The 131,904-nt window shown below is 38.1% G+C and overlaps 9 protein-coding genes, 2 long non-coding RNA genes and 1 pseudogene across 19 annotated transcripts; 6 read left to right on the forward strand and 6 right to left on the reverse strand.

Annotated features, from left to right (window-relative positions):
* Positions 1-334: 334 nt before the first annotated feature.
* LOC111327251 (zeta-crystallin) lies at positions 335-7,546 on the reverse strand. Its single transcript, XM_022931380.2, has 8 exons — positions 7,326-7,546; positions 6,542-6,694; positions 4,447-4,610; positions 4,040-4,091; positions 2,769-2,918; positions 2,504-2,605; positions 1,918-2,013; positions 335-1,256 (listed from the first exon to the last, which is right to left on the reverse strand). The coding sequence occupies exons 1-8, from the start codon at positions 7,413-7,415 to the stop codon at positions 1,095-1,097; spliced, it is 969 nt and encodes a 322-aa protein (XP_022787115.2). The 5' UTR covers positions 7,416-7,546; the 3' UTR covers positions 335-1,094.
* A 7,106-nt stretch (positions 7,547-14,652) lies between these two features.
* LOC111327239 (uncharacterized) lies at positions 14,653-33,908 on the reverse strand (annotated as a pseudogene). Its single transcript, XR_016000352.1, has 13 exons — positions 33,867-33,908; positions 32,995-33,263; positions 31,027-31,523; positions 30,381-30,662; positions 30,170-30,282; positions 29,530-29,644; positions 23,790-23,906; positions 23,504-23,617; positions 21,881-21,998; positions 21,522-21,629; positions 20,954-21,124; positions 17,080-17,156; positions 14,653-15,689 (listed from the first exon to the last, which is right to left on the reverse strand). The product of XR_016000352.1 is annotated as an uncharacterized LOC111327239 (transcript).
* LOC148732809 (uncharacterized) lies at positions 16,300-19,764 on the forward strand. Its single transcript, XM_088757481.1, has one exon. The coding sequence runs from the start codon at positions 16,322-16,324 to the stop codon at positions 18,992-18,994; it is 2,673 nt and encodes an 890-aa protein (XP_088613607.1). The 5' UTR covers positions 16,300-16,321; the 3' UTR covers positions 18,995-19,764.
* LOC148732810 (uncharacterized) lies at positions 19,124-20,469 on the reverse strand. The gene is made up of 3 exons (XM_088757483.1): positions 20,189-20,469; positions 20,025-20,107; positions 19,124-19,762 (listed from the first exon to the last, which is right to left on the reverse strand). Exons 1-3 carry the CDS (start codon positions 20,366-20,368, stop codon positions 19,345-19,347), a joined length of 681 nt encoding a protein of 226 aa, XP_088613609.1. The 5' UTR covers positions 20,369-20,469; the 3' UTR covers positions 19,124-19,344.
* LOC111327223 (uncharacterized) lies at positions 33,756-78,778 on the reverse strand. 7 transcript variants are annotated; one of them, XR_016000188.1, is made up of 6 exons: positions 75,504-78,778; positions 74,694-75,078; positions 73,843-73,940; positions 44,241-44,356; positions 42,624-42,653; positions 41,249-41,885 (listed from the first exon to the last, which is right to left on the reverse strand). It is a non-coding gene; the product is annotated as an uncharacterized LOC111327223 (long non-coding RNA). The 7 variants fall into 7 exon arrangements; XR_016000186.1 differs by lacking the exons at positions 41,249-41,885; positions 42,624-42,653 and adding an exon at positions 33,756-34,825; XR_016000187.1 differs by lacking the exon at positions 42,624-42,653.
* On the forward strand, positions 38,714-41,193 carry LOC111327214 (galanin receptor type 1). Its single transcript, XM_022931339.2, has one exon. It carries the CDS (start codon positions 38,714-38,716, stop codon positions 39,899-39,901), a length of 1,188 nt encoding a protein of 395 aa, XP_022787074.1. The 3' UTR covers positions 39,902-41,193.
* On the reverse strand, positions 62,695-65,899 carry LOC111327226 (uncharacterized). Its single transcript, XM_022931357.2, has one exon. It carries the CDS (start codon positions 65,742-65,744, stop codon positions 64,035-64,037), a length of 1,710 nt encoding a protein of 569 aa, XP_022787092.1. The 5' UTR covers positions 65,745-65,899; the 3' UTR covers positions 62,695-64,034.
* Positions 68,623-74,621, forward strand: LOC111327222 (uncharacterized). Of its 2 annotated transcripts, XR_002694516.2 has the most exons (3): positions 68,623-68,755; positions 70,246-70,357; positions 74,343-74,621. It is a non-coding gene; the product is annotated as an uncharacterized LOC111327222 (long non-coding RNA). The 2 variants fall into 2 exon arrangements; XR_016000193.1 differs by lacking the exon at positions 70,246-70,357 and having other exon boundaries at positions 68,628-68,755.
* A 181-nt stretch (positions 78,779-78,959) lies between the features above and the next one.
* LOC111327221 (high mobility group protein 20A) lies at positions 78,960-88,930 on the forward strand. Its single transcript, XM_022931353.2, has 9 exons — positions 78,960-79,267; positions 82,292-82,401; positions 82,741-82,856; positions 83,553-83,774; positions 84,896-85,013; positions 85,240-85,286; positions 85,688-85,883; positions 86,848-87,202; positions 87,681-88,930. Exons 1-9 carry the CDS (start codon positions 78,960-78,962, stop codon positions 87,712-87,714), a joined length of 1,506 nt encoding a protein of 501 aa, XP_022787088.1. The 3' UTR covers positions 87,715-88,930.
* A 1,714-nt stretch (positions 88,931-90,644) lies between these two features.
* LOC111327215 (E3 ubiquitin-protein ligase TRIM71) lies at positions 90,645-97,959 on the reverse strand. Its single transcript, XM_022931340.2, has 3 exons — positions 97,811-97,959; positions 94,325-95,646; positions 90,645-92,665 (listed from the first exon to the last, which is right to left on the reverse strand). Exons 2-3 carry the CDS (start codon positions 95,604-95,606, stop codon positions 91,683-91,685), a joined length of 2,265 nt encoding a protein of 754 aa, XP_022787075.2. The 5' UTR covers positions 95,607-95,646; positions 97,811-97,959; the 3' UTR covers positions 90,645-91,682.
* A 2,369-nt stretch (positions 97,960-100,328) lies between these two features.
* LOC111327240 (elongation factor 2b) lies at positions 100,329-116,611 on the forward strand. Its single transcript, XM_088755736.1, has 13 exons — positions 100,329-100,459; positions 100,699-100,719; positions 102,451-102,644; positions 103,315-103,496; positions 104,663-104,871; positions 107,278-107,511; positions 108,632-108,907; positions 109,771-109,943; positions 113,387-113,525; positions 114,030-114,257; positions 114,839-115,375; positions 115,908-116,040; positions 116,188-116,611. The coding sequence occupies exons 1-13, from the start codon at positions 100,457-100,459 to the stop codon at positions 116,382-116,384; spliced, it is 2,526 nt and encodes an 841-aa protein (XP_088611862.1). The 5' UTR covers positions 100,329-100,456; the 3' UTR covers positions 116,385-116,611.
* Positions 116,612-119,340: 2,729 nt separating this feature from the next.
* Positions 119,341-128,123, forward strand: LOC148732811 (uncharacterized). The gene is made up of 7 exons (XM_088755738.1): positions 119,341-119,669; positions 122,112-122,745; positions 122,996-123,298; positions 123,723-123,860; positions 124,588-124,748; positions 125,526-125,610; positions 126,911-128,123. The coding sequence occupies exons 2-7, from the start codon at positions 122,169-122,171 to the stop codon at positions 127,111-127,113; spliced, it is 1,467 nt and encodes a 488-aa protein (XP_088611864.1). The 5' UTR covers positions 119,341-119,669; positions 122,112-122,168; the 3' UTR covers positions 127,114-128,123.
* The last annotated feature ends 3,781 nt before the right edge of the window (positions 128,124-131,904 follow it).

Genomic DNA, 131,904 nt, shown 5'->3' on the forward strand with positions numbered 1-131,904 from the left:
TGTATGTCATGCAATTGGGAAAAATAGAAGCAAAGGAAAAGGAAAACCCGAGACACAAAGCTTCTTGTAAATTTTTCGTTCAATATTGAGCTTTTTCAAAAGTTTATCGGTTTTTCAACACCATGACTTATTAGCTTAGGCAGTTTTTATCACCCTGTAATAAGACAACTTGGTTCTTACAGCGTGAAAGCATGCCACCCAGCCAATGCAACATTCATAGATTCTTGAGTGGCTAGGATTGGGGTTGTTTCTACCTCTTGTATGAGAAAGCTTCACACAAATAGTACAAAGAGTTGAGAGAGTTATGCAATCATAATCTAGAAAATTAAGAACCTTCTTCTTGGAACTTTCTTTTTATTGCCTATGCTCTTGTAGCTCTTTAACACCACCCTATACATAACATTCATTTTGATCAAAGTTAATGATCATGTGTCAGGTGAAGAGGGATGAAAAGAGTTTACTCTACCAAACTCTAAGTGTGCATCCCTGTTTTACAAGTTTAGTGCAATCTCCAAACCTATCACACTTCACACATTCTTCTGTGTTGATAGGAAATAAAAATACACTTATAAATTATTACAAAAACAAGTAAGACTGTTTACAGCTTTGAATAACTGCCCTTTGAATAGTTTCATCTAAAACAAAAGTATTGGCTCTCAGAGCTCTCTGCAGTGGCCAACAATCCAAGCGCCCTCCCCAGTGCTTCCGACACTTTCTTCAAGGAGTATTAATGTTCAACCACTATACTAGACTAAAAGACCCTACCTTGAATATGTGTGTACAACTTATTTTTTTAATTCAGTATGCCTTGTCAGACCAAGGTCACAACATTCAAAGTTACCCCATCTGTACTACTAAAATCATCACCATCCCTACTACTCATATCAAATGTGATCTCCAAACCAATTTTGAATACACATGAACTCACCTTACATATCCCACCACATAGAGTTAAAAAAAAAAGTACCCCATACTCCATTGACAAGGACAAGGGTTCATTTCTTTGAATACCCACCCAAAAAGTAGGCTTCCACAACCTGTAATCAGTGTGGGATCATCCACACTTTGTTCGAAGGCTACACAACATATTTTGATTATGTAAGTAAGACTAGCTTTCCCTTAGCTCCTTTGCTTTCTATAATATCTCTGTGTGCCTCTGATGCTTGGTCTAATGAGTATTCATGTCCAACAACTGGACTGAGAAATCCTGCATTGAGCCCAGCCGCTATTGCTGCTGTCATTTCTTGTTTCTCCTCCTAAAAAAGCAAAAAATAAAAGAAAAATAACCAAAAAATGAAATTTACAAACTTTGCATTATGTTGGAATGGGAGACCAGGCAAAAGCTTTACATCCAAGTCATCAGCAGTTCATTTTGTTACACCATTGGGCGAGACACTTAAATGGAGCCTCTCTCCAAGAAATTGTTAGGAAGGCTACTGGAGACCATCAAGGCAGCCTGATGAAATGCTGAAGGTTCCCTGCAATTAGCATCTCATTCAGGAGGGATGGAGGTTGGCACACCTCCTTGGGAGAATCATACTACTGAAACTGGGCAAGGCTCTGTCAGGAAGTACTACTTGGGTTGACCCGACTCTCGCTGACATACCCATCCAAAAGAAAATGTGAGAAAGGTGAGAGAACAAACAAGGGGGGACTGAGGAGGGGGAAGGGTGGACTCTCACTTGTCACTTTTCCTCAAAATTCTGCCAATAATCTCTTGCCCATTTGTGTCCAACTACTCAAAAAGCTGGCTCAGACATAACTCTCCCTGGCTGGCAATCAATTACCTTGATCTGAAATGCTTTTTAAGATTTTAAGAGGTAATAGGGCATGTGCCTAATTTTTATGTATTATTTCAGAAAATTGTGGCTTGAATGAAAGGTTAAAATAAAGTTATCTTCAAAATGCATTTCTTACCTCACTAGCTTGACCTAACATAACACCAACAATACTGGATTCCTTAGCCATGGTTTCTCTTGGATTTATTTCAATTGTACCTCTATTGCCAACAACCTGAAAAGTTCACACCAAGACTGATTTCAAACATTAATTTACTTTTTTTTACTAGGCTGACACACCATTACAGCAATTATAGAAAAAAAACAATCATTTTGTTCTTGCACATTTTCAAGGCTAACTGCACTCCTGACTGACAGATGGATGGTTAAATGGAAGGACAGATTTGCTGACCTGTGGTCTACCTGACTGACAGACTGTCTTCCTTACCAGAATGACTGTCTGACTGACTGAATAACTTATAAAGACTGATATTGATTAAATGATTAACTTGTTTATTAATCAATCCATTGATAAGTTCATTGATCAATTGGTTGACTGTTTGATTGATTGACAATTTAGGTTGTTTCAAAGATTGATAGATTGATTGATTACCTGACCAGTCAATGGAACCATCAACTAACTGATTGATTGACTGATTAGTGATTAGTGATTGACTGATTTATGACGACTTGGTAGTCAATTGTCACAAGCAAGGCAGACATACCCCTATGCGCCCTTTACTTGCAACAAGTTGAAGATCTTTGGCCAAACTGACATTTGCCAGCATTTCTACAATAACGTCTGCACCACAACCACCAGTTGCATCCTGTTGGAAATTACATCAAATATTTTTATGAATACCAACTTTAAAATTTAGGATGAATAAGTCTATGATTATTTGTTGCACGTACAGTATATTCAATACACATGAACAAACTTTCTCAAAAGGTACAGTTTAAAACAGTATATCAAAAGTTAAATGTTGATACCAAAATTCTTTGAACATATCCATCTTCTCTGTGATTGAACACTTCTGAAGCCCCTGCCTGTTTCACTGCCACTTCCCCTTCTGCCGTCCCTGCTGTTCCTAACACCTTTAATCCATAAGCCTTGGCTAGTTGCACTGTAGCTATGCCAACCTGAAGTCGTTATATTAGGCAAAAGTTGTTACATTTGCATACCTAATAGTATCTAATACTCTACCAAAATAAAAATAAACTTTATATTCACTGAACATCAGTGCTAAGGGTTATTCTCTTATAAAGTCAAATCTCATGTGAGGGACCACCCAAAGTGTGAAGTCTAGTGATCGCTTAGGGGTGGTGGTTGCTTACCAGTGGTCAGGCCACAGGGGTACATATTTTGGGCAATTTGCATATGGTGACCAGACCCTTTCACCAGGATTTATTGAAACATATAAGGGGAAACAACTGCAGTAGCTCCACTTTTATGACGTCTGTTGAAACAATTTTCAGTTTCTGTTTGTGAGGGTTAAAGCAGATTGTCTGTCAAGCAGTCACTTACAGGAGGTTAAAAACAATTGAAAGTTGTAAACAAGCATCTCTAAAAGTGGTAGCTTATGAGAGGTCATCACTTACAAGAAGCCATTGCTTACAAGAGGTTCCATTTACAGTGATCTGAATTGGAAACTTTGTGTATTTTTAAAACCTGGGTCGCTAACAAGAGGTAGTCGCTTACGAGAAGTGGTCACAAAGGGAAGTTGGACTATAGCTGTATTATAAAATTCAAATTTCCTTACAAAGTAACAGTTGAATCCCTACTGAAAAAGATTTATGATATATATCAGAAGTAAACCAAAATCTTGTTGATATGGGAACCTATTTGCTGCAAGGTTGTAACTGCCATATTAGAAAAAGAAAAAACTTTTTTCGTGGAAAATTTCCAATCAGGCATCAGAACCTAAACAACAAACCATAACATACAGTTGGTACATTGAGGTTTTGATGTTTGCCTGCATGTCTTAAAAATATTTATGATAAATACACAATTGAGTAACATGTCAGAATCAAATCAAAACATTCATGGTTTTCTATTTTTTTCCACTAGGCAGCTTAAGCAGGGTAAAATAATAAATCATACATTTTTCAAGACAAGCATGGGATTGCATGGTTTAACCAACACAGACTGATATCAAAATACAAAAGAGCAAATTAATAAAAACATTGTTGTCATTGATCTTCTTTTAAACTTGACAGTTCTAACATTTTTTTATATTCAAAAGAGTTTCTGATGTACATACTCCTCCACTTGCTCCATGGACTAAAACTGTTTCTCCTGCCTTTCCATGTAATCTGCAAAACAATAAGACACATGAACAATAGGTAATCTAATTATTTCAATTTCTTGAGTATAATTTATAATCATGTACATTTGTTTTCTGTTCAGTTAAATGTTGGTCTTCACAAAAAAAAAACCCAGTATCTCAATTTTGTGTTTCCCAGTCCCTTGAGGTTTAAGAGTGTATAAAATGATTGGCAATAGTATGACTGCTTTTCAATATAATTATTTTTATCCAATCATACCTGATTCTCAAAAATATGTTTCAGTATCGCCTTATATCCTTCAACCACTGTTAATTCTCATAATGATCTTATCAATTTTTTCTAAGGAAACTTCCTAAATTCTTTAATATTGTAATTTGCACACCTTTGTATTAATGCTCTGTAAGCGGTATAATATGGCACATAAATAGCTGCTCCCTGACTAAAGGAAATATTCTCTGGCAAAAGATGCACATTGCTACTGTTACACAGAGCAAATTCTGCATATGTTCCTGTTATGCTGCCACAGACATAAACACGGTCTCCTTCCTGGTGAAACAATAAGTAACAAATATTTAACAATTATTGGACAAGGTTGAGCAAAATATCGTGATTTGTCCGTGGCGAGCAGATCAATTATTTGCCGAAGCTGAAGGCTAAGGCAAATAAATGATCTGCAAGACACAGACAAATCACGATATTTTGCACTAACCGAGTTCAATAATTGTTTTATCATTTCAGCACCGACTTTGTTTTCAATTTTTTGGGGGAAGCGGCAAGCGAGTTTGTTTTCAATTTTTTGGGGAAGCAGCAAGCACACAGTGCTGCCAGAAATCAAATGGTTTCCTTCTCAGTTAAATAATTTATTCTGTCAACTTTAAATTGTACCTACAGTCAACTGTTAATTAACAAAAATGTATGCCTTCAAATGGCTGAAACTTCCAGGAACAAGTTCACAGTCTTCAAGGATTTGAAATCCAAAAAAAAAAAAACGGGAAAATGTATTCATTGATGAATTAGCTTCAACACAATCTCTGAAAGTTCACTTTAAAAGTTGAAAGTGCAGTTGTAAAAATTATTAACTGTCTGCTGCATGTTAGATTGCTCAATACTTGGCTCATTTAGAATATGCTCTTCCTGAGAGGCTGTGAGAAGCGGTTGCGGTGCACTCTCGGCGACAGGAAACGAAGAGTTTGCCATAATGGTTGTTACGGTCTTCTTGCTGTTCAATGATTCTGATAATGTTTACACACAAGAGCGACCACAAGAGCATGGTTACTACTGCGCATGAGCAGAATATTATTTGCAGCAAAACTGGAGTTAGACAGTAGTACGCATGAGCAGACCATTATTTGTACGCAGTTATTTGCAGGTCACATGATGGGCTCCCAGCCAATGAAAATGGGGGAAAAAATCCATTGAATGATAACAAAAATTCACTTCAGTAGACCTGTTAGAGTTCCTTATTTTGCAGCCAAAATAATGATAAAAAATTACCATAAAACAAAACAAGACACAAACAAATCAAGCTTGGAACAAAAAGAATAGCCAGCTTTCTTTTCTGAAATAGGTTATTGTACTGGTTCATAGAGGTTTCATTTTCCTATGATTTCATTATATAAACCAGTTTAAGAAAATACTTGAAATATGACAACAAAGACAAAAGAACATCTTAATTGTAGTAATACTACACTCATAGGGTATACTTTCACCTTAAAGTGCACCCAAACCCAAACATTTTTTTTCGCTTAACGAAATAAGCGTATTTTTTGGAGTATTTCTGTGCAAAATTTCTTTATTTGCTCAAATCTTCAATTTTCTGTGCTCAGTCAAAATACGTAAAATCTTGTGTTGTAGAAGGATGTAGCAACGTGCAAAATTTGCAAGAGGGTATCGCACTTCATACATTCCTCATACAACACACCTAGTCAGCATATTTCGGACAATATCGACGACAACCTTCCCAAACAAGTGAAAATGTATGAAATGCAGACTTTCATGTTCTCGATTTGACGTCACATTATCCGCTAGAGCCATTCCTCTTTAAACTCGACCGTGGGGCAAGATGGCTGCCGATTTTCCGTATTTTGACTGGGCACGGAAAATTAAAGATTTGAGCAGATTAAGAAATTTTTGCACAGAAATACTCCAAAAAATATGCTTATTTCATTAAGCGAAAAAACATTTTTGGGTTTAGGTGCACTTTAACATCAAAATGAAATTATACAGAGAAAAATCAAACCACACAAAAATAAATCATACCAGTTCTGCTTTTATTAATTGAGCAATTTTTACAAAAAATTATATTAGCTCAAGTTAGGGTTACCAACATTACACATGGTACTTGTAAGAGTAACAATTGGACATTCATGTTGTTAAGACTGTTTGTAGACACATGAAATTAATACAAAAGAAAAGAAAAGACAAATTTTGGAATAAAATAATATGTTGGCCACTATAAAAAGCGATTAAACACTCACTTTCACTTGTGTTACATCTGCTCCCACACTGTGTACCACACCAGCACCATCAGAACCTGGGGTATAAGGCAAAGCTGGCTTCCTGGCATAAGTTCCACTTCTTATGTAGGTGTCAACAGGATTGATTCCAGCTGCCTTAATTTTTACTAAGACCTGAAAGAGGGTGGCAATGGGTTTTTACGTGACGCGTGACTTAAGGCCAAAATTAAAATGTCACGCGTTAAGGTTACAGAAAGGCGAGCGTGATTGGTGATTTGTGAATTTATGAACCAGCGTGACGCATGCCTTGCTGCCAAAAAATATAAGTGACCCATGAAAACCTTAAGATTTCCCTAAAATATTGAGCATATGATGATAGATCTGAAGTTTTCCCTTTAATTTATATGCGTTACGCGTGAATTTTTCTTAAACTCGTGCATGAAACGCGATCAGAGCTCCTGACCCTAACCCCTTTTAAGAAATGTTTATAAACCACAATTTATCTCGATATGCATGATGAAGTGCATTCTTCTACACTTTTTGATTACTGTTTGCTTTTAGAGACCAAGACTTATTACAGAGATACATGTATCACCTTCCAATCTTCTAAATGTTTCTGGTTCATTCGAGTCAGACTCTCGTATCAATTAACTGTATATAGCACACGTGCCTCCGAACATAGGGGAACAAATAAAGAACGAGTGTAAGATATGGAGTAGCACTCATTTCAACACCTATTCTCTTGAAGTCATTTGGATCAGAAAAAAACAAAAAAAGAAAAAGAAAATAGTATTTGAACGTTTACCTGCCCATTGGAAACACTTGGAACCTGCACATCCGACATGAGCTTAAGTACTTCGGGCCCTCCGAAGGATAGTACGCGAATCGCTTTCATTGCGGATAAAATTCCACTAGAGCTTCTTTGATTCTATTTTATCTGAATTACCTAATGCTTCTTTTCTACCATGCAGTATATACCAAGGGAGTGCTAAAAACTCAAAACAGCTAGGCTGCCTCTGAATCGTAGCACGACCGACAAACAGACTGGTAACTAGAGCGTAGTCCATAACCGCCGGCGAAAGAAAGTTCCCGGACCCGGCTGAAACTGGCTGTCATGTGGTACAACGTGCTCTAAGATGTGCTTACATTTGAAATTAAGCCTGTACAACTAAGTACCGCATAGGATTGACCTCTACTGTTCTCTGGTTCCTACGACAAGGTCAAGGTATGGTGCATCGCCCTTAGGTACTGAGAAGAGGATATCGCAAGAACGCCGAAGGGCATTGTTTATGAGATTTCCATTTCTCATTGCCTTGGCCCTAATTTTCTTCAAGTTATCTCTTCATACCGCGATGGCGCGTCACTTTTGGCGCGATCATATAGTTTTCAAGGGGAAAGGGAGAGGAGTCAGTCGTCGCCAGCAGAATATAAGAGGAGACTATAGAAAATTGACTATAAAAGAAAAGGGAATCAAGAATATTACAGAGCCCTGCTGGAGGATCAAGTAAATTTTATCGCGACACGACCAAAACCCTTCAAACTAGGTAGAAACAGTAAAACTACAATAAAATAAAAAATTTCGTCAAAACATTGACTATATTGTTTATGCCATACACTTTTTTGTTTGTTTTTTGTTTTTTTGTTGTTGTTGTTGTTGTTTTTTTTTTTTGTCGTCATGTTGGTGTAATTCCCCCCATTATTTATGCATGTTGCACAACGACTCTAAAACTCAGCGGTGGCACTTCTTGTTTCCTCCCAGCCGCGTTTGGCTGTAATCACTTTAGATGACATGCATTCTTTGGGCCATAAATAAAGAGTTCAAACAATTCTAATGAAGTCTATCGGCATGGTTTTGAAAGTTTACACTACTTTCTAGTGGTGCACTAAGGGAATATTCTTCTTGTAATTTCTCAGTATACATACTCACTTATAGGCTATTAAGCATAGAGAGGAAATAGAAGATATTCTTGTAATATTTGCGATAATCCATTCGCAAGTGTTAGAGAAATTATGGAAATTAGTTATTTTTCTCTGAACTGGATCTTAATATTTAGTTCTTATTAACCGAGCGGGAGGTCTGTATGGGAGAATCTTGACCGAGATCGCCAGTAGAGACCTAACGCAGTAAGGTCTGTACCAGCGACCGAGGTCAAGATTCTCCCATACAGACCGACCTAGCTCGGTTAATAAGATGTTTATTGTATGGCTGTGTCTTATATGCCAATTTTTTATATTCTTTGTACCTTTTCTTTCTAGACCGGTCTAGATGCCGGTAGTTCCCAGTCCTTGTGAGACACAGCCATATAATAATGCTTATTAAAGGTCAAAAGAGTTACTGTATATACTTGCCACTGAAGTTTAATTTAAACGTTTGGGTAGGTGTCGCTGCAAAGTCGGAAATATTTCATTGAAATGTCGGCCGACAGGTTACGAATTCACTAAAAAATTCCTAGTTGGCCTGCCGCTCACGTTGCGGCCTTTGAGCATTTGAGTAATTTCTTTTCAAGAAATCGTAAACAGACTTACACGTACACTTGACGTCCAAATAAAGCTTTTTGCAGCCACTTTACATAATAGACCGGTTCACGCTCTTGAGTGCATGCTGGGTAATTAGGGCAAGCAAATCCAAAATGGCGGACACGCTCGGCTACACTCTTTTGCTTGATCTGAATACTTAATGAATATCGGCTTTGTTTCAGAACTGGTCGCAATTTTTAGTATTGACAGTTCAAGATAAAAGTCACAGCTACATTTTGAGCTCTGTATTTTCGATTTTAATGCGTCAAAAAATAAGATATATAATGGTTAACTACCGATGTTGTGTTGGAGGTTGTAACAACGACTCAAGATATCCAAAAAAGATAGTGAAACGGTCACATGTCGAAAATCTTCGCTGGCATTTTATTCCGAAGGATCCAAAGAAAAGAGCCCAATGGATTGCCAGCATATCCAAAGGACTTGTTGGATTCGAACCCGGCAACTACAAGACTGTTTGTTCGAATCACTTTCAATATGGAAAGCCAACGTACTCCTCACCAACTCCAACTTTGTATATGGTGCCAAGTGACTCTAACAAACCTTCACCCAAGAAAAGAAAGCTTGTGGCAAGACACGAAGTTGTCTCTACTGCTGAGGCATCCAATAACTCAAGCTTCAAAGAAGAAGGAACTCAATGCTTGATAATAAATCCGCTAACATACGGAAGTATGAAGTTTGCTGATTTAACAACAGAGCAAGATGTCCAGCGTTTCACTGGATTCCCTAACGTAGAAACATTTCAATTGATGTTTAATACACTCTTTGAAAAAGCCATGTGTATGCACTACTGGAAAGGAGACAAAGAAAGTGCTTTGAAGGACACCACCAAGCCCAGGTCAAATAATGTACAGAGAGCTCTAACCTTGGAGCAAGAGTTTTTGCTAACCATGATGCGAATCAAGCTAGGACTCTTTGTATTTGATCTGGCTTTAAGGTTCAAAGTTTCCGAGGCGACTGTCAGCTCTGTCTTTACCACTTGGGTTAAGCTGATGTCTAAAGAATTAAAGTGGATGATTTCCTGGCCAGATAGGTATTTAATTCAAAGAAATATGCCTGATATGTTTCGACGATATTACAGAAAGTGTAGAGTCATCATTGACTGCACAGAACTATTCTCTGAAACCCCATCAAGCTTAGAGAATGCGGCAATGTGTTGGTCAAATTACAAACAACACTACACGTTAAAGTTTTTGATAGGGATAACACCAAATGGCCACATATCATTTGTCTCTGAGACCTTCAGTGGGAGGTCATCTGATGTTTTTATTGTAGAAAACAGTGGTTTCTTAAACTATCTTCAGCCACATGACCAAGTTATGGCAGACAGGGGATTCAAGATTCATGACCTGTTAGCATACTACCAATGTTCTCTAACAATTCCACCCTCCAAGCATTCCAATCTCCAGATGTCAGGTGCTGATGTTAGGAACACATCACTTATTGCTAATGTACGGATTTATGTCGAGCAGGCTATCAAGCGAATTAAAGACTTTGCTATGTTAAAGCAAGAAATTCCCATTAGCATTCTTTCCCATTTGGATGACATAATCATCATTTGTGCAGCAATATGTAATATGAAAAAGCCTTTGAGTACATAGATTTCATTTCATCAATTATGTTTGCATTTTGTACCAGTCCAAAATGTTCCCATTCAATTTTCTCACAGGTTATAAGCTATGGTAGTCAAGTTTATTTACACATCTTCTAGAATACAATTCCTTTATGGAATTACACAAACATGTTTGTATATAGCTACAACAATGTTCAAACAATAACTTTGAAACTTTAGTAATACTAAATACTATAATGTTTTGGTTTCATCCGCACTATTTTGTACTATTTAGTAGTTTGTTGAGGTCATATTGCTTCCACTCTATAATTTTAATCATTATCTATTGCTTGTTCATTGCAAAATCTGCAAATGAATGTTGATTCTTGTTCAAAATTTGAGCAGGCCCAGTGAAACCATAGCATACAACATTCACACTGAACACTGTTTTCATCATCACATTCAATTTCATCTGGCTCAAGACAGGGTTTTTCACAGACAGCACAATAATAAATAGGCCTAGTACCTAGCAACACCCTAGCAACATAAGTCTTGAAAAAAATTGTTAGATTTGGTATGATATCTTGCCACAGTTTTAAATCAAACTCAATAATTTCAATATGAGCACCACTAAGTGGAGTCCAAACAACAAAAAAGGTTTTAGGACATCCTGTTAGGGCCATTTGTCCTTGTATCTGGTAATAATAACTGTGGGTTCTCTTGAGCATGATATTCCCATTCACTAATTCTAGATAAGTTGTATTGTTCCAATGCTCATCAAATTTCATGTCTGCAAGTGAGTATGGACATTTATACTCAATACAAGAATGACCACAGCAATCGCAGTGAAAAATACCATCTGGGGTAGCTCCCACAAAAGGGTAAGTTTTAGATATAAACAAGCCACAAGTCTGAAGCTTTGCATTTTTGTGTTTTTTGGATTCTTGTGCAAAGAATGATGCAGCAGCATCTCTCTCATGTTCTCTTCCCCATTTAATGGCAGGTATCATTGACAGATCGGTACAATCTAAAATTCGCTCAAGAAGAGGTGTTACTTTGCAATTTGGCTTTCTTTTTCTAAGAATTGTTTTTGTCTTTGTGTATACTTCATGAAAATGAGATGCAGTTATTCTACCTTTTCTTTGCTCTTTCCATATACTGGAGTTAGCCTGATCCCTTGTGGCCTTTTCTAATTCTTTAATGCTACTGTCATTGAAAGATAATTGTTCCAGAAATTGTCTCACTAATTCATCAGCATCTACACCATTGTTTTTAGAGGATATATCATCAGCTATAATTTGTAGTGATGGGGGAACATCATCAGAAGTTGGTGGTGCATATGAAATATGGATGACAGCATCAGGATTTATGTTTCGAAGAGAAGCTAGAAACTTTTGCTTGCTTTCTTCGGTAACAACCCTCAAGGATTCTGGCCGAGGATCAAAGTTCTGTTTTTCCTTGCTATTAATAGCATAACTTGGGTTTTCTTTGACTACCTTGTGGCTTTGGAACACCATGTCCTTTAATTTCATGGGTTGGATGTCTTTCTTGCTAGTATTATTCCACACACATGCCTTATCTGTGCAGGAAGGATCTGTGAAACCTTTCTGGTTGGCAAACTCAACTTTATATAAAAGGGCTATGACATGATTACAGCACTGACTGTATCCAGCTGTACAGCTACAATATGCCCCAAGAATTTCACCGGGAGATTTACAAATTATCCACACTTTATGAGGTTCTTCGCGAATTCTTTGAGATGGAGTGACAGATGCAAACAACAGAACTTTGTCTTGTCCATGAATTGTTTTTGAGTATACAGTGTGCACAAAACCACTTTTAAAGTATGAATACGCTTTTCTGATTTTATATTGACCAATATAGTCAGTGTCGAAAGCTTTTTTTCCAAGTATAAACGAGAATATTTGACCAATGTTTGTATGCGGCCACTTTGTTACACAGTCCTCCCAATCGACCATGGATAACGGATCCTTTATACCGCATGTGCGTAGTAGTTCTACATGTTCATTTTGTAGTGACTTGGCTTGGCTTTCGGCCGAATCTCGAATAGGCGTTTTATGTTCAAAAGCTACCAAAGCACGAGCAGCAAGATCCGAGTGTGTCCCTCCAGAGGGCAAACCTCGCTGTTTAAGATAAAACTGCAATTCCCCACATGAAAGTTCCAAAAAATCTTCGAGGTGCGTGGCCATGATCGTGTTGTTGGGATATTGAACTGTCAACGACTTTTGAGCGAGATGGCAATAACATAAAGAGCTCAAAATGTAGCTGTGACTTCTATATTGAACTATAAGTATTCAGATCGAGCAAAAGAGTGTTGTTCGTATCCGCCATTTTGGATTTGCTTGCCCTAATTACCCAGCATGCACTCAAGAGCGTGAACCGGTCTATTATGTTATACAAGCAAGTCCTTCAATTAATTGTCATTCAATTGAGCAATCAAGTGTGTCGTCGAAAACAAAGAAGACATCGCAGTTTTATTTACATGTTACGTGCTCTCAGTCGTGGTGGGAGCCGAGCTGCGTGGAATACGAGCATCCTCAGTCCTACATGATCATTTTGGGGAATTGTTAATCCTACAAGATTTGATTAATTCGTCAGTGGAAATCACATGAGTAAATTTTCCATGAAAGTAGGTAACTGATGTGTTTTATCACAGAAGCGTACTTAAAGCAGTATTAATTTAAACAACAGTGTGTACCAAACTGCCTGAGGTCAGTTGAGGGAACAGAATCACAAAACTCACTATTACACTTGATTCAGACGGCAATGTTCTATGACAGTAATGAGATAAACTCTCCAACGTTGTTTATCGCTCCATGCCGCCCCGAAAACACCCCAGTTTCCTCACCAATTAAGGAAAAGTTATTGAAGCTTGAGTCTGGCACGTTCACAATAATTATAATTTTTTCCTAGAAGCTGTTCAGTAATGAGTTTCCCTCCCTCGCAACCACAAAAGCATCCTTCGAGGACTTCATCTAGAGAGTCAAGTCCAACGAGTAGCCCAAGATTAGGTAAAAGAAACAGCTTGAGGGGTACCTCATCTCAAATACCAGTGAGAAAGGATCCTGGAACACTGGCGAACAAAGCCAAGCCGGCACCGTTACTTAGAACCAGATCGCGTGATTTTATGGACGCCGTAAAGAAATTCGAAGGAGGAAAGCTTCCCGAGAAACTCATGAAGACTGTCGACGAGGAAAGAAAAGCCGTCGGTGATCATTTGGCACAATGCGAATACGATTTGAGGGAAATTAGAGAGTTTGTGGCTCATACACAGGATGACTTTCAAAAGATCCGCGCTCAGACAAGAACATTAAAGAATGGGGTAAATGAGCTCCGTGATTTAAATAAAATGGCGTTAAGGCGGAGTTGACTTGGAAATCGACGAGTTAAACGTTAATACCGTGTTCAAATCGATGAGTTAAACGTTAGATACCGTGTTAGAAATCAACCATGAATTTCTGAGTGAAAAGGGGCAGATTGGAGTTGTGTTAGGCAAACAGACCTCTAAGTATTTATGGAAATGATATGGCCGGTTTATGCATGCGAACCTTGTTTACTTAAAATAGAATTAATGTTTTCAAAAAGGAAGAGAAATTTGCCATGATTTGTGACCTAACTAATGAAATGCTTTTGAAAATTAAGATTGATATAGTCATCAGACAGTTGCAAGTTACGCCAGAGGTCAACTTAATCCAATTTTTACAATAAGTCGACTCAGAGGAACATTTCGAATTTTCTTTTTACTTGTTAACTTCAGAGAGAAGGGTTTCTGCATGTGCCGTAATTTGCTCACTGGTTCATATATTCGCAATGGTGTTAAGGAATTGCTGATATATACGGTCAAGATTTCTCACAAGGTTGAAATTATACCTTTATCATACTTTAGGCTATGTTTCATTTTTGAATTGTTAAAGAGCCACAAAAAAGATTTCCAAAAGGTAACTATAGAAGTAAGGGAACCTGGAATGTTTTAAAGCAAAGAAAGCACAGCTAGTTAATGTCAAGTTAAACATTGTTTTATTTCTTACTTCTTACGACAGTACATTTTTTTCAAGCATGTCATTTCAATTGTAGACAACTTTATTGATTTCTTTAATCCCTGGAAGCAATGGCGAGTTACACACTGAAAGATATGGGAAGGAGAATGTTCATAAATAACAAGCAGAATAAGTAAACAATTTGTAGTTTCTTGTTGTTTTACTTGTCTTTATGGAGTTTGGGAGTTTAAAACTTAAACAACCATTGGTTCTGGCCAAAGGACCTGTTGACCTTGTTAGACGCGAGTTATGATTTTTGATATTTTCAAATAGACAAAACGGATTTTGTTTTTCAAAGAAAGTGCAACACATCTTGTTCAGATTATAGATACGTGGAGAGACGATTTATCATATATTATGTACAGACCAAGAGAAAAGTATCTTTTATATTATTCAAAACTGCACTTCACCTTTGAGAGAATTCAGATTACTCCTCGCATCGATCAGTGGGTTCTGAAAACAGATAAGTTTGTTATATTTTGCCCGTTTCGTATAACTTTTTGAGATTGTATAATTATATTACAGAGTGGATTAATAAAATTTTCAGAATTATGAAAATATAGTCTAAAGGTCATGTAAAGTGATAACGCTTTAAATTTTTTTTATAGATCTAATGAAATGAAAGAATATGGAGGGGGCGGGGTGTATATATTGTAGTTCAGTTTTATTCTTGGTTCAAATTTTATTTTCCTTTGTTTCAAACTCATTATCATACATTAACATGACCGAGAACAAAGGAAAATAAAATTTGAACCAAGGATAAAATCGAACTACAACATATACCTGCCAAGATGTTGCAGTTATGACCACGAAATTTTTTCGTACAATTACAGTGATAACTTCCCAGAAGGTTGACACAGGTTGCTCCGTTCTTGCATGGATTATTTTTGCACTCGTAAATTATATATGTTAATAATGCAGAAAAGGGTAATTGTTTAATTAATTGAGCCACCTGTTTCGCAGTCATGGCCAGAAATCCGTGACAGCATGGCCGCCACGCACGCGCATCGATGTCAAACTCGGTCTTAGGTTACAAACGAGTCGCAAAATCACTACAAGGAAAACAGTGCGCTTTCAGCTAACCTTCTTTTAATAACTGCTCCTGTGTTACAACCGCCAGAGGAGACAAGTTCTTCCAGATCGCAAAATAAAGTGGATTATATGTACAACCTTTCGCTGCGTGCTCTGTGTGCATTTGCATGTGTTAAAGCGGTTCCCGAAGCAATTTTTGTTGGACGTAGAAATCCTCGCATTCCGCCATACATTTTCTTAATAACTGTCCGAAGGTAGCATAAATTGTCGAAAATCAACCCACTTCACGGGTTCACAGGAATGTTCTTCCAGATCGAACTGATTTGTTCACATGCTAAACTTCATTTATAGTGCAAAAATAGGAGCCTTTGAAGCCACTAAATCGGTTCCAAACTTGGTGGAAAAACGGCCCAAATACTGCTAAATAGTTCTCAATGTGACGCCATTTTTAAAACCCAAGAAAAATTTCGGGAAAACGCCATGTTTTTAGTCGACCGTCAACCGTAGTTTTTAGCCCCTTCGTCCTCCATCTTGAATCCCAAAATGCTTTACTTGACCTATGTAACCGTGCCTTCAATAAATTGTACAATGGCGTTACACAATCTCCGAAAATTTGCAAGTAAAATGAGCGACGAATTTAGTCAATGTTGCTCGCGTTTTAAGGATGCAATCAAATTCACTCAACCGGAATTAAGATATGAGGCGAGGGAAAAAGAGAAAAGAGTGCTTTTTACTTTGGAAATTCCTTATCCTCTTTTTAGAGAATGGCATAAAACTGTTCAAGAACGAAACGTTCTGTCGCGTGACACTTCAAGATCAAGATTTGGTCAAGATTTGTCAAGCGGATGTGAAGAGATAGAGGCAAATTCTCCTTCTACAAGCGCAGCAGAAAACTCACCCACGGCAAAAAGGTTCAGCTACATAGATTTGGTGGAAAAGTGCACATTCGGGCAATGCTTTGCCTTTAGCGATGATGAAAATATACGAGATGGAATCGATGAAGCTTTGTTAAATATTGCTTATAAAATTTCATTAGATTACAAAAAAACTAAGGGCAGGGCAAGAAAAGAGTTGGATAATCGAGTCCGAAAGTTTCATGTTATGGAGGGTCAAACAAAACCTGTACATGAACTCTATCAAGAAATTGAAAACATACAAAATGAGCTACAAGATTGGAAAAAGGCCTATGAAGATTTAGAGTTGGAGAAGGAAAGAATCTATGAGGAAATGGTGCTGGCAGTGAACCAAAAGGAAAATGAAACCCAAGTTTTGCAGAAAACAAACAAAGAGCTTGAAGATTATATTGCATCATTGGAAAATTCTGTGGGGGTTAGTTCATACCAGGGAAAACCTCTTTCAACTGTGAAAAATAAGTTCAGGACCTTGAAAACTTTTATTTCACGAGCCGAAGCTGCTCTCTGGTTCTGCTCTTCCTTTGGTGTTGAACTAGTTGGGTTAACTGTCAAAGAATCAGACAGTGATGTGGTTCACAACATAACAAGTAAACCAGACTGTCAAAATTTACCCACTCAAGCAGGAGAAAGAAAGTATAGTACCTTGTCCACACATGAAAAAGAGAATGTTGAAAAAATCCTTTTCTTACTGGACAAATTTTGTGTGGGGGATTCATTTTACCACGAAATTTCCATGATCACTGATAGTCTACCAAGGTCCTACTTGGTCAAACAATGCCGTGATCAACTGAACAAAATGTGCAAAATTGAACCTCTAAATGCTAAGTTTGAAGGGGCCAGAGTAACTTCCGCTGAAACAGTGTTTAAAATACATATCTCTGATTTCCTGAAGCAAAACAGTGACTTTGACCCCATCACTGATAAAATCAAAATCAAAATCAATGGTGATGGTGCCAGAATGACAAGAAATTCAAATTTTATTTTACTTTCATTTTCCATTCTGCAAACAGAGGAGTCGGTAATGTCTGCAAAAGGAAACAGAACTCTTGGCATAGTCAATGGAACCGAGAGTTACCACACAATAAAAGAGTCATTCCAGAGTTTATTCAATGAGGTAAATGACTTGACTGCCAAAGGTAAAATGAATGTGGATGGCCAAGAGATTCAAACTGAATTATATCTTGGTGGTGATTATAAATTTATTTTACTGATGCTTGGACTGAAGGGGGCAACATCTAATTATGCTTGTGCCTGGTGTAAAACACACAAAAATGATCGCTGGAGAATCAACAATGACTATACAAGTTATAACACTCCCCCCTTAGCAAGAACACTGAAAGAAATGTTTGAAATGTCTAAAAAATCCAGAGATAATTACTGTTGTGATAAACAACCTATACTAAATATACCACTGGATCGTATAGTGGTAGACGAGCTGCACTTAATGCTGAGAATCACAGATATTTTGATTGGAAATCTAGTGGAGGAGTGCCTTGACTGGGATAAAGATGATGACTTAGACCATAAAAAGGGGGCAGCAACAGGATTACACCTAAAAAGCCTTATTAGGGTAATCAAATCTTGTGGTGTTTCTTTTGATGTGTGGGAACAAAGAAATGCGGATGGGAAAGGTAGCGGGAAACATGACTGGACAAGTCTCCTTGGAAAAGACAAAAAGATCCTTTTAGCTGACGTTCCCAGTAAGTTACATAGCATTCTCCACCCAGAAACAGCATCAACTGTGGTTGCAGTCTGGACAGAGTTTGCAGAAATTTACAAAGTTGTCAATGACTGGAACCCTGAGAAAGACCCCACAGAATTTTTCATGAAAGCCAAAGAGTGGATTTCTCTTTTTGTCAGTCTAAATGGCAAAAGAGAAGGGTATGAGAAAGCCAGAGTTACCCCATACATGCACATTATGGTAGCACACATTCCCAAGTTCTTTGAGCTCCACCACTCAGTCAAAATATTTACAGGGCAAGGAGTTGAAAAGAACAATGATGTAGCACGTGCAATAATTCTGAGAAAGTCCAACAAGTGGGATTCTGCAGGAGATGTTCTGCGACAAGAGCAACGTCAGTGGGAGCTTAAAGAACACGAGCGGGAAGTACGCAATTACATGAAGCGCAAGGACAGCTACTGGGATGTTGAAATTAAAGAAAACCGAAAAAAGGCACAAGTAAATTTAAGTCAAGATCCTCTCCAGCAATCTATTGAAGCTCAAAATGAACATCCCCTCCCTGAGTCCACTACCACTGACACTAGCTGTTCTCATATGACAGTGAAGCAATTGAAAGAAGAATTAAAGAAGAGAAATGCGAGAGGATTCAGCAACAAAACCAAGGCTGAACTAATTAAACAACTGGAGGAAATTTGTCAATGAGAAAATATGGAATATTTAGTATTCTGGGAGCATGAAATGGCTTTAGTTACTCTAAGGGGGGATTCCCTTACACATTCAAAATTATATAAACAAACTCACATGACAAGCAAAGAGTGCAGTGAAAACACATCAACTCAACAAAATTATAATTAACTTTGTAAATAAAAGCAATTTCAAGCAAATTCATACTGTGGATTAAGCCTAGGGTTATTAGATAGGGGCCATGTATATTTTGTACATTCAACTCACTTGTTGGTCATATTCTTATCAGCTTTTGCGTTCAGGTGGAACCCCTTACAGTCCCTAAAGCCATTACAGTTTATTTCAATTTCACTTTCTGTTTATAATATCTATGATTGAATAGTTACAGGTTGGCGACTGAAATCAATTGATAGTTTCTCAATTAACATTCTCTGATCTTCTTGAATTTTCCCATTTATAATAGAATATGTTTTTGGTGATTTTGCTAAAAACAATCTAATTTTAAATGGATATTTAACCCTTACCCCATCCCCATTACAATCAATAACCCTATCCCAGTTTTCTGGTAAATCACATTTTTTAAAATCATCTTTATCTAACAAAGTATACCCCTTCTCCCTTCCCTCCCTTCCTTTACCATAAAACAAAAAACGAAAACAATCATGATCAAAGTCCAAAATAGCATTAGACCTTGATTTACTTCTTAATTTAAAGAGGACTGATAATCTCAGGTTATCAACGTTTCGAGTTAGCCTCTCTTTATCAACAATTGGCTTGTCAGAAGTTCTGTAAGAAAAATAATGAAAATGGAAACATTGTAAGAGGGGTTGTCTATGAACAAGTAATACTCAAAGCAATGCAAAGGCAGAAGAAAAAGAAAAGCAGCGATCACTGCGTGTATTATTGGTGTAAAAAAATTAGTTAAGTATAAACCTTTCTATGAATGAGCTTATACGAGTGCATCTCTCTTGTTAATTCCGTATTTCAGCATGTTCAATTGTAATGGTAATTTAAGTACAGTTTGAAAAAATGATACAACAATAAATACCTAAGATCGGTAGTCAAGTTATCTTCATCTTCCCAACTATTATGAAACGCGCTGTATCCCTTCCATTTCACTAAATATTGAACCTGAAGATTTTAATTATAAAACTTTAGCATGTAAGAAAATTAATGACATACATCGTAGACCAGGGCAAATTGTGAACTCACCGTTCCATGTGATGTCCTCCTCGAGATTAACCTTTCCACGGCAAAATAATCAGAAGAAACATTAGCTTTCCTTTTTCTACTTTTTTTTTCATCCCAAAGAAGGTCCGCAGAAGAAACATTGTGTAATTGAAGAAATAAACCGCGGCTATTTCTGCTCGAATCCCTTACGCCGCTCGCCATAATTTGCTGTATGTAATCTGATGCAAGAACGCATGCGTACTAGGAATTTTTTGGGATACACGAGCCCCCGTTTCAAACCGCTGACTGTCACAGATTTCTGGCCATGTGTTTTTTTGTAACAGTTAATTTGTAATTCCAGCTATAACTTGAAATTTTCATTGTTCCAAAACACATTAAGTCGTTCGCTTTTACCCAAGCAACAAGGGAAATTTTAGATGGAGCTGCTGTTGGTTAGATGTGGAATCATTTTCTTATTTTGCAAATCGGTCAGAAGACAAGACAGTCACTATAAGATTTTGTAAGAATTATATTTTGAAAATGGCATCTTAGATTAGAAAAATCTTATGCCTGACGGCTAATTATCATTATTTCTTTTTTTTTTTTTTTGCCTTTTTACGGCTATCGGTTAAGCCCATTGAGGCCTTCTAATGAAAGGAAGGACTAGAATGTTTTTGGCAAGCGCGGGGTGTCCCGAAATGTATGATATAAATATCTCCCAACGGCTAGCGGTTGTTTAGTCAAAAAGAGAAATTAAAATAAAATAAGAACAAGCAACCAAATATGTCGAAAAGTTCTCTTTTCAACTTCGAAATGCAGTAATTATTTTTGAAAATGCCGGTTCTTGCCACTTCATACCCGTTTCGCAGTTCTTTCCAGTGTGTCCAGATTTACAGTTACAGCAATAGGTTCCTGGGAGGTTGACACAGGCAGCTCCATTTTTGCATGGATTAATTGCGCACTCGTTTACATCAGTTTAATGAGAAGGATATGGAATCAAAAACTGAAGTTTTAAACTTCTCTCTGAAGAGCATCAGATTACTGTGTCTATTGTTTACTATGTGAAAGTAGTTGATTCATGATGTAGTGAATTGTACAACGGCTTAGATCTAAAATGTTATGCATAATTTTGAATGATGTTCTAATCTAACATGAGTTGAGTTTCCGTAAAGGTAGAGATAAGTTCTTTTGAAAAAAACAAATTGTATATTTCTTCCGTTTGCTGATTAGTATTTACAATTGCTTTTTTTAATCGTAATTTGTCCCTAATTCTATAAAAGCTCGAGTTTGTGAGTAAAGGAATTAGGGTTTTGATAAGGTCGAGGTTCCGAAAAAGAAATGATTTATAGAAAGCAAATGATGATTTAACCTGATTCGCAGTTCTTCCCGGTAAATCCAGATTTACAGTCATAGCGATAACTTCCTGGAAGGTTCACACAGGCAGCTCCATTCTTGCAAGGGGTAGTGGTACATTCATTAACATCTTTTGAAAAAAACGAGAAAAAATATGGAGTAAGGATGGTTTTTTTACCCAAGTTTTACTTTGAAAATTACTAGGGAAGATTTATAAAAATGAGTAGCGCGTATGGAATTTGCGTTGAACTGAGCGGCCGGCTCAGTTAATATGATAGACTAAGCAGCGGTTTTGGTCGGTCAATGGCTTTTAGACTCCTTTTAGTAACAGCAAGAGGAAAAGATGGAGAGATTGTGTATAGCTCTTTTAAATGATTCAACCTGTTTCGCAGTCCTTTCCAGAGTATCCAGATTCACAATCACAGCGATCCTTTCCAAGAAAGTTGACACAGGCACTGAGCTCCGTTCTTGCACGGGGTCTTTGCACACTCGTTTATATCTGTTTTAATTAAGAATATAGCAGTCATTCAAAAGAAAAGAGAATGAAAGAACAGAAGATAAACAAAAGAGGACTTATCTATTCTGGAATTAAAAGCTGATGCATTTGACCATTTATCTGTGGCTACCGTCTTTATTACCAAAACCTTCGTTTGGCACGATCTTTTTATGGCACCGCCGCTTGCACTTTCAGTATATGCTGAATATTTTGTTTCCGGTGTAATTTTAAGGAGAGGAGCTACCTGTTTCACAGTTTTTTCCTGTAAATCCAGGTGTACACTCGCAGCGATAGGTTCCGGGTAGGTTAACACAGGCAGCTCCATTTTTGTAAGGAGTTTTTGTACACGTATGATGCACGATCCTCGCAGTAGATAGCGCTATTTAAGCAATAGCGAAAATCAGACCTGAAAAAGATCAGGCCTGTACGGGATTCGAACCACTGACCTCTGCGATACTAGTGCAGCGCTCTACCAATTGAGCTAACAAGCCAACTGGGAGCAGGCCGTTAAGTTGACTCGTAATAAATCCGTGAAAGTGATAAATCAGATACAATGAAATATATGAAGTTCATATATTTTGAACTGCGGTATTAGATACGTATGATGCACGATCCTCGCAGTAGATAGCGCTATTTAAGCAATAGCGAAAATCAGACCTGAAAAAAAATCAGGCCTGTACGGGATTCGAACCACTGACCTCTGCGATACTAGTGCAGCGCTCTACCAATTGAGCTAACAAGCCAACTGGGAGCAGGCCGTTAAGTTGACTCGTAATAAACCCGTGAAAGTGATAAATCAGATACAATGAAATATATGAAGTTCATATATTTTGAACTGCGGTATTAGATACGTATGATGCACGATCTTCGCAGTAGATACGAGGATCGCGTGCATCATACGTATCTAATACCGCAGTTCAAAATATATGAACTTCATATATTTCATTGTATCTGATTTATCACTTTCACGGGTTTATTACGAGTCAACTTAACGGCCTGCTTCCAGTTGGCTTGTTAGCTCAATTGGTAGAGCGCTGCACTAGTATCGCAAAGGTCAGTGGTTCGAATCCCGTACAGGCCTGATTTTTTTTTTCAGGTCTGATTTTCGCTATTGCTTAAATAGCACTATCTACTGCGAGGATCGTGCATCATACGTATCTAATACCGCAGTTCAAAATATATGAACCTCATATATTTCATTGTATCTGAGTTTTTGTACACTCGTTTACATCTGTTTTAAAAATTAAAATTACAATCATTTTGGAGTAAAGAGATTGAAGAATGGACCGTCAACAGCGCCCGTATGTTCTGAGATCAAAAGCTGATACATGGAGCAAACGATTGATTTCTTCGATATACCAACTGCATTAGCTTTAAGAAGTTATCGTGCGATTTTGTGACCGCGCCCAGTTTTAAAAATAAGCTAAACGTCTTTCATGAAAGTTTGCCTTTCTTCTGTTAAGGATTTAAAGTGCGTGTCAGTTGAGTCTTGGAATATGTCATTTTACCTGTTTCGCAGTTTTTCCCAGTAAATCCAGATTTACAGTCACAGCGATAACTTCCTGGGAGGTTAACACGGGTAGCTCTGTTCTTCCATGGGGTAATTGCACATTTATTGACATCTATCAGGAAGAAAAAAAGAAAATACTTTTCTATCTTGATTTCCTTATCTACTGCCTTATAAGTCTGGAACACCACTGTTTGAAGTTGAAAAATATAATGAGTTGTTCAAATGAAAGATTTTTCAGTCTCATTATGAATCCTTTTTTCGTCTCAAGATTTACAGCATCACACCTGTTACACAGTTCTTTCCATTATATCCAGATTTACAGTCGCAACGGTAATTTCCATCGAGATTGATACACTTTGCTGCGTTCTTGCATGGATCATCGTTCTTACATTCCTTTATACCTGTAAAAAAACAATTTTAAGTTGCTTCAAGATATTGTGTTTACTAATCCAAAAAATTAAACCATGGAAATATAATTAAAAAAAAGAAAACAAATATTCAACGTGGTCTTCCTTAAGTTTGCAAAATTGTTTTCCCTAAACACTGCTTCCAATTCTGTGATGGAAGGAATCAGTGAGTAAAGACCCACACTTTTACACCTCATTTTTCGAAAATCATGATTGCGTGTGAGATCTCGCAGATCACATTTTACTGAGCTAATAATAATAATAATAAAGATCTTCATTAAGAATTATTGTGCAAACAGACGTGCAACAATTAACATGAATAGAATGAATAAGGAAAAAGAAAAGGTATCAATTACTATTGAAAAGACATCTATTAATAAAAACTGATTTAAAACGGCTTGTCTGAACCTTAGGCAAAATATAATTATGCGACCTAGTTCTCAACTGCCGTGTTCTCTGGGGAGGTAAGAGATCGCTCAACGCAGTGTTGGTGGAAGAGATCCTTTGCCATAATTTCTTATCTCTATTACAACGGATATCCAAGATACTGTGTTGCTTTAAGCAGTAACCCAGCTTACAACACCTGGCAAAGAGCTTATCAATTCTACTTAAATATTTACTATAAAAAGCACACCCCCAGACCTCAATAGCATATGTAAAAACTGAGAGAATCAAACTTTGTAAAAGTAAGTCCAAATTCTCAATAGGGTAACCATAATATTTACATATTCTCAAAATATACAACCTACTGCTAGCCTTACTAAGTAGATAATCAATATGAGTGTCCCAATTAACTGGCATTTGCTCAAAGGTAACACCCAATAGTTTCAGTTTTTCTTTCCTCCCTATGATCTCGAGTGGTTCAGGAGGCGTCTTGGAAGTCTTTCCTCGTAAAAGAAGTTCCCATGTTTTCGTCAAGTTGACTTTCATGCAATTCTTCTCGGACCATTCAATAAAGGATAGGACTTCCGTTTCGGATTCATCTAAGCCTACATTTGCCTCGATTGGTAAACTAATAGTTATATCATCAGCAAATTTAACTAGAAGATTCTTATTAGTATTAACAGCTTTGATATCGTTAATAAAAATAGAAAAGACCGGCCCCAGGACTGTACCTTGAGGAACACCCCTATTTATAGAAACATATTCAGTACTATGACCATCGACAACAACTCTCTGCTTTCTATGATTTAAAAAACTAATGAGCCAATTGGTCTTTGCTCCCACACGAAGGTCGTATGTGTTGAAGAGTTTGTGTCTGACGGAGTCACGAGGGTTTATTGCTGGTGAAGAAGAAATCAAAATTGTGACCAGGCTATGTATTGCTAGTTAAGATCTTGATCATCATCAATTGTCACAGTGAACAGACAGTGGTTTTTGCAGCTCGTAAACGTAAAACAACATTAAAAGAGTCGCTATAACAGAGACTTGGCTTGGTGGAGACTTCAAGATTTTGAACTGCCGTTTCATGGATATAATGTGTATCGTAAGGATAGATGCAATGGGCGTGGTGGAGGAGTTTTGGTAGCTGTCCGCTGTCATCTTCCCTGTATACATAAAACTGACCTGGAGGTTGAGGTGGAAATGTTGGCTCTTGAGATATGTCCAAATCCTACCACTTGTGTTCTATTTTCAACCTTCTATAGACCACCTGAAGCCGATGAGTCGTTTCTTGTTCACTTTAAGGGGTTCTTGGCAAAATACTCTGAGACTGGTTTATCGAATCTCATTGTAGCTGGTGACTTCAACTTCCCTCATGTTAACTGGTATGCGGGCTGTCCTACATGCTCAGATGTTGGGACTGAGGATTTCTGCAATATCCTTGATGATTATTTTCTACTGCAACTGAATTTGAACCCAACTCATAATTCAACTAATGTGGCTTCTCCTGGGAATATTCTAGATCTGGTTCTAACTAGCAATGAATCTCTTGTTAAAGAGGTATCCGTCCATCCTTATACATTTGATTCTGATCATCATCCTGTGTCCTTTGGTTTAAACAGCGAAGCAAAAAGGCCAAATAATGTACAGAGGAAGGTTTATTGTTATAAAAAAAGTTGATTTTAAGGGTCTGAAAGAGACACTGCGAATCTTAAATTGGGATCTGGTCTTAGCTGACACTTGCATCAACACGTGTTTGGATAAATTTCATGACATTATATCGTCTGCGATTGATCAACATATTTCATTAATTACTGTTAAGAAGCGTTCACGACCGCCATCGATTGATAATGACATCATGAGGTTGATCAGAAAAAAAAAGGAGAGACTGTGGAAACGCATCAAGTCAAGGGAATCAGCTGAACTGTTTGAAAAGTTTAAGGCTCTTAGAAGGGTGACTAAGAAGCGAATTGATGCTGGTTATCGTTCATATCTACACATACCCTGTCTGAGAAACTACAAGAAAACCCCAGGCACTTTTGGTCTTTCCAATCAATGAAATCTTAATCCAAGCGACTACCTGAATCTGTTGTGTAGGGCAATTATTCTTCGTCTGATCTAACCTCTAAGGCTGAGCTATTCAACAGTTATTTTTGTTCCATCTATAAAAAGTCTCAACTTGATGTTAACTTGACCTATCCAGACGTTATAAATCCGAATTTGCTGTCTGATTTGTCTGTCTCAGCACTTGATGTTCAGAAGGCCTTGCCTAATATTAATCTTAACAAAGCACCTGGACCGGACCAACTGCCTCCCCGTATTCTGCGAAGATGTGCAGAGGAACTGTCAACACTCTTGGCGCACTTATTTCATTTATCATTAAGATCTGGTGTAATGCCAAAGCTATGGAAATCGGCCAACATTACTCCTGTGCATAAAGGTGACAAAAAGGAATTCGTGGAAAATTACAGATCCATCTCACTACTACCAATTCCTGCAAAATGTTTAGAGATATTTGTATATGACGCTATATATGATCATATTTTTCCCTATTTAACCGAATGGCAGCATGGCTTTGTCAAGGGTAGGTCGTGTGTGACTCAATTGATCTTGACCTATCATCACTGGGCCAAGGCTCTTGATGGCGGCTGTCAAGTGAATGTTGCCTTTTTGGATTTTTCCAAGGCTTTTGATAGGGTGTCTCACTCAGTCTTGTTAGAGAAGTTATGCAGCTTTGGGGTTTCTGGATCTCTTCTTCGTTGGTGTGAGAGTTACTTCACTGATAGAAGGCAGAGGGTGTTAATTGATGGTGTATCTTCATCCTGGTAGGAGGCTTGCTCTGGGGTCCCTCAGAGGTCCCTGTTGGGACCTCTATTCTTCATTATCTTTATAAATGACCTGCCTAGGGTAGTACTCCCTGGTAACACCATTGCACTGTATGCCGATGACTGCAAAAGCTCAAGAACCATCGACTCTGCTGATGACATCGAAATATATCACCAAGATCTTGAGAACTTTGAAAGATGGAGTACGCTGAACGGTATGGACTTTGATGTAAAGAAGTGCAAAATCGTGAGAATAACTCGGAAGAAACAACCATTCACCTCGACTTTCTTCTTAAACAACACTGAGTTGGAGCAGGTTGAGGAATTCAAGGATCTGGGTGTTATCACTGACCATCACCTAAAGTGGAACTCCCGTGTGAACTGTGTTGTTGCCAAGGCAAATAGGACATTGGGACTAATTAAAAGAATCTGTAAAGGACTAAATGATTTGAAGACTCTAAGGACCCTTTACTGTTCCTTAGTAAGGTCTAACCTTGAATACTGCTCTGAGGTATGGTCCCCATATCCCGTAAGAACATTGATAAGCTTGAGGGAGTCCAGAGACGCGCCACTAAATTTATTTTGAAAACTAAGGATAGCTATGCAGCTCGTCTTGAGAAGTTAAATCTATTATCTTTGGAAGACAGAAGAGTTTTAATTGCCGTTACTTTCTTTTTTAAGGCACTGAAAGGGTTTGTTAACATTGATGTTTCACCTTTCGTGTATTTTTACTCTAGTTTAGATTATTATTCCTTACGACATTATGATCATCTGATGTTAAAGAAAAGATATGCAAGGACTAATTCCCTTAAATATTCCTATTTCCATCGAATAGCAGATTCTTGGAATATGTTGCCTGTTGACATTCGCACTGTAAATTGTACCGGGAATTTTAAATTTAAAGTGAAGAATTTTCTTATAGGTAAATCATAATTAATTTTTTTTTATTCAGTTATAACATAGTATCTCATTCGTACTATATATGTATTGGGTGACCTACTGTTACATGGGGTCTGGGACTCTTTTGCAGATTCTCCTTATGGCATTTTTTTTAATTAATTAACTGTATCATACCTGCATCCGTGTATTTCTGCTATAGACCACTTTCATAAATGGCTGCCGGATTAATATTCTTTTGTTTAAATTTAAACAAGCCCTTCTGGCCTCGTTCTCCAGTACAAAATTCAAAAGAATACATTATCTCAAGCGAGGCCATTAGGGCTAATTTAAATTTAAACAAAAGAATATTAATCCGGCAGCCATTTATGAAAGTGGTCTATTAAATTGCAATAAATAAAATAACTAAATAAATGAAGCGAAACCAGCCTGGGAGAGCGGGATCTCGCCGATCGCATTTCACTGAGCTTTGATCTTTGTTTCCCACAAGACGGTCGTATGTGTTGAAGAGCTTAAGCCTGCCACAGACACAAGGGTTTATTTTTGAGGAGGAAAAAATTTAAACTTGTACTATGTATTGTGTTGATGATTAATTAGATCTAACCTGCGAGCAGAGCCTTTTTAACCCGTCCTCGAATCGAAAAGGGAAAAAGGCTCTTCCGACATCCTGTTGTTGCTCGTTTGAACATGCGCAGCGGTTGCCTAGAAACTGATCCTTTTCCACGCCCCCTTGAACTATTGTGGGCGCAGATTTGGTCAACTGTTTACATGAAAAACAAAGGCGTGCGCACCAAAACCGGTTTGACTGGAGGCTAAACCGGCTTGAGTAGCCCAGAGTTTTGGGCTTTGGACATTTCAAAGCAACTGACAGGATGTCGGCAGAGCCTTTTCCCTTGGAGGGTTAAAAAGAAGAAAAGAAGAAGAAAAGAAGAAAAGGCTCTGCTCGCAGGGAAAGTTAGATCAAACTATTTCGTTTACTCTTTGCGATAATAAAAGTGTGGAAATATAATTTTAAAAAAAAATAGATATTCAAGTAGGTCTTCCTTAAAGTTTGCCAAATTCTCTTTCATTAATGCTGTTTCTAATTCTGTGATGGAACTAATTCGCAATGGTTTATCGCTAAAGATAAATAATTACGTATTACATGATTACTTGTAACAATTTCAAATTACTTTTGGATAAAAGAAACCTTGTCTAGCAATGGAAAATCCGGCAAGAAAATTGACAAAAAATCATTTTAGAATTTTAAAATCATAAAGCTGGATATTTAATTTTTTTATTCTAAATAATATCCTTAACGTTCTAAGAAGGATACGCATGTGAATATGTCTGATTTCATTATATAATGCCGCAATATTTCTTATCCTTGGTGAACAATGCTTGAAGAGCTAGTCAAAAACTACTTTATAAACGGGTGACACATTTTCAAAGGAAAGATAAAAGTCTCTGGAATCGATAAAACAAAATCAAATTGAATTAATAGGGAGGACGTTGTATTATATTCAGTATCCCACCAATTTCACAGTTCTTTCAGGTATATTCAGATTTACAATCGCAGCAATAACTTCCTGTAAGGTTGGCACATGCAGTTCCGTTCTTGCAAGGATTGTTCAAACACTCGTTTACATCTGTCGAGTAAAGTAAAAGCTTTGTCAAGGCTATAATCAAACATTGGTTACTTGCATAAAGTAGACAGGAATATTTTCAGAGGCGGTTTTATAGAAGAATTTAGTCAACGTTTCGAAACGGTGTTAACAGTAATTTTTTAAACCCTAGTTTAGAAGGTGACTGTGTGGTCTGATTGTATGGGTGCGAGTATTCCTGAAAGAAACTGCTGTTAGTAATAATGACTGATGTTGCGACAACCTGAGAAGAGGTCATAATTGGAGCCAGTCGAGAAGTCGTTTGTCAGTCGAGCGATATTTGTGTGGGACTGGATTTATCAGTTTTGCATCCAGGTTGTTTCTCATTTTGACTCATATTGCGTTATTCAGATGTAACTCATTCTGATACGAGAAAATATCCATCCCATCAAGGACCCATACACATTTATGCTTTTCTTAATGAGGCTTTGGAAATCTATCCCAGGAATTTAGTCTTACGGCTCGCCTTTTGATTTGATATTACATTTTGATCTATAATGGTGAAAATATCGTTTTAGCAGTTTTTTCCTTGATATCCAGATTTACATGTACACTCAGTGTAATTCCCTTTTAGGTCGGAGCACACTGCACTGCTAAGACATGGACTTTGAATCCTGCACTCATCTGTAAAGTATTAGAAATGAAAATTTAGTATGGCGTAATTAACTTTTAACCTGCTGTTTACGGACGGCAAAATTGCGAGATTGAGAATTTTTCCTTACCTATATTCATCCTGCAGCATTTGAAAGACTCGATGCAAAACAATTTGTCACAACCTCCTTTCTTAGATTCCGGCCAAATAGTACGCTTGTCTCTTACATTAGCTGAGGCATCTTTTGTCAAACGGACTTTGAAAATTCTCCGTGTAGCAGTCTTCATACCTGTCTGGGAAAGTGTTCGGCTTACAGCATTTACCCATCTCAATATGATGCAGCCAAGCACCGTCATTTCGGAAGAAGCCTCGTACAAAGTAGCCAGCTGGACAGACAGCCCACGTGTTTGTTCTAGTTTGAGGAAAACCAAGTAAAAAAATTGGTTTGAGATATTTTATACTGCAATATTATCAAACAGCCAACATGGTGTAATACATTTTATTGAAGTGGTGCTTGTTAACAAGGTAAAAACTGTACAAAGAATTGAATTATTACGAGTTTTCAAGGGAAGAACGGAAAATCTAACGTGGTTTAAATGATATGAACTAAAGTATTTCTTAGTAAAAGAGGTTCTTTTGATACTTTGAATCTTATCTCAAGGTTAACGCTCAAGTGATCGTAATAGACCTTGCAAAAATAATGTCTGTAAAGTTCAGAAAAGGAATCTTAAGAGGGTAGCCTTTTCTAAATTTGAGTTAAAATATGGTGCACTTACTTGTCAAGAATTTTTCACCAAACGGCATCTCTGCATGTCGATTGGAGGTTCTGGAATGAAGCAGGAGCAGAACAACACTTAGCTTCCTCCAATAAGAAGATCTGATGACTTGAGGCTTTGTTAACATTTCTCCAAAGTCCGGTGATGTATTGCTTAGAGGAGTCGCACTGGACCCAGCCTTTCTTATCAAAACTTACACACCAGTTCGCAAATTTGCAGCCATCAAACATCATACAACATTTGAATTTCTCTATGCATTGCAACTTGTCGCAACCTCCCTTGTAAAAGCCGCTCATATAGTATTGGCTTCGCATTTACTCCAGCCTTTGTTGTCGAATGATTTGCTGGCGTCGTGGTCGTAACAGCGGAGATGGCTGTTAGGCAGGTTACTGGGTTTACAGCAACGACCTTCTTCGATGTTGTAAAGGTTGTGGTCTTTATTGCGGTATAATCCCTGCAGTAAGTATCCTGTCGGACAAACTGCCCATCGATTATTGCTAAAAAAAAGTATTAATAAGACAATAAGTGGATAGGACTGAATTACCAAACAAGTATTCTCTGGATCGAAGAGAAAAGAGGTGAATCTAGAGGCCAAAATATTATGGAAAAGATTTCATTGGTAACATGCAGCAAAGATATCAAATGCCGTACTTTCCTCACATTCACAATTTTTAAATTTTGAAGCACTAACAGTTGTATGCAAGACACGCGAAAATTGTTCCTTTCAAAATATAACAGCATAACGTTGCAAAGATTTAACTTTCTTGAAAGCATTTCTGCGGGGAATAATGATGAAATCTTTATTATTATAGATCAAACTAAACACTTGCAGACATACGTGCAAGTTTACAACGGATCTCTACAAACATTAAACTAAATAAAATTAAAAAGAGACCTATTTATAAAACAGCGCTTAAAACGCTCCGTGCGAACACACAGCAACGTATAATCACGACCACACTGGCGCAAAGGACGTGCTCGTTTGCTCGGAAGGAGATCCGCCAAACAATGCGCGTTTACATGTGTGACTTTCTCCCACAATTGTTTATCCCTAGTTAAAATTACATTGTTGATGGATATGCGATCCTTGGTGTAACCATATTTCCATGCTCGCTTACAGAATTTATCAATCTTAGAGAGGTATTTACAACCATAAGCACATGCCCATACCTCAATTGCGTATGTAAATACAGACATAATCAAGCTACGAAATAAGATCGTAAGTTCTTCTAAAGTGGATCCATAGTACTTACAAATCCTAAGGATATAGAGTCTTGAATCAGCCTTATCCATCATATTGTGAAAATGACTATCCCAGTTGCATGGATTTTCGTGAAAGGTTACTCCTAATAATTTAAGTTCATTCTTTCTTTCAATCATAGGTACAGTTCCCGGAGGGGTTTTTTGGGTCTTTCCTCTCATTACTAACTCCCATGTTTTGGTCAACTTTAGCTTCATACGATTCGTACTTGACCAAAGCTTAATGTTTTTAATTTCACACACTGATGAGTCATCAGGAAAATTTGGCCCAATCGGAATGCTGAGGGTGATGTCATCTGCATACTTAATGAGCAGATTTGTTTCTGGATTCACAGCATTTATGTCATTAACCGTTATGGAGAATAACGCTGGGCCAAGGACAGTCCCCTGTGGAACACCCCTGCCAATTGCAGTGAACTTTGTTGTAACACCATCAACTACGACTCTCTGTTTAGGGTCAATCAAGAAATTAGTTATCCAGTTAATAACATAAGGGTTAATACGACCATATTAGATATGTATTTTAAGAAACCTCACTATTCACCCGCTATGCATGCTCGTTACGTTTTCGGGCAACGGTACTCACTCTTAACATAGCTCGCCTATGAATGCCGCCGTGTGAGACCTCGCAATTTTTCCACGACTGGCACAATGTTTATATGGCACGCCAACGAACTACGCCTAGCTTTATTACAATTGCTCACAAACCTTTCCAAAGTCTTCCACCAGTTTGCATTAAGGCACGTTGATGCCCGATTCTGATTTGGTGCAGGAGCATTGCAGCAGCTTCCCTCCTCCAGAAGATATATTGGATCGCCTGCGCTCTTAGAGTTTCGATAAAAACCTGTCAGGTACTCATTAGTAGATCCACACTTGGACTATCCCGTTTTGTCAAACGAGCCCCACCAGTTTGCTGTACAGCACAGGCACCAAGACACATCTACAAAAAGCAGAATAACCAAAGAAATGAGGTAAATCTTCGTCGTGGTTTCAGAGGTGACTCACCGACGTACCGGGGAAGTGCGACATTAGAACTACGAACGGCTCGAAAAACTGCTTCCCTTTTTATACTCCAAGTAAACTCGTGACAACTCAGAACACACGTTCGCTTTTTAGCCACTGATGTGAGATGTTTTCGTTGAACATTACGTAAACGTATGCAATCTATTCAAGGTAGACAAGGTGCTAGGCTCAGAGTGATTGAAATTTTTTACACGATACTGTGGGTTACGTAACTCTTCGTTCAGGGTGTGGCAAAGAAAGATTACACAATTTTCTTGATAACGTCGAGACGATAATGAGTGTCTTTGTATTTTAACCATGTACAGCATCTTCACAAGTGTATACGCAAAAGCATTTCATCATTGCCAGAAATTTGGGTCAAAATGCCGGACGCGCGTGCGTATTGAGAAGTTAACGGCGGCGAAATCGTGTAAGGAAATGTTTGGGATTTCAACAAAAATCCAAAATACCACAAATACGAGTAAGATTATTCCTTAGCTCCGACTCGAAACATGTTCAGTAGAGATTAAGCTGTACTTCTAACATAAAAATAATTCAAAAGCTGTTTGTCTACTTACTTCCAGCAAAGTCAGCAATGTTCGATATTCGAGGCTAGCCATTACCTCTAGTCTGTTTCAAATATAGCGTAATCCATGGCAAAGGATCGCCGATTTGAGGAGCAACCCTCCAGGGAGTCAACTAGCTCCGACTCGCATTAAATAAAGGGAAGTTCGAAGTAAACAAATCGTCCATAAAAAGAGACATTTCTTGACAATGAGATACTTCCAAAAGAGCTTGAAAATTGCTATTTTTGCTCTGTGGAGTCTGTGATCTGAGACCATCCTTAAGGACGCACCAGAAGGGAAAGCGTTAAAAGAAAAACCCTCCGCGAAACCTTCAAACTGTCGCCATATTTGTTTTTCTAATTCAGCAATGAACAGTTTCACGAGAAATAAACTCAATCCAGACCCCCTCCTATTAAAGTAGAGCTTTGAATAAAAATTTTCTCGCGCGAAAATTAAGAAGCAGATCAGAGAGATCTGTATTAGTACGTTCGTTGAACTGTGTTTTCAACTGGGAGAAAAAGCCCTTTTCAAGTACGATTTGTCTAGATCTTCCCATTATTTAATGCAAGTGGTTTAAGCTACAATTTCCAAAATGTCTGACATCTTAGACGATTACAAAAAAAGCCAGTTTGAGTGGACATTGAAGCTTAGTGCAGAGTGTCCCTTGCATTACATCAGACAGCAAATTGCTATAAGTCGCTCTGCCTTAAAAATACCAAGAGATCAGTTCAAAGTTGTTTTTCTGTTTGCTTTTTTCTCCATAAAGAAGGTCCACAGAACTTAAATCGTTCAATATTTTATACTGAATTTGTCTTCACCGCCATCTTCGTTTTCATCCGATTGCAATCCGCTGACCAATGAATGCGGGAGCAAAATGGCCTCGATTTCTGGCGATGTTCTCATTCATAAATCGTTACCTTTCAAAACATCTTTTCCAGTGTCACTGTTTATATTTTCCTCTCCTTGATTAGCTTTCAAAATACCCAGAAACAGAAACAAAATACCAAAAACTTAATATGCATTATGAATATAAATTAGTAGCTTTATGTTTGAAAGTCGACTGAAAGAGCTTGTAGGACTTGGTTTATTGTAAAATTTGAAGCTTCTGGAGTCCTACACCCAAGTCTACATACATATCAGTTGTCACAAAACGCTAAATTTCTAGGTGGCAAAAGGGTTAATGAGGTCTTAAAAAGGATATGCGTGCATTTCCAGGTATTAAACTCACATTCCTCAAAGAATAATTTTTTGAGAAAGGTGAGAATGCTTAGTCTTTCCTTATTTAGAAGTGGCATTCTTTTGGCTTGGTACGAAATGTCTTTTTGCAACAATGGCAAGAACAAAAAAGGTTCTCCTCGAGCTGGATGAACTCTCTTTTCATCTGACAATATTTAACCTTTAGCCGTAAAAGCCATGACTCCATTAAGACCCTCTGGAGTGGACTTCATTTTGATTGACTGTTGAGTAATCGTTTGAATTCTTTGAGACACAAATTTTGTGCCAAGGAGACAAAAATTTATTTAAAGAAGTCTTTGGTACAATGCAGTGATGTTTGTCGCTCTGATGCAAAAGGCAACTGGTTGTAGATCCACACACTGGTGTAACTAGTGTAACTGACCTTGTGAAGAGGCTGAGAAAACTTGAATCGCCGTAGCAATCTTCTCTGAAAGTTCATTCATATTATTTTCCGACGCCGAAACATCGTACGTTTTGATAGTCAATTCTAATCATTTTAAAACTCTTCTTGCATAGTGCAACTTCTACAGCCGTTTATTATAAATAATTAAGTTCGAACGAGGCCGGAATTTTTCTTTTTTTTTCTATTGTAATTCCGGGCCCTATTTCAGGTCTAATTTATGCGCACAGTTCCTTTGCTCGCACAAGTTTCGAGTAGATTTGGCCAAATGTTAAAATGACCATGTCTAACAGTGCCTTAAGGTTTTCCTTTAGCTTACCTAGGAAAACTGAAACATGTGTTAATATTCTACAGTAATCTGCATCAATACATGAAGATTTACAGTTAGAAGAGATCGATTTTTTTCATGAAGAGTTTTGTTTAAATATTTGTAGCGTTTTCATCATGTGAATCAAGGTATATGGTATTAAAGCATCACCTCCTGTTTTTAATATTACTAAACTTTTTCCGGAATTGATAGTAATTTCTACTTCAAAACACTGGGATATTGAATAATGAAAATTTTTTACATCCTATCATACGTAAACTGAGTCGAAATACATTAATAAAAAGGAAAACCACCTAGCGAACGAAACTGAGAAAAAGATCTGCGTTTATTTTAAAATTCAGATTTCAAATTCGTGCATGAAATAAATTGCACTTGTGCTTCCTGTCAAACAGATGACTTGAAGTTAATGTCGAAATGAAGAAATTAAAATTCGATATCCTGTCTCAAACAGCGATGAACGCGGAAGAAGGGTGATCGGCAATTTCAAGATGTCAACATCTAGTCACATTCAGAAACAATTAGGAACTCCGACTGGAGTTTGCCATAAGGCTTGTCTTGCAAAGGGGTTTGAGGAAATGAAAACAACTCACTCTAACGGGCGCACATCAAAATAATGCCTTCGACGATTTCGTTCGGACGCGAATATCGTGTTGCTAAAACTTGTCTTGAAGTCTACTTTATTCCTTATCAGTGTGATAAGTTTATGAAGTGGTTTAAATATTCGAAAAAAATTGAGCAAATTTCCTCAACGGCACAAATTTTGGAGGTGTTTACGCTGGCAAAAGATTTCCTTTTTGTCATCCTTATCTCTTATCTTTAATTTCATTGCCAACTCATGTATTTTATGGGAAAGTGATTTTTTAATGTTTTATGTGGAGATAAATTTTTTTCAGCTCTTGCTGTCACTATTTCTGTGCGTCACAGGATTGAAGCAATTCATGAACAATCGAATCACTAATTTAAAGCCACTGACTTTCAGTCATCGGGTACAAGCCATGGGGCCTTCCTATGCTCTGAGCCAGTAGTGATGAAGAATCCATTTAAAAATAGTATCCTGAGGTTTTTTGATATTACAGTTAATTGTACCAGATTTTCATGTGATATCTACTGGCAGAGATAAGAAGTCGTTAAGCTTGGAATGAATCTTTATCTCCATTAAAATATCCTCGCGATCGTATGCTAAATAGGGGGCGAACAAGCACACAACTTCTAAAAGCGGGTCATGCGATGCTTAAAAAAACACAATAGCGTCTACGTTACGTTTGTAGCATTCCATTCAATTCCGTGAATTTCACAAAAAACATTTGCCTTTTGCCGTGCGCAGTCAAAAGGATTGATAACACCGCTCAAATCTCACTGGTCGAAAAGCGTATTTAGACAACACAATGACCAACAAAAACACACAAAGGCACGCTTCCTTTTCCAAGCCAGCTTATGATAACACCAACTGCGCTTTGTTGATGTTTTTCTTTCGCACGACACCACGTGATTTAATTACAATCAAAGCGAACCGTTTACATGCTGTTAAGAGCTGAAGTCTTTTGAAAGTGTCTGTAATATCCAGTCAATCCCATGGGTATATTCGAAGTAACTGTTTTCTAAAATAACGCTACCTTCGCTCCTACTTTGCTCTAAATTGAAAACGATTGTTATTTGAGACCGACCATCATTCTCGAAACTTACTTAAAATATATCGTCAGCCTTTGATTGTAATTTACCATTTTGTAATATTTCTAAGCGTAAATGTTCTGTTTTACTGAGGAGGGATTTGTTTTGTAATCAACGTGCAGTTCATTAATACAACTGAAGTTGAGACAAACCTTAGAATGTATGATAAGTAAGAAAAAGCAAATATCAGTGAAACGTCCCAATATATCTTGCTACTAACAGACTTCTCAAGGACTGCGGCGGATCAAAATCTATGTTAGAAAGTTACTTTTAGAAATTCAAAGAAAGGAATTCATCAAGAGACGGAAAAAAATCTCCATTGTTGGTTACTTGATAAATGACGCAATAAATACCGGATAACATAGAATCTTGGCCCTTTAGAATTTGTTTTGTAAATATGCTTATCTCCCCTTGGTATAAAGAGGTCGTCTTAAATTTCCATGATTCAACCTTACGAGATTTTTCAGGAGTAGTGGTGCGTAGCTCGGGAAAAGGGCTGTGTTCTTCTTGATTGCGTGCTTTCAATAAAATGATGAAATTTTGACTTTCGAGGAAAAGTCATTTGACAGCTCAACACGACAGCACTGGTTTTCAACTAAACTTAAATCTGTTCTATGCTCGTTACGTTTAGTTTCCCCACCCCGAGATAGCATTAGCGTTGTACTTCACCCATCTAGGAGCTTGGTCCCTAAGGTGACGAGAGGTAGGATGTTTTCAAGAAAATCTTACGTGTTTGTTGACTTTAATTTTGTGTTCATTAGCGTCAGTGCTAACATCATTCAAAGTAAACTCCACTCTCATATTGGATCTCTCACTGTGAAAGTGGCCTCTTTCATTCTGCGGAAGATCTCTGCGTTAATTATTCGCTAGTCAAATCATCGCGGCTTAAGCTGTCAAAAAAGTAAATCCCTCACGTCTCAAAGCTCTCCTGTCAATCGCGACATTGTGAACGCGACACACTTGAATATTGTCTTGATGCGCCAGATAACGAATCGATCAAAATTGTGCGCTTCTGCCGAGTCAAATTTCACCGCCGAGTTCAGGTTAATATCACCCATATCGCGTTGAAACAGACACAAGTAACAAACTCACGTCGTTTTCATCGCCAAGAATTAGACAGTGCTCATTTTCTCAGCTGCGTGTACGAGATTAGTGCGGCTTCAAGATTTATTTGATGATAACAGTGGACATCAAACGCCAAAGATGTGATGCGTTCATTCATTTCACATGATGACCTCAGTTAAACCTTCTCCGTTCACCACTAGTGAAACGTGGAAAAATTCTGCGGCTTCTGTTTCTCTGACAGTGAAAGAGATGATTCCTTCCTCAGGGCCTCCCTCTACCAGCCTTGAAGTCCCCGAGCCCTTTCCATCGCTGGTAATTCGTCTGGCGCTATCCATTCTAATTCTAGTGCTAAACATGGCGGGAAACATTCTCGTGTGTGTAGCGGTAAGGAAAACACGCAAGCTGCGAAGTTTCAGGAACTACTATTACGGTCTGTTTTTGATGAGTCTGGCGATTGCCGACATGGCGGTAGGTCTCGTTTGTATGCCCTTTATCTTACTCTACTACGAGACAGGGAAGTATCCGTTTGGCTTTTTCGGATCCACTGCCGTTTGTAAGCTCATCCCAGCTCTGAGCCTGTTATGCCAGGGTGCTTCGATCTTCAGTCTAACAACCCTTACTTTACAACGCTTCATGGGGATTGTCTATCCAATGAAAACTAGATTGACCCTCGGAAGGGTAAAGTTACTTCTAGCTCTGATTTGGCTGTGTGCCTTTATGTCCGCTCTGCCACAAATCATTGTCATGGACGTGAATCACACAGTGCAAGGTGAAGACAACAAATTCAGCTGTGAAGAGTTCTGGGGGAATCCTCCCACCGACATAATCCTAAAGGAAGGGTATACTTTATACCTGTTTGTGGCTGAATATCTCCTACCTCTGATTATCATGGGAATCGCCTACAGCAAAATGGCAACGGTGCTCAATCGAAGGGATGAAGGCTTGGAAGGTAGAAAATCTACCAATAGTAGAACCAAAGCAAACCACAAGAAATTCATTCGACTTCTGATCGTTTTAATCGTGAGTTTTGCGCTGTGCTATCTGCCGAATCATGTGCTGTTTTTCTGGTTAGATTACGGCTCAGGAGCAAACAATCCGTACTTCAGTATTCTCATGAAGTATTCACATTTCTGTATTTGGCTTAACAGCTGTCTAAATCCTTACCTATACGGAGCACTTGACGATTACTTCAGACAGAGTTACAAGAAGGCGCTGCGACAATGCGCACGAATCGAGGGTAAGGCGAGAAAGACTCACCGTCATATCACGCGACAGTTAACCAAAATATATTCCTTTAAGACACCATCTACAGCAGATCCGGATTCGTCAGACGTACCAGAGGAGAGTTAAGGTGAAAAGCAACGCACGGAAAGTTTTATCTTGGAACACTAAGAAAGGACAAATTGCAATTTGTGGGTCGATTTAATATTCTTATCGTTAAGAGCTCTGAGTTTTAGACTCCAATTTCTCTGTGGCTGAAAAATATCAGAGATAAGGAACCTTTTACGAGGATGGCTCATTAGAAGTTGTCAAAAACTGAAAATGATTTGTTAACAAGAAGACCAACTAATAGCCCTTTTGGAAAAGAACTACCCGCGAAAGGAGATTTTAATTTGTGGCTTATAATCATCGCTAAACCGCTTTGTTTTTGTAGTCATTTTGGATAAATAATTAAGCTTTTAAAAATCTTTGTTAGAGGATTGGTTAAACTGTTCAAGGCGGGGTGATTTGTCGCATAGCGATTCCGCGAGTATGTTTGCTAGCTTCAAAGACGTGTTTGAATTTACTTTGACAGAAATTTTGTCTTGTGGCATTCCTGTCATTTCTGCTTTCACTCTGAGTCAAACGCTTTGAAGCGTTCTTTTCTATGATGTATTTGTTCAAGTTAGATTGTAATTCTTTGTACATCCGGTGTCAATTAGTTAACACTTGCTTATGAACTCATTCCATTAATGCTAAGGCACTCTAGAAAAACCCTTACAGGAAATTCGTAACACCTAGAGACAGGCGCCAAGAACAATTTCGTGAGTTTCTAGCGGTGGGAGGTCCATACAGCAAACCACCCCTCGCTTTAAACACTCAGATCGCTTTGCCCAACCGAACCACAAAACACGAGCGTATCAGCCTGATTTCTGTTTGACATTGAAATAATTTGACGGCTCTAATAGTTCAATGATTAGTTAAATCTATGTACTTTACAGGCTTTAGAGCTGTCCACGTCACTTTTGGAACAATTCATTACTTCTAGGTCACGAATGTGATCAATTCTAAGACTCTAGTTAAACAAAGGCAGTTGGATATTTCAGGAGTTTGAGCGATTAATTCTTACTTCATTTCAAAAGGACATAGGCCTGTGTCTGCATCTGAAAAGATTTCGGCAAATTTATCACATTTTAAGATTTTAGATAAAAGACCCTCAAGCAGACTACAATAGGCGTTCGTTGTTAATTGGCTTTGGTTTTAAGACAAAGGTTTGGAGTGCTTTTGACTAGTTTTTATCTGTCATTTAGGTATAGTTAGACAGTTCTCGGTTTTATGAGTGTTAGTCACGGTTTTCTTCGAAGAATAGTGGTTAATTATCTTGAAGACTCCGAACTATTATCCTTTATATGTACATGAAAATAAAAACAAAATTCAAAGGATGTACCAGAGTAAATGGGATGGCCAAACTTAAGAATCTGGAGGCGTTACAGTACATTGTCACAAAGCTTCAACATTTTAATTACGAAATCTCTCGATGACACAAAGTGATATACCTTTGAGTCTAAACGCAATTAATCTTTTGCTTTCACTGATAAAAAAGGGAGTTTTATCCACAGCAGTTTTCAATTAAAATGCTTTAGCATATGTCGTGTTTGTGAAAAGAGGAAACAATAAGCAGGGGTGTAATCTATATCTGTGTAATGATTTGGTTTTGAGGGCTCACCGGGAATATAGTGTGGAATTCCTTACGAAATAAAACTCTGTGTAACCACTGAATAATTACTTGTCAACGCATGTAAATATTAGTAATCGTCAAATCAGCCTTATTGAAACATTTTCAACATTTAATTAAAGGATATGATGTCTTTGAAAGGTGACGAGGGGTTCCATTTGGCTATCGTTTTATTAATTACCTGGGTACCCCTTCGGTGCTGATTCGTTTTCGATCCCTCAATGTGTTCAACTTGTGAATCGACTATGCCGTAAAGCTGATATTTTGTAACTTAGAACGAAGCCATCAGATTTCTAAAATTACAGATGAAATCAGTCCGACCTTTCTCCAAGCAAAATTATTTCGCAAAACCGTCGCAAGAATGTCGTGTTCAAAGCAGCTCCGTTGTTATCTTGAGATCTAAATGATAAGAAAAAAGGAGATGCTTCCATCAACACATCTTAAAGAATGCTGCAAATATTACTGCTGTTAACAAACAAGGAAAAAAATTAGGAAGATGCACAGGCATTGCCGCGCTAAATTCTACAACCTCTGCCCTTACTGAGGAATCACTCTCTACAGACCGACGAGAGATATAGACTGAAATGAATCTCAAGGGCATCCGTTAATTATGATTCCGTTCATTCACGAATTCCATGATTTGTGCCCTTTCCGCGATGGTCTTCTGACTGTTATTTCTATGTAATTACCCGCGAAAGGTTTTGAGAGAGATAACAAAGGTTACTTTTTATGTTGTGTTTAGTTGGCTGCTTTTGGCACTTAAAATTAAGTTACTCGCATATTCCATTCGATATAAGAAATAAAACGAAGATATGATCATATGTCACCCGTTTTGTTCTCAGTTTTATGGAATGAAACCACTTGAAATTAAATACGTTTATTAACTGTCTACAAGCCATTAACTTCTCCTGGGAAGCTAAACCACGGGAGAGGACCAGGAAGAGCGCTTACGCCGTCTAAGCAACGGAAACAATTATCTTCCACATCTATAGCCATCTTAAAAAAGCAGGTTCTCAAATGCATCTTAAAAAGGCGGATTAAAATCAAGCCGGGTGTAAGGTGGCACATTGGTGGTAAATTGCCCGAGGAAAACGCAAGACCTTGGTAAACGTTATCAAGAATGATCGAAACTCATACTTAACCGGCCGTAATTATGACCCTTCTTCCCTAAGGAAACAAAAGAAAAATCTCAGAAATTCAGTTTTCAATCTATTCTTGTGTTGTGTCTCAGTAAAACGTGCCTTTAAACAAACTCTGAAGTCACGATCGCTGTGTCATGTTCAGGGAGCGTAAACAACCATAAATCTCTATTTACCCCAGCACAGGCTAATCTCGAAGATTCTCAGAGACTCAATGACACCCCGATAAACCCAAAACAGCTAAGTAGACAAATGTACATTTTAAAACTGCTTCTAGATTTTGTATTTTATGAACATAAATGTCCCCTTTTGCTATTAGTTAAACCCGGAAACTTGAGCAACGCCCCGATGTGTTATTTGAAGGTGGCCTAGCTTTAAATAAAGGCTGATAGTTTCTAAAGAAACTGTTTGGGGCTGCGTCGGTGGGGGTAACGAAATAATTTGGATATATCAACAAAGTTGAAATGGTAAATTGGCCACCGTAACGATTACAAAAGCTGACGTTTCGAGCGTTAGCCCTTCGTCGGAGCGAAACTTTAAATAGATACGGAAACAAGCCAACAACAACAACACAAAAAAAGAACATAATTAAATTTTATCGATAGAAGTGATCTGCATGCTGTGGGTCCTCTAAAATACAACCGTGGTTTGCAAGAAAATCTGCATGGATGGCACTCCTCCCAACTATGCCCTTTAGCTAGAATTTCAAAAATTCACGTTTCGCCTTTGTCTAAGTCTCATTTTTGTTGCATACCGGATGAATCCTTAAGAACGTTTCCATAATTGAAAACATTTAAGGCCCTCTTAAGAGTTATCTCACTGTCCTCTATATATTTATGACATAATGGCGTGAGCATTTTCTTAGAATGAGAAGCCTGCACCACGGATCTTTTTTTTTTGAGCCGTTGAGCATATCCGTAGATGTTAATGAATTCCTCGCCGAAAAAAAAATCGATCGCAGTCTAGCCACTCTGATCCCCCAAGGGAAACACAAAGCTGAGGAATAATTAGTTAAAAAGACATTACTAATGTGCCACGGCGGTGGGAAAACGAAAACCACCAATCACTCTTTATCGTGTTAAAGAAGAGGAGTTAAAAATTATGATTCTCTAAAAATGTATAATCTTGCAAACTTTCATAAATCATCTTTTCCGGGCTTAAGGACATCCGTGGACGGTGGATAAACTTCAATGCTTATAACAGTTGTTCATGAGACGATTTGAACAGAGGATAAAAACGAAAGAAAACCTATAATCATCTTCCGTAACGTGTTTCATTATAAGCTGGTTTTATCAATGTTACCATTAGCTTTGTAAGCACCATATAGGGTTTCTTAATAATATTCCCAACTGAGTTTTTGGCATGCTTCAGATTTCCATTTTTTTTTTTTTTTTTTTTTTAATCCTTTTGAACAGCTTTTAAAACGATGCAAAGGAACAAGAGTAACAAAAACAGCAGCGTAACATTCATCGTTAAACCCCCATATGAAATTTATATAACGATAAGCTTTTCACTGGAAAAGATTAAAAAGTCATCTTCTCAAGCTATGCACCCAGATAAGATCATGGCTAACTATATGTAATTCTTAAAATGTTACGTAATGAAACGCACTTACCATCCTACTGAAATTGACCCTTTTGAAAACCTAAAGATCCTGGGTCTTAATAAGGATGAATCCCTTTCGGTCTAAGGTTCTGGTGAAAACAACGCGCATGCACAGCTTTGTAAGATCTGTAAAGAAAAAAATATTTGAAAATGTTTTAGAAATTTCAAAGTATCTGTCTGTCTCTTCCCAACTGTTTTTTCCGAATCGATTTAAGTCGCTGTCTAGAAATCCTAAAGTCGTCACCTTTCTGAGGTTTTCTTTCTTTTGCGTTTTTAATGATAATAAAGGTTTTGCACGGCAGCCATGTTGGATTGCAGGAACAATAGATTATTTTACCCATGGGAAAAAATTTACTTTCTTATGCAAAATATTTTCATTGTTCCTGCCATCCAGCATGGCTGCTGTGCAAAACCTCTTAAGGTTTTCCCAGAAACGACGAACGTATATGTATCTTGGAAAGCCAAAACCGTACAAGCTTTCCTTTATCGTGTGTTTGGGTGAAAGATGTTTAAAATCTTTGATGAAAGGGATATTTCCTTCAATAATTTTCTAACCCCTAGTCAAGTCTTCCAAGTTTGTGGGTTTGAAAAAGTTTTGAAGAGTAAGTAAGCAGGTAAATTGCCTCTCCTTTGATTTTCACGGTCCAGCCAAATCGGGTGCAGGTCCACTCGCTATCCTGTCATTTATACAAAGAGGGTCTCAATGAGGTTAACCGATGGCCATAAAACGACCAATAAAGTTAGCCGTTAGGCGTTAAAATACACAAATTTTAACCGATAGTCGTAAAAATAGTTAACCGTAAAAGAAATTTCTGGTGACAACAATGAAATGATATTTAACAACTATTCACCCAAGTGGAGGTGGTTAGTGGTGGATATTTACCGAGCCGTGAAGGTGAATAGTTGTATTAGCATATACTAAAACAGTGAGATAATATACACCACCGTCGTTAATTTGAGTGATTTCTTCGCTTGTCACGGATGCAAACCGGGACGCCATTTTTTCCCGAGTGGCTCCGAGGTAAATAGCAAAGGATAATCGGAGTTTGACAAGCCAATCAGAGCGCGCCTTCAACGCTATCCACTGTTTTAGTATATACTAATAACCGTTAGTCGTAAAAGGGTCAAAATTGTAACTTGGTGGTCAGTTGATAATCAGTTAGTCTTAATCACTTTTAATAATGTCCAACTTTTGCTTTCTATTAAAACTTAGGGCAAGAAGTGGTGTGCTTTGTTTGAAAATCGTGACTATTGTCCAGCTCAGTTTCCTCTTCGAAATCCAAACAAAGCAAATCAAAACAATCAAACTAGAAAAACAGAAAGAAAAGTGCTATCACCTGCTAATGTTGAACTATCTGGCCAATCATCACGTATTGTAGATGCCAAGCATTACAATGCAGTTTGGTGTTTGATAAGAATTGGCAGTCAATTTAGAATGACCTTCATCTCAAATCGCAGTGACTTGAATTGTCATTTAGAAAAAGGAAAGTATTTGGTAATGCCTAAATCCGAAATAAGGAACCTCAAAAATAAAAAATTATTGCAAAGCCTTAGCATTTTAACAAAGCCCCCGTATTTTGTTTGGGCTTTCTACCCCCGGCCTGAAATCGGCTTACGTAGTCACGCAGAAAGGTGGAGTTTTTAAATCCGTCCGGAGAGGAAAGAATTGATGATAAAGGCGGAACTTAACAAGAACTCTAAAGTCACGTTCTTTCGTAGAAATTGTTAAAACGAGTTGCAATTTCTCCTCCTCATAAAGGTTTAATGATAACAATCTTCATCTCGACGAAAGTAGGATTAACCGAATATATAATCGTATTTGTGTGTACTGTCGCGCACTATCTTTCTCTATGCAAGTAGATTTATTTTGTCTCTAAATTACATCTTACTCCCCTTTACTTCATATTTATTTAGTATTACATCCAAGTGCAGGTATCTGACCATATCAAGCTGAAATCCATCTTATTTTTACTGGAAGCAGCGTTACTAAAGTATTGATGTGAAATGTGTTTGTGCCATGATTAAATAAGACGACGAACAATGGTGAAACATTTTTGTGGACACAAATCATTATAAAATTTTTCGTTTGAGAATTAATTTTGGCTTATTCGATACACAACGTGCTTAACTTCGTGGCATTTTATCGGCTTATCTTTTAAAGATAGTTGACAGGAATCGAGCCATTAAAATTAATGTACCCCCATGTACCCCGTGAAGTCTTCAACGTGCGAATTTTCCTCTCTTGCCTTCCCATCAGGTCTCTGTTTTAGTTGTTCCCTTACTATGATTACCATGTCAGTATTAGAAGAGGATGTCCCAGTTTTGACTTAAGACTGATAACTCTAATTCATTCTTTGCCAATTCCTATCATGCTCTTGATCTTCGTTGACGACATCAAAAGTTGCTTTCTGATACGTGACAGTTTTTTTCAGTTCATTGTTAAAAGATAAGATATAATCATTTGTCCTCAATCTACTAAAACATTTCACGAGACCTTAGGGGCACTTAAAATTTGGCAACTCCAAGAGGTATTTCACATCAGTTATGAAGGTATACGCGTTATCTGTCCCAAATGGAATGTAAGGAGTCAAAGCCAGTTATTTTTATTTAACCAGCCTGATGGAGTTTCTAACGAAACCATCAAATTTTGTCTGAATCACGTATGGTTCGCCCCATTGCAAGTTCGCCGCAACTGCAAGTTCGCTTCCTAACGTAAAACAAAATCTTTCGACTCGTTTTCTCAACACAGAAGGTATTCATCTCCTGTTGAAATCATGATCTGTTTTCGGGCCAACATCCAGTTTCAAAGCGAAAACCAGAACAAACTCAAGCACGACTAATGCACGAGTACTGGGGGTTGGATGCAGCCACATGAAAACTGTGCTTGGGTCGTGTCAGAAATGTGATCCTTATTAGGGTGAGGCACACCTCTTTCTATAACAGCCCCATAAATTAGTTTAGGCAGCGAACGAAAAGACGTGTGACCACATAGTCAATTCAAAGCTTAAAATAATTTAAGACTTTACTCATTACGTCTGTGGATGAAGGTAACAAAAGCAAAAGCATTTATAACCTTAAAAACTCTCAAATAATCTTTCGCCACAATTTCAATCACCAAATGTCCATTGGAGAACAAGGACTGATCAGTTACATGTATAATGAATCAATGAATTATCGTCCGCGCCTTTCCAAACACCAAGACACAAGTTTAGAATCGTATCATCGCCAAAAGCCTGCTGAGGTAAGCACCCAGGATTTAAGCTGGTAGTTTCCATGCATCCTTTGATTTGTTGACCATTAATAGACATTTTAGTATAAATGGGTTCTTTGTATTCCAAATGTTCCGTCTCTTTACCTTAAAAAGGATGGTATTCTCGCATTTGGCAACCCCCGAACTCCCCTCAGCGATAATGTTACTTACTAATCTGTTACTCTTTCAGGCTCGTCAATTTCAATAGTTTGTATTTTCCTCCGTGATTGTGAGTAGAGGGGTAACAACTGTCATCTTCAAAGATCAGAACTAGTCAGTGAACGAATCATTTTATAAACCTGCCACAAACACCCATCATTATATACGAGGATAGCCGCGGCGAGCTTGTCTCGGTTTGTAGGGTAATAGTAGTAGAAACTTTCTTATCTGCTCTTCGTGTCGTAAGGTAAAGTCTGTTTACGAGCCAGTGGCCCATCAGGCTGGTGCTTAACTCCGGTTTCTGTAGCATGAAGCGACTAGGAGTATTTCTACTCCACCCTGGAAGGGAAGCTAGTCCATCGCAGGGTTACCCCCCCCAGGATTAAATTTGCCGGTACCCATTTATACACCTGGGTGAAGAGAGGTATTGTGAGAGTAAAGTGTCTTGCCTAAGAACACGACACAATGTCCCGGCCGGGACTCGAACCCGGACCACTAGATCCGGAGTCGAGCGCACCAACCATGAAGCCACCGCGCCTCCACCGTGTCTTAAGGCCGGGACTAAAATGTGCCTATAAAAGAATACCCGCGCCCGCCTTTGTAATGAAATATACCTTGGTATGGCCGATAAAGGTAACCGAAAGTTGAGGATAAACTGTTCTCTTGTTGGCGGTAGAGATAATGCCTTGTGCATCAGAAATCATGTAAATGCAGAGTTGATGGGAAACCGAGGGCTTTTGTCATTCGTGTTTCAAGTTTCCTCTTAAAGACCCTTTTTTTTTTTTTTTTTTCACGTTGATTGAGAGGAGGAACCATTTATGATACGATTTTTTTTCTAGGATTTTTTCTAGGATTTTTTCAACGATTTTTTTTATAGACTCCAAATAAGCTGAGCAATTACATTAATCTGCAAAATTTCATAAATTAGAGCATGAGCTATACAGGTAGAGCAGCTTAGTATGACCAATGGGTCTGATTACTTGAGCTTTTACGTGAACATTTTATGGTACAGGCAGCCCCAAAAATAAAAACGGCTTTCATTTAATTAATCCCAGTTCGAACAATTGAAATAGGCCGACGCAAGTAGTAAGAGAAGAGATGCTAGCAAAAGATGAGCACGTTGTGAGCAATGGGATTGACCCCGGGTACAATTGTCTTACATACATAAAGCATTGATCGGTCGGTCTAACTCACAAACCCTACATTGCTACGCGTTGATTGTAAGAGGAAGTTGGGGTAGAGGTGTATATTTTCCACCAGGGGATGTAAACGTGCTTAGGAACGTTTTCTGGAATATCTCCATTTAGGAGGAAATTTTTAACCAAACTGCCAAACTGCCAGTAGTATGTTGTTAAAGATGGTGTGGGAGAAACTCAATAAAACCACGGACACTTCCTCTTCGCCGTCAAAACATGACATTATGTGATTTTGGGTTGCTCAAGAAGTAGACACGTGTCCGAAACTCCAACATTCTCCGTGTTCTGAAAAGTTGTTGTCGCTATTGTTTTTGGTTTTATCATATTTTTCTTCCGCCAGAAAAACAACAAACTAAATTTCCTGTGCTCTCTATCTTTCTAAGAGTAAAACTACCTCGGCCTCAATGAAACAGGCCACTTCAAGGGAAGGAAACAATTTGCGTGTTTAAGCTTGAAAAAAGTCAAGTGTTTAGTGCTCACAAATACACTGTTGCTCGGCAACAAAATGCTTCTCACCCTTAAATCGATTACTTTTCAAAAGAAGCATCCCTCAAGAACCATCACTCGCTAACAATGGTTTGTTGTTGAACCATGGAACCTCTTTCCGCGAAAATGCCATCGGAGCGGCAATTAGTAAACTAACTTTATTTTGATGATATTTCGAGCCACGTCACGAAATTTCAAAGTCGTTTATACGAAAAGTGTATGAGCAAATACCTCGCTAACAAGCTTTTATAGTTAATCAAGTTCCCTAATTACGCTTTCTATTGGAAAACCTTCTTCAGTGAACTCCATCACAGTCTCATGACAAAAAAAAATGTTAAAATTAGAAACTGATAAAGCTGTTCGTGAACGTTAAGAATAAGTTTGGCACTGCCAAAAGAAATGCATCAATACTTCACAAGCTAATTAGAGCTCTTTGGCGCCTTGAGTACTCAAAATTAATGATGATAAATATTATTTCGCATGGCTGTAAGCTAAGGTCAGACAAGTAATTTTTAAGTGCATTGTATTTCTTGCCAAAACAAGTGAATCGCGACTTTATGATATCGAAGAACATATTCTCCCTACTGACACTCTCATTGCAAATTCCTCTCGAGCGTTTACGGTAGAATGATTCAGTGGAGAAAATCAATTATCTTGTCCAACAACTTTTATTTGATATTCTTCACCTTACAGCGTGTTTCTGTGGATATTTCCCATAATGACAATTTGCAAGCTCGCAATCCTATAATTTAAGATTTTTGGGAACCACTTTCGGAAAAAAATCGCTCAAGACTGCTCTAGATAGTAATTAATGAAATTAGACATTTTATGGCTTCTGAGAAAAATTCATAGATTTAACTTCCAGAATTTTTGCTGCATATTATTACGACGGAAAAGAAAACCTACAGCCAATACATATTTCTGAGTTTCTACAACCCAGTGTGCATAGAATTGCAGAAGCTAGCAGTTAAATGGATATAATACTAGTGCTTTAAGTGATGTATGAAATCTTTCCCTTCGATAACGTTTTGCCAAGCGTAATTCTACACATTGTGACTACATCTGTTCTTTCCAGTCACTTTGTCTTCGTCGGCAAATTCTGCTGCTCAGATATTTACTCGTTTATGTGAAAACCTGATACCAAATATACTTTCTGTAATGAAACCAATCGGGGAATCCTTCTTGTGCATGAGTCTGCAAAATATCGACATGTAACTGATCCTCCAAGTATTCAAATGGTGTTGCATTTCAGCACAGTTCACACCTCATGAGGAAAAGCAGTTTTTTTGGCATTCGTGTCTCCTTGTGCAACATGGCGTCGCATGCGGTTGTAGTTCCTAATATTTTTTATTAAATTCGTAGAATTCTCTACTCTATATATAGTCCATGAGAAACACCAAACCAAGCTACAGTCTGTTACCACTTTGTAGGAATGCTTGCACGAATCAAATTTTTCTCTCCAGTTACCTCAGTCATGTATATGTGCGAGGTTTGGTTAAAGGCAAAGCCGCCGTGACCTTTTGTTTGTAAGTTGTATTTCCGTGAGTAAACGAATATTGCATTCAAGGAAAAGAAAGAGACCTGTGTGTATTCAGTGTGTCGCATCCGATGAATATAACGGAAAACAACAGTAGAAGTCGGGCAATTTCTTCGTCAATATCAATTTTTGATCAATATCAACATGTGTTATAATTATATCCTTGAGCCTTTGTTTTCTGCTTTAGTTTCAAAGGAACTGTGTTACCCTCATTGCCATCCACCCACTATTAAAAAGTTTTGGATTAAAATATTTTCACTTTCTTTCCTCTGGTTAAATTGTATGCTGCCTTACTAAATCTATTTTTTAAATCCCCTTTAATTCATCGTCCATTCTAATATCAAATTATCATCATTGTTATTTGTTATTAGTTGTAATATTAATAATATTATTGTCTGTTATTGTCAGTTGTTTTAGTTTCTCTAAACATTCGACGAATATATTTTCATTTAGATTGTGTGTCAGCTGGTAAGATGTTGTTTATTTTACAGCGACATTACGTGTCTGATCTTTTTTATTTCCGATTTTCCTTTTTATTCTCCCTTTTTTCAATTTAAGATTTATGTAGAAAAAAATGACGATAATTGTTTTATATGTATGTAATGTGAAAAAGGCCTTCAAACAAGAATATGCCGGTATGTAGCATCTGGATTAAATAAAGCTTTACATCATAGTATTACTTATCCTAAGAATGATCTTTATTTAGCAATAATTTCCATAAAATCCTCTACAATAAAAAATATTAACAGCGTAAAAAACGATCCAAAATAACTGATTGAAATTTAGCTGTTCAGCTCCTGCACTGTTTCTTTTCTGGATCAAAAGCATGAACCATGGAACCACCCCACTGAATTGAAAGTATTACTTATCCTTGTTGTTATTATCAATATTATTATCATTATTATTATTATTATAACAGTTTTTACTAATTTTATTTCTATTATTATCACTTTTAATATTTCAATTCGGTGGGGTGGTTCCATGGTTCATGCTTTTGATCCAGAAACGAAACAGTGCAGGAGCTGAACAGCTAAATTTCAATCATCAGACCCTAAACTCAGCCTACAACTTGAATCAAACAATGTTGTAACTAATTTCAGGCATAACACTCTGGGCCGGGTTGTTCAAAGCTGTGTTAAGATAACCCAGGGTTAGTGTGAAATTTGATTTCAGATCTGAAAGCTCTGAAAGAAAATTCAGCTTAATTCCATTTGTCTACAATTTGATGATTGAATGTCCTAAAAAGAACTAGGAAAATTATCCCAAAGTGGCTTTTGATTAGAGAAATTTAGAAACCTGGATTAAAATTTAACCCTGGGTTAGAGCTAATCGGCCTTTGAACAACTGAGCCCTGGGCCCTGGTGACTAACACTCTGGTGAGACATTCTTCACCTATAACCCCTGAGGTGAGCGCTTAATAACTTCTCTTTGCGCTACCATGTACATTTTTCAGCAAACGGGCTATGAGCGTCGTCAATTCAAGCTTCTTAGCAAGCTCTCATTTTGATTGAAAGCCACAATTTCACAACGAAATCACAAAGAAACGTGCTTTAGATGTGAAACTTGGTGTAAGAGATAGAAAGGGAAATTACCAGTCAGATCTTCTAAGCTACAGGTTTAACATTCTAATTTACATTGTCTGATGTAAAGTCGATAAGAAAACTTCTTGGAAGACGAACTTATCAACAAGGCTGAGCTGTTGCAATTGCAAATCAACATACTGCGAATAACATTTGTCTATAGGCGACTTCTCAATTCTCTAAGTTTTCAAAACCCATGCACCCAGTTTTGTTCTGAAACAATTGACTTAAGCACCCTATAATTACCCAATGAGCACAGCTTTGACTTTCCTCTGCGAAAGCGCTTCTTTAAAACTTCTTGGGGTGCAAGAGTGTAATGATAGACCAATGGTTCATTTTCTCTAAATTTGAGCAGAGTTATTATGAGCTGCTATCTGAAAACAGCAACGTATCGACTATGTTGGGCAATGTTACAAAATTTTGAACGCTGCTGTTTCGAAAGTGGACGCAAATAAAAATAACTTAAGATGGAGTTTACTTCACACAAGAATAGGAGACATACGTAGCCCTATGGAAGGTCACTGAAAATTAAAGCTTTGCAAAGGCTGAGGAAGTCATGAAATACCGGTCTGGACATGATCGAAATTGCCCCAAGTAATCAATTCAACCTGAATCTGGACACCAAGACCAAAGAGGGCAAAAACTAGAAAATTTAAGTCTCCTCTGTTCCAGACATCATCATGAAAGGGTAGTTTTTGATATGGATTAATCGCTGTTTGATTTTGCAAAGCGAATATTTTCCATTTCCATGCTGCGCCTGAGTGATAGCCTGAATAGGTGTTGTCGCTTGTACCCTGCTGGACGTTTCCTAGATGATAGGGGTCTTCTAGCCGCCTACCTATTTTGCAAAAATAACTAAAATCAAGCCGTAAGGAATGCTTAATTCCGACAAGTATTCTAAGAGCGTGACTTTGTCATCGAATACAAGATATTGTCAGACGTTTTCTTCAGAGGGAAGAAGAGTTGACGGTGAATTCAACCACATCAGCAACCTGCCCTCTTCTATACCCAATGTAATGGATTTACAAATAACCTGGCTGCAAAGCAAATAGACTATAGAGAGTTTCAACAACCTGTGCTTGCGAAGCAACTGAAGAAGTATGCTATTCACTAAGATAAAATCGGAATAACCGACTTCAAGTAAATATAAATATTAAATAGAAAACAAGGCAAAACAAAATATTCTGTTTTTAATACTGGACTTTTGATTATCAAAGGGAAGCCAAGCTAAGAGGTGCAATCATGCCATTCGCTAAAATGCAATGCGAAGGAAATCTTGAATGCTATATTTATATTGTTGAGAAAACTAAGTAAAGAAACATTCGTAGCCACAAAAAAAAATTCAAAAACACTTCATTGTACTATTTTTGGTGTTAAGAATACGTCATTAGCGCACTTTGCTCGTATTGTTCAGAAAACCTTATTTACAAGAATGTATTACACCTAATACTACAAATCTAGCACGTTGCTCCCTCTGGGTATATATATATATATATAAAATTGTAACAGTTGTACACCGACCAAAGTTCTTCTTGAATAGCAATAGCTGTTGCCAAAAGCAAAGCAAAGAATTCAGAAGCAACTGTGGTACAGAAAATGAATGTGAACCTTGCTGATGTCTTGAACGCGAGAACCAAAACACTTCAAGATCTATTCACCAGCCAAACGTAGATGCAAGCCATAAGAGCTCGATTTTCTACTCTTGGTAAAGAACCGTATTTCATGCTCAGGAATGTTAACGAAAATCCAAGTGGCGCAATTGTGAAAGAACAATTGTCGCATTTTCCGTCATTCCCAGGAGATGCAAGTGATAAGTGCTTAACGACAACAAAAACATAGCAACAATTGCGGTTACAAAACAAAACTAAAATAGCCTGGTTCAAGTGGTTAGCTCATTACTAAAAGACGTAATGTGCCCACAACAACGACAAGCTTACAATCGAGTACAAAGGGAGCGAAACCTATCCCATGATTTAGCCCTTTGGTCTTAAAATAGGCCATCATTTCAAAATCAGAGAGCTGATATAGGAAAAATTGATTTGAGATTTAATCTCTTAAGTGGAACGAAATGAGCAGTCGGTGCGACAACAATTCCTAAAAAGGTAACCTGGTAGCGGATGATTTTTGTATCTGTTACGTAATAATCTTATCAATTTCTTTACCGAATTTTCAATAGTAATTCCCATCCTTTTCTACAAAAGTTCGCATATTTCAACGAAGTATTAAGCAGAATGCCAATTTTGATATTGATAAACAAAAATATAATTCCTTGATCATCCTCTTCCATGCGACCTAAAGGAATCAAGTTATGCCTAGAAAATATTGACACAGTATAACTATCGACTGGCGGAAGAGATTCTAGATCTTCAATATTTCTCTCAGGTTTTCTTAACCGCCGTCTAAAATGTTTTATTTGTCAAACACTCAACATTTGGATTAACTTATCGTGATTTCATGCTGAAATATTGTTTGGGCGTGAAGTTTTACTTGGTATTGGTCTCTACTGTTCAAATGTGAAATCGGTGTGCTATAGATGCAAAAGAGTTAAAAATCGCTTCAAGAAACAGTCGGCTGTGTCTGAGTAAATCATTTCCCCGTCATTTCGAATGTAGGGACAATGAAATTCGTTATGTTTTCTACGAAGTAAACAGTGAAGTCAGCGCTCGTAAATCTTAGAGAGAGGGCGTCTATACCTTTTTTTTCTAGTTCCCATTTCAAAGAGAGGGGTGTTGACTTTTTTGTTTTCTTTTTCACTGTCTTTATTCTACAGCTCAGTCTTTGCATAAATGAAAGGAAAATAGTTAATTACACTTATTTGCAGAAGGGTCGGTATCTAGGAAGTCCAGTTTTTTAGAGAGAAAAATTCCTGAAACGATAAGTATGCGAAACGAAGTGATGATAGGAGATGCCACAAAAACAACAGAATACTAGAAATCATAATGACAAAAATAAGTTTCATTCAAACAAACTAATAATCGTATGAACAATGACACCACAGATATGTCTAAAAATTCTCCTCAAAAATTCAACACAAGAAAGAAATTCTTGCCTAACATTTCAATAAAATAATTGCCAACTAGGAAGAGAAAGCTTAAAATAGTTCGCTAAAAGAGAAATAGCTAGCATCAATCATTTAATATTGATATATTCCTCTTTTTTTTTTTAATGAAAACTCTTCCTTCGTCTTTGTGCTTATCCTTGTTTAATTAGGAAGAAAAGTAGAAAGGAAATCCACTTTATCACTAAAAGCTTTGGTGCAAAATAATTTTCACAGAAACAACGTGGAATTTTCAGAATTGGTAATTGTGCTAAGAGAAAAAAGGAATAGAAAAAAGAAAGTAGGCGAAAATCGTCTGAGCCAAAATTCCATTCATTAAAATGTAAACTTCAATGAAAATGAAATTTTCAAGACCTTCTGATCCTTTCTTTTGTTTTTGTTTTCAACTGCAAATTAATCTATTCATCATAACTTGAAATACAAAATAAAACCATCCATGTTTGCGTGAAGTGTTTCTTGGATCTACTCTAATACCTCCGGGTTGCGGTTTCTTCCAAGCTTTATTTATCTCTCCGGGCTACTTAAAACGACTTCCTCTGTGACGGTCAACCTCGCTGATTATGCCTCTTCATTTATAATTTTGTGTGAAAATACTTGAAGGAAAAACTTATTTAAATAAAAAAAAGTAACGGTGGGTGATAAATGGCCCACCTGTCAGGGAAAGGCCACGGAAAGCTGACTCATCTAGCAGTGCTTTTGTCGTCGAAAAACTGTTTCAAGTAATTATTGGGAATGAGACAGCGTTATTGATATATTTTTTTATAAACAGGAAGAATTAACGTCAGCATTCAAAAGGATCCACGATGTACGATCTTTCTCTAGAGTTTTTGAACAGTAGAAATAATTATATTAAATTATGCTTTTTTTTCACGAAAAAGCAGCTGAGTCTACTTGACAGGTCAAGCGCTAATTTACGTCAAAATTGAGAACAACGACAAAAGCGGAAAGGAAAAATACGTCTCGATCCGCTTAGCTAGCCACGTTAAGTTTTCACGTGTTTGGTATTGCTCTCTCGTTCAAGAGTTTTCATAGTTACAGTAAGGGCTAATAAATAGGCAGCGAAAGCTAGTCACCGAGACCGTATGCAGCATCACCAGTTAGTTCCATAGCAATGAAAGTCTATCCTCATTGTAAATGCAGTGTTTTGTGGCCGGACAAACCTGTCACCATTACTCAGCAAATTACCTTCGTCACTGCACGCTATAGGCAGAACAGACATTGTGCGATTATGATAACGCAGAATTAAAACAAGTATCGTAATGGTTTGGTGAGAACAATGAGGGATAACAATTTCCTGTCTAAAATGTGGCTAGCTCAAGCTAGATTAGGCAGGAAATGGCATATCCGTCAAATTTTTTTCCTAGAAAAAGGCTGCCTTATTGGATGAATGAATTATCTACCTTATTGTGGTATATAATATAGGAAAGATTATAAGAACAAAAAGTTTGCATAGAACAAATTTACTTTCTATGACTTTTATGAGAGTTTTACGAGGGGCGTGAACAAAAGCTACAATGCTTTCGAGCACCTCGCATAAACATAATTTAAATATACTGTAGTTGACGTGTTTCAGTTATCAGTAAGTCGTTAAAATTCTGGTAGCTCGCAATTTTATTCACTAAATTGCTGGAGGCGAATTTCACTCAAACAATTAGGGGGGGCTATCTCTCATCTAAGTGCAAAGCTCGCTCCGCTCGACCTTGTCGACAAAACAAGATAAAAGTTGGCCACAACACGGCCAAATTTCTCAAGAGACTGGTCGTGGCTGAGAGCCAAGAGATTTCTGGAATAATGGAGAACACTTGACGCTTTGAAAGTGAAAACAGCTTTGACATTCGCACGCAAAGTAACAAGTTTCGTGCTCGAAACCTGTAAACAGAGATAATTAGATCAGTTTACGTACAGAAAGAGCTGCAAATTGGCCTAATGCGTTCGGTGGTTATTACGTCAACGAAACGGGATAACAATGATGGAAATTATGTTTTTAATACCCAGGAGGCATCATTCAAAATTAATATAATCCCGAGTCATTTTGAAGTGACGGCAAAGAGTAATGTTTAATACGACGGAAAGAACTGAAATTTCTAGCAGGAAAACAAAGCAGGCTTTCACGTAGATGTATGGCATTGCGTGATGCAAACTCGCTGGGAGGTACACTAAAAGCTCATTCATAATAAAGCCGTAATTGGCCCATTCAGGAAATGCATCTGGTGAACTAATCATATAAGTTTATATTAAAGCCTATCACGCCCACGCTTTTCCAAGTGCCACTCGACGCTATCGCGTCACTAGTGTAGGATAGTTAAAGCACTCCTAATTTTCCCTAACTTTGTACGCAGTAAAAGGCTTACCAAACCGTTTCGTCAATGGTTACTCTCTTGTGTGCGAATAAAGTGACAAACGCGGCTTAAATCTCCTATGAAAATTTGCCTGTTATGTGACTTCTAGCAGTGACTGGCAATGTTGTATGAATTGTGGTGAGGAACCACTCCTTTGATTTCGTTCGCGTGAGCAGCATAAGTAAACAAAAAACAGAGCATGTTTAAATTATTCTCTCCAGCGAGGGCCTACTCTGTGACCGGAAACGAGTTACATGATGAGATTGCATGGACATAAATTTTTCAGTTAGATCGACTATAAAACTTTTCCCAAAAAGCCCCAACATAAAATGGCTTGAAGCCGGTGCTTCAAACGCTGAGTCAATCTTGTTAACGGCCAAAGGCAAATGAGTCCTATAATCAAACAATTAAAACGATGACAATGACCGTGCGTGGAACAACGGCGTACAACATGTTCTTTTCGCCTTCAGACATTGTCGATGTAAACAGTAAAAAAAAATTACTAAACAAGGTGGCTTGTAACAATCTTAGCTCCATGGGAGGTTCTTTATCTTGTCCTGTCGAGGATAACTTAATACTTCCCTCGGCGGGGAGGCTCGCCAACGGCCGCCATATTTAAAAAGGTCTAACAAGGAAACAATTCAGCATTATTAACACGAATGAACTTCAATAGCTCACTATTTGCATGAACAGTATTGCTCGCTGTTGTGTTCTTTTTCCAATCCACAATAAACACTCCACTTTACTATATTTAAGACCGGATATATGTGCGGACATCAACGTGCAGAAATCGTAAGACATATATTGGTAAATTCATCAGCCAAGCTTGAACATATCAGCAAGAGAGAGATGACGGAAATCGAGTCGTAGCGAGTTAAACACTTTATTTATTTATTTGATATTTTTTTATGTAGAGATTGAAGTCTTTCCTGCTGTAAACGGGGTTCAGATATGATTGAGAAGGGAAAACCTAAAAACATTGGAATAGGGTTTGTTAGGCAGTTATAGCACGATAAACAACTCCTGCATCTTGCTCACGGTTGAGCATAACATATTCAAATTATCAGTGAACAGCTTAGAATAATAATTCGAATGTTCGCGTCACAGTAAGGATTATTCGAGTATTACTCACAGCCCTAATCATTTTGAAAACAGCACGTCTATGAAATTCAGGTAAAAGATTTATAGGAAACTGAAAAAAAAAAAAATTTACGACAAAACTACATTGAACATTCAGTTTCTTTCCACCTATATTCAGGCTTCTAATACTCATGGCACCCCTATTAGTTAATGGACAACGAAATTAATACATTTGAGGTGATTCGATCGCTCTGGAAGATAATTGAAAACTAAAATAGCAGGAGCGAGCCAACTGAGGAAAGCCCTCATTCCTCACAACCAAAGCACAAAGGACAATTCCATTCATTTTAACTTATAGGTGCACAGGAAAACCACAGTTGATACTTCAACAGTTCCTAGTGCTTCAAATGTCTTTGAGTATGTATTTTTTTACTTATATTTAGAAAAATGTCCACAAAACATGCACGTAATGCAATCACTTTCCCTGTTACCCAGCCAAGTCTCCAGATACCCTATATTAGATAAAACCGACCAATTTGAAATACTATGTAATTAGTAATCATTTGGTTTATCGTTCACTTAACGCACGCATTCCCAAATACAAAACTGCACTTTCCAAGTTACAGACGTGGTAAATACAAGCATTTTTAGGGCATACAAATCCAAATCTCTTATCTTATCTGACTATGCTGTTTGCTTTTCTCATCGGAGTCTATTAGGCTCGATCTCAACATTACTAAGTACCTCTGCCTTTAGTATTTATTTGACCTACAGACATGAGTCTCGGAAACTGTAGTATCTATATTCGTATTTAAACTATATATAGCTCGAAATGAAAATGTATACAATATCATTCAATATCATACACTTATTCTCTCCGCCAGAAGATTCCGATGCGGGCAAAATATTGTGACTACTGAAGCACGCATCTGAAGGAAAATCCAGAACCAGAGTTTCAGAGCTTGCACTGAGCAACAAAAAAATAAGAAAGACCAGCCTCAATTTATATCATTGTAGAGAAAACGATAAAAAAGATTTAGTTAACCATATTTTTGTAGCTCAGGAGGTACTGAATATCCAAGTTAAAAAGTAGCAGTCGTCTTTAATAAGTTTAAAGTGACTTTCAGGATCCTTGGCTATCAGAGAATCATTATCTGCTCACCTATGTCAACTCATCTCCAAAGATTGGCTGTGGGTCGCGTCAACTAGACGCATCGCCTTTTATATTAGACGAAAGCACACGATACACTTTTAACAAACCTGTCGTATATCAAAATTCCCTCGGGCTGCAATTCCCGGCTGAAGATCTCTACAAAGGCTAACATAGAAGCTCGTAAATCCTTAAATATTTAAGCAGGAAAACGAAATACACATTTGTAAACATACATTTACCGCGTATAACCAAAGGTTGAGACTGACATCATCTGTAATGCCCTCCCATGCAAGTCTTCAACTTACACTTGTTAACCTTCGCGTCCAAGGAAAAAAGACAAATCTACATAACAACAGATTAAAGAATGTCCACAATTTTTAAGCAGAAAGACAGATAACAGTTACAAACATTCAGATGGGCGTTAAATGACAGAACTCTTTAGCTAAGGTGGGAGCCCTGAAGGTTCAAAAATGGGGGTAGGAACGTCTTTGCCAACTCACTATTTTTTTGACAAGCAAAATTTAGAACATTTAATTCTCATGAGCCTAACAGGAGCCGAGTACTTCAACGTCTTCGGTTTGATCTCACAACCTCTCCACCGCCAACACTAATGGAGTTTTAAGAAAAATCGAGAATAAGCACAAAATAGACATAGTTTCAACTAAGCCACAACCCCCCGCCGCAATGAAAATAACTTCAAAATCGCTTAAAGAATTTGCGACGATGCAATCTCAGAAAACCAACGGATATCTAATTTTAAAAGTACAGTTTATCGTTTTTTTTATCTCTTTCCTAAAGATGCGGCCTCTGCCTTTTCGCAAGATATATATTTATGGAAACGCAATTACGTAACTTGTCAAATCCGCCCCTTATTTCATCAAGATGAGAGCACGTTTCGGAGCTAAAAATTGGTGTTTTGAGCGTTGTTATGGAGACAGTGCTTTGAAGCCAAAGTCCGCGAATGTGTATTGCGTTTGGTATCCCTTTTTCGTTAAGGACCGAGACATCTTGTCCATAGGTGTTTCATTGATTGGACGTTGGAACTTTTATTGCGTGAAACTGTCGCCGCAACTTATTGCCCTACTCTTTAACGACCCATTAGAAGAGCCCATTGTCTGTAGTTTGGGAGCACGATCATTTCATTACGATCACGATTTTTGTTGCCAACAGCAAAATTGAAAGTGATCATGCCTCGAGCAAATCATTTCTTAAAGGAGATCACATTTTGGTAGAGTTACAAAGCGTACACTGAATCTCTCTCGCGTTTTATCTGTTTACTCTAGAGTTATCTCTGAACAATGGAAAGGCACGCCAAGGGGCGGGAACAACAAAAAACTTAAAGCTTTATTCGTAATTTAAGAATCTCTCTCAACTTGCCGCAGAAAAAAATCCTATCAGATTGCGCCTGCCCACTTGTTTGTTATTTTTGTAAGTGAATTCCTTTTCCGTTGCCGAAGCTTAATTGCATAGATATGGATGGCTTTTCAAAAAGGTGCGAGTTTGAATGCTTCAAAGTAGTACCTTAAGTCACGTAAACAGAATGAACTTTAAAGGAAGCATGCAATTATTACAAAAAAATACCGGTTCTCCCACCCGCAAAAACGTCAACCGTGCCACCGTTATATTGGTCGACTCTTACCTATTATCATCGTAATCTGAGTGATAATCACCCTCTCGAAACAATTTACCCTTTACTCGTTTACTTCCCATACAAGGCGACCGCAGATTACTTATGCAGAAAAAAACTGCTTGGTGGCTCTCGAAGGAGTTGAAATTTTACCACGGGAATGGTGCTGATATTGGATCTTGTTACGCTTGTCTAAGAGGCAAGACTTGTTTCGGCTCACTTTGTTGCGCGCGCCGATTGCCACCAAGACGTCGGGTTTGACATGCGTCAAAGGGAGTTTGGTTTGACGGAGAGCAATTTAGAAGTCACGGAACTGTTGCCGTGTGTTTGTAATAGGAGTCAAAACAACATCATAGCAACTCACGAAAGCTTCCATAATTTTCTCACGATAATTCAAACAATTCACTCATACAACTAGAATTTCATTTCTTCACTTTGTAGATTATACGGACCTTTAAAGATCAGAGAAGCAAGTGAAATGTAACGAACAAACACGTCAAGCTCATTTACACGAAGAGTGTAACCTAAAATAGAAATTACTGTATATCTGTTCCTGGAGAGTAAACTTTCGAAAATTCAGCTTTGTAAACGCCTACATAATTTCCCAGAAATAAAATTCCTTAAGCGAAATAAAATGAAAGGCGGTAAGGACAAAAAAAAAGCGCAAGGAACTAAATTAATTCACGCTTTTTGTGCTGTGCAACTATTTAATTTCTCCTGGTGAAATTTTAAGGTAGAATGGTGAACATATACATCAAGGGAATTAATTCGCCAGTTCAAACGAGCATGAAAAGAATGAGGGCAGGGAAATTTAAGAACTCGGAGTAAAGACTCAAGCAATCGCTCTTGAAGCATTGGCGAAAACGCTCAATTGGGAACTACTCCTTTCAAACGGCAAAAGCATGCTTTTTAGTGGTTTTCGCTGGCTTTTACTTAGTAAATCGGTAAAACTGATCCAAAGAAGATAGGAGTAATCTAACATCATAAACACAAAGGTAGTCTTGTCCCATATCTTTATTTAACAATGATGAACTGTTATCTAAATACATTTGCGTTCTACGATCGGCTCCTACTGCCTTCCGCTCGTCGGGTTCTCTTAAGAGTTAATAAAACGCTCTCGTGAGCACAAAGTAAAGCAATGAAAAAAACTATAAGTCTATTTACATGGCGATTTTCATCTATCTAAAATTGGATCTAGTACTAAAGAACTTTTACGCCGTTTGCGGAAGCGGCGATGGTGCGAAATGGCCCTAGCGAACAAAATTTTAACACTCCTCGCTTATTTTGATAAAAAATATATTCATTACAATAAATCGTTATAAGCTAATACATTCTCTTATCTTTCAACTTTTCAAATCTCCTTTGTAGATTTGGATGTTCTATGAAACATATGTGTGAAGAAACGCCTTTTTCACAGCTAATTGTGTGAACCTTTTGAAAGGCACTTTTTTCTTTCTTGCTATTTCTTTTTATATTAAAAGTTTTCTTAGAAAGCTTTGTTAAAAAAAAAGGATGCTAGCTATAGTCCAAGATAATTCATTTCCAAAAGATACTTGTCAAGAATGTTTCGATTAGTGAGGAGTTTGTGCATTGAAAAACACACTGAACTCCTGATGGATAAAGAGAAAAGATAAAACGCCCGAGGACAATAACGAGTTCATTACAATTTAAAATCTTTTTGGCTTTAAAACGAGATCTTCGATGACGCTATGAAAAAGCTATGCTCTCAAAGAGACATTCAAATATTTTTAAAAGCCTCCAAACCTTACTTTACTGAGCTTTTCAAAGCCACAAGTTTCTAAATTATTTTCGAGAATTCTTGCAAACCTCAAGAGTTTTTCTTTTCGAAATAAATGGATCACTGAAAGGCAACGCGAACTAAACTTAAGTAAGCACTGAAAGGTTATTACTGAAGTAGTTTATATATTAAATACTTAGGTTTAAATGCTAGCAAATGATGGAAAAATCCCATGAGCACTGCTTTGGAGTTGATACTTAAGAAACTTTTTCCCAATGACATACCAAAAACATTATTTTATATATAGATATATATTTATTTGTGTGTATCGCATAAAGTTGATTCTCTTACTCTTAGTGGCATAAAATTTTATAATTTTTGGTAATATAAAAATTTCAAGATTTCTTCTTTAAAAGAGCAGAAGCCATTTATAGTATTTACTTACGAGTGTATCAGTCCTTCGGTTCAAGGCAAATGGTTTGAAACCGTCTCAGTGTCTCTTGCGAGGAGATTGACCTTTGTAATGGTCACAAAGTTTCATCTGCTACCTTTGAAGCAGCAGTAAAGTTCTCATTAAATTAGAGTTCTCAGCTAGTGAAAATTATCCTATCCCAGCAATTGCCTTGATTTCCCTCATGATTCTGCCGATAGAGTTTTTGCCCATGGGCACTTTATTGAACCAGATATCTCCCTTAGGCTTGTGCTTGGGGGTGAGATAAAACGACGAGATACCAGGTGGACGGTGACGGAGGTACACCTCGAACGCACGCACGGGATCTCGTTCGCTTCCATCGGTGGCCGCTACCCGGGCTTTGCACTTTTTCTTGCTTCTAGGGTTGTCTTTCTCGTCGTCCGCCCTTGGTCTCTTATTCGAACCAGCTTTCATGTGGTCAATAATGATCTTACCGTCTGGGCCGCGAGAGATGCGAAAGTCATCGATGCTTAGGTCATGGTGGGCCATGCGTCCTCTTATTCCATGACTGACTGTGTTAATCCACCACTGAAGGCGCAATAAAGGTCTCGGTGCGTGCACGCCAATGGCTCCCGAGGCCCACATTCTCTCCAACTGCTCCTCGGTAATGCTTTCAACCACGTTTGGGTGGTTTCCTTTCCCTTTGCGCTTGAGCTCATTTCTCTTTGACACCAAGCCATAGTTGACTACATCGAATTCTCGATCGGCCAAATCGAAGTTTTCTACAGCGGGAGGACACTTTCTTTCGAGAAAATATCTCCTCAGACCATTTCTGTACGTTGTCAGCGTCACAGGTTCGTATTCGTTTCCTTCTTTACCAGGCCGCGTGTCGCGAATTTCGAGAAAGAAATCTTTCAACATTTCAAGGGCCATTTGGCGTGTTACAGTGTTCATGTCGATGGACTTGCCGTACTTGTCTTTGTACCACTTCTTGAGGCGACGTACCGACGTTTTGGTCCCTTCTACTGTGTTTTTACAACGGTTAGCATCGTCAACATCTTCAACGTCGTGGGCGTCCGCTCTGTTGGTGCCTTGTGGCTTTTGACGGTCGATAATTTGAGGCCTGTGGCTGCTGGGAACCGGGGGAAAAATTCGGCTGTCGTCTGACTTTGAAAAACCGTGATTATCTTGAATGGATTCTGGCGTATCAAAGGGCGGGAAGCCGGGAAACGGTCGGTAAAACTGCGGGGCTTTTGAATCGTTGCTTACCGGTGTTTGATGAATGTAAGTGTACATCGATTGAGAGGCTGGATCTGGGAAAGAAGGATTTAAGTTGGGGCCGTAAATCGAACGCATGATGTTTGGTTTGTTGGGCTGTAGTGCACTCGATATGCTTGAGATGGCAGAACTTGGATTTAGGTGAAATCGAGGTTCTTGTTCGTTCTTTATATTGAAATCCATAGGACTCGCGAATGGCATGTCCCTTGAATAAGAGTCCGCTTCAGAAGTGACGGGGTCGGAGAAAAAATTGGACGATTGCAGCGGCGGAATCGCGGTGTGTAAAGAACTATGTTGTTGTTGTGTGCATCCAAGCGTCGTAGTCCCCGAGGTAAGATAAGGTTCATTCATTGCGGCCACAGAAATTGGAAGCTCGTTCTCTCCAATGTCGGAGATGTCTTCTATTCCATTGCTCATATCCATGTGGCGACCACCATGATCGTCACTAACGCTCTTGCTGGCATAATCTCCGGCCCTGAAAATGTTCGAAATTGTGCTGGGAAAACGTGCATTAGGAAAGCGAGCATTAAAATTTTCCGGGTTGCGTAGATGAGGCGGAATACTAAAATCTTGACCAAGTTCGAACGGTGGCAAACCAAACGTACTCATGGCACCGTCCATTCTTTTTTACTTTAAACCTGTTTCGAGGTGTTTTACACCTTCATCCTCGAAGCATCTGAATGACAGATTTCGCTTCCGCGCGCGTATTTATACCCCCTACGTAACGATGTGGACAGTCTTTTAGTGGGCCCATTGTTTTCGTGAATTTATGTATTTCCTGTGTTACGTACATTTGGTAGCTCAATTAATACTTAATGACTATCCTCTTGGGAGAAGTCACTTTTAATCTGTAATTTGCTGACTCTTGAAGTCTAAATCTAATTATATTGTGAATTCATTCAAGCGAACTATAAAAAGCAAAGTATTATTCGCTGTTCAAAAATGGGTGGAGCGTTATTATGCCATTGACAATTGGACTCTTCAACGATCGTTATGTAGCCTGCGTCGACCATTTGTGGAACGCAAAAATGAAAACGGGCATTGTTTGGCTTCTAAGACAAGGGCTTACATTCTTATCACGGTTTTTACACCGTTTAGGCTTTACTATGCGTGGGGTTTACAGCTAGCAAAGTGATCTCCGCTCGAGAAAGAAGAGTTTTCCTCGAGACCAAGTTTAGCAAACACTGCCAACAGGTGTCACGAAATTAAAAGAAGAGATAGATAACGTTTGCGTGGCTTCCGAAATTTATCACACGTCAACACACACTTTTATTGTGGCAAATGGAAATGAGATTCTTTTCAACGTTTTCTACTGGTTGGTTTAGGTAATGGAAAAATCGCGCCCCCATAAGCACAAACAAGACAACCTTATTTACATAACGCACTTAGTTTGCGAATGATTAATGACGACAGGTTGACAAGCAAGGTGTCGAAAATGCTCTCTTGAGAAGACATTATCAGCAAAGAGAACAATGGCTCGACTTTAAACTTTTGTGTCCCAACGAAATGGAAACGAATAAATTCTAATTTCTCTCTTTTCCTGTGAACGTGCCTCATGTAAATGTATTTTGCTCCGGGCTCTACTAACTTCATTCATGCTAAATTTCAACATCCGCGCCTTCCAGAGTCTTGGTAAAAAGTTTTCGTTTCTCGACTCGAGTCTTCCAGTGTAATCTTCAGTTATAGTAAAACAAAAGGGAATTTTCGTTAATTTAATCAGCAGTTTACAATAAAAGCGCCCAGCGGATTTTGTATATACAACAAATTAGCCATTGTCAGGTTAAAAGTCGAAGGCGGAGAATGGCTATAAAACCCTTCCACAAGATCAGAAGAGTTTTCGCAGCTTAGCATCAGCTAGAGCTATGCGTAAGCTGCACTGTGGTGACCCCGCAAGGGGAGAATAAACTACAATTTGGACCATCAATTTTGCCGTACGACACTGCAATCCATTTCATTTGTCTTTGCGGTTGTTTTTCAAAAGATGCTCGTGTGAAAGCTGTCAGCAAATCCACTTACACGGATGACTTACGAATCGACTTAACCTGAATGGACACCACGATCTGAGGTAACTAATGAGAGTGTAATTCATCGCTGATTATTTTTGTTCACACGCGCAAATCGCGGTCTAAACACAACGATACATAGCTCTGCGTTGGTAGATTGCTCTTTAGAGCTGAAATATGATAAAAATAGCAAAAGGTTCCACTGTTGATTAATTCGCACTGGATGACGAAAGCAAACGATTAATATAGATTCCTATTCGCTAAGTCATCCAAATGGGGTCGAAATCATTGACCCTGATAAGTGGTTGGCAATTCGGGCTCTGCAAATCACGCACGGCTACAAAAGGAACTCATAGCTTGCATTCTTGAAACGAAAATTCCTAACTATCAAAAATTAGTTCTAGTTGAAGTAAAACTTGAAAATAATCATCTAAAAGGCTTGGCTTATCTCCAGAATTATTGGGGATAATAACTGTTGATTTCATATCCCTGCGAGTGTTTCCAGATCGAAAAGTCCAGAATACACTCTACAAAGTACTTTACTAATATTTACAAAAAGTGGAACACAACTAATAATGGTTTTAGACTTGTGAAAATAATTAAAAATCCTGTTTGCAAAAACTTCACTAGTTATCTGTTTACATGTTACAATACGACCATTTATTTAGTAAGGTGTGTAAAAGATTCCGCTTATACTCAAACTAGATAAGCAAAAGTCTTGCAAGAGATCAAGATTACATAATATACAAAACTCGATAAAAGGAAAAGTAAAGTCGAAAAAAGTTTAGTAACCAATTTCTTATATAAAACAAATAAACAATATACTGATAATGTTCCCAAAAAGCGTTGGCTTTTTCTTGTGGCCGGATGAATGAAGTCTAAAAAAGGACTCGTTTCGAGATGCGGTTTGTAGAAGGGCGGATCGTGAGAATTTTCGATCCACGGAATCCGATGGGAAGATATGTACAAGTGGTCGGATGATAATTTAACGCAGACAATTTCCTGTAGAAATAGATGGCATAAAACCACTCACTAGTTGGACACATTTTATTCTTCTTTTCAGAAATTGAGAAATCTAGTTTATTTTTTTCTCGATGAAGCAGTTTCTTTAATAAGGACCTTGGCTTAACAGAATTTAACAGAAAAACGAAATTGTGGGGTTCGCACAATTCATATCCAGCAACAGCATGGTTTACAAAAAATTCACGCTGAACCAAACGAGCTCATTTTGTAATTTGGCGTCCCCGGTAATATTAAAACAACAAAAGTTACAGCTCAGACTGAGAAACCCTGGGACATTATGCATACGCCACTGAGCTGAGTTGAGGAAATGTGGAGTAACTGCACGTCGGCCAAGAAATATCCTACGCCACCTAAGTCAGCTCCTGAATTTCTCACAATTCGCTGTCAAAACGAGACTATGTACAAGGAAAACCAAAACTATCCATACAGCCTTCGTTTGGCCCTCTGTCTATTTCAAGTAACTCCAGTAAGGCACAATATCAGTATTGTTCCGATCAACGATTGAAACGATATCCTTTAATCGAAGGTTAACTTATGTGTACAATTTTACGCCTTGGGGCGACGGAATTGATTTTCTCGCTGAAACAGAGTCGACTATGATTTCAGGTAAGTTTAATTGATACAACAAATCAAGGATTTCAAGTGATTTCGAGAATCTTCAGTGATAGCCTAGATTTTCATAGATTTTCGACCGTGCACCAGTTGTTGCTGTTCCTTCGTTAGCTGAAAGAATAATGTCCTTTTCCATACTTTTTTCGTCGATAATGCATCGTACGTGTTGTTGACAATCAAACAATTAGAATGAATACATTAGATCGTAATTGCGGTCTTGGCAAACAGTTGAGCGGGAGACAACTTAGCCTAAAGCGCCTCGAAAAAGGTATTCACGAAGTTTCGGTGGTGTCAAAGTTGTTTTTCTTAGGCCGATGCCAGTATTCTTTAAACACGAATCTGATGGAGGTTTAGGAGGAATTTTACTGATACTCTTTTACTATTTGGAAACTCCTCGATCTTAACCCTACTTTCAAACATGATTTCACTAAAGCGACTCGATGAAAATAAGCGTGAGCCCATACTAAAAATTCCATACATCTAAACAGAAGTTAGTTTTTTCACCAGTACCTTTTACAAGCCAAAATTATAATAATGATCAAAAGTTGGAGAACTTTTATTTCTTTTCAAAACTTGACTGTCTGTAGCTTATAAATTCGTGATTTCAACGCTTAGGTCGACATAATTAAGGCTGAGAGCAATCGTCACCAGACCGTAGAAAATTCCTTTGAAACTTCAGACTAGAGATCGAGAAAGCAAGAGAAAATACCACGCAGTCTGAAACATGTAACTTCATACCACGCAATGGTTCTAGAATTCAACTTCTATCAAAATCTTTTTTCTTAAAAGAGAGAGAATTAATAATTAAAATCCTGTAACTTCAACGCTTTCCAGTTTCGTGATTTATGCAGTTCACTAACAATATTTTCTGACTTCGATCCTTTACAAAGAGGTCGTATATCTAAACATTTGTTTCCTAAATAACAGCTTAGAACAAAGAGTAACTTACAAACTAGATTGTAGCCTATGTGCGTGAGTTAAAAATATGCCCTCTTCGTTGAGTTCTCTAAAACAAGCAACACGAAAACAGATTTTACGGGAGGGCATTAAACTACTTTGTCTCTGTAGGACACAGCTTTAAAGTTACAAATGAAGCGAGCATACCCGTAGGACACGGCCGAGCTCGCCACGAGGTTTCTGAAACTCAGCTCTACAGTATCAGAACGCGAAATTGAAATTGAATGGTGTTGGGAAGACTTTTCCTTTTGTTCCACGGTCGTAAAAAGTACTCTATCTTCCTTCACCTGAAATAGTTCAAAGTGTGAAAATATCGTTCATGAACATTTTAGATCGCTTGTTTCCTAACTTGTACTCGTTAAAGTTATATCTTATCTTTTCGTTGGAATGATGATGAATGGTAGAGAGGATGAGTATAAAGAAAGATTTGGACAGTTGACTTGCGATTTAATAGGAATATTCATCAGTGCCAAAAATGAAGATAAATAAAGGTACTGGATAAAATTATTTGTTTTTTGTCTACTTAGTAAAGATGCACAATTTTACTGTTTATTGTCTGGTTTCCAATAAATCAGTGTGGCAAAGCGGTGAACAGAGTAATGTAGTGCTGGTACACAGATGACACGCATCGTAAGAATGGTGAGCAAAACCAGTTCAGTTTGTCAGTGGTCATACATTATTAGCATTCACATTAACGGCTTTACTGCATTCACGAAACTTTCTACTATTTCCATTTTGAATGTGACATCTTCAATAGATTTATCATTACTATTGTGTATGATAATCTGCTCGATTTCCATTACTACCAAAAACCTTCAAATAAGAAAAATCTCCCAATCGTTCTCAGAAAGATACTTATCTTTTAAGTAAATAAATTTCAAAGCTTTGGTGTAACTTGGGATTAGTACACAGAAATAAGCCTGTCTGATTAGTTTTTAAGAAAATTTTTCACGTCTGCGTCTTGCTTCTCCCTTTTTTCTTCTTTCATTACATTTTTTGTGTTTGAATAAGCGAGACAAAGTCCTGCTCATTTTTCAATCTGGATAATTACTTGTCCTGCTGTGTTTTTGTTGCCCCGTTTTTTCGACCTTTTGCTCTCTAATCTTCGGATCCTCAACAGCTAACAAATCATCCTGCCTTTATGTCGCGTATTTAGCTTTTCAAAAGAATAAACGCTCGCAAATTACGGACAAATAAAGAAGCGATAAATTTCATTCATCAAAGTACAACATTTCCTTAGGCAAGACAAAAGAAAGTCATTCCCTCCGCTTCGTTAGATGTAATAGCCATCTGTTGTTTTCACAGAATTCACAACTCTCAAACGAGAAGGAAACGAAAGAGTATTAATAAATCTATAAAGGCAATTCAGTTCTTTCGTATTTAGATTAGCTTTCTACTGCTCCGAAAAAGGAAAAATTAAATAAAAACCGAAACCAATCATGACGAGGAGTAAGAATCGAAGCTGCTAAACTAAAACATAGCCAGTTTCCTCTACATATATCAAAAAATTTAATGACAGCGCAAATTGACTAGTATCCTACGCTAGTTTTTTTTATCACGATGAATGACATTCAACGAGAATGTATTTGCGCCCGTATTGGTATAACCGGTTTGGTTGAAAATTGCTCCTCTAGTTTATGTCTGCCCTACTGATACACAATCAAGTCGTGGTTATTGAACTGAAAGGTTATTAATTAATCCGAAATTGATGATGAATTCTCACAAGCAAAAAGAGAGCGGTGGTATGTATATTTTGTTTATAAAACCTCAGATGAAGACATTAAGAAGACTTTCCGATATCATTTTGAGACGGTTTCCGAAATATTTTGTGGTTATACTAATCAGCGGGGCTTACTAACAGAAAGTAAGAATATTCGACGCACATGCTGCAAAGAGAAAATATGAAATTTTAATGAAATTCGAAACAGGCCAAACAACACCTTCCTGAAAAAATATGTTATTTTCCAAGATTAAACAGCTTCCATATACTTAACATGATATTCCTGACATCCCGCACGTGCTACCAGCATCGTACGTGTAGTAGAAGTTATTCGGGGGAATTCAGTTAATGAATCTTACTAATAAAGGAAACCGCAAATTTATTTTCTACATTATTAAACTTGAATAACCTTATCCTTTTCGTTTTGTGGAAGATACTTCGATAACAACTTGTAATCGCACACAATGTTATTTTGGGTGACGTTTGGCCACTTTATTCAGTGGCAAAGAGTAGCTAATGTACATCTGGATTTTCAAAAGATGAAAATGGCGGTATCCCTTATCTAGATTCTAAACCAGAGGGCAAACAAGGATTTCCTACCTCTCTTCGATCTAAAGTTTTTGAGGTAAAAGAAAGGAACTCAATGCGAACACCACGTCATAAGAAAGCACCTACGGAAAGGGGCGGATCGACAAGCACAGCTAGAATGGAAAAACGGTTTGAAGATTCTCGTATTTTCAAACCAACAGCACGGTTTCTTTCATATTCCTTTTCTCTTCTCAGCGGTACCAAAACCACCAGAATTTCGTGCTTCAGTTTTTCTGATTCTTAAATTGAAAATCTGAAACGTGAGTTTATCAATTTCCAGAAGAGATCAATTTAACGAAAGAACAATTACTTGGGAGCCAAAGGAAATTGCGCTTTAAATTATTTTAAAATTGATAGATACATTGTGGAACAAAAGACAATAAAATAATTATATAACCACATTTAGTAATTTCGTCGAAAAAAGGTGCATCATCTCGTTTCAGCGCGTTGAATACACCGCCACACACAAAGCTCCCAGGAATAATGCTTTTAATGTTATATGACGAATTTTATAAAATCATTTGTTTCCATCATGTGGTTGATGCAAACGATGTAAAGAACACAGTAGCATTTGGATTTAAAGTGTTTTCCTCCTCTATTACTTTCGGTCTCTCTCTTTTTTTTTTCTATTCTTACTTTCCTTTTTAACACCATTTGCGCATAATATCTTGAAAGAGTTGTAAAAAAAAAGGCGATTGGAATCAACAGTTAAAATATTGGTCGAGTTTCGGAGCAACCCTAAATGCGTGAGAACAGTGCTCTCAGCTTAAAAGACACTCCGACGAACAAGCACTCTTAAGGGCGCCATTGTTTTCAAAAACGTCAAACTCCAATCTCATTAATGGTTAATTTTCTTTCTTTCGAGACTGAAATTGGAAATTATTGTCCTTAATTTATCAATTAAAGTGAATCATCGTTTCGAACGGCAGATGTTTCTTATTCATGTTGAATTGTCAAAGATAGGTTCTCTTTCCATACAGTTCCTCATAACACGATATCCGCAAAAGTCATCCCATGACGGGGCTAAGAAGCATTGTCCTATCTCTGATAAAATCGCTTAAAACATTTGGTGTATGAAGTACTCGACTTCTCCGAGTCATAAGATCCAATATCCTACAAGGGTCGCTCTTTGATCTCTTTCCCTCTTTGAAATGCTGCATTTGATTACCAGCAACTAATTTATTTAGAGGAACCACTTCAAACTTTAACCGAAAGATGCTTTGAGGAAATCATTTGTAAAGATAGGAAATTTTAATTGCATTAGTAATATCCGCTTCTTGCTCAAGGGCACCTAGAATGAGCGATTTTCCCTGCACAGCTGATTAAGGTAACCCAGTAACGATAGCATCCAAGCAAGCAAAACACAAGAGATCACCGATACAATATCATCTGAGTGAAAAAAGCCACGCCTTCTAAAAGCAGAGATGCCGTCTCCTTCGACGAGTGACCAAGGGCGGGAGATGAAAAGGGAGGTTTTATCATTCCGCTGAAAAAAGATCACAAACTGATTTGCCTTTGCATTCCTACTATCAATTTCGGCAGTCTTTCTTTCTTCTAAAAATAGATACATACAAGCTTCGTTGGACGGTTTCCACGATGAAACATTCTCTATATTAAATTTATGTATTAATTTGTTTGTGAAAAATTAAAATATACGCTTCTGTCTTTCGTGTGACCTTTCAAAGAGCGACTCAATCGAGATAGAATGAGTTGGAAAGGATAGTTAACAAAACTAGTTAAATATATTGTAGCTTCACTTCTTTGGTAACAGCAAACTAACAATATATTTAGTTGACAATAACAAACGATTTCTTACCAGATGAATGAAGTCTGGATTCAGCATGAGAGAGTCGAGGTCGTTTCGAGGTTAATGACTCTCCACTACAAGATAGAGATATGTTCTGTACCGCGCAGCTGGCAAAGGAAATATAATCACCATAACTATTACAGAAAGTCTTTTTATTTAGTTTTTGGTCATTTCTTACGCATTTTATTTCACAATCTACAGGGATAAATACGGATGGAGTCTACCGAACCCTCCCTAAAAGTAGCCAAGGAGTGCCGAGATCGTATATTTTAATCATTCTGATCCCTAAACAGTCTTACAAACGTCGCACTTTTAGGTTGATCATTACCTGCTCGGTTTTTCATTTCGTCAAGAAATTATGATTGCTGTGGCAGTGATTTTTTTTTTTATCAAATTGAAGAAAAACTTGGACGAATGAGGACGATTTTTGCCTCATCGACTCATTACATCGCATTCTCGTTAGAGAAATATCGCCACTGAAAGCACACATCCTATTACTTTACTAACAGGAGATGAATTGGTGACAGCAAAGCCACCAACTCAGAATGGAAAGAGATTGGGGAAGAACTGAAAATCATGACAAAGCGGAGGTACCGAAAGTGGACTTATGATAGGTCATAAAAGTCATATATGGCAGAATCCTGATCAAGTGGTGAAGGTTTAAGATTCCATTCAATCACCATGTCACGGTGGATTCTTCATCAAAACCCTTTACCCCTAAATTGTGCATGCTTATCCTCGCAAAGGTTTAACACTTAAAGCAAGTTAATAAAGAGGCAACCTCAAAATATTCTGAATCATTTCTGAGACGTGTACAACTTCCTTGAACTCAAAAAACGGATGGGAAAGGACGAACTTACCCAAACTTTGACATACGCTCCTTTCACCCTTTAAGCTCTGGTCAACATTTAATTCTCCCCACTGGTCTCTCTCCGTATCTCAGTCTCGTGACAACTACGGTGAGAATTTCTTTGATTCTCGTGACCTTTACCCATCACATTTCCAACACTGGAAGGAAAATCAATGCAAATAACTCTTGGGAGCTTAAAGGGGGAAACCGAGCAACGTGGTTGAAAAAAAAAGTAGAAAGTTGACAACTTTCAATCCATGGAGATATCAACTTGCGTAGTTTTTTTTCTGCTTGTCTTTACCCTCCTAGTTAACCTACAAATAATGGTTAAGAAATAAATTACGATTATATTTACATGACAACGTTGCTTTCTCTCCTATCTTCCCGATGCTATCCTGAAAAAGAATTTAAAGAAGTGGAAATTTTATTTCGTTTTGAGCGGTCTGCTTTACTGTTCGTCGAAATAAGAGATTTTTCAAAGACTGGTCTTACTACTGAACGTTACGGTTTAATTTCGTTTCACTAATTTACTACAGACTCTCTTTGATGCTGTCAGAAGAAAGGAAGATATCGGAAAGGAAGACTCAAAAGCCTCATGTGCATTCGAGCATCTAGTTCAGTGTATCAAGGAACAAGTGTACGTGGAAAATGATGAAAAAGGGGAAATCACAAAAATATGAAATAGAATTCACGAAAAGAAAGCAAGGTTAAAATGGCACAACTAAAATAACCGCTACAAAGATCGAGACACAGTGGTGTCAAAGCAAGTATTAATTAATTCACTTGTGCTAAAAAGTTCTAAGAGATCCTGCTCTCTTACCGGCAAGAAGTGATGGGAATTGTGAATACTCTCTCGAGGTGCTGGTTTAAAGTAGGGTTAAATCCTTGATTATTTGGCACACATCACTTCTATTTTCCAAAAACTGATATCAATTGTCTCTAGTGCATCTCAGTACTTCACACCCAACCACAGAATCTTGTTCTGAGAAACACAGAATAACGGAGAAGCACCCGGAAAAAACTGCCAAATTTCAAGGTCCTTTCACCAAACATCCTTCAACCACCATGGCCAAAGTGATACAATCTTTTAGTATCGAGCAGTTTTCTTATATCGGGATACAATTAAATAATGAAGAAATATGAAAATATAAAATTACTGACTTTAGTACAATGTGATATACACGCGGTACGTTTTATTACTGTTTCATTTTGTGTGACTTGGGTTAAGTGTCAAAAACCCCCATATCTCGTAGCTCTCACGTTAACTGAACAAACTTAGAATTTCAGTTCAAGAGCAGTTTATTTTCTCTACTTGCATACTCGATAGAGAGAGTCAGAACCAACTAACCAGCCATAGCTTATAAACTTATATATTGGGCTCTAAGGGCCACTACATTTTAGTGCAAGGAAACCGGAAAACAACAGATACATATAAAAGCTTCGGAAATATCTGTGTGTTTTGCTGCATCAGTACATCACCTGAAAGAAGCACATATATGACATCGATGATGTAGTCGGTATTTGCCCTAGAAGGAAGTCGTCTGGCGAAACTCTTTGATAGAAACCTTTAGCCTCCTTAATTTTTGTAGGACAGTGTTTATATCATAGTGGATGTCTCAGTTAGGCCTCGCAAACTCGTTGAGTAAATCAACTACTTGACGTTAGCGCAAACTACTAAGATATTCTCAGTGGCGTTTTTCAGTCCCTTTTTTTTCCATTTGATGCACGTCGTTCACTCGATGCAAGCCTTTAAAAAAAAGTAACAAAGCCTTTATTAGAATGTCATATCAATGATCTTTAAAAAAAAAGGAAAAAAAGCCTTTTAATTATTAGAATGTCATGTCAATGATCTTATTCAACAATAAATAAGTGAAGCTTTGTACACAGAAAGGTCCTGGATGATCTTTTTTACTCTAGAAGCTACGCTTATTAAAAAGATATATTTCATCTAACATCTACCTAAAAGAGTCTTGTGTGCTAGTTATGTGACAGAATCACACATTTTGCAGGGTTTTGTAAAGTGATTAAATCCATGCGGGATGTAAGGAGTACACGAGGAAAGCTTGCCACTTGCAATTGATTTATAAACCTTTTCTCGTGTTACTGTCTTTAATGTCTATCAAATGAAAAGTTTGTCAGAGAGACTGAAAAAAAAGCGCTTACTCTGATTTATTTTGAATTCATTTAAATAATTAGTTGCTGATTCTCAGAAAACCAATGAAAAAGGTAATCAACCCATGATAAAGTAATCGAAGACTGACACCCAAAGTATGCGCTGCCGGTGAGAAGCACTGAGACGAAAACGACTAAATAAATGGTATGGCACCACTCTCACTTTCACATCCGCGAATGGAACTGGATAAATTAAGCCAATTAAAGAAATGACAAAAGGTTTTCAAAATTCAATCCGGCCAGATTAAAAGGCCAAACAAACTGCGAGGCCATTCCAAACTAGGGCAATTTTCACGGTAACGTGGCACAAGCGTTTCTTTTTTCCTTGCTTTTTTTGTCTCTGTTTTCTTTTTTCTTTTTTCTTTTTTCTTTTTTCTTTTTTCTTTTTTCTTATTTCAATCTCCTGACAACGCATTACGGGCTGTGCATTGCACCGCCTATCCACAGCATTACTTTGCAAAATCGCCCTTGTATTTCTCCACACAATTTTCCCTAAAATGCAAGACGAAACATGGATGCAAAATAAAGGCAAAGACACATAGTTCAACGACATTTCTTCGTTATATGCACATAACGATGATACAACCTAAAGTTTTGATGAACATAACGGAGAGATGTCCTGTTCTAACTCGGGGAAAGCTCGTAAATGAATTAGCGAACGATGCGATCGATCGCATTTTGGTGAACTTCAGAACCATACTAGATCAACGACATCATATGCCTTTTAATGGAAATAAAAATTTTAATTTTTAATTTAATTTAGTAGCTTCGCCGACAGGCAGGGACCCCGCAACAGCTTGCGCCAATTACTGCGGGCCCTAGTACCCACCCATCCCACCCCACCCCAAGGGAGGACATCCACCACACAGTGATCTCATGCGTGGGAAATTAACGTCTCCTACCCCAACCCTGCAGGAGAAGAGACCTACGGTTTATTCGTCCTTACCGAGAAGACTAGAATGCCTATCCATTTCCTGATATTATAGAAAGGTAGCACATTCTCCTCAGTAATTTTTCAGACCAATTGTTAAGAATACTTAAAGTGCAGAAACGTTGTAGTAGGTTAATATTAGATGCTAGTTTTCACAATGTTCAAATGTTCAAGAAACTACAATGGATGCCAATTGATGATGTAACACACATGAAGAAATTGTGCATGACGTTCAAAATTGTGAACAGAGAGTGTCCGCATTATTTTACAAGCTGTAGAACTTATCTAAAAAACACCCATTCTTATAATACGCGAGCTTCTTTCCATGATCATCTCGCCGTGCCGAAATGTCGCTCCAACGTGGGCCTTCGAACATTTCATGCGAGTGCCACTTACTTATGGAACCGCCTGGACGACAAATTTAAAACTGTTACAGATGAAAGCAATTTTAGGAAACTTTTAGAGAACAATTTTCTACAAAGTAATTCAGATCGTGAACATTTTACCATCTCTGGAACGTTTTGAATATATTTATGTGCATGCTGTTCTCGATAATCTAGTTTTTACAATTCTTTTTAATACAGCCCACAATGTAAACTACTGGGTTACCAGTAATTGTGTTAGCTATTAAAGTTTATTTATTTATTTAATTTTAAGACCTTGAGTGTTGGTCCGGCCGGGCTCGAACCCTCGACGTACTTCCCGCTCAACAGTCCGGCGCTCTATCCATTGAGCTAACCGGGAGGCGGCAAATGTCTTCTAAGAAGTTTTTTGCGGAAAGCTTACCTTGTGAAAAGTGGTGAGCGGAGTCGCAAAAGTTTCTGTCGTTATAATCCTCCAGCTGCAGAAGTACATTTCGAATTTCCCGGCTCAGGTTTTGCTGTCCCATTGCTCGCTCAGAAATGATCAGCGGTTATCCATCGAAGGCTCTCAATGGTCATATAACTAATACAAAATTCTTTATCCGGGAACTTGATACTCTTGCCTTTAGCCTTCGAGGGTGGTTCGGATTATTGAGGCTTGACCGCCATTTTATTGGGATTGATCCCAAAGACGAAACTCCTTACCCCCCTCTAAAAAATAGTCCAGACAATCACTTCCGTCCAAAAAAAACAAACGAGAAACTCACTTCCTGTAGGAAAAAGAAGTCGCGTGTCTCTTGGAGCTACAGCCATGGACCTTGAAGACAACCCCACATTGCACGCCGACTCTTCGCTAGTAAACGGAACGAGTTGTGCGACTGCCACTGCACTAGCACAGGTTCTGGACTCACAGGCTATATCGAGCACCTCTCTAGCAACCTTTTCTGTTACCTCTGTGCCTGGGTCGACTGGCTTGGCGGTTCTTACCCCAACACTTGATGGGACCACGACTGTAACGTCCCTACCCGGCTTTGCTCTTTCCAGTTTTGATCCCGTGGATGTAAAACACGTGGGTGATTCCAGCGAATTAGCCGTAGCGACTGTTGGGGAAGACGGCAGGTTGGTAACAAACAGGATTCTAAATTGAACTCTATAACCTCCAAGATTTTAGTTAGAGCTATTTTTTTCCTTCTGCTCAAGGGGACATTAAGAATATAAGGAGAAGGTAAAAATGATCATTGACATCATAGTATATATACATCGAGGCCCTGTTGTGTTTAGGGCCCAGTTGTTTGAAGGCCAATTAGCGCCAAACTAAGGTTAACTTTTAATCTGGGTTTCTTTATTTCTCTATTCAAGTGCCTTTTTAGGGTCATTGTCCCTATTCCTTTTTGGGCGTGCAATCATCGAATCGTAGACAAAGAGAATTAAATTGAACTTTCTTTTAAAGCTTCCAGAACTGAAATCAAATTTCATAACCCTGGGTTATTTTATCCCAGCTTTGAACAACTCAGCCCAATTGTTCAAAGAGTGGATACGATAACGCTCTCCAACGGATAAATTGTTATCGAGGGCCCAGTTGTTCGAAAGCCAATTAATGCTCACCCAAGGTTAAATTTTAATTTGGGCTTCTTCATTCCTCTGTTCAAAAGCCTTTTTACCATAAATTTCTCTATTCTTTTTAGAGCATCCAATTATCAAATTGTAGACAAAAAAATCAAATGGAATTTACTTTTAGAGCTTTCAGATCTGAAATCCGATTTCAAACTAACCCTGGGTTATCTTAACCCAGCTGTGAACAAGGTCGCTCAGCAGATAAGGGTTGACAAAATATACTGTGTTATCTGCCAGTGCCCAGTTAGAAGGTTGAGCAGCACTCACCCAAGGTCAAATTTATTCCTTTGTTCAAACACCTTTTCAGGATAATTTTCTTTATTCATTTTAGAGCATTCAATAATCAAATTGCAGGCAAAAAGAATTATACTAAATTTCTTTTAAAGCTTTCAGGTTTAAAATCAGATTTCACACTAATCCTAGGTTATCTCAACCTAGCTTTAAAATACCCAGTCAAGATAGTTGTTTACCCAGAGGATAGCATTATCCATCCTTTGAACAACCAGAGCCAATGATACTGGAAGCACTAAAATTAGATTTCACACTAACCACAGGATATCTAACCTAGCTGTGAACTACTTGGCCAAGATAGTTGTTTATCGAGGATATAACGTTATCCACCCAGCAACAACCAGAGGCCTATGATAACAGAAGTATACTCATTGCTAGCTGTAAATAAATGACTAGAGCAATTTTTTATTTTTAGCATGGTGACAACCACCAAAACAGAGGTCCTCTGTTACTAAAATTTTTCATAATTTAGCATCTGACAAAAGTAAACACAGTGTGCAACTACATGATCATAATTATATACTTCCTGGGCATTCAAGCTGCAGCACAAAATGCATTTCACAGTTATGGGACTAATTTTCAGATTCTGTTTCCATGCATCTGTATTTTTTTAAAAGTAAGTTCAAAGTTAAAGATTTTAAATGAAGTAAGTTTTATTTGACCTGCAGTTGAAATCAAGTAAAGCAATGATCTTGGTAAGTGTGCCCCAATTTAAGCAATTGGAGAAAAGAGACCTGAAAAATTCAGGCTTTGAATGGATTCAAAGCCAAACCTCCCTGATACTAGTTGGGCTCTACTACCAACTGAGTTATCAAGCCACACACTGGTTGCAAGGCAAATTTTGAAGGGTTCTTCTATCCCATAGAGGAATCTGATCACAACAAAACAGTCAAGAACTGCAATTTTGCCTTTTTTGTCCTTGATTATCAATGACAAGTCACCAAAGAATTTTGAATAGCCCTTCTAGAAGTTCCTAGAAATCATCAAGAGTCAATCTTTGAGGAGCACACTAGAACTATTTATGATTATATAACATAGATATAACTGTTATCTTGCAGAATTATCAATAAAACAAACAGATAGATAGTTTATTCTGATTAAAATCACAGCCAAGAGCTGAATTAGATTAATCATTACAATTATAGTAAAATCTAATAAAAGTATGATAAAAATATAAGAAAAAATGTTCACAAATTTACTACAATTACTATATATAAATGTGTTCATGAGTTAATCTCTTCGTCTTAGCCAGAGGAACATTAAATTTCCTCTTTCATCTCAGATGGAGTTCACAGTTATGAGGAGGCAAGAGCTTATACAGTTTATGGTCTGAGTTACAAGTGATGGAATCACTTGTTTGAAACACTTACTCGGCCTGAAAAGGAGTACACAAGTATTTTTTCATTGGAAATATTTAAGGCCCAAATCTTTTGGGAAAATACTCCCCACTCCTTTATCCCCTTACATACATATTCTCTATATTGTTCTCTAAACATTTCCTGAGGTTTTCACAAGGAGAATTTGTTTAATAATCAAAAGTTTCTTCATTGGGTGATTATTTCCTTTAATCTTGGGACTTTGCCGTGTGATTTAGGGGTGATATTTTAAGGAGAATTTAGATGATAGTCAATCTTAAGAGTCAGTGGGTTATATAGCCCATCATTAACCTTCCTATTCATTTGCTAATTTATTTATGATCTATCACAATTTGGCAGTGATTCTTAACTCAAGTGTGGCTTGTGCATTTAGTTCTTTTGTTAAAGTGTGGTTCTGTAAAGGAACATCTCTTTTTAAAATTGTTTTTAACCCATTTTATAATAATAATTTGCCAATTTATATAATGCATATTTACATGTGCTGATCAATAGCGCTTTACAACAAGGTTAAGGTTGATTCAGTTTATTCAGTTTTTTATCAGATGCCTCTGGCAGCCACTTCAGTTCATGTAACAATCTCATCTTCCCACCCATCCCACCCCAGGGGTGGACATCCATCACACAGTAATCTCGTGCATGGGAAATTAACATCTCCTACCCCTAACTCTGCAGGAGACGGAACCTATGGCTTTATGTCTTATCTGAGAAGATGAAGCAGTGTGAGTGAAGCGAATTGCTTAGGGACACAACATAGTGCCCCAGCCAGGACTTGAACCTGGGCCATCCAACCCAGAGTCCAGCACACTGACTGCTGGACCACTCACATCTTACAATTTTAACTATGTCTTTGTTATGTTTACAGTTTACATTTTACAGCTACAACTCACAATGGAGTCCCCAGTTATCATGCATCTCAAGGGAGTCAAACTTTACCAACATCTGAAGCAGATTTTGTATCTGACCTCAGTCAAGGTATACAAGGAAATTAGCCTGGCCAGTATTTGTTATAAGTATATCCTACACAGGTGAAGAGTACTTTTCCCCAGCACTCCAAGCTACAACCATTTTGGTCACCTTGACAAGTAGAGAAAAATCTGGGTCACTGACTTTGTGACATAAGTCAAAACATAGGTCACAAATTTGGGCAACCTACAGGTTGTGTCAATAACAGAATCCTCAAATCTGACTTCACCTTAATTTAGAGCAGCTGTTACCTTTGTGTTGGTTCTGATATGGGCCATATTTTAGCCAATTCACATCTACACATATTATACAACATATATAGTATTTTTAAAAAGGTTTTGTTTTTAGTTGAGATTTTGAGTGGTGGAGAAAGTGAAGGGGGCTCAGCAGAGGAAACTGTTTGTCAGGAGACTCAGACCACAACAACTGTGTCTAACTCCCATGGTGATGTGGAGAAATCAGGGGTGAGATATTTTTTTTATGACATTCCCTGTTTCACATTTCTTGGTTATAAAAAGTTCACTGTAGTCATGACTTGTTTCAATTATTCAGAAAAGTTTCACAAAACACCTGGGACAGAGGTGTAAAGTTGTAAGCTTTTCTTTTCACATTTGTGAGACTGTGTCTCAACTATTACAATTATTGAAAGTACAAAGGTTGTTTCGTATAGCCAAATTATTATTTGTACTAGCATGATAGCAAAGACACGTGCTCAGTTGATTGTGACTGAGATGACTTCAAAGCTTTTTTTATTTCCTCTTAGTAATTTCAATGAAATTTTAACAAGTACTGTAAGCTTACTCATTTGGTGATATAAACCACCCGTTGTTGTATTGTAAATATTCAGCATATCTACAGCCCAATTTCAATATTTTAAAATTCAGTGTCAAACAACAGAATTTGTTAAAAGTTTCATGAGGAACTCACCTTGACTCTCCACTTTATTACCCAGAGCCTCCTGTTGAAGTCTACAATTTTTTTGCTGAATTTTGAAAAATCAAATTGGGTTGTTTTTAAGCAAGGATGACAAGAGGGTGGGGGAATGTTTTGTTACAGTGTTCTGCAGACAAGTTTGGAGAATTTTTTAACCATCTGATTATGTTTATGAGTATCATGGTTGTACCTAGCCATTAATTGGTTGTTGTCTTTGTCTCATAAAGTACATGTATGTTCAGAAAAAGAAAGGAGGATGGCCAAAGGGAAAGAAACGTCGTAAAACATTCCGTGACAGCAATGCACCAAAGGCACCCCTAACTGGATATGTAAGATTCCTTAATGAGCAGCGTGAAAAAGTCAGAGCAGAGCGCCCAGACTTAAATTTCCCAGAAGTTACAAAACTGCTTGGTGCACAGTGGAGTAAGCTTTCTACAGAAGGAAAACAAGTATGTTTGTTTATAAATATTTGCAAGATTCTGATAATTAATGCTCCAAAATTTACATTATAGCTTGTACAGGGTGATAGAAATATCCATAAATTTTGGAACAAAGTAAAGGGAACCCAAAAGCTATTATTTTTTATCTTTTTGACTTTCATTTTTAGACTATTAGTATACCAAACCATTTATGCATAAAATTTGCATCCTTCACACAGAACAATTGTTTGTTTTCACTCACCCACTACTTCCCCTCAAATCATTGGAATTTCACTTCTTTCTGAAGAATATTTTGATTGTAATGTCTAAAACCCACTGCCCTCATCTTAACCTTCTTGGTGCAATGAAGACTTTTCCTCTGAAACAGACAGCTGCCTCCCATTTTCTGTCTCTCAGAAAGGGCTTGTGTAACCGTGACAAGACTCTGCTACTTTACTGACAAGCATGTTTACTGTAACCTGTTGTTACTTATTTTGGCTTTAGAATCTCCTGGTCCCAAGCCTGTGGGCAGACTGTTGCTTTGATTCAATTTGTGCTGGCAGAGCCCCATAATAGAATCCCATGACAGTAGCCTGCACCTTTGCTTCCTATTTTCAGGCTCATCCCTACCTTGGCATTTTTGTCCTGTTTATTACCAGTGGCCGATATGGTACAGTGTAAATGTACCAAACTGTTCTATGATATGTCTGTTTTGAACCCCAACTAGGTCTTTCTATTGGATTTCAGAATGAAGAACTTAACCATCTTTTTATACTGGAAGCCCCAATTAGGGTGTGACTGCCACAGCTATATGTCCAGTCATCATATGTGGTCTCAATCATTTTTCGTTTGAATCTATTTGGGCTCCGTCAGTTTTATAAAACAGTGCTATGCAGGTATGAAATGAATAAAAGGAGTTTATTTTTAAGCTGGCCTCTTAATGTGGGTCACAAAAAAGCTCTCTTGTGTTGATGGAGGTTGAAAATGAACAATGAGATGTTGCCTTAAGGTACGAAGGCAAAAGCAACACGCCTTCATTTGAGAGACCTCCGGGGGTAAAGGCACTGCTCAGGCACTAAATTCAAAGTTCAAATGCAAATATTAAGAATAACTTTGTGCCTACTGCAGCTATTTAATTTTTCGAATTTCAGCGATATTTAGATGAAGCAGAGAAAGATAAAGAAAGATACATGATGGAATTAGAAGCATACCAGAAAACAGATGCTTATAAGAACTTTTTGAAGAAGCAAGCGGAACGGAAAAGAAAAAGTAAGTGTATTGTTTCCTTGGTGTCGTGGCAGGTTCTATTCTTTTCATTTCACGCTCTTTTTACTGCTCCGTTGCTCTGATCTCGATTTCTTCAGGAAATGCAAGGTTAAATATGGAGCATCCTACTCGACTGAATGTGATCTCTTAATTTAGCATTTCGTCGCATGCAGTTAGTATGAGTATGGGTAACAGCTCGTTAGTTCATGACGTAGTGGTTTTCTTTCAGATCTGGAGAACTCTGACGGGTTAGATGGCTTATCAAATGGAATTGAAGTAAGTTGAAGAAAAGTTGCTCGTTTCTAGTGGCCTATGTTCGATAACAAAATAAACTACTACAACAATAAAAAAAAATAGTTTTCTTTCGCCGTTTAACTTTTTCCCCTCCATTTTTTACGTGTTTCTATCACGAAGTTGGACGATGGGACTTCGTTGAAACAGCAAGTGAACGAGAAAACTTATTTGTCGCCTCACCAATTTATTTCATGGGAAACTTATCGCAAGAGCCTCGATTTAATTTACAAGACCAAGTTTTCCTGGCTCGCTTCTTATGTATCGAACGGGGAACAATCAAGGTCACACGGCGATTTCAAATACTTTCGTTTCACGTCCTCAAGACATTTCCCAAATATAGTGTATGAAAATAAATTGCCTGTTCTATTTATTCTTCGTTTTAGCTCTGTGCAGAAGACGATCTCTATTGCAAACCTTGCAATCAGTACTTTAACAACCTTCACAACAAGAGAGAACACATCCTTGGTCGTAAGCACAAACAGACAGTGTCTGGAAAGTTAAACGAAAGTGAAGAAGAAGATGAATTACCTGGATTTAACGCTCCCGTGTTCACGGAAGAGTTCCTTAAACACAATGAAAGTATGTACACCGTAAGGTAGACGTTAAAGATAAAGTCAGCACTAAATCCTAGTGGCTCATAAATCGCGGATTCAGAATGAGGATCCGAGCTGTCCAGACTTCCCCCCCACCCCCATTAGACTTCTGAGGATTTTTTCATAACTTGTCTGAAATCAAGATTTTGCAATGACAGGATCACATTTACGACTCAACTGTCAGACTTTTTTCGGTGTAACCGCAGATTAAGGGGTGGGGGGGGTGGGGGTGAGCTTGGGTTCGTCGAAAATTAATCTGACCTCCCCCCTCATAAAAATTCTTTGATTTGTTCCAGCTCGCATCCCCGGTTCTTTTCCGGTTTTCTTTAGTATATATCTTTTGGGGGAGCAGGGGATGGCGTAGTGGTTAGAGCACTCTCCTCCCACCACTGTGACCCGGGTTCGATTCCCGGACCTGGCGTCACATGTGGGTTGAGTTTGTTGGTTCTCGTCCTTGCTCCGAGGGTTTTTCTCCGGGTCCTCCGGTTTTCCTCCCTCCGCAAAAACCAACATTCCAAATTCCAATTCGATCTGGAAACAGTGGACAAGAAGAGCCACCCAGTGGAATGTCCATTGCTAAATTATTTATTTATTATTTATTCATTTAAGGTGACCTCGGGTATTCCACTTCCCTTGAAAGGAAATGGCAACCCATCGCAATTTCTCTCCTAGTAATTCTTCAAATATCGCTCATAGTTCGCTAATACCCATTTATGCCTACGTTGAGGGTGTAAGTGTCTTTCTAAAAAAACAACGCAATGATTCGACACAATAATCCGAACCTGAACCTAAACCTTATAATCCTGAAGTTCGCGCGCTAGCCGAGTGGTCAGTGTGTCCAAACAGGAAATTACAGTGTGTAACATGACAATGTGTTATGACAACTCTTATGGTAATTGTAATCTTTATCATGCGTCTGCTTTGTTAATTCTCTTCAACTTTATTCTTAGTGCGTGAAGACGAACTGAGACAGCTTCGTAAAGCGGCCACCGAATTTGAGGAACAGAACTCACTCACCTCTAAACACGTGGAAAGCTTAAAACAAGCCATAGAAAAAATCGAAATGGAAACAAATCAACAACGAAACGCCAACATAGTATTACTCAATCATCTGAGCAATCTTCGCACAGCTCTTGTGCAAGCGTTTGCGAACTTGGTGCTTCCTGGGACCAACGAAGTTCCCACTTTAGATACTATTGACTCATATATGACTAGACTGTATTCAGTTATACTGGACTCGCCGCAAGAAAATGAAGGACTTATTAGAAATGTGCGAGAAATCGTGTCACGCCTCGGATTTCCAAAGTAAGTTGGATAGACATTAGAGCTCTTTAAGCATCGTGGAATCGAAACTATTGTTATCCCAACGCTCAATTAGCCCGTAGAATCCTAAAAACCAATGGAAACGTGGAGCATGTATGCACCTTAGTTTAAAGCGCGGGAAAATGTGATTCGTGTGCTAAAAAGTACTCGTACTAATCTCTCCTTTCGCTCGGTGATTGGTCCAGAAAATTCGCGCCAAGATCTCAACCAATCAGTCACAAGTCATACGCGTTTTCCCGCGCTTTGAGCTTTCAATCTTTACCAAATGATTCGTACCTTTCGTAGTGACTCCTGCCTACCAGAATACACCAACAGATTCTGATTATGCTCAACTTGAAAGCGTTTCTCTCGTTTCCGGGTTTACAGGAAACAACACTCTTCAGCTATGTTATGAAGTGTTGTACAGTTTATCACGAATTACATTTTTTCGTCATATTGCTTTTTGGTTTATATTTTTCAGCGATGCGGATAAAGGTCTGAATTTGACAGAATAGGATTCCATTTCCAGCCCTCGGCCTGCATCGAACTGGGGCAAGTTGCCGCCAAACGGCTCTCACGCACACGAACCAAACGAGCGACGTCCATTGATCCTAGTGGATCAACTGCAATCAGAGCAAGATTTTTCTCCGAGTTTTGAACTCGGACGGTTAAAACTGCATACACAATCAATTTGTATGGCCTCGCTGAACGACATGTGCGCGTACAAAAAATAGGCAATAATCGTCTCTATTTATTTTTTTTTCCATCGCCTCAAAGGCGTTTTATAAGAACAGAGTTGCTGAACGAAATAACTGCGAGTATACAGCGCTAAAGGAAAGTAATATCCAAAGGATAAAATAAACGAGACCTTTAGATCCAGGGACAAGTGCGACAACGGGTCAGAGATTATTATTCAAGTTAAAAGCAAAATAGTAAGGAAATATACACTTCTAGATAAATTGTACTCTTATTGGACAACGAAGTTTGCCCAAGTATTACATTGGGACTTAGAGGGCATTTCTATTGAGTGTTGAGTGCCGCAAAACCAAAACCAAACTAATCATAATAGCCAATCAGAGGAAAGGAAAATATCATAACTAGCCAATGAGAATTAAAGTAAAAGTAAGCGGACAGCTCAAAGCGCGGGAAAACACGCGTGACTAAGTCGCGATTGGGTTTGATTTTAAATCTGATTGGTTGAGATCATGGCACGAACTTTCTGGACCAATCGCCGAGCGTTGAAAAGTAAAACCAATATTATCCGTGATTACTTTCGACACTAGATTGAATATTTCTGGTTCCTGCTGTAAAAACTTTGAAAATGTTTCACGTTTAGTTATCTTGTTTTCGAGGCTAAGCCATTTTTTCAAAACTCTCTCTTCACTGTTGACGGCTACTGCTGTATAACCGCCATCTCGAACTCGTTGTCATAGTCGTAGAATAATCTAAAGGTCTCTTAAACAATTTCTCTGAGACAGAGAAAAAGAAAATATTCAAATTTTGTACACCTTAATGTGACCCCATTATAGCCGCTCACTCAAAATGAAATTTCGTTCTGAGAAATACAAATCGTTTTCCGTTCAAGATCGACTCTAGAGAGTTATCCATATTGGATGTTTGTAACTTTGAAGAGTTCATGCGTAAGTAGAGCGGAGTTATTTATGAAATCACTGTAAAGATTCTGGATTTGTTTTGATTGATAAAAAGAAAGATTCATGATTTTTAAGTGATTATGAGGTGTGTTAATCCCGTCACACTTAAGATGGCTCTATGCTGAAAATGGCTTTCACCTCGAAACTTTTGTTTCCATCTCTGAAGCTACAGAGGTCATTTTGTGATTTTACGACTATACACCACTTTCATAAATGGCCGCCGGATTCATATTCTTTTGTTTAAATTCAAATTAGCCTCACTAGCCTCGCTTGAGATAATGTATTCTTTTGAATTTTGAACTGGAGAACGAGGTCAGAAAGGCTAATTTAAATTTTAACAAAAGAATGTTAATCCGGCAGCCATTTATGAAAGTGGTCAATAGGGTGCTCTAAATCACTTAAATTCTAAATTAGAAGCCGCGAGCTCGCGACAAAGACAGAGACAGCTCAGGCCACCGACTAAGGTATCGAACCCGTCACGCTTAGCACACCACCGGTGATCTAAGCTTGCACAACGACACTAACCTTCGGCGAAGTTGCAGACCGGACCGTCTCGGGCCGTCCGTTTATGACATGATACCAGCTTATCTTGGATGGAGGGCGGAGAGAGACAATGGATGCACTTTAAACGCAAACCCCCTCCTCGTCCCCTTTTAGTCCATTTTTCCCGCACGCTGGCAGACATTTAAGCTCGTCTGACTGTAGGAGCGAAGAGACTGACTTCAAGTAGTCTACAAAAGTAAATGTTAGTCAAGAAAAAATTGATGAGTAATTATTTCAATTCAATTATGTAGCCACTGGGCTTTTTGACACGGGCGTGTGAACTGACGTCACCATCCCGAGGTAATGAAATTTAAAGTTGAAATGATATGACGAGCTGACTCTCTCAGACACACTTGTTGGTACACATACTCCCCCATCCTCCTTCCCGTGCCTCTTTGCCCCTCTGCAAGTTAGCACCGACACATTGACAATTGACATCATTGAAAGGGAGAGAGGGGCGAAAGAACTTTGGACGTTGTCATAGCGAAGTGTCCCAATTTATTATGTTTGGGAGTTTGGGTGCACTTGAAGGACAAAGAAAACCTAACTTTGAACAATCGTAAGACCTACAGGGGTACTGATATCAAAATTCTAATTTCAGGTAGTGCATCGAGATACTACAAATATCAAATAAATCGAGGATACGAAAGATTGATCTACGAGAGCTAGTCTGGTACCCAAACCTCCCGCGGCCAAGTGGTTGTTTAGTTACAGTTAAACGGTTGGATCTGGTTACGAGATTAAGAGAGAGCAATATTTGATTATTTGTCGTTTGAAGTGGTGTCTTTATTGATTTTTTAGATTTATTAGCTCATATAGAATATACATCCTTGCAAGGTTACATCTGAATAGTTCATGTCTCTGGGTTTGTCTATGCCAGAAAGAGAGGTGATTTACCCTACTGATAACGATCATAATTTCAAGTTTGGTGCCAAACAACACAAATTTGAGTCGGTAACTAAGAGTCAGTTTATACAATTCTTAACTTGGAATTTTGAATATATTGGAATCAAGTGAACTGTCATGTAAATAGTCTTAACAAAATAAACTCTGCATACAAAAAGGAAGTATAATATTGTTGAAATTGTTTGGTCAATTGGTAAATTTCACTTCCTAAATGAGGTGTGATCCAAATTTGCTAAGTTTCAATTGTGTGCTAACTGTTCTTATTTATATTTTTTTTACATTGTGTAATAAAAGTTAAGAATAAATAGTTTAACCTAGTACCAATACATTAATTACTTGCCATAAAACACCACATTACTTGTAATGACAACAATGAGATGTTCGTACAATAGATAACATTGAACTCAGTTAATAAGACAATAAATAAAAATTAACGACTCGTAAATAGATATAAAGATCAGAGAAGTTAAAATTACATACATCGATAAATTTTCATATATTTAATTTATTAACTTATTAGAATTGTTTTCTCCTTCTGCCTGTCCTAGGCTAGTGCTTTAAGTAGTTTTTCCCAACTTTCAGCCAAGTGTCGAAAGGAATCTTGGACTGTATGGCTTGGCATTACCACGCCGTGATTGGTTCAGAAAACTTGTGCTATGACCTCTCAGCCAATCGCATGCAACACCTCTTAAACTTATCACACCTTAGTTACTCGCATTCTCTGTTCGCGTGGTTTTGCTCTGAGTTCTCATTTGCTGTTTAAGATTACCTTGGTTTTGTAATGTGATACTCAGTCGAAAGCGCTCTGTATGCATTATTAATAACATACATCGTATACACAAAAGGATCACTGATGCCTTTAAGCTTTATTTCTTCACACTTCTCTTTTTTTACCTTATTTTCTTTATTTTTTTTTTATTTCTGTCGTGAAATAATTCTTTCTTGCATCTGTTCTTGAATTAACGTTTATCACGTAGAATCACATTACATCATATATGGTCTCAGCAATGACACTAATGAATTTATCCTAAAATCTTTGTGGCGGCTATACTCGGCTGTTCTTTCTGTTATCAAAGTTCTAACAAAATGGGAAGGGGTCATGGAAAAAAGGTAAAGTAACTCTGTTTACGAGCCTAGTGGCCCATTAGGCCGGTGCTTAACTCCGGTTTCTGGAAAAAAGGGAAACCGTAAATCTGTTACAGTTACGATGGAAATAATGAATTTACTATTTTCTTCTAATAGGAAGGGAGCGTTGGTAGCACCTTATGTTTTGCAGGAAAAAAAAAACCTACATGCTACCCTTACAATTAAGCCGCAAAGGTGAATATACGAGCCATTCTCCATTTAACTAAGAGTTTAATAAGTTGCTATGAATTTTCTCCTTAAAACACTTGAATGCGGTTATTGCTTAAATCTGACACAACAATGTATCCACTGTTTGGCATTATCGCAACGCTCTCTGGAAAAGACAACTGTCCGTCTCCGCTACCCTCGGAACCAGCCTCCTTTACAAACTTACCGCTCGCAGCCAATATCTGCAAACGATGATTTCCCATGTCAGCTATCACAAGGTTGCCGGCGATATCGATGGCAAGCCCTCGGGGGTGTGAAAACTGCCCCTCTCCTGTTCCTTGGGTTCCAATCTGCCGGAGAACTTTCCCATTTTTGTCAAACTCTTGGATGCGATGATTTTTAGAGTCGGACACGAACATATGGTCATCTTCCGGATTGACAAGGAGGTAGCACGGAGAATTAAACTGCCCGGGGCGATCGCCAAAACAGCCAATTTTTGTCAAGAATTTCCCTTCGGAGGAGAAAACTTGCACCCGGTGATTCTCCATGTCGGCAACTAAGATATCATTCTTTCGGGAGGTCGCAACCCCCCAGGGGGACTTAAAGTAACCGTTTCCCGTACCTTCACGACCAAATTTTCCGATAAATGCGCCATTCCGACTAAGGACCTGGATTCTATTATTGCCATTATCACAGACAACGATTCTTCCCTTACTGTCCATGGCGACGTCCGTCGGGCAGTTAAACTCTCCTTTGCGCTCTCCATGGGAACCGAACTGCGAAACAAATTCTCCCCGTGGACCGAATATTTGGATCCGGTGATTGTAGCTATCGGCTACGTAGATGTAGCTCTCGTTGTCAACCGCCACTCCGAATGGGGATTTAAACTCACGCTTTTTGCTGCCATACTGACCAAATCGATGAAGCGTCGGGCCGACGTCGGCATATTCTCGGCGGTTGACAACAAGCACAGTGAAAGGGCTCCCCATGATCGGCTTGTCCTGAATGGCGACAGATACTTCATGTTTACCATTCACTTCTGGCATGTAAGTCACAGTATAGGTGCCATCTCCTGTAACAGAATCGGTTGATTACTTGATAAGTCTGATAGTAGTTCTTAGCGTACGCTTCCGGACAGAGTTTACAAGTAAATCAGCTTTGAGGTACACTCTGCCTCTCGGCTGATTGTTGATAGTTCAATTCAAAGTAACCTTAACAAGGAGATAGGATAGATGCGTGAGGAAGTGAATGCGCTAAACTTACAAGTGGTCTTAACTCCGATAAACCATAAGAGATCAGTTCCTGACAGGTCATAGTTTGCATTTGATTGGTTAACTCTTTAGCCCCTAAGGGTGATTATAGTTCACCACTAAATTTTCTCCGGTTGTTATTGGTTTAAATCGATCACGTGACGCGATAGTGTTCATCCTTGGAGGGACACTATCAGTCCATAGTGCCCGCCCGCGGAAAATACCCGGATGGATAGTGCCCGTTCGCGGAAAATACCTGGATTGATAGTACTCATCCGTGAAAAGTCTTGAATAGCTTGACGGCCGCGAAGTTAGGCAGATCGGAAAAACAGTGACTTTTCAATTCTGACAGGTATAACGTATTATTTAGCCAATGTACGGTTACGAATTATTGACATTTGTGACAAGCTGTAGGCGCGGAAGAAAATTTAGTGGTGAACAATAAAAACAATAGAGTGTTTATGTCTCGGAACTATCGGTCTGATAGTTGCCCCTAGGAAATTTGATGTTCTTAAAACTAGCATATTTGTTTTAAGAACATCAAATTTCCGCGGGGCAACTATCAGCCGATAGTTCCTCGACAGAAACACTCTACTGTTTAAATAGTATGATCTAATTTCTCCTTACAATATCACCTCTGAATCACATATTTAGGTCATGAGAATAAAGGAAATGATCACCAAGGAAAGGGGCTCTTGATTGTCAAACAAATTCTCCTCGTCAGCACCTCAGGAAATGTATGAAGAACAGTATTGAGAATATGCATAGTGATGTTACGGTGTAAAGAGTGAAGGAGGCAACAAGAGTTCCGAGCGTATCAAAGAGCGGGGTTCCAAAAAAAGGAACAGCAATCAAGATTATTTTAAATACGTGATCAAAAACCACCAGAGACGACAATTTTTAGTGACATCCTTGATTGCATTGGTGTTGATTCACTACGCTTTGGGGCTTTCTGAAAAACTTCGCGTTAGCTAGCTTTCAATTAGCCAGCAGTAAAACTAAAACTTGCGCTTAAGGACTTTTAAATGTTTTCATTGAGTTTGTCTCAGATACTTGTGTTAATTAACCTGACAAACGAGACAGGGAATTTGTTTTGGCATCTTTAATGAGGAAACGAGGAGTCCCAGAGGGCTCGAGGAAAGCCCCCAAGCAAAGTCAAAGAGGCCCAAACAAGATTCGCTGTAGAAGGAAGAGAAGTGCGAGGAGAGAGAGGAGGAGGAGGTGCTAGAAATAAAACGGGAATCTAAAGTAAAGGAGTATAATAAAATATGGCCCGGTAAAGCAATAAGTACAACGAACAAAGGAACAAAACGCGCGATCGAGTTTCAGCTAAATGACTGTCAACATCAATCCAGGCACAGCATATGGGCCTGGGGCTAATTAATTAATTAATTCCCCCAGGAATATGAACCCTAGCAATTGCAGTTTTTCTGTAATTTATTTTTACCACTTTTGAAATACTCTCGATTTTGCTTAATTACCTTCATCCCTGATCGTTGACGCCAGAGGAATTCCATCGGGTTGTTTTATATCCACTGTGACCCTGTCTCCTCCTTTGCACCTCTTGCCATGTCGATCCTTTGTGGTCAGCCGGAAAGTTGTCTCCATTTTGACACGCGCGGTATGGATTCCGTCTCCGCTAGCGTATGAAATCGAGGCAAAAGTGCTACTTGCCCGGATGCTCCCGAGTGACTCCGACACAGTCTTCGTTGTGGCGGGATCGTGAACATATTGAATTGTGTCATCTTCTTCGGGCTCGAACTGAATCTTAACGCCATTCAAGGTTTCTAAGCGCCCTTTCATCTGCAAAACCTCTACTTCGTTTCCGAACTTTAAGACATTGTCAGCAAACTCGCAGCAACCTGCAAGCTTGCCTAGTTCCAACTCAATACTGTCCTTTTGCAAACCCAACACCTTCTGCTTCCCATCATGAATTTGATCCAAGTGCTTCAAGAGCTCGTTTTGACCCTCACGCAGCGCTTCAATTCGCGCCTGCACGTTCTCGCTGATTTCCTTTGCAATCGCTTCTCTACACTCTGTGAGCCTCTTTGACATTACTTGCACTTCGGACAGCGTTTTCTTCAACTCAGGCATGCGTATCTTAGCTTGTTCTAGCTGCTCTGCAATGGCGCCCCTTCTGGCCGGCAAAGCTTCCTTAGGGTAGACATATTGGTGTTCTCGGTGCTCTAGAATTGTGCAAACACGACAAATAGCTTCATCACACGTATTGCAAAAATACTTGATGACATTCCTCGTATGGTACTTGCAAAAGGATAAGCTATATCTATCCAGCTCTTGACTCTCCTGCTGACAGTCATCTTCTGTGGCAATTATCCTATGGTCGTGCGTGGAATGGGCCCGCTTGTGCTCTGCCACGCAACTCGTGCACAAGTCCTTTTTGCAGTCCACGCATCGTGAAGTGGCCAAGTCCGCTGTTTTCGCGTTATCGCAGGCGTGGCACTTCTTATCCTCGCGTATTTCCTTCTTTAGTTCTTCTGATGTCAAGTGAACCAGATCCAACATTTGATTCACAAAAAAATTTGGCATTAGCGTATCGACTCCTTTGTCCGGGATCGGGGTCTCAGCACGGCATGTGGGGCAGGTAATCGAGGATGACGGGTGATTGTTCACGATTCTGTGTAAACAGTGTGAACAGAATGTGTGCAGGCATTGTAGGAATACTGGAGCAGTCAGGCGATCCAAGCAAATGGCGCACATCAGCTGCTCGTTGATCTGTTCGATAACCCTAACAGCGGACGTCATGGTGTCTTTTTAAACTTGAAACCTTATAGGAAAATGTATCCTAATGAGAAAAAGTGGGAGAACAATGAGGGACAGACAAGACGTCGTCTGGAATATGTCAGTTCAGTTTAAATTAGATATTAAGGGATCCATCATTATTTACCACCTGGGGAGGGGGTGGAGGATTTCTTTTTGGAGGGGGGATCATATGGTTGTCATGGGGGAATGGAGATGATCAGTCGTCGCCAACAAATAATTAAGGGGGAGTCTAGAAAACTGACTGTCACTAAATTGCAAGTGAGGGGGTTATCATAAAGCTATTAGATAGCCTTATTGGGGTATCAGTAAATATAACGGTGACACAACCAAAATTGCCCGACCCCATCCCTCCGGTGATAAATAATGTCCGGTCCTTCCGTCGAAATAGATATTGTTTTTGGCAGGGGATAAACGTTCCTCGACTGGTTTACCAAGGACACGCTTTCCAGCTTTACTATCTTGGGCACCTAAGACGGAAAGATACATCAATTTTTTTCCTTGTCGAGTCATCTTGTCTTAAGACCGAATACGTAAACAAGTTTTTCAAGAAGAACACTTTTCAATTTAATAAACTTTCTGGAAATAAAAATTTGCTAATGTTGATGGCTTTACGAGGAATCTTGTCAAGGAAATTGCAAACGATTTGAGGGCAACTATGTTTCCATTAAAAGAAAATAATGGTCCGAATATTTTCTCTTAGTTCCTACTGATAATTAAGTCGGGCCAATCAAGTAGTCTGAAGAAAAAAGAAGCTAAAGTTAGGCCCTCAGATGTACCCTACCTTCTTCTTAATCAAGCCTTGAAAGAAATATAACTGAGTTACTAAAAAAAACCATAATTTCATTCAGCTCTCTCTTTCGGTCGTTTCTATTAACTGTAAGTCGTGGGTTTCTGCGGGTCAAAATGTCAACATGTTGCACTTTTTGTTGTTAGTGATCTATTCACAGCAATAACTGTTCCCAAGTTAAACTTCGCACAATAGAATAGTATTCTTCTCGCTGAATGGCTCGCCTATTTCAATTGGTCTAGAACGTACCTTTGATACTACCACTGATTGACCCTTAACCCGTTCACCTCTAAGAGCGACTAGCATCTTATTCCTTCTTACTATATCACCCTCGAATCACACATTAAAGTCCTGACAATATTTTTCTCATTCGTAAACTGAATTACTCCGTATTCTTGAGAAAAGCTGTATTAACAGTAACACGACCAAATTTCACGGTCATTTTCTGATAAATTTACACATTTACCCCTAGATATCATTTCTTTTACAAATGACGGAAGTTATCAGAACCAATGAAGGAAGTCAGCTATTGATACGTAAGGGTTAATTAAAAGAAATAAAAACTTGAAATTCATAACCAAAATCAATCGAATGAAAAACAGTCTGAGATGGAAGTAAAAAGACACTCAACTCCATAACTCGGTAATGAACAAAAGAAAGACCCCAATTAATTTGACTTTTAAGTAAGGAGTTGGTTTGAGTTATTACCAACCAAACCTCTCATCATATCTGCTCAACTACCTGTTGCGACAAAAAATATACCAGAGGAAAAAGAACTACGCCTGGTCTCTTTTAAGATGAATCGCAGCTTTTTATTGAAAAGCCGAAAATTTCTTGCTACAGAATTCATGGGCAAAACTAAAATTGATATTATTCTTTCGGGCACAAAAACAGTTGAAATAAATCTGTAAAAGTTCTCGCCACCGAGAAACCACTATAATAGTTGGTATCAGCTTTATAAACAATTACAACCATGAATTCAAAGGCGAATGCTTTATCTCACAGATCGATTCTAGATTGTTTCCTTTCTTTTTCTAGTTTTTTATATGTATCTTAAGGTGTAGATCGAAATTTGGAAAAGCTTTCCAGCAAAATAGACTAATTCTAGATCTAACAGTCGTTCAAGTACCAGTTTTTAAATTCCCTTTTGTTCTCGTTTATAAAATCCTGATTCAATTCAATTTGAATTAAAAGAATCGCATGCAGCCGCTATATGTTACATAAAAAGGTCCGTGTAAATTTTGGTGTATCATAGCTTCTCTAAATTAACCCTGTATGCTTCCATGGAGAGATCGTTTCTACGGACAATTTTGATTTCTACAATGATAGACAGCCTTTAAAAAGCGAAAGACATTGTCAACTCAGCCAAGTTCAAAAATATGTCTAAATGTCACTTTACCCAAGTTTTTCGCCGATCAGCCTTATGATTCCCTCAAAATTTTTTCAGCGATGCTATCTTCCGTCATATTGCACACAGGGCCATAATTCAATCAAGATATTTTAGAATCGTTTCACGCCGCTGAGACGAAAAGTAAATTATCCTTTGTTCTCGAACGATTTCATTGCAATGCGGTGATCTGGCATTCTTACGTAAAAACCCATTGACCCGTGAACCAGTATTTGACTGCTCACTGACCAATCACCGCATCCGGGTAGTTTTGTTATCTTAGGACCATCTGATATCTGACAGGTGTATAAGCAGGTTGGAAATACTTTCCGCATCATGATTCTTCTGTCTCGTTGGGATCGCAATTTGCTCTGACGGGTAAAATGTGTCAAAATCGAAACAAAATCATTATCAAAGCGGTGAATTCAGTAAGGTCGCAAGTATTTGCCCAGAGAAGAATTTTAATGATGAGCATCTAATTGTCAGAAATTAAAAAAAAAAAAAAATGGTTTCTTTGCAGATCTTCAACTACCAGCGCAAGTATTAGAGTATGGTTGAGCGGTTAAGAATTTTGGCCATGTAGCTATTACGGAGTTTTTTAACGAAACACTTTTGACATTCAGCGCCCTGCCATGGCCAGGCAGGTTTGAGGTTCCTCTTTTCGCGTCGAACCTAGTAGTCTGATCGACACCGTCTTGTCTTTTTAGACGAGGGTCCCAAAGCGTTGTGAGATAGGGCACTTCAAAGCTTTGAAGAGTGGATTCGGCTTTGAAAAGGACACTATTCTAGAAAATTCGGTGACGTACCAAAAGTCCAGTTCTGGTGGTCCGGCCCGGACTGTTTAAAGTAAACTGTTCAATCCTAGAATTTAAATTTAATTAAATTCTATCTCTCCATAGAAAATACACAACGCTGTCTGTAAATTCTAAATATAACCGACTAAAACTAACAACTTTTAAATTTAATAAAAAAGGCGCGACCATTAACAGTGGTAGATCCAGACCTTGAGGGGGGGGGGGGAGGTTTTTGTTTGTGTGTGTTCATCTGCCGGCATTTCTTCCCTCTGCATTTATTTTTTTACCCAAAATAAGGGAGGGCCGGGTCCCCCCGTACCCCTCCCCTAGATCCGCCACTGATTAACATTGGAACAAGCCATCAGTATGATAACTTCACCCAAAATGTAGCAAAACAATGGACCAGTTAATTTAAAAAAGATTAGCCGTTGTTCGACTAAACCGCGTTTTAAACCATCTTGAGTTTAGCTGAATCTTTTATCTGAACGTTTATTTTGTGAACAGTGTTAAGAGGACCGAATGCTAGTAGTGGAAAGACATTTATCAAATGAAAACAATCTTCTTACAGAGAATAACTTGAAAGCTCACCGATTTCTTAAAACCGCTGTCTGGGTTGAACCTCGTCTACGTAACCGGCCCATTGAGTTTCACCAAACTCAGAATTTGTCAAGTGAGTTATTTGAATATAACGATCACAAACATTTGTGTTTTTTTTTGTTTGTTTGTTTGTTTATGTCGTTCTAGCCTTTCAAACTGACTGAGTCTTTACAAGAGATTATGAACTGAGTCTTTGTTCTCTCGGTCTTTAGTCATTCATTGAACTTCTCAGGAGATGCTTAAAAGACCACCTCACTTGTTCCAGTCATAGTTAATCGAGGGGAATAATTCCCCTCGATTAACTATATGCTCCAGTCTGTTGAATTTCAAACTGTCATTTTTTTCTTATTCTTCTGTCTTGACTTACTTGATTCCTTCTCTCTACCGATAGGACGATAAAGTCTCCTTCGTAGCTATTCTTTTTTATGTTTAACTACGTATTAGTTCTAGATATTTTTTTATTTAAATATTGTAATCTGGTTTTCACATGGTTTCCTAGATCCCATTGCAAATTTGCCCTGATCTCACTTCTTCCTTCCCATCGTCCCCTTCGTCAGTGTAGTGATTATCTCCCTTGCCAATAGAGGCCACGATCGCTTATGTAAAATTTGAGACGACCGAGAATGAGTCAGCCAGATTAGTATGACGACAAAATGAACACGGAAATAATTTTTCAGTCCTGGCTCACTCTAAATGCACTGAGACTGAATCATTGTGGCAAACTGCAATGTGTAGTGACTAAATGCGGCTATAGTAACACTGAGCTGCGAAGCAGCGCCTCTCCTGGAGCTAAATCTTTCAATTCAATTCAAGACCACCTTCACCCTTTCCATCCCTAAAGAAAGAATGTGTCATTGAAAGTAGGGTAAGATACGAGACGTGTACGGCACTTATGTTCGGTACAGCTATCTCTTTCCTTGAAGATTATATACATGAGAACTTAGAACAGGGTTTATTCTAGAGCGCAGATTCACGGGATTTCCATTCTAAACGTGAATGTGTCGCAAAAGATTGTGGCCAATCAATCGTTTTCTCACTGCCCAGATCCAATTTAGGCACTTTTTGGGATAAATCACTTCTTGGGCCCCTCTCCTGGTAAAGGTCCTTTTCGTTCCTGGTTCTCATTCTCCCCTCGTCTACATGAAAGTGAGGCCAGTTTCTTGTGATTGTGCAATAATCTCCCCTGCTCTGTCCTTTTCTCTCTGGACGCCATTTAGGCATCAGTAGTGTTTTTGCTGTAATCCAGAGAAACTACAGCGTTACCATCATGGTGAGTCACCATCGTCGTTCCATCGTATTCAATCTGTATTATTTGGTGTCCGACTGCGTCAAATGACGTCTCTTTCGTAAGATTTTCTTAAAATATGATAAAGTTTCTAGTATCAAGTTAGGATCTAGTCGCCATTTTAACCGGCCTTTTAGTCATAAGAATAATATACAAGAACTTTGGCTCTTGCCAAGTGGTTATTTGTGGCAAACTAACAACTTCTTTTCTTCTCCCTTTTTTAGCCGAACTTTACGATAGACCAGGTAAGTCGGGACATCAAACGCTTTTATCAATCTCTTGTAATTTGAATGAGGGAACTTGTGTGAAACGTGGAGTCCTACGACTAAAGATGTGTGCGATGTAACTATAAAGTCGTGTACGATTGCCTTTTTCTATAAATGTGAATCGTTAATCGGGAAGGTTAATTACTTAAAGAACTATTAGATTAAAAAAATTGCTGGGTACAAGAAAGGATCGCGGGCATAATTCTGTTTTCCATCAAGTTTCAGCACAAATGATTAACTGAGTATGACCGATCTTTCGTGTATCACACCACCGGAACTATCTAATCGTGTTCAGCAAAGCTTAATCGAGTGAATTACGTAACTACTGACGTCTAATCGAGCGAAATATGTTTTCAAACTCCTTGTAGTTGATGACAAATTGCTTTGAATGGGGTAGAAGGACTGAGTTATACTCGAACTTTATACTTGTATAAACTTCGAATTCTGTTTCATCGTATCGCAGTTGTCTTGGTTTACGCTCTTTTCAAATTTACAAAGTTTTGTTCCTAGTTAAATTTTAAGAATCTGATCATTATATACAGACAATAGTCCTAAATTGGGTAGTGTCTTTTTTCCTTGAGAAAGAATGGAATCAAAACGCATAAAAAAAGTAAATTTTAAGATAAACTTATGATTCACTGTGCCTTAGTTTCTGAAGCGAGAAAGTACCATAATTTGATTTATAGATGTATTCTCAGATATTTGCTCATTAAAAACAAGGTTTCTCTCAATACTGAAACCAAGGGGAAGTATGCTGTTGTACCTTGTGTTTGAGAGGTTGTTACAATGAATTTGAGGCATTGCTTCATCAACCATAAACATGCATTTGTATTAGTTTGAGTATGCATTCATTCCATTTTTTCTGGTCACCTTTCTTTTCCTGTTTTGATGCAGCCTATGGAAGAACAGTGAAATTGTACGCCATCAGTATATGCACACCCATAAAGATGCATTGGTTAACAGTTGTTGACAATAGATTATGTTGCTACATCAACATCTTTCTCTGCACAAGTCCTCTCTCTCTTTAATAAGCTAGAATTTTCTACCATCTACCTCAGACACCATCTCAAATGGATTAAATTTCACCTTTCCAGATGGGCTCTAACTCTTTTTGTGTGTGTGGTTTCAAATTACTGAAATACTGATTGGGGTGATGCAAAGAGTTCTCTGAGTTTGGAGTTTTGAAAAGTAGAGCTGAAAAAAAGCGTCAAATGTGAAGGATTTCCTCTTTGCCCAACACCAAAAATTTGTGTCAGTGGAAAGATTACAAGGAACATATAATTTTCACCCTTTACATCCTAACGTCAGTAGGTTTTCCATACACTTCTTAATTCATTTCTTATGGTACAGTACAGGCAGCAGGAATAGCAGCATTAAATGCGTGGAAATTAGGGATATTGCATGCAATTTTCAATGCAAATTATGTGCACATTGCACACGAATTGAGGAATTACACAAAAGTACTTAGAAAAAATTACACACATTCTTTTATAGTGCATGCAAAATTTAGCAGGAGGTTTAAGGGTTAATTCTGTCTAAGTGTAAATGTTGGCCCCTGGATATTAAATTTAGTCAAAATTCCTTGACTTGGGAGGTCAATTGGCATTTTAGATAAGGAAGTTTTAGACTGGTGCTTCTATCTATATCTTCAGTTTTGTGTTGTTCACTCAAAAAATGTAACCTTTTGATGATATGATCTGTTCTTCCTAGATCCGTGAGATCATGGACAAAAAGAACAACATCCGGAACATGTCTGTGATTGCTCATGTTGACCATGGGAAGTCCACCTTGACAGATTCTTTGGTCAGCAAAGCTGGAATTATTGCATCTGCAAAAGCTGGTGAAACAAGGTTTACAGACACCAGGAAAGACGAACAAGAACGTTGTATTACTATCAAGTCAACGTAAGTCTTAGAACTGAAAGTGTTTGTTTTGCAAAGTTACAGCCTCTTCTGTAATTTAAGGAAATTTTCTACAGTGAAAACACCAAACTTTAAAATCATAGAAATTGTATGAGGGTTTGATATAAGACATTATTTTCAATTTGAATTGCACCTCTCAAATAATTGAAGAAAAAGAACTTAAGATACAAAGGACTGTTTGGGGTGTCCCTCTCAAGAAAGAATGTTAACATGCTATCTGAAGTGTAACCACCATAAACTATATATCATTGGAAAGGCTATGAAATGCACTATTTGGAAAAAATTATTTAGTTCTAGCTTGATCTAATCTTAAACTGAATGGAGTGTGACAATCTGAAACAGAAATTGTTTCTTTGAGCAAATCAATCAGGTATCAGATCTGACTGCAGAAATAAAACCTCTTCTCAATTTCAATCCTGTGGGGTTGGTCTTCTAAATGGTGTGGGGATTTTTTGAGTCTTATTGGTTGCTTTGCAATTTATCTGTCAAGTTTGCTAGTTAAAATTTTTACTGATACACATTACATTGGAGGCCATTGCAAAAGGTCCATTTTAAAAGCAGCTTAAGCACCTCTAGCAAAACTCAATACCTTAAGACAAAAATGAAGCTTTTGCACTACATGTACCGCATCAGAATTTCTTTTCCAACTTAGGGCCATTTCTATGTACTATGAGCTGTCAGATGATGATATGGAATTTATCAAAGGTGAAAGTGATGGAAAGGGTTTCTTGATCAACCTTATTGACTCGCCAGGACACGTGGATTTTTCATCAGAAGTTACAGCTGCTTTGCGTGTTACTGATGGTGCTCTTGTGGTAGTGGATTGTGTTAGTGGTGGGTATTTATTATGAATCTTTAAGCTCTGATACCCTCAGAATCCATTTGGAAGGAAATCAAAACCCACCATCTCGACCCTGAACACCATAACATCAATATGCATATTCTCCTCACTTCACTCTATGCATTTCCTTTGGTACTAGTAACAGGGTTTGTATAGGTCTTGGAAAATCTGGAAAGTCCTGGGATATTATTTTGACATCTACAGGACTGAAAAGTCCTGGAAAAAGACCAAAAGTCCCAGAAATCTGCTTAAATGAAGCAATAAAGTTTTCAGAATCAATGTTGTAATAAATGTATGTAGACTATAAGGAGAATTGATTTTGAAATCTTGGAATTGAAAGGGTTTAAGGTGAAATTTGGAGTCCTAGAGAAATCAGTTTGTGTACTGGGAAAGTTCTGGAAAAGTCCTTGAAATTTGTTCTGAAAAAAGGGATGAACCCTGTAACAGAGAGAATTTGTCAGACAATTTGAAGCTTTAATTAGCAATCATTCCATGATTCTTTTGAACTTTGTTTGATTCAGTATAAGGAGAAAATTGATGGCAAACACTCCAAAGGGTAAGGTGAAGACTCTTAATCCTAGTTGGCATCATTGAGCTTGATTCTTCACAAACAGAAGTTTACTGAGTAAACTCTTTGACTCTTGAGAGTGGCTAACATCCAATCTCTCCTTACAATATCACCCCTGTATCACATCAAGGTGGCTATGAAAAAGGAAATCATCGCTAACCAAAGAAACTCTCCATTGTTCAACAAATTGTGATTGTCAGTACCTTTGGAAATGTGAGGAGGACAGTAGTTAAGATGTAAAAGGGTTAAGTTTTGCAATGACTGATCCCCCCTTAGTTTGAATGTAGCTTGAAATTTTCATGCTTTGTTTTTATTATGCTTACAGTATTTGACAGAGTTACAAATTGAAAAATTACACGGAAATTCCCTTCACTCTTTTGACTTGCTCTCCTTCTGCATCTTACCAAAACGTGATATGGTAATAGCTGTCGGTTTCAACAAGAAATCATGCGAGTAAATAAGTCACTTGTTTTGAACAGGAGGTGAACATTGAGCAGGGTGCTTTTTGCTGAAAAACAACATAAGAATTGCTAGCAAATGAGAAATCTTTCGATTATTAGAATGTAAGAAATTTGACTTGTCCCTGCCTAGGTGTTTGTGTCCAGACTGAGACAGTGTTGCGGCAGGCCATAAGTGAGCGCATCAAGCCAGTGCTTTTTATGAACAAAATGGACCGTGCACTTCTAGAACTGCAGCTAGAGAAGGAAGATCTCTACCAAACCCTCCAACGTATTGTGGAGAGCACTAATGTTATTGTGGCAACTTACAGTACAGAAGATGGTCCTATGGGAAATATACAGGTAAGACAAATATTGTGAAGAAGCTTTGTTATGGATTGCCTGTATGATCTCGGGAAAACATGAAAGCTATGGCACCCCTATCTCCCTAAAAGTCTGATTTTATGTGGTACAAAAAATTGTTCTTTTTAATTTTATAGTGGTAACTCTTATTTTAGCACTGATGATATTTTATTTTAGATTATAATTGCTCCAGTGATTAAAAAGATACCTGGTCTCTAATTAGTTGTGTCATTTCTTGCTATAATCACTTGCATAAAGTAATTATAGCAGTATCACTAAATTTTAAAATGGCTGCTTTGCATTGTTTACGTATTACGGAAGAAATTATGAATGCAATAATGAAAATTGAATTCCAAAGAGCATAAAAGACACTAATAAGTTTGAAGTAATCAGGGATTGGGAAGCAAAAGAGACAAAATTAATAGGCCTATGGCCCCTGACTTTGAAAAGTTATGGGCCATTTGGTAAAAGTATGGGCCGGATGAAAAGGAATACAGAAATCATAACATGCAATTCATGACACGTAGAGTATTTTATTTATTTTTTGTAGTTCACTTTTTAATTTTATTTATTTAGGTTTTACATCACTCAATCAATCAATGAATCAATCAAACTTGACTGAATGATTTGCAACCAAAGGTCATGATAAATTCTTTTTTTGCCATGTTTGAGGCAAATCTTACAAAACATGGCATCTCTTTCATACTCTAGCCACGGCCTCAAAGTTAACCATTTCGACTGGAATTTCCTGTCTTCATGAAGCGTACTTGTAGGCCAGAAAAGTGTGGAACTCATTTCACTCGATGAACTTTGTCCTTCAAACTCAGCATTCAATTCCATGTTTAAAAAAGTTGAAGTTTTCTTTGGCCTTGAGTACTATCTAACTTCAGTAGTTTCTTTAGAGGCATTATCTTGATTTGAAATGCAAAAGAAACAAATTCATAACACAAACCTCGGGAGCACAAAGTGCATGTTGTGCTGTGGCGGAACCTCGTTTGCAAACTGAGTGTGAGTAGAGGTCTAGGGAAGAAATTAAATGAACAAGAAAGTTCACCGATCGAAGAAGCAAATACACCAGTCAATATTTCATTATTTTGTTAAACTGCTTATCACCTATTACGTGACTAGGGCGCATGGCCCACAGCCTTCCCAATCCCTGAGTAATACTTTTAAAAAAGGAGGATATAAACCTGTTAAATTCTAGAAGATACTGGCTCTTTATATCAAGTAATTAAAAGCAATTGAATCAAAATGGTTTCAGCATGAAATTGAATATTTACAATAGAAATTGAAAGCACCCACATATAAGCAATTGTACTAAAACAATTATTCTCCTCAAGCCCAATGAGTATTGTTGAATAATCCCCTGGACTTCTTCTTGAGGTTATTCAACAATATTCAGTTCTGCCTCAATGAATAATTGTTAAATATGACACAGTTTCCCAAAAGTGTGTACATTCGCTTACAAAAGCATTGATGTTTGGGTGCACCATAATAATTCTGCAACAAACATTATTTGATCTAGTTTGAAATGATGTTTTACCAATGAGTTGTAATGACTTGTTTATTTTGTTGTAAGATGGTCAAAACAGAAGAATAAAATCCCTTTAAAATTGTCACTTTCAAAATGAAATGTCAAAGAATCAGTCAATAAATAATTGAGGATGATTTTACCAAGAAAAAGTTTCTCAGCTGTTTTACAAAATACCAACTGCATTCTTATTACCTAAAATGCATGAAAAGAAAGGGAAATTTATCTCTTTTTTGGAGCTACATTTAAGTACCGTATTTATTCACTTTTAGGCGCACCATTTTTCACAATAAAATATGCTTGTTTGAGCAAAATCTGCTCAAATTTTGGGGTGCATCTTATAACCGAGTATTTTCACGCAACAAAATCTAAAGATCACAATTTTAGCAGAACTTACAGTTACAAAGACATTAAAAGAACACTAATTGTTGGTCATTAACTTTTTTAGATTTGGTGATTTTAAAAAGAACTAGGGTGGCTCTGAAAAGAGCCTTTGTGGTGGTTCTGAAAGAACTGTTTCTTATATGGCCTCCATCAAATGACCATGAAACTAATCCCACACAAGCAGGGCTTTTTGGTCTGAGATGCAGTGAAGGTTGCATATAACCCAATCCTTTATTCCTATGAATTAAAAAGGAATACTGCTTTAAGAACACTGATCAGCTTCAAAAGATCAACAACAAAAGCAAACAAACAGAAATTTGCATACGTTCTTAACAGCATGTGCTCAATGATGTGATATCCATGAAAACAAAACAATCGTTCGAACCGCATTTAAAATTCCTAGATGACTAAGTTGCCAAGTTTGGGGTGCATCTTATAACCGAATAACTATGGTAACTATTGAACTGAGTCAATTTCTGATTTCCCTCTAGGTTTCACCAGAGTCAGGTACTGTTGGTTTTGGTTCAGGACTCCATGGGTGGGCCTTTACTCTTAAACAGTTTTCCGAAATATATGCTAAGAAGATGAAGGTACCAGCTGCAAAGTTTATGAAACGTCTTTGGGGTGACCAGTTCTTCAATGCAAAGGAGAAAAAGTGGAACAAGACTGGAGGCGAGGGTTATGTGCGTGGGTTCAATATGTTTGTGCTGGACCCAATTTTCAAGGTGAAGTGACTAATGTCAGTGCTTTTAAGCAAATAAGCTTTTTACTTTGCACAATTTAGCTGGTAGCCTTTGGAGCCCTCTGATACCTTGATGAGCCCCGCCTATTTTCTTTAACAGAGTAATAATCCGTTGCAGCTGCATTTTAGTTTTATACTTGAATAACGTGTCTTTCTGAGGGTTTCATCAAGGCTTAGAGTGGGGGGAGGGCATACTTTGTGCAAGGCCTAAATGGCAGAGCCCTTCTTTCCCCCTGATGGTCTTGAAGTTAACTTCCTTGAAAGTTGTGGAAATTTTCAGTTACATATATGTTCTAGCTTGAGTTGCTGAAAAGTTATCATTCCTTAAATAATTTAATCACAGGTTGATAAATCAAAAAGTAAATTAGTTTCCAATTGTAAATTCACTATCTTTTAATTGTTGAATTTATTATTTTTTTGGAAGACACACAGGGAAAATACAAGACAGTAAGGCTAAGATGAGATAGTTTTTGAAAGCAGCCTGGCAAAGTGGTCTTTGTACCCCATCAACATGTCTGGTGCTTGGCCCTAAATGAATCCATTGAGTTATATTCCACATTTTGTGTACATGTAACAAGCATGAACATTTAGGGGCATTTAAATTTTAGGGATCAGCAGTTTTTGTTCTATACACCCTTTTACTCCAATTTAATGCATTTCATAGCATTTTAGCTATGAGAATTTGGTGATAAAGCAGACTAGATCCACCAAGTGATATGTTTCATTCTTCTGGCCACTCAAGGGAATAATTGTTGTGGTTCATTAGGTTTTCAGCATTATCTTGATTATTCTTTCTTTTTGAGAAATGTACCTCTCAGTCTTTATTCTGATAACTAAAACACATTTTCTCGTGTACATTCTGACTATTATCATTATTATTTGTTACATTTAATTATAGTTGAATGTTAATTATACAATGTATTCTTGAATCATGTTTCTCTTGTGGAACAGGGAACTAATAAATATGTGGGATGTGGCAGGTTTTCAGTTTGCAACACTACCCTCTGGTATCAATATATGACTTCTCATGCTTTTCAGTGCTATAACAATTGAGCTATACCTGTAGTCACATGCAGTCTCTGACAGTCTATTTCTGATTAAAGGTATTTGATGCCATCATGAATTTCAAGAAAGAGGAAACTGCAAAAATGTTGGAGAAGTTGAATGTCAAGCTATCAGCCGAAGAGAAAGAGCTGGAAGGTAAACCTTTGTTGAAGAAGGTCATGCAGAAATGGCTGCCAGCTGGTGATGCCCTGCTACAGATGATCACCATCCACCTGCCATCCCCAGTCTCAGCTCAGAAGTACCGTGTGGAGTTGCTCTATGAAGGACCTCAGGATGATCCAGTGGCCTTGGGGATTAAAAACTGTAACCCACAAGTATGCAGATACTGTTAATATATTTAGCTGCTAATGATAAGCTGTAGGGAAACCTCTTTCTTCTTCCACTTATGGGGGAATTTAGTTGTTGTGACACCAATGCTAGAGAAATGGGGGAATTAGTTTTATTTCTCCGTCACATTTTGCACACAGCTTGTTGTGTTTACCTTCTCTAATGACACTTATTCTCCCCTTTGGTATATCATTTAAATGCAGTTTTGATTTCAAAGTTGATTCATTTATTTATTTGCCTTTGGGGTTCCCAATCCTAGACCATGTAAATTTTGGGGAAGTCGCAATCTGATATTAATTTGCAACAATCTTGTTGTGGTCAAGATTTCTTGAAATCCCTAATTTATGTGGATGTTTCACCTTTCACTGACAAACTGCTTGCTTGAACATTCAATTGGAAATCTTTTAATGATTCCTTATTATTGTTATTATTATAGTTCCTTAAAGTCTTGCTCTCCTATTACAATTATAATAATGATAATAATAACAATAACAGATTTTTTTATTACAGGATCGCCTCTAAGTACCTAACTACTGTTATCAAAGGGGTCCTGTTAAAATGATGAGAATCGACATATGGTAGAAATAAAAACAAGATAAAATATGACTTTGGCTAATGCTAACCTCCATACAGTAGTAACTACATGAAGGCTATACAAAAAAATAACATTAATCATTATTATTATTATTATTCAATTTGAACACAGCCATTTTGGGGGACAAATAGTGACAGTGAAGAGAACAGTGCAGAGAAAGATCTGTAACCAGCTCCAGGAAAAAGAACTACATATAATTACTTTAGAGAAAGTATACTGATAAGCTCCACATTGAATAGGTTGTGATTTTTGCAGGCCCCCTTGTGTCTATATGTCTCCAAGATGGTTCCAACTGTAGACAAAGGTCGCTTCTATGCCTTTGGACGTGTGTTTTCAGGACTTGTTGAAACAGGACAGAAAGTGCGCATTATGGGTCCAAATTATGTACCCGGAAAGAAGGAGGATTTGTACAACAAAAGTATTCAGAGGTTGGTGATTGTGTTGGAATTAGAAGAATTAGATTGTGATCTAAGTAGCAGTCATGTGTTTTTTAATAACTTTTTTGTTTGTTTTACAACATTTACATAACAAAACTTTTTTATGGTGACCATTTTACAGTAACTTTTTGAAAAAAGCTGAAATTGGAACCTTGCTATTAAAATGTTGTACAACTTACCAACACCAATACTATTTCTCTTCAAATAGTTATGCCCACAGATCTAGGCACTATGAATTTATAAGACTTCTGTAAGGTCACACTACAATGGTAATGCACACCATAAACACTGGTGCACAAGCTCTACAGATTACAGGTCAGGGCTTGACACTAACAGTAGCCAAATAGCCACAGACTAGTAGAAATTCAGTTTTGGCTAAGCCTTTTGTTTTTTTTTCCCATTTCCACTGGCTGCTTTTGAGAGTAAACAAACTTAAATTGACCAAACTAGTTTGGCTCTTTCTCAAGGAAGACCAACTCGACACCTTTCTCGAAATTCTTTTGCAGACATATCATATTAGTGGACACATACGCAAATTTATGTCTGTGTACTCTTCCCTGTGTGGCACTTGAATGGGTAACTGAACATGTTATGTTAAAAAAAATATTTGACAGACATAACAGCATTTATTTTTGTTACCAAATTTGTTGAGCTTCCTGATAAAATCACGCGCAAAATTGAGGGACACTGTAAAGGAGTAACATTTCATTTAGCATCACAACACATGGATGATCTCTCGTGGTATGCTACAGAAATAATTAGATGAGAAAGATGTAATTCTTTCAGAGTTAAAATCTGCTGTTTTTTGCCGTCAAATTTCACCAACAACAGTTTGCTAGATTGGTTAGAAAGATGTTTCGGATTTGAAACAATTCTACAGTGCCTGTCTATGAAGAAGTCTTGACAGTTTTTAAAATGATGTCTCAGGGTCTTGATATTCTTCTAAGTTTCAAAGGAAAAGGGAGTCCTGAGAGTCTTCATGGGAAAATTGCTTGATTTTTCTATGTGGTCTGTGGGCCTGAGAGATTTGAGGTCAGATAAACATAAGGCCATCAAACAAAATTAAAACTGGTGCAATTCTTTGAGATAAATTGGTTCAAGGGTGTCAGAAGGTGTGCTGACCATGTGTCAATCAGTCTCAGATGTGAAATCCCTCTGTTTTTTTGCTTTTGTTTGTTTTTGTTTGTTTGGGTTTTTTTTCCTTCTCTCTAATGGATAGAAGAGGATTTTTTACTGGTGGTGAATAAGAAAAAGACCAAGACTCTGGCTTGACTCTGGAGAGAGGGCTATGCAGCCAACTTTCATGGATTAATTTCACCATTAATTTCTCACAATTTGGACAATGGAATATCTAAACCTTTTGCAGCTTAATTGAGTTCATTTGAACTTCAGTGTCAACTAGTTTAATCCTGTGGCATCTCACATTAAATACTGTTGTTGTTACTTTATTATTGGAACTGGTTTTAAAATGGCTACTGGACAATCCAATCTCTGATTCTTAATTGCAGCTTAACTTATTTCTTCCTTGCAACAAAGTATCTTAACCATGTTGCATTTCACAAAATAGTTGCTTTGCCATCGGAACTAGTTAAAATAAAATATAATTACTGGTACCAACATTACGAATAAAAGGATGTCGCTTGTATCGTGTTTTCAAGTCTTACTAGTAATTCTACTGTTATAGGACCTAGCTATCATCAATGCATGGCCAGTAAAAAAAAAATATTGGCTAGTAACATCTAAGTTGTCACTAGCCACTACACTAGTAAGCTGAAAAGTTGCTGTTGAGCCCTGCAGATTGTATTATGGTTGGCAAACAGAAAGTAATCTGGGTTTCCAATCTCATTGAATTGAGGTGTATGGAAAAGAAATTACACCTTCTACTGTTGCTAAAGATCTTGGCATTTATATTGACGAATCACTAACTTACAACAAACACATTACTAAGACACTCTCTACTTGCTTACATCAAATCATACAAATCAATAGAATAAAACACTTGTTAGATAAGAAAACAATACTTCTCCTTATGAATTCCTTCATTTTTAGTAAATTATATTATTATTATTATTGCTCAACTGTTTGGTCTAATACTAGTAAACACAACATCAACAAACTTCAGTTAGAACAGAATTTTCCCGCCCATGTTCTTCACCTTAAAAGTTCGATCACATCTCACAAGCTTTCAAATCGCTCAACTGGCTGCCTGTTAACGACAGAATTTACTTAACGATGCAGTGATTATGTACAAATGTATTTAATAAACTTGTGCCTGACTACCTAACCGAGAAATGTACTATGCATTCACAAATTCACACTAGAAATACTAGACAATGCAATCAACTGAACATTTCAAGGTGCCACCTAACCAATAGTCATTGGTCCTTCGCCTACTGCAGTGCAAAGCTCTGGAATGATCTAAGAGACAATGTTAAATCTTCAGAATCAATCAAACTGTTTAGGAACAAAATTGTCAACGTACTTTTCTCTGATCAGTGTATGAATTTGTATATGACCTATTCAAATGTTAACCTTTTAATGTTATTTATTATATTAATTATTTTGTAATTTATTTAGTTATTTTGGCTATTTAGTAGCCTTACGACTGAAAAACCCTTTTGGGGAGTTGCAGTAAAGTATGTATGTTCAATGTAGCAACCAAAAGAAAGCTGCTTTCTAAGACTCCCCATGTGATTTCTTTGCAAAATCTTTTTTCTCTAAAATCTAAGTTTTCTAACTTTCAGGGCTCGAAATTGCGCCTGTATCAGGTGCATTTGCAAATAAAGATTTTGCTTTTGTGACTAAAATTTCTCCATTGGTAGCGATTTTGCAACCATTTTATAGCCTAGCTTATAAATAATATTTAACAGCCTTGTGTCTTACTTGTTACTGTTCTGGTTTTAGCCAAAAAATCCTGTGAAATTCAAGTTGAATTTTGCATGACTTTTGTCGTTGATTTCTTGCTGAGAAACGTATAGTGGGTGCACTTTTTCAGAAAGTATGTCACGTAGTGCTCATGAAATTACTTATGCAACTAAACTCTTTAATTTGCAACTAAATTTTAGAAATTATTCGCAAACTGTGATCAAAAAATTTTTTTTAATTTCAAGCCCAGACTTGGGGGCAGCTTATGTGCTGGTGATTACTGTAACTTTGCTTTGGACAAGAAGTTAGTTACAGTACTTTACACTAGTTATTATGCAGCTCTTTGACAGGTAGTTATGGTAGTACTCATGTGGTAACAAGTTCAACAGAATGCTTGTTTGATGAGGAAGGTAGCTAATATTTCTAGTGCTTTAATCGGCATCCTAATAATAGCTCACCATTGAATATTTCTTTGAGCTTAAAACTTTTTGAGTAAGGAACAAACTACTTCAATAGTTAAACTAAACATTTCTTTTATGTTCAGTTCCTTTCTAATTTTATTCTTCTAGGACAATTTTGATGATGGGGCGCTATATTGAAGCCATTGAAAATGTTCCCTGTGGCAACATTGTTGGTTTGGTTGGCGTTGATCAGTTCTTGGTCAAGACTGGTACTATTACAACCTATGAAAATGCCCACAATTTGAAGGTTAGTATTTTAAAGGACACAGAGTGTTCAAGATTACCCTCCAATTTCCCATTAGAGCTGGTTTTAGAGTAACCTCAAGATTTGGACAGTGGATTTTCTTGTGCATTTATGTGAGTTTTCCCTAACCACTCCCATAAGTGACCAAGACAGAATTTCTCTTCACATTATCAAGCAGACAAGTGATGAGAATGAAGAAAAATATCAGTTAGGGGCAGACAGCATGGGGAATTACTTATGAAATCTTGAGAGTGACAGGGTTTAGAAATGTAGTAGCACCAGAAGTGTACAATAACCGGAGAAAAATTTGCGCACTTGGAACAAAGGCCTTTCAGGCTATGGAAATTTAGGCTGAGAATTTTTTTTATCTCCAGTGCCAAATGAGCCATGAGTCTATGGTAAGCATTGAGATCCACTTTTATTAAGCAGTGTAGTGTATAGAAAGAGGTAATAACCCCCAACAGAAGTATCTCTCTGGAATTAATGATGAATTTCTCGTTCTTTTAGCAAATGAAATTCTCAGTGTCGCCAGTGGTTCGTGTTGCTGTGGAGGCTAAAAACCCATCTGATTTGCCAAAGTTGGTGGAAGGCCTCAAACGACTGGCTAAGTCTGATCCTATGGTGCAATGTACAATTGAGGAAAGTGGTGAACACATTGTGGCAGGGGCTGGAGAACTGCATTTGGAAATCTGTTTGAAAGATTTAGAGGAGGACCATGCTTGTATTCCTTTGAAGGTACATACTAAAGAAAGAAAAAAATTGAAGAGGTTCAGTCAACCTATCCAACTGTTTCTCTATTATATTTGTTATCTTTTGGCTTTAAATTTCCTGCGATAGAGGGGTCAAGTTTGCAAATCTGTGACAAATAAGTATAAAAGAAATTAAAGAAAATGGGGTTTAGGTTTTACGCTTGCTTGTATAATTATTAGGCAAAATTAAAAGAAGCATTGGTAATCATTGGAGCCCAGAGGATCGGGGAACCATGAGACTTTTGAGTTAGCCCTAGCCATTTAATTGTAATTATATTACTATCTATCATCATTGTTATTATTAATATTTTTATGTCACCTTTTAATTACTTGGGGACTGTCAAAGAAACAATATATTCTTGAATCATCTCTCTCCGGTGAGACTAGTTATTCATAAATATGTAGGATGCAGCAATTTTCTGTTTTCCATGAGAGACAAATGTTTTGTGACACTACCCTCTTGCATCATTACATAACCTGTAGTTTTTTGCAATGCTATAAAAATTTTGCCATACCTGCAGTCACATACAGTCTTTGATTGTCTATTTTTTGTGTGTGCATGTGTAGAAATCAGATCCAGTCGTGTCTTACCGTGAAACAGTTACAGAGCCGTCAAATCAAACCTGCCTTTCAAAGTCGCCAAACAAACACAACCGTTTGTTCATGGAAGCAGAACCTTTCCCTGATGGACTTGCTGAAGAGATAGACAAAGGAGATGTCTACCCCAGACAAGAGATGAAAGCACGCGCCCGCCACTTGAGTGACAAGTATGAGTGGGATGCCACAGAGTCACGTAAAATTTGGTGCTTTGGACCCGAGGGAACCGGTCCAAACTTGGTGATTGACACTACCAAGGGAGTTCAGTATCTGAATGAAATCAAAGATAGTGTGGTAGCCGGATTCCAGTGGGCTACAAAGGAAGGTCCCCTTTGTGAGGAGAACGTGCGTGGCGTGAGGTTCAATATCAAGGACGTCACTCTTCACACAGATGCAATTCATCGTGGCGGAGGGCAAATTATTCCTACTGCTCGACGCTGTTTCCTAGCGTGCATGTTGACCGCGAAGCCAGGTTTAATGGAACCAGTTTACCTGTGTGAAATCCAGGTAGAATAATCATGATTTGTGGTTCTTATAATGTAGTGAAACGTAGAGACATCCTTCCGGGTTTTTTTTTACGTTTTGTTTTGCGTTCACTTATGTCTTCATTTCAGGACAATGTTTGTCATCATTTTAAGTCTCTCTTTCTCTCCCTCTCTCTCCTTCCTCCATTATTTGTAAATTAATGGGGAGACTTTGGTGTTGCAACAAGATGACCTTCAGCCCACAAACTTAGGCATTTTCGTCTCCATTTTGTAGAATGTCCATAATTAGAATTGGCCATTTCATAGCTCTGAAAACCTTCACCTCCAGTATCAAGCAGATATGATGGGAATAAGTGATGGGAATAAGTAAAAAAATCAAGGAGGGAATTCTTAGTTGATTCAATATCAGATGCTCTGAACTAACATAAGAGTTGTATGGCAGACAATTAATAGTACTAATGATATCTCGTGAGTGAAAGGGTTTATGGTTAAAGGTTGGGGTATTTACAGAAACTAAATGATATCTCGAGAGTTAATCCATCTATACTTCGCAGTGTCCAGAGGCTGCTGTTGGAGGAATCTACGGAGTACTTACTCGAAGACGAGGACATGTCTTTGAAGAGAATCAAGTTGCAGGAACTCCCATGTTTCAAGTAAAAGCCTATCTTCCCGTTATGGAATCATTTGGTGAGTGGTTTGGCCATTTGTAGTAGGATTATAAATGTTTTGCAACTTTGCCATAGAAAGTGAAGTTAACACCTCATCACTGCACTATGTCCGTACATTTACAAAGTTACGCATAACGGTAAATTACTTTTGTTTACTTTTGTCCAGGTTTCACCGCAGACCTTCGCTCCAACACCGGTGGCCAGGCCTTCCCTCAGTGCGTATTTGACCATTGGCAGAACATGTCGTCTGGTGACCCCTATGACCCAACTTCAAAGACCGGAGGGGTTGTGGCTGCTACAAGGAAGAGAAAGGGTCTGTCCGAGACCATACCACCACTGGACAAGTTCTTGGACAAACTGTAGGCTTTGATCGTGCTTCCAGAGGAAACAGTTGCTTTACTAAGCAGCCCAATACCAAGTTGTAGTCTAACCAGCTTGAAAGACAAAGCTTATTATCAAAATAGCAGTATTGTTGTAGTGCATGCAAATCGTCCAGTTTGCAACTACAGGCATCGCAAGAGATGCTTCGGGAATTTTAAATGCTGTCTCCAAACAGCCGGATAACTCAATAAAAATGCCATTTAGCTTTACTAGGATTCTTTCAGTTTACTACTTATAGTTATCTAGGCAAATTGGTGGTAAAATTCTGTTTGCTTGAAGCAAGACTTCAATTCGATTTTGTGCCTTCACTTGGTTCTCTCTACCCCGAAATCATGTCGCCCGGAAAAAAAGTCAAGTCGCCCGAGTTCGTTATCATTTGTAAATACATAAATGACATATTTTTAGAAAGTGCAGAGGGTACCTCGGGGGCCTTGGCCGTATAACTTTTGAATCAAACATTGATGACATAAGGAAAAAGGAAATTTTGCCATAAATATGTTTAAGATCGTGAACCAAATTTTCCTGGCCGGTACCACATGAAGTTGAAGGTAAGAAGTACGGAGATGCATACTAGTGTTAAGGTGTGAAGAGTAAAAGGGCAAGTGCCGATAAACAAGGAAAGGTTTTAAAAGGCCTTATACACACCTTCTAGCGTCCTGAACAGGGGTTTTTGTACCAGGATCTTAAAAATACTTTTTTCAAACAAGAAGGGATGCGCATGTGCCTATAGACTCTCCCACACTTGCGTGACGCCCATTGGAGTTGCATGATAGCGTTCTTGTGTACATTTAAGATGTGTTTGGAAAAGAAAAATGTTGAAGACAAAGCCAGTTTCTTGTTCCCGGAAGAACTGTAGGAATGGTTTCGCGTTGAGACAGCACATCATTCAGCGGTCAGTAATTGGTGTTTGAATAAGAGAGAACGGAGCCAATTGCATCGCCCGGTCCCTCACCGCACTTGGCTGCGTAATACCTGGACCCTAATTCAACCCTTACCCTTTGTTATCATTGTCTGTGTCTTATTAGCATTTGACTAAAGTTGCACTGCTCTATATATTTGCCTCGTTTTCGAGACTTCTTCCAACATAAATTTTTTTATCTTTAGAGAGAGACCATTGTACTCTTAAATCAACGAATTATGCCCAGTAGATCTGAAGATATCATTTTTTCAGTTCTTTCCGTGACACGGCAAAAGATGATAAACATCTGAAAATGATCTCACAGTGGTGTCTCCGGCACGTAATTGATAACACTGAAGACTTTTACATACAGAAATATCTAGATACATTTGATCTGCACATCGTGGAAATTTTGAACAAAAATTTCATTTTATCGACGAGAGAGCATTTTACCATTCCAATCGGCGACTACTGCGGAACATGAGGCGCACCCCTGAGGATCAGTTCAGGGGCATCATATGAACACCCTTCTCCCACTCAGAAGACCTGGATTAGCTTGGATTACGCTGGTGATTTAGCCTTGCTATCACATACCCACTCGCACATTCAAGAGAAGACTGAACGCCTTAACACCTGCAAAACAAGTTGGCTTCAACATCAACATGGCACTGGTTACTGTCAACACATGCCCAGTCTAGATTGATAATGAAGAACTTCCTTACGGAGGCAGATTTACCAATCTCGGCGGCATCATCGGCAGAGATGGAGGAATTAACCTAGGCACATCCAAAGCCGTCTCAAAAAGTCCAGAAACTCGCTCATCATGATGAATAAGGCAATGGCCCTATCAATTGTGCTAGCATGAGTTTTGGCATAATTTGGAAAAACGAGCATAATTTTTTGCACTTTTAATTTCTAAAAGTAGCACTGCTGGCATAATTAGCATATTTTTTGTTTTCTGAAGGGAACATTACCAGAGTCATTACTTGCTTGGTCTCAAAGATTGATTATTTTCGAGTTTTGTCCATGTTTCAGCCTGTTTTCATTCGTCTGGGGGAGGGGAAGGAAGCTTACCGTAATACTGCGTCGTTGGTCGTCTAGAGGACTGGGCACACCGGAAGTACAGAACGCGTCGGTCCCAGTTCCCGCTAACATCGTACATTTTGACACATTAAGTCGCCGCTTCTAGTCTGGAATGAAGTGCAGTAGTTCTGTTTTATCAGAGCAAGTGAGTAACTCAAGATAAAGAAAATATGATGCTCTATCAATTAACAATAAATACATAATTGTGGTTTTTGGACTAGTTTTTTTTTTAAGCATATAGTAAGGAAAAGTAGCATAATTTTGAGCACAATTTGGAAAAAATCGGGCTCTGCTAGTAGCATAATATGCTACTTTAACTGCCACAATCGGCAAGGGCCTAATTGCACTCCTCCACTTCCAGCAGAATGTCGGCGCTCGACAGAGAAGGAAATATTAAAACTCTCCACATTTCCTCTATCGCAAAAACCTCTCCACACTGGATCCCTAATAAGAAAGGCGAGGAGAGGGGCACCCCAAGAACACCTAGCGGCGGCCAGTAGAGAAAGAAATTAAGGACATAAGGAAGACCTGGGGAGGCATCAAGCTCCTGGCAAAGGACCAACAGATACGGAGGAAGCACGTTGAGTCATATGTTTGACTTGAGTAGTACTTAGTTGTAAAGTCTCCATCAATTTTTAAACGCATTCCCTTCTCCAATCGGGACTAAGGTCAATTTAGATCTCAGCCTCGTTTCCATGTTGAAATAAAAAGGCATGACAACGGAATCTGCTCCCTGACTAAAAGAGATGTAACGAAGACCTGAGGACTAAGCTGCAGAGAGCGCGCTGTTCTGCCGCCCTCTTTCGCTGCAATTTGATTTACAAAAACAAATAGACCAAATTAAAAATTAATATTTTCATAAAAAATTTGTTTAACATCCAATACTTGATAAATGCAAAGCTGAAAGTATCAATGATAAATCACATGGCGTTGGCTTCTCAAGTTTCGAAAAATCAGCTCCTTTCTAGGAATTGTTTTCGTGCTAAACTTCCGCTCCTCGAAAGACCGTTGGTTAATTTTTTTCAGCGGTCCGTCTGGTTCAAAGATCATACAAGATAATCCAACCTAGAGTCACATTTCACATCTTTTTAGACAACTGGTCTCTTATAAATCAATTCGGAGTCGAGAAAGCTTTCGTTAAACGAAGTGTCGGTGTCTTTCAGAGAACCAAAACTGAAAGGAAAAGTATATATCAATTACGATCAAGCAGGATGGACTCCGTTTTAAGAGCCAAACGGTCATTTGTTCAGTGAAGCGTTGATCTGGCGTCTTTCGGCTTTTGTTAGGTATGTCATCTTTATTCGACGGCTTTTTTATTGCTAATGGACGGGCTGTTAGCGAGAAATTAGGCAGATAGGCACGAAAGAGACTTCTTTCGAAGTATCGATAAGGGCGACATACTCTTTGTCCCAGTATTTTCGTGAAATATAAAAGACGAAGGAGACTTCTTTCACAATATCGATAAGGGCGACATACTCTTTATTCCAGTATTTTCGCGAAATATAAAGACGAAGGAGACTTCTTTCACAATATCGAGAAGGGCGACATACTCTTTGTTCCAGTATTTTCGCGAGATATAAAAGACGAAGGAGACTTCCTTCACAATATCGATAAGGGCGACATACTCCGTTGTTCCAGTATTTTCGCGAAATATAAAAGACGAAGGAGACTTCTTTCACAATATCGATAAGGGCGACATACTCTTCGTTTCAGTGTTTTCGCGAAATGGGTGACATAAAGAGGTAAAAGAGATCTTTAGGGCTCGAGACAACGCATTAAGGTTCATTTGCATGTATAGATACAATCAAAAAACAGTGGTTTTCTATCGCTTGAAAATTGTGTGTTTTCAGAGCGTCAACGGCCTTTTGAAAAGAACCCGTTACTTTTAATAAAAATAAACTGGAAGCAAGTCTTATTAATTTGCCGTCAGAGCATGGTAAATTCATTGAATGAGGTGAAGCATTTCTTGATTTACAAAAAACAGCTGACAAATCAAAAATGTTGAAGGTTTTATTATGTGGTTTGAGCGGGACTATTCGCTGTATTCTACGAAGTCAAGCACATTGTTTTGCATAAATCTGACTGACCGTTGCCGGACCCTTTGTTGTGTTAGACAAAACGAAAATGATGTAATGTGTAAGTAAAGCTCTACTCTGGGAAAAGAACGTGTTCCACTTGATCTAAACGAAGCCATGTAATTTTTGCTAACAAAATCATACTCTCTGTTATAATATTCGACAAAAGACTTAATTAAAGGTTAAAAATTTATAAAAAACCTGCTACTTGTATTTTGCGGTTGCAATTTTACATGAGCATGGAGTTAAACCAAGAGCCATAATTAAGACCCAATTATGGCTCTTGGTTAAACATAGGAAAATAAAACTAAAAAACGGCCGGTAGTAGGAAAAAATTGTGGAGGAGAATAATAACTGTAACGTTGATAGTCATTCTAGGTTTAAAAGCCTAATTATAACGACTTAACCCTGAGGATAATGAATGATTGCACATTCAGTTCACGTGATCTTCTTGAGGGCAACGGATGCCTTTCGGAGAAACTGAGACCGGAAGTCCATCGTCAACCATGCCTGAATCGTCAATTGTCTAAATTGAAAGATTTCAACTTTTTTTATACACTGGACGTAGTTGTCCATATATGTATTTTGTCGTGCAGCGAAATTCTTTGCAGCTTGTTGTCTCATGCAGTTTTACATTTGTTTCTAGTCAGTCGTTGTCTTCTCCCTGAGAATCTGATGAATTCGACAGGGCACATGCTTATCATAAATTTTCTACGACGACATACTTAAAATGAAAGCAATTGTTAACTGTTTTGTTAACACGTGCATGCTGAATTGATATTAAAAAATATCGAGAACAGCACTATGGGTTATTTTATCTGCTTCAGCATTGCACTTCAACAGAATATGTGGATGCAGTTGTCATATCAACGACATTCAACTCTGCAAATCACCTCATCAATTCTTTTGTCTTGTACCAAGTGAAGGGGCTTCTTTGTTCATTTCGCCCCCGGCCATCAGTGATAGTAAGTATCAACAACAACAACAACAACAACCTTTATTTATGTGTCAAATCTAAAATAGCAGTTATACAACCACTAACTGGGGACACTAAATACTACCTAAAAATTTGAGAAATTTAAAAATAAAACAATATATATGTACAATTTAAAATCTAACCTAAGTCTTACATAAAAGGCAGTTTTCACATTTACTATCAGTCAATTTAGAAACAAGGTCTATTCTACGTATGTTACATTTAAAAGATGATATGGATGTCAGTTCTCTTACATTTCTTGGTACAATTGCCCATATTTTGGGTCCCATATATCTAAGCGAATGTTTTCCAAAAGTGACAGTATTAAATCTAGGTATACCAAAATCATTATTACGCAGTGTGTACCTAAGTTGTGGAATTTGAAAAAGGCTACATATGTAATTAGGAGATAAATTGTTCTTTACCTTATACATAAGAATGGCTATATCCTGTAGTCTTCTGTTCTGCAGTGTACTTAGGTTAGCCATGTCTAATAATTTATCATAACTACTCCCCTTATCACAGTAAACTGCCCTAAATCGGATAAAAGAGCAGATCACCAGCAGTCCCGAAACTCCTCCTTTGCAAGTTAAGTCCGTAGACAGTTCAGCTTGCAGCCGACACTTCATCAACAGACTTATCGTGCATGTGTAATATTCCCCGTGTTATTTTTGCAGAACTACAAATTTAACGGCTTCTTTCTTCTTGATTGTCTACAAGCCCCACGTTAAGTGATGCTAACGCCCGAAGAGAAACGATGGGTTGTCGTCGGGATTTGCCTCTCAAAATCTCTTATACCAGGAATTAGGAAGGTCATTGAGCAAGAGATACATGATTTGTATCAGAATTTGGTTCGCACATCTCCCTGCATTCAGTCACAAACATGGTCTTCTTATCACAAAATCCTTCCACCTTCTACGTGGCGCCTGAATTATGTAAACATCAACAACAACAGCAAAAAACAGCCTCACAGTTATGATTACTGTGTTAGAGACGAGGTGTCTCTAGCTAAACTGTTTGTTAAGCCATTCATGTTAGGCTTCGCAGGCTTTGATGAAACATTGGATTCATCTGCAGCACTCTCTATCCTATGTGAAGCACCAAACTTTGTTTATCGTGGAATTGATATCATCGCAAAGGATGTACGTGATAATGTTCCTAATGAATGGGGCCATTGTACATTTGCAACATGGACTGAACCCTTTTACTTAAAATGCTTTCAACTCATGGAAAAGCTTATTACAAGTTTGAAACTTTCTGAAGCTTCCAAGAAAAAAGTTTTGGGGGATTTACAGGAATGGAGAAATAGAGGTATGGTTGACAAATGTTGCATCTTATCACAGTAAATGTACTGCATGCCTATGAAGAAGAAACAGAGTGGAAAAATTTATTTAACAAAGACACCAGACTAAATTACAGTAAAGGAGAATGTTCATATTTCTGCAGATCGATCTGTTCAGTGATCATGATGGCCAGTGTTTGCTAACGGCCAGGGTGACTTGGTTCTTATTTTCTCTTTTTTTTTCTTTTAATTCATCTTGTTCTCTTCTTGTTATTAAAGGTAATGACATGTGCTTCGGACAACAGGTCAGCAATGAGGTGTTCCAGCTCGTTCAAGACGAAATGAGGGTATTATCCACATCTGTTGAGGAAAATAAAGACTCCTGGGTGCAAGACCATGAAGGACTGAGGAATAACCTTGACAGTTTGAGAGAGCGATTTGCTTCTAGTCTCAGCAAACTTGAAGAGAAACATGTTGCGTTGGAGAGTGATCTAATCTCCGTTAAAGAAGATCAGTTGAAAACGAAAGAAACAGTGGCCAGTTTATCACGAGGAATAGACAAACTGTCTAAGAGCGGTAACTATGAGTGACTTAGAGTTTAAAGCCCGTTTCGATTGCGGGTCGTAAAACAAAAGCCGAACAAAAGAAAACACCTTAAAGGGAACCTCGACTCTTTTAAAAAATAGCGCTCAAAATGTTTCAAATGTGCTTCTCAGTAGATCAGGTATTAAAAAATTTCCTTACCAAGCAATCTGAATTTTTTTTATCGTTTTCTAAAGAAGGGTCTTAGAACCACTCTGAATCTCCCGCGGCTGCCATCTTGAATAGTTTGCAATGCACTCTGCAGCTGATGACATGAAATGGAGGCTAATGAGGAGTCTAATATTCTGATAACAAAGCGTGTTGTATTCGGTTCACAGCGTTAAAGAAGATGGTTCAACAGCTTGAAAAGCCTTGTCTAATGCTGCTTCTCTAATGACTCAAAATGTAATAACCTGGGTTGTACTTATAATTGTTTGTTGTTCATCTTCGGGACTCCACTGGAAATTGTCCGTAGTTGTTGTGCTTCTTGCAATTGTATTGTTCCTTTATGAACAATCTTTCGGGGAATGCGGCATGTTTCATTATTGGTACTCCAGGGCAGGTAGATTCAAACAGATATTTTAACACAATTGGAAGTAATGTCGCGTCGCAATCTGATTGGCCAATTTGCCGTCGTCGATAAGAATACAGACAACGCTGCTCGCGTCACTATGTCGCGCAACGTGTCACGCACTGAAAAAATCGTTTTATTTGACGTCGATATCGACAGCGTGGTCTGTCCTCTTATAGACAATGATATTCGTGAGTATGTGCCGAGCGTGTGGGGTACACCACTGTCGATTTGTTAACTTTTCATGTTTCATGGCATGTCACTGACATCCACTTGTCAGTTTAATGATCCACCCTTACAATGAAAAGGTACTGGCTCCTTCATTTGACGAAATGATCACCAAAATTAAGAAGCACAGAGAGATAGAATAAAGAAACACAATTGCTGGTGAAAAGAGAAACCATGAATTAGTTTGGCATCAAAATCCACACATTGACAAACGTCGTTTGGGTAACAAATTTCTGTAACGTGCACAATCTGTTAGTCCAGAAAAACCTCGTGAAGGTTAAAGAAAGGGTATCGAGTCAACATTTGCGAGTTGTTGCGAGTTATCAACATCCACAACTCCAACAAAGAAACTGCAAATAAAATCAGATAGCAACTGTACAAGGTACTAGTTCTGTCGGTTCTGATTGGTTTTATCGTCTGGCCATCCTTGTTCTAATGGATGCACTTCAACAAGAGACTAAGAATTTTCTATGATTTTTTTTGCTTTCAGCTCTCTTTTGGAAAATCTTAGTGGTTATTCTCCTGGTTCTGGTTGTGGTCTTTCTGTATCAACACTTCGCCCGCGGAACTATGTTTCGCTACTGGTATTGTAGCCGAGGCTGTATACCAGGCCACGAGCTTTCGTTTGTTTTTAAGACATTTAACAAACAGGTAAGATATGTGCAGTTAGTCTATGAATAAATACCTTGCAGCATGAGAATGTTGCGGAACAAAGATATTTTCGTTAATGTTACTTCAGAGAATTTAGTAACGGGTCAACTAATAATTCCCTAATTGATATTTTCCCTTATTCTCATTACTGGTCTGCCCGATGTTTTATTGATATCGAAGGAGACATTCTGTTTTGGTCACTCCTGGGAGAACTCTTCGATCGAGGGGACCTCTGCTCGCAAGGTATTATGGGAGTTAAAGAAGTTGATCGCGGGTATGAAAATTTTTTATGGGTTTCCGAACCGTACTTTTCCTTTACGATTCTTTGGTCTTCCGGGAATTATGGAACATGAACCGGAAAGAAAACACATCTCGTGTTATGCTCAACTACGTGAGTAAAAATTCGCAATATAGGATTAGCTGTTTATGCATTCACTTGGGATCCCCTACAAAGGAAGGGATCTAAAAATAACCATTGTGGGTAACAGGGCGTTTTTGCGGATACAGTCTTTTAGTTCGTCAACTCTTAACTCTTTAAATCCCAAAATCTGATTCTTAATTCTCCCTCCTGGCTGCGACGCATTTCCTTATGAAGTAGGTTCGAGAATTTGGTGTTAGATCACGATAACAACTTCTATGCTTGATAAGTTGAAATTTTATGGTTAGCTGTTTGCTGGATAATGTATAGCAATTGTAGAAAGAAGTTACATGCTAATCACTTCTGGGTGTTGAATGTCAGATCAGGAATCTATAGCTGCTTCAATTTTATTGTTTTAGACGCCAAAGGTTAAAGGAATAGAGTTCGATTGGGAGGAGTTAAAAAATAAACTGGGTTTGACATGTGAACCCATAAATACTCCAGGTAATTTGTTATTTCATTAATCTTGACTTATTCGTTGTTTAAGAACCCAGAACAACAAAAAACAAGCCGAAAATAAGATAGACCAGTGTATTCTGGGGTTATGAAACAGAAATCATCAAAAGAGAGATTTTTCACAATGGTACACATTTCATTTCCTTAACCTATGATTAGAGTACAACTTCCGAAAATTTCCAGACCAGCAGTGTTTTGAAATGTTCTCTGAGAGAGATTGGACCTCACAATAAGGCGAATGCACCATTGGAGTGATTAAGATAGCGCCATGGTCATAAAATGTCAACTCTCATTGGGGGCTATGTCGCTGACTAATCAGTCAGCCGTTATAAAAGCTTACCAACTTTCTTATTCCAGTTACAAAAAATGACGCTATCGTCAGCTTTGTCAATCCTAGCAGTAAACAAGACGCATGTCGTATATGAACTTCGAAATGAACCTTGTTCACCAGTGGCTCAGTGGTAGAGCATCGGAGCGCGGAATCTGATGTCCGATTTCTCATGGGAACTCAGAAGTTTTTCTTGGTCCCACGTTCGTGTCAGGACGAAAAAACATGTTTCTCTATAACTTTACCGAACAAGAAACCCACCATCTTTCTTATTCTGTTTACAAAACATGACGCAATCAACATTGCCGATCCTAGCGGTAAACATGACGCTATCGACATTCCGATCCTAGCGGTAAACATGACGCTGTCGACATTGCCGATCCTAGCGGTAAACATGACGCTGTCGACATTGCTGATCCTAGCGGTAAACATGACGCTGTCGACATTGCCGATCCTAGCAGTAAGCCGGACGCGTGTTTTATATGAACTTCGTAATAGATCTTGCTCGCCATAGAGTCTTCGTGGCTCAGTGGTAGAGCATCGGATCGCGCAATCCAAAGGTCTGAGGTCCGATTCCTCACGAAGACTTAGAATTGTTTCTTTGTCCCACAGTCGTGATAAGACAAAAAACATATTTCTCTATTTCTTTACCGAGCTAAAAACTTACCATCTTTCTTATTCTATCTATAATAAGCCGTTGTTCTATGACTTGCTTACATTTCTTCAAAGCAAGAAAATCCTTCTTTCTGACAAAAGATACCTCCCGGCTCCCCTTTTTCTGAATAAGTTTCAAAGTACGGCAACAAACAGATGTATTTCCAAAACACAGAGGAGGGCAGGACTCAATTTTTCCTCTAAAAATTCGAAAGGCCTTCTTAATCAGAATGAAAGGAAAAGAAACTCTTGCTACATTTAAAATAATCGCTGCATTAACTTTTGTCCTCTCTTTCGTTTTTCAAGGGATGCACTATTACCTCAACATCGACCGCTGTGCTTACGGAGGTATTGTGCCAGTGGCCTCTTGGTGGGATGGTATTCCCCAAGTATTAGGTCCAGAGATCTTTGCGGTAAACTCGGACTATACCCAAGTGTACTACGAAGACGACGGGGAGTGGCATCCCTATAGAAGTGCACGAGACATCTATCTTTCGTTTGATGAATAATTCTTTTAAGGTTGTCGTTAATATACAAACTCGGTCCCGGGGTCTCTCTTCTTTTTCTAATCCATTTTCACTGCATTACCGCAGTAGGGTAGGACTAGAACGGAACATATACGATCCATGTGAGTAGTCCACCCGTTAAATCCCACCCATCCCACCCCAGGGGAGGACATCCATCACACAATAATCTCGTGCGTGGGAAATTAACGTCTCCTACCCCTATCCCTGTAGGAGACGGAACCTCCATTTATTCGTCCCTATCCGAGAAGACTAGAATATCTAACCATTTCTTGATGTCATAGGAAGGTAGCATATTCTTCTCAATTATTTTAAGACCTTGAGTGTTGGTCCGGCCAGGGCTTGAACCCTCGACCTCCCGCACAACAGTCCAGCGCTCTATCCATTGAGCTAACCGGGAGGCGGTTAGCTCAATGGATAGAGCGCTGGATCTTCATTTCTTTAAGAACGAGTTTTATATGAAGGTAACGTTGCAAACTAATTAGATATGAGATATCGTGAACTACCTCCCCTAACTGAGGTTTTTACATGGCCCTTACTGCTATAAATAATTAACAACTATTCACCGAAGTGGAGGTGGCTAGTAATGGCTAAGTGAGATGATTTAACACAGAAAGATGATTTTAACTCATTTATTCCTACAACGATTACATTATTTTCAAGCGCAAATCCTGCACGAATTGCTTAGAGATGAATATCAAAAGATATTCGGAGTTTGTGTAGCCAATCAGAGTGCACTCTTTATTGTTTTGTTATGTAAGCATTTGGCTAATACGTAGAAGCATTTGGCTAATAGAACGTAGAAGTATAATAATACGTAGAATTAAGCTAATAATACGTATAATTAAGCTAATAATACGTAGAAGCATTTGGCCAATACGTAGAAGGTACACCGGCTTATCCTAATAGATACAGGTTTCCAGCGAAAGGCACTTTTCTAAAGACAAGCAGAAAGGATATTGAAATAAACAACGATTTTTCCACACAGCAAAGAACTACTTGACTTTCGTAAGTGACCTCGTGTTTGCGTAGAAATCCCGTGGGGGGCATTAAACAGTGAACTTTTACACAGGGTTTGTAGGCACGTACTTGCTCAGGCCTAATGAGGAAATGCCTTCCCCTCTTGAATGAATGAATGAAAGCCTTTATTTAAAGAGGGTAGCACTTAATAGCCAGAGGCTAATAAACTTGTGGCCCTCGCAGATTACACAACTATATACATTCAGATAAATATATAAGCTAAAATATGTAAACATTTAAAATAAGCATTCAAAATAAGACAAGATTTAATTAAGAAGATATTATTAAATAGTAAAATGATGCAAACATTGTTGTTCATGAAAAATCTTGGCAAACATGTTCTTTTTAAAACATGCTATAGAATCTAGTTCCCTAATTTCAATTGGTATACTTAACCACAGTCTTGTAGCCGAAACAGCGAAGAGCGTCCTCCCTCTGATTCTCTTTTGTTTTTAGGACAAACAGCATTAATGCTTGAATATCTAGTGTTGCGGGAGTGCCGCTTATTATTCAAAATTAAGTGTTCATTTAGATAATTCGGCAAACACCCATTAATTCGCTTATACATTATTATGCATTTATCTATCTTATGTTGCTCATAAAACAGAATCCAACCTAGCTTGTTAAACAAAGCAACCGATGGTGTCGTGCGATCGGCATAAGAAATAACGCGTGCCGCACGTTTTTGCAATCTTAAGACCCTATAAACCGACTCTGTCGCAATTTGCCCAAACTACGTTAGCGTAAGACATAACAGGGTGAATAATGCTATTATAAAACTGAAGTCGCTGTATAAGAGGTAAACAGGCTCGAATCTTACGCAGTATTGCGATTCTAGAGGCCATCTTTTTACATACTTTCTCAATATGTTCATTAAATGACAATTTGCTGTCAATTTGTACTCCTAATAAGGTAGCACAATCCACATTATTGAGCTGTTTTCCGTTTACAGTAACAACTATGTCACTTCCATTTATGTCAGCCACACATCTTTTCCCGGTGATCGTGAGTACTTTAGTCTTGTCTTCATTTAATGGGAGCTTATTTGCTGAAGCCCATAATTGAATTTCAGAGACAGACTTATCTAGTGATGAACTTAAGTTGGCTAAGTTTTTCACATCCGCAAAAGCGTTGACAGTCGTATCGTCTGCGTAAAGGTCCAACTGAGCAGTTGTATACAAGGGCAAATCGTTAATACACAAAATGAAAAATAAAGGACCTAAAATACTGCCCTGAGGGACTCCATGCAACATCAAAGCTTCACTTGACTCACTCCCATTTACATGGACAATTTGCTTCCGATCCGACAAATAAGAGTGACACCAGGCAAGCTCCCGGTTGACTATACCGTACAGCTCCAACTTGCACAACAATAGCTTATGGTCGACCATGTCGAAAGCCTTTCGATAATCGACTAGGACCATGCCGCATACATGATTGTTATCTAAGCCGAACAAAAGCTCGTCAACTAACTTAATTAGAGCAGTCTCGGTACTGTACATCCCACGAAACCCAGACTGTCTAGAATACAACAAGTTATTATCCATAAGAAAAGCATATAAAGAATTGTGCATATGACGTTCGATTACTTTTGAGACCACTGGTAGCACAGAAATCGGGCGATAATTAGACGGATCACTGGCCGCACCCTGTTTGAACAGTGGTGTCACGTTAGCGGTTTTCCAACGAGTAGGAAACGTTCCTGTGGAAAACGACATGTTGATAAGCCTTGCTATGCTTGGAGCTAAAATAGGAGCAGCAATACGCAGAAACCTGGCGCTGATTTTATCGATACCTGCAGCCTTGTGAGGACTGATCCCCTTTATAATCTGGAGCACCTGAGCATTGATTATGTCTGGAACAGAGAAAACCATATCCGGATCTTTGCAGGACTCCACAAAGTTTACCAACTTGGACAAGTCTGATGGCGTATTTCCGAGTCCGGATCTCAGATTATCGGCGATTGAGGAAAAATATAAATTAAAATGCTCTGCCATTTCTGTAGCATTTTCAACAGCCTTGCCATCCAACTGAAGCTTACTAATCCCTTTATTCATCTTTCCAGAACCAATCAATGTTTTTATCATATTCCACGTTGCTTTAGGGTTGTTTCGATTTTCTTCGAATGCATTCTCGTAAAACTCACGCTTTGCTGAGCGCAAGGCAGAAACAACCTTGTTTCTCGCCACTCGATAATTTGCCCAGTCAGAACTATTGTCTGATTTCCCTAGCCACCTTCAATAGGTGACCCACGAGAGTGCAATTTCTTAATAACTGCATTTGTCATCCAGGGGGGCTGAGTGGTATGTTTGATTCATTTTTCACCTTCTACAAAGTACCTTTTTGGGCGGGGTTGTTCAAAGATGGGTTAAGATAACCCAGGGTTAGTGGGAAATTTTATTCAGGTCAGAAAGCTTTAGAAGAAAATTCAGTCGTATTCTACTTGTCTACAATTTCATGATGAAATGCTCTCAAAAGAGTTGAGAAAATTACCCCAAAACGGCTTTTGAACAGAATAATATAGAAACCTGGATTAACCTCGGGTTAGCGTAAATCGGCCTTCGAACAACTGGACCCTGGACCTTAAGCCTTGAATAGGATGTGGAACCAGCGGCTTGAGGCCTGAGGTCGAAATACCACAATCGATAACAGGGACGGGGGCTAAGGGGCGTTGTTGACCCACCCTTCCCATCCAAGTAAGTTATATAAGAGACTCGTGTCATTGTTAGAGTGATGTTTCCTTCCAACAGATTATCATGATCACTATGATCTTTGGTTCTTTCCTTAAACAGCAACGCGGAAGCGAAAATTGAAAAAGATATCTAAATAAAAACAAACAATGAGTTTATACTCATTGGTATGAATGAATGAATTGAATTAATTAACATTTAGATAGCGCAAATTAACATATGCATATGATCAAATGCGCTTTACAATACTGTGCGGGGACTTTACCAGACTGCCACTGGCAGTTTACAATCAACAAAGGTGAATTATTTACAGATGCCCCCTCCTCCTAATTCCCAGTATCCAGGCCAGACCACATCACAGTAACCTCGTGATGTGCGTTCTTTAACGTCCCCTGCCTAATCAAATTATCTAATTAAAGATGCAGGAGACGGGCCCCACGGTTTATTCGTCCTTATCTGATAAGACTAAAACGTCTATCCATTTCTTGATATTATAGAAAGGTAATACATTCTCCCCAGTTATTTTAAGACCCTGAGTGTTGGTCCGGTAAAAGGCAATGTAAAAGGCACTGTAAAGAAATTACAAATAGTGCACCTTAACAGAAAAATATATATATACCTTCAAGGTGTATCGGACCTTACCGTGAAGCCTAGAATTGCTGCTATATATTGAGCTATAGAGCCTGATGTTGGGGGCATGGCAGATTGCTCCACAATTATGTTTTCGGGATCAATTCGTTTCTTGTGATCATTCACAGATTAAGATATGACGTTTCTCTCTTATACAGCAAGCTATTTGTAAAAAGAAATAATTTGTGCGTTATCGTGTTATCGCGCTGGGTCTCGAATTCGTTCCCAGAGCCGACCCAAGCCCTCACATTCATTCATCGAGTAAGATACTTCCGTTCCTATTCTATTCCTAATGTAGACTTTGTAGACAGTGCTCAGGGCCACGCAGGCGATATTAAAATATCAAAACCTTACGGCTCTCTCCTCTAAGAAGAAAAAAGCAGCAGTTTACCTTTTCGCGTAACACAGAAATCGCCAAACAGCAAAGATCCGTTTG

The sequence above is a fragment of the Stylophora pistillata genome, chromosome 4 (assembly GCF_964205215.1).
Source record: "Stylophora pistillata chromosome 4, jaStyPist1.2, whole genome shotgun sequence".
Lineage (NCBI taxonomy): Eukaryota > Metazoa > Cnidaria > Anthozoa > Scleractinia > Pocilloporidae > Stylophora > Stylophora pistillata.

What these genes read in the sequence shown, in the direction of transcription:
- LOC111327251 (XM_022931380.2), bottom strand. Translation starts at nt 7,415, where the DNA reads ATGAAAGCGATTCGCGTACTATCCTTCGGAGGGCCCGAAGTACTTAAG. An exon ending in TACAGAGCATTAATACAAAG is followed by an intron (nt 4,092 to 4,446) that starts GTGTGCAAATTA and finishes ATTGTTTTGCAG; the next exon opens with ATTACATGGAAAGGCAGGAG. An exon ending in TCCATGGAGCAAGTGGAGGA is followed by an intron (nt 2,919 to 4,039) that starts GTATGTACATCA and finishes TAACGACTTCAG; the next exon opens with GTTGGCATAGCTACAGTGCA.
- LOC148732809 (XM_088757481.1), top strand. Translation starts at nt 16,322, where the DNA reads ATGAGCGACGAATTTAGTCAATGTTGCTCGCGTTTTAAGGATGCAATC.
- LOC148732810 (XM_088757483.1), bottom strand. Translation starts at nt 20,368, where the DNA reads ATGGCGAGCGGCGTAAGGGATTCGAGCAGAAATAGCCGCGGTTTATTT. An exon ending in GGAGGACATCACATGGAACG is followed by an intron (nt 20,108 to 20,188) that starts GTGAGTTCACAA and finishes TAAAATCTTCAG; the next exon opens with GTTCAATATTTAGTGAAATG. An exon ending in AACTTGACTACCGATCTTAG is followed by an intron (nt 19,763 to 20,024) that starts GTATTTATTGTT and finishes TTTTTCTTACAG; the next exon opens with AACTTCTGACAAGCCAATTG.
- LOC111327214 (XM_022931339.2), top strand. Translation starts at nt 38,714, where the DNA reads ATGATGACCTCAGTTAAACCTTCTCCGTTCACCACTAGTGAAACGTGG.
- LOC111327226 (XM_022931357.2), bottom strand. Translation starts at nt 65,744, where the DNA reads ATGGACGGTGCCATGAGTACGTTTGGTTTGCCACCGTTCGAACTTGGT.
- LOC111327221 (XM_022931353.2), top strand. Translation starts at nt 78,960, where the DNA reads ATGGACCTTGAAGACAACCCCACATTGCACGCCGACTCTTCGCTAGTA. An exon ending in ACTGTTGGGGAAGACGGCAG is followed by an intron (nt 79,268 to 82,291) that starts GTTGGTAACAAA and finishes TTATGTTTACAG; the next exon opens with TTTACATTTTACAGCTACAA. An exon ending in TCACGCCTCGGATTTCCAAA is followed by an intron (nt 87,203 to 87,680) that starts GTAAGTTGGATA and finishes TATATTTTTCAG; the next exon opens with CGATGCGGATAAAGGTCTGA.
- LOC111327215 (XM_022931340.2), bottom strand. Translation starts at nt 95,606, where the DNA reads ATGACGTCCGCTGTTAGGGTTATCGAACAGATCAACGAGCAGCTGATG. An exon ending in GTCAACGATCAGGGATGAAG is followed by an intron (nt 92,666 to 94,324) that starts GTAATTAAGCAA and finishes ATTCTGTTACAG; the next exon opens with GAGATGGCACCTATACTGTG.
- LOC111327240 (XM_088755736.1), top strand. An exon ending in TGCTGGACCCAATTTTCAAG is followed by an intron (nt 107,512 to 108,631) that starts GTGAAGTGACTA and finishes TTCTGATTAAAG; the next exon opens with GTATTTGATGCCATCATGAA. An exon ending in TACAACAAAAGTATTCAGAG is followed by an intron (nt 109,944 to 113,386) that starts GTTGGTGATTGT and finishes TTATTCTTCTAG; the next exon opens with GACAATTTTGATGATGGGGC.
- LOC148732811 (XM_088755738.1), top strand. Translation starts at nt 122,169, where the DNA reads ATGCTAACGCCCGAAGAGAAACGATGGGTTGTCGTCGGGATTTGCCTC. An exon ending in ACAGGAATGGAGAAATAGAG is followed by an intron (nt 122,746 to 122,995) that starts GTATGGTTGACA and finishes TTGTTATTAAAG; the next exon opens with GTAATGACATGTGCTTCGGA. An exon ending in TTAAGACATTTAACAAACAG is followed by an intron (nt 124,749 to 125,525) that starts GTAAGATATGTG and finishes TTATTGTTTTAG; the next exon opens with ACGCCAAAGGTTAAAGGAAT.